This window comes from Cloeon dipterum, chromosome X (assembly GCF_949628265.1).
Source record: "Cloeon dipterum chromosome X, ieCloDipt1.1, whole genome shotgun sequence".
Taxonomy (NCBI): Eukaryota; Metazoa; Arthropoda; class Insecta; order Ephemeroptera; family Baetidae; genus Cloeon; species Cloeon dipterum.
Genome location: NC_088790.1, coordinates 32,981,412 through 33,121,645, shown reverse-complemented (window position 1 = coordinate 33,121,645; position 140,234 = coordinate 32,981,412). Strand labels below are relative to the sequence as shown.

Sequence of the window (140,234 nt, the reverse complement as noted above, 5' to 3'; positions counted from 1 at the left end):
CGCCGTTCTCGCAACCGGCAAATTATTACGAACGCGTGTAAAATCACTATTCCGGACGGACGGCGTGGCTCTTAAAAGTGACGAGCCGGCTGGCCTTTCTCTCTTCTCTCTTTCTCTCCCTCGCCTGCCCAACACTTGCTCCTACACCACATTCGTTTTTTTTTAATATCGCAAACAGACAGACGCACGCACACGTGTGTGTCAGCGCAAAAAGAACGGGGGAGCGTCGCTTTTATGCAAATTCAGCACTCGCCCGCGTGATTTGTGGACCAAAAATCGCAAAGTGGATTTCGATATCTCCCGGCAAATATTTCTTTATGGCCCCCGATGCGCAATAATTGCGACTCTCTCTCTCTCTCTCTCGGCCTCCGCACTCCGCACCGCCCGCCGGCGCTGCCGCAAACTTTTGCAGTTCTCGCAGCTTTGATTACTTCCAAACTTTTGTTTCGCGGCCGACACGCGTATGTGTATGGTTTATCAGGTGATATTTCTGTACGGCCGGAAAAGTGGAAGGTTAAACGGTCGTAAAAAAATATTTATAGTGCGACACACAGGAGAAACGGCCCAATTTTGCGAAACTGCTGCGAGCACCATTCTTCGTCCGCGAAATATTATATTTCTCTGCTCGCTCTTATCTTTACTGCAGTTTGCAGCCTGTTTGTCCCTCCGCCGGTCATAACTGCAAACGACAAAGGAAAGAAAAATGCCGCCAATGAATCTCTTCATCCCCCAAGCTTGGGCTTCGTCGTGCTCTTTATATGCCTGCATTCTACGTGAAGACGCAGAAAAAACTGGATGCTGAAATTCATACACTGCATCTCTGCACCTTGGTGCAATGTCTTTTTAATCAAATCGTATCAAAGTGCTCGATTATTTTGACTTGGGTTCGTATATCAAATATAAATATATTGTTAACTTCCTTTGAATGTGTGGAATAATGTTGTCCTGCTGATTGACTAATCCTGCACAGAGGCAATTAGCATTTTTCATCAAGTGAGAGCTACACACATGTCGAGCGAAGCATAAATGTGCGTATAGCGCTGCGCACCCTCTTCAAAATCGAGGCAGCACTTGAGGATAATTAGCAGCGCACGCCTCTAAATTAGCGGGCATCATCATTTATTTGAAGAGAGCGAGAGCAGCACAAAGCGCGCGTGCACTCGCGCAAATTAGATTAGGCGCGCGTTCAGCCGTCCGTCCGTCCGTGCGGCACTATGTTCGGCGGCTCGGCGCTCGGCACAAACGCAAACTCGGTGCCCCCCAAAACCCAAAAATGCTGTTCTGCGTTCGTTGTGTTTTAATTAAGTGCGGCCGGCGTTGATTGTGCGAGGCCATTGTCGGCGCGGGCAGAATGGCAGCGCGCATTGATTGATTAAATTTGCACGTTTCGCAGTGCGGCTGAAAAGTGCACGAATGATCGCGAAATAATGCGGCGAGATGAGCAAGCAGAGTATAGCCATTTTTCTTCTCTTTTCACTGCACGTTTTATTCAAATGGCAATCTACCGCGCGCGGCTTTTCAATTTCCATCGTGTAATTCCTGCAAATTTCCTTTTTACTGGGGACGACCAATTACCAATTACCAAAAAGAATTGCTTTTTTACTGACAGTGGTGAAACGATCAAAATACTTCAATTCGCGTGGCCTAGCGTGCTGCGAACCAAGTTCGAATAAGCAATTTTAGCAAACACGGATGTTTTAAATAAATAAACACGTCAAAATTAGTTTAGAGATGCATTTTTTGTTCCATTTAATATCAGGTGAGTTTGAAAGAAAGTATTGTGTTGGAAAATAATGAAACCTTCAATAACATAGAGGTAAACTAAATTAAAGTTGAGGTTTTTTGTTAATAGATCAAGTCGATGCTCTCTCACGGGAATGTGTCTTTGAGCAGACAACTCGGCACTGCCAAAGTTTCCATTTAAAAAGACATTGCGTTGGGTGGGTGTATTCTATGCTTGCGCAACACATAATATTATAACACGTTACAGATTAATTATGCTGGCGAAAGTCTAGAATATCTGAGGAATTTTCCGCAAAGCAAACAATGCCACGATTGATCGATTCGTCTCGTCAAGCAGGGTCTACCAACAATTGAATGAAATTTAAAAACCGTGAAAAGGATTAATTTGTTGAGAAGTGCCCTCTCTCTGTTTTGAGCAGCGTCGCAATCAGGGCTTCGTTAGTTGTTAGATGTACTCTCTTGTGGTGCGGCTCACCCGCTCTGCAAGGCTAATTGCCCCTTTTGCATGTACATATAACACACGCAGAAATTAGCCCGGGACACGGCATACGCGTATGTAGCCGATCCGGATCCGAACCGCGTGTACTAATATAAAAGTGAAAAAAATTCAAGTTGAAGTTTTGTCGAACAAAAGTTAAATCAAAACGGCCGCGTGAGTGAATAGGAAAATGTTCCGAGTTGCGGCAGCTGCAGAGACAACGCTAGAAATGGCTAACAACGCATCGACAGCCATTAAGTGCAGTCTCGTCTGCCGCCGACGCACAATAATCGGACGCAATAAATAATCAAAAAAATTCAAAGTGCCGTCCGCAATGTTACTCGAATACGGGTCACTTTAATATTTTTTCAACGAACCCTTTACTCCCAGATCACTCCTATTACGGCCCCGAATGAAAAGAGAAAGCAAACACTCACCCTGTTGACGACTGCTGGTTTGTTGTCCTCGATGGTCTCACGTCGTCCAGCGGAGGCTTGCCGTTGGCGGTGGCGCCGACACTGACAATCGCCTTCATCTCGCGGCTCGGTCCAACTCGTCGAAAACCTAAAAACAAGAGCACAAGACACACATTAATATTTATGCAAATTTAATACCATCGCGTGGATACATATTTAAAAGAGATTTTTCTCTTTGCTCGCAGGCAGCTGGCCGCCGCACAATTAATCGGTGCACGAATTTTCCGACCGGAACAATTTCGCGGAACAATCTGCGACGACCAAAAACAAGCAAAATTTGCATTTCGCGCCTCGCGAACAGTGAGTGGCGAGAGAAAATGTTGTCTGCTTAAATAAAAAAATTCGACTTTTGAAAGCAGAGAACAGAGGCAACGACAGTGCCGGCTCAAGAGAGGACACAGGGTGGCCCATGGCAAAAAATGGAACTAACTTTCCTGCTTCCCGCGCGTTCAAATAAAAACAAGTCTCCTTTCCTCCGCCAGAGACGGGCCGAGGCCGAGAAGCCGAAAATAATCGCCATTCGGAGGGCCGATTTCGGCAGGCAGATCGGTCACAACGTCGGCCGAGTCAAACTGATCAAAATGAGACCGAATTTAGCAAAATCTGTCGAGCAGTGAACGCGTTAACTGCTTGTTGGCTAATGCATTGCTGACGCCGGAAGGAATTTGCGGAATTTGGCGGTCGAGAGCCAAGTAAAGGGCAACGAGGACCGAAAAGGATACTCATTCTATGCAATACGTACCAAATTAAGCGATGCGTCATTCCAATTCGGTCCAAATCTTCGACTTTGATGAAATAACAGCACGAAACAGTCCATTTTTCACAACTAAACCGAACTAAACAAAGCAAGCACACGCCACTGCTCGCCACTCATCACGGAAAACAAAAGCATGGCGGGATGGCGGCACGGCAAGCGGCTAGCTGGAGAACGGCGAGAGAGGGGAGAGAGGGGGAGGGAACAATCGCCAAGCAAGCGCCCAGCAGGCAAAGCGTCAAGCAGGCGCAATATTTCAAAACTATTTAAAAGAAAACAATTCTAGCGGTGGCTTCAGAGGTTGGAACGTGCTGGCAAACGAAATTTATGTATTCTAACAATAAACTGCAGACTTTCCTGTAAATTCAAGCCAATTTGAAACCTCCAAAAATGAGAAATAAATTATTAGAGTTCGGAAAAGGCTCAAATTCGAAATTTTAAAATATTAAGGTAGGTTTTGGATGTATTTACGTGCTTGCACTCTTTAATATTTTTTTCTAAAAATTAATAATTGCTGACTTCCCTGCATTTTTGAATTTTAAAATTTCGAAACCAGGCCATTTCCGAACTCTAATATTTATTTCTCATTTTTTGAGAGTTCAAATTGGTTCAAATTTGCAGGAAAGTTAGCAATTAATTTAAAGAAAAAGTTAATAAAGAGCGCAAACACGTTTTGTTACCGCTGAAACCGGCCTAGGATATTTTAAAATTTTGAATTCGGGCCATTTCCGAATTCTAATTTATATTTCTAATATTTTGTTTAAATTGAATCAAATTTGCAGGAAAGTTTAATTCAAATAATTTTTTGAATCAATTATTAAGGAGTGCAAGCACGTTATTACAGCCAAAACCAGCCTTGGAATTTTTAAAATTTCGAATTCGGGCCGTTTCCGAACTCGAATTTTTATTTCTAATTTATATAAATCAAAATGAGTCGAATTTACACGAAAGGTAACAACTAATTTTTGGAATAAATAATATAAAAATTACAAGCACGTTGTTGCACCCGAAACAAGCCATAGATTTTAAAAAATACGAATTTGGGCCATCGATATATTAAAAATTAGAATTTTGAAATCGGCCGAACTCTAAGTTTTAAAATTCTTAGGGCAATTACTGGATTAGAGTAATTCTTTCAAACAGTAATAAATTATTTGAAATATTATTTTCTAACTTTCAAGCAAATTTGAACCAATTTGAATGCTCAAAAATCGATATATTAAAAATTAAAATTTTGAAATCGGCCGAACTCGAAGTTTTAAAATTCTTAGGAAAATTTCTGGATTAAATTAATGTTTGCAAACTCTATTAAATTATTTTAAATATTATTTTCTAACCTTCAGGCAAATTTGAACCAAATTTCATGCTCCAAAATTAAAATATAAAAAAAATAGAATTTTGAAATCAACTAAACTCGAAGTTTTAAAATTCATAGGGCAATTACTGGATTAGAGTAATTCTTTCAAACAGTATTTCATTTTTTTAAATATTATTTTCTAACTTTCAAACAAATTTGAACCAATTTGCGTGCTCCAAAATAAAAATATTAAAAATTAGAATTTAGAAATCGACCGAACTCGAAATTTTAAAATTATTAGGGTAATTACTGGATTAAAATCATGCTTGCAAACTCTATTAAATTATTTTAAATATTAATTTCTAACTTTCCAGCAATTTTAAACCAATTTGCGTTCTCCAAAATCAAAATAATGAAAATTAAAATTTAGAAATCGGCCGAACTCGAAATTTTAAAATTCTTAGGGTAATTACTGGATTAAAATCAAGCTTGCAAACTCTATTAAATTATTTTAAATATTAATTTCTAACTTTCTAGCAAATTTGAACCATATTGCATGCTCCAAATTAAAATATAAAAAAAAAATTTTGAGATTGACCCAACTCGAAAATATAAAATTCTTAGAGCAATTACTGGATTACAGTCATGCTTGCGAACTTTATTAAATTATTTCTTATATTAATTCCTAACTTTACAGCAAATTTGAACCAATTTGCATGCTCCAAAATCAAAATATTAAAAATTTGAATTTACAAATCGACCGAACTCGAAATTTTAAAATTCTTAGGGTAATTACTGGATTAAAGTCATGCTGGCAAACTCTATTAAATTATTCCTTATATTAATTTCTAACTTTCCAGCAATTTTAAACCAATTTGCATGCTAAAAAATCAAATTATATTAAAATTAGAATTTAGAAATCGACCGAACTCGAAATTTTAAAATTCTTATGGCAATTACTAGATTAAAATAAAGCTTGCAAACTCTATTAAACTATTCCTTGTATTAATTTCTAACTTTCCTGCAAATTTGAACCATTTTGCATGCTCCAAAATCAAAATAATAAAAATTAAAATTTAGAAATCGACCGTACTCGAAATTTTAAAATTCTTAGGGTAATTACTGGATTAAAGTCATGCTTGCAAACTCTATTAAATTATTCCTTATATTAATTTCTAACTTTCCAGCAATTTTAAACCAATTTGCATGCTCCAAAATCAAAATATTAAAAAATAGAATTTTGAAATCGACCGAACTCGAAAAAATAAAATTCTTAGAGCAATTACTGGATTAAATTCAACCTTGGAAACTCTATTAAAATATTTTAAATATTAATTTTTAAGTTAACAGCAAATTTAAACCAATTTGCACGCTCCAAAATCAAAATATTAAAAATTAGAATTTAGAAATCGACCGAACTCGAAAATATAAAATTCTTAGAGCAATTACTGGATTATAGTCATGCTTGCGACTTTATTAAATTATTTCTTATATTAATTCCTAACTTTCCAGCAACTTTGAACCAATTTGCGTGCTCCAAAATAAAAATATTAAAAATTAGAATTTTGAAATCGGCCGAACTCGAAAATTAAAAATTCTTAGTGCAATTTCTGGATTAGAGTCAAGCTTGCAAACTCTATTATATTATTTTTTATAATTATTTCTAACTTTCCAGCAAATTTGAACCAAGTTGCGTGCTCCAAAATAAAAATATTAAAAATTAGAATTTTGAAATCGGCTGAACTCGAAAATTAAAAATTCTTAGTGCAATTTCTGGATTAGAGTCATGGTTGCAAACATTAATAAATTATTTTAAATATTAATTTCTAACTTTCCAGCAATTTTAAACCAATTCGCGTTCTCCAAAATCAAAATATTAAAAATTAGAATTTTGAAATCGGCCGAACTCGAAAGTTTAAAATTCTTACTGCAATTTCTGGATTAAAGTCATGCTTGCGAACTTTATTAAATTATTTGAAATATTAATTTCTAACTTTCCAGTGATTTTGAACCAATTTGCGTGCTCCAAAATAAAAATATTAAAAATTAGAATTTTGAAATCGGCCTAACTCGAAAATTAAAAATTCTAACGGTAATTACTGGATTAAAATCAAGCTTGCAAACTCTATTAAATTATTTTAAATATTAATTTCTAACTTTCCAGCAAATTTGAACCAATTTGCGTGCTCCAAAATAAAAATATTAAAAATTAGAATTTTGAAATTGGCTGAACTCGAAAATTTAAAATTCTTAGGGCAATTACTGGATTAAATTCATGCTTGCGAACTTTATTAAATATTTTTTTATAATTATTTCTAACTTTCCAGCAAATTTGAACCAATTTGCGTGCTCCAAAATAAAAATATTAAAAATTAGAATTTTGAATTCGGCCGAACTCGAAAATTTAAATTTGTTAGGGTTATTTCTGGATTAGAGTCATGGTTGCAAACATTAATAAATTATTTTAAATATTAAATACTAACTTTCTAGCAAATTTGAACCATATTGCATGCTCCAAATTAAAATATAAAAATTAAAATTTTGAGATTGACCCAACTCGAAAATTAAAAATTCTTAGTGCAATTTCTGGATTAGAGTCATGGTTGCAAACATTAATAAATTATTTTAAATATTAAATACTAACTTTCCAGCAAATTTTAACCAATTTGCGTGCTCCGAAATAAAAATATTAAAAATTAGAATTTTGAAATCGGCCTAACTCGAAAATTAAAAATTCTAACGGTAATTACTGGATTAAAATCAAGCTTGCAAACTCTATTAAATTATTTTAAATATTAATTTCTAACTTTCCAGCAATTTTAAACCAATTTGCGTTCTCCAAAATCAAAATATTAAAAATTAGAATTTTGAAATCGGCCGAACCCTAAAATTTAAAATTCTTAGGGCAATTACTGGATTAAAGTCATGCTTGTTAACTTTATTAAATTATTTGAAATAATTATTTCTAACTTTCCAGCGATTTTGAACCAGTTTGCGTGCTCCAAAATAAAAATATTAAAAATTAGAATTTTGAAATCGGCCGAACTCGAAAATAAAATATTATTAGTGCAATTTCTGGATTAGAGTCATGCTTGCAAACTCTATTATATTATTTTTTATAATTATTTCTAACTTTCCAGCGATTTTGAACCAATTTGCGTGCTCCAAAATAAAAATATTAAAAATTAGAATTTTGAATTCGGCCGAACTCGAAAATTTAAATTTGTTAGGGTTATTTCTGGATTAGAGTCATGGTTGCAAACATTAATAAATTATTTTAAATATTAAATACTAACTTTCCAGCAAATTTTAACCAATTTGCGTGCTCCAAAATAAAAATATTAAAAATTAGAATTTTGAAATCGGCCGAACTCGAAAATTAAAAATTCTTAGTGCAATTTCTGGATTAGAGTCAAGCTTGCAAACTCTATTATATTATTTTTTATAATTATTTCTAACTTTCCAGCGATTTTGAACCAATTTGCGTGCTCCAAAATAAAAATATTAAAAATTAGAATTTTGAAATCGGCCAAACTCGAAAATTAAAAATTCTTAGGGCAATTACTGGATTAAAGTCATGCTTGCGAACTTTATTAAATTATTTGAAATAATTATTTCTAACTTTCCAGCGATTTTGAACCAATTTGCGTGCTCCAAAATAAAAATATTAAAAATTAGAATTTTGAAATCGGCCGAACTCAAAAATTAAAAATTCTTAGTGCAATTTCTGGATTAGAGTCAAGCTTGCAAACTCTATTATATTATTTTTTATAATTATTTCTAACTTTCCAGCGATTTTGAACCAATTTGCGTGCTCCAAAATAAAAATATTAAAAATTAGAATTTTGAATTCGGCCGAACTCGAAAATTTAAATTTGTTAGGGTTATTTCTGGATTAGAGTCATGGTTGCAAACATTAATAAATTATTTTAAATATTAAATACTAACTTTCCAGCAAATTTTAACCAATTTGCGTGCTCCAAAATAAAAATATTAAAAATTAGAATTTTGAAATCGGCTGAACTCGAAAATTAAAAATTCTTAGGGCAATTACTGGATTAAAGTCATGCTTGCGAACTTTATTAAATTATTTGAAATATTAATTTCTAACTTTCCAGCGATTTTGAACCCATTTGCGTGCTCCAAAATAAAAATATTAAAAATTAGAATTTTGAAATCGGCCGAATTCGAAATTTTAAAATTCTTAGGGTAAATACTGGATTAAAATCAAGCTTGCAAACTCTATTAAATTATTTTAAATATTAATTTCTGACTTTCCAGTGATTTTGAACCAATTTGCGTGCTCCAAAATAAAAATATTAAAAATTAGAATTTTGAAATCGGCCGAACTCGAAAATTAAAAATTCTTAGGGCGATTACTGGATTAAAGTCATGCTTGCGAACTTTATTAAATTATTTGAAATATTAATTTCTAACTTTCCAGCGATTTTGAACCCATTTGCGTGCTCCAAAATAAAAATATTAAAAATTAGAATTTTGAAATCGGCCGAATTCGAAATTTTAAAATTCTTAGGGTAAATACTGGATTAAAATCAAGCTTGCAAACTCTATTAAATTATTTTAAATATTAATTTCTAACTTTCCAGTGATTTTGAACCAATTTGCGTGCTCCAAAATAAAAATATTAAAAATTAGAATTTAGAAATCGGCCGAACTCGATAATTTAAAATTCTTAGGGTGATTTCTGGATAAGAGTATTGCTTGCAAACTCTATTTAATTGTTTTAAATATTAATTTCTAACTTTCCAGCAAATTTGATCCAATTTTCGTGCTCCAAAATAAAAATATAAAAAAATTAGAATTTTGAAATCGGCCAAACTCAAAAGTTTAAAATTCTTAAGCAATTTCTGGATTAGAGTCAAGCTTGCAAACTCTATTATATTATTTTTTGTAATTATTTCTAACTTTCCAGCAAATTTGAACCAATTTGCGTGCTCCAAAATAAAAATATTAAAAATTAGAATTTTGAAATCTGCCAAACTCGAAAATTAAAAATTCTTAGGCAATTACTGGATTAAAGTCATGCTTGCAAACTCTATTAAATTATTTTTTATAATTATTTCTAACTTTCCAGCAAATTTGAACCAATTTGCGTGCTCCAAAATAAAAATATTAAAAATTAGAATTTTGAAATCGGCCGAACCCTAAAATTTAAAATTCTTAGGGCAATTACTGGATTAGAGTCATGCTTGCAAACTCTATTATATTATTTTTTATAATTATTTCTAACTTTCCAGCAAATTTGAACCAATTTGCGTGCTCCAAAATAAAAATATTAAAAATTAGAATTTTGAAATTGGCTGAACTCGAAAATTAAAAATTCTTAGGCAATTACTGGATTAAAGTCATGCTTGCAAACTCTATTAAATTATTTTTTATAATTATTTCTAACTTTCCAGCAAATTTGAACCAATTTGCGTGCTCCAAAATAAATATATTAAAAATTAGAATTTTGAAACCGGCCGAACCCTAAAATTTAAAATTCTTAGGGCAATTACTGGATTAGAGTCATGCTTGCAAACTCTATTATATTATTTTTTATAATTATTTCTAACTTTCCAGCAAATTTGAACCAATTTGCGTGCTCCAAAATAAAAATATTAAAAATTAGAATTTTGAAATCGGCCAAACTCGAAAATTAAAAATTCTTAGGGCAATTACTGGATTAAAGTCATGCTTGCGAACTTTATTAAATTATTTGAAATAATTATTTCTAATTTTCCAGCGATTTTGAACCAATTTGCGTGCTCCAAAATAAAAATATTAAAAATTAGAATTTTGAAATCGGCCGAACTCAAAAATTAAAAATTCTTAGTGCAATTTTTGGATTAGAGTCAAGCTTGCAAACATTAATAAATTATTTTAAATATTAAATACTAACTTTCCAGCAAATTTTAACCAATTTGCGTGCTCCAAAATAAAAATATTAAAAATTAGAATTTTGAAATCGGCTGAACTCGAAAATTAAAAATTCTTAGGGCAATTACTGGATTAAAGTCATGCTTGCGAACTTTATTAAATTATTTGAAATATTAATTTCTAACTTTCCAGCGATTTTGAACCCATTTGCGTGCTCCAAAATAAAAATATTAAAAATTAGAATTTTGAAATCGGCCGAATTCGAAATTTTAAAATTCTTAGGGTAAATACTGGATTAAAATCAAGCTTGCAAACTCTATTAAATTATTTTAAATATTAATTTCTAACTTTCCAGTGATTTTGAACCAATTTGCGTGCTCCAAAATAAAAATATTAAAAATTAGAATTTTGAAATCGGCCGAACTCGAAAATTAAAAATTCTTAGCGCGATTACTGGATTAAAGTCATGCTTGCGAACTTTATTAAATTATTTGAAATATTAATTTCTAACTTTCCAGCGATTTTGAACCCATTTGCGTGCTCCAAAATAAAAATATTAAAAATTAGAATTTTGAAATCGGCCGAATTCGAAATTTTAAAATTCTTAGGGTAAATACTGGATTAAAATCAAGCTTGCAAACTCTATTAAATTATTTTAAATATTAATTTCTGACTTTCCAGTGATTTTGAACCAATTTGCGTGCTCCAAAATAAAAATATTAAAAATTAGAATTTTGAAATCGGCCGAACTCGAAAATTAAAAATTCTTAGCGCGATTACTGGATTAAAGTCATGCTTGCGAACTTTATTAAATTATTTGAAATATTAATTTCTAACTTTCCAGCGATTTTGAACCCATTTGCGTGCTCCAAAATAAAAATATTAAAAATTAGAATTTTGAAATCGGCCGAATTCGAAATTTTAAAATTCTTAGGGTAAATACTGGATTAAAATCAAGCTTGCAAACTCTATTAAATTATTTTAAATATTAATTTCTGACTTTCCAGTGATTTTGAACCAATTTGCGTGCTCCAAAATAAAAATATTAAAAATTAGAATTTTGAAATCGGCCGAACTCGAAAATTAAAAATTCTTAGCTCGATTACTGGATTAAAGTCATGCTTGCGAACTTTATTAAATTATTTGAAATATTAATTTCTAACTTTCCAGCGATTTTGAACCCATTTGCGTGCTCCAAAATAAAAATATTAAAAATTAGAATTTTGAAATCGGCCGAATTCGAAATTTTAAAATTCTTAGGGTAAATACTGGATTAAAATCAAGCTTGCAAACTCTATTAAATTATTTTAAATATTAATTTCTGACTTTCCAGTGATTTTGAACCAATTTGCGTGCTCCAAAATAAAAATATTAAAAATTAGAATTTTGAAATCGGCCGAACTCGAAAATTAAAAATTCTTAGGGCGATTACTGGATTAAAGTCATGCTTGCGAACTTTATTAAATTATTTGAAATATTAATTTCTAACTTTCCAGCGATTTTGAACCCATTTGCGTGCTCCAAAATAAAAATATTAAAAATTAGAATTTTGAAATCGGCCGAATTCGAAATTTTAAAATTCTTAGGGTAAATACTGGATTAAAATCAAGCTTGCAAACTCTATTAAATTATTTTAAATATTAATTTCTAACTTTCCAGTGATTTTGAACCAATTTGCGTGCTCCAAAATAAAAATATTAAAAATTAGAATTTTGAAATCGGCCGAACTCGAAAGTTTAAAATTCTTAAGCAATTTCTGGATTAGAGTCAAGCTTGCAAACTCTATTATATTATTTTTTGTAATTATTTCTAACTTTCCAGCAAATTTGAACCAATTTGCGTGCTCCAAAATAAAAATATTAAAAATTAGAATTTTGAAATCTGCCAAACTCGAAAATTAAAAATTCTTAGGCAATTACTGGATTAAAGTCATGCTTGCGAACTTTATTAAATTATTTGAAATATTAATTTCTAACTTTCCAGCGATTTTGAACCAATTTGCGTGCTCCAAAATAAAAATATTAAAAATTAGAATTTTGAAATCGGCCGAACTCGAAAATTAAAAATTCTTAGTGCAATTTCTGGATTAGAGTCAAGCTTGCAAACTCTATTATATTATTTTTTATAAATATTTCTAACTTTCCAGCGATTTTGAACCAATTTGCGTGCTCCAAATTAAAAATATTAAAAATTAGAATTTTGAAATCGGCCGAATTCGAAAATTTAAAATTGTTAGGGTTATTTCTGGATTAGAGTTATGTTTGCAAACATTAATAAATTATTTTAAATATTAAATACTAACTTTCCAGCAAATTTTAACCAATTTGCGTGCTCCAAAATAAAAATATTAAAAATTAGAATTTTGAAATCGGCCGAACTCGAAAATTAAAAATTCTTAGCGCGATTACTGGATTAAAGTCATGCTTGCGAACTTTATTAAATTATTTGAAATATTAATTTCTAACTTTCCAGCGATTTTGAACCCATTTGCGTGCTCCAAAATAAAAATATTAAAAATTAGAATTTTGAAATCGGCCGAATTCGAAATTTTAAAATTCTTAGGGTAAATACTGGATTAAAATCAAGCTTGCAAACTCTATTAAATTATTTGAAATATTAATTTCTAACTTTCCAGTGATTTTGAACCAATTTGCGTGCTCCAAAATAAAAATATTAAAAATTAGAATTTTGAAATCGGCCGAACTCGAAAGTTTAAAATTCTTAGGGTAAATACTGGATTAAAATCAAGCTTGCAAACTCTATTAAATTATTTTAAATATTAATTTCTAACTTTCCAGTGATTTTGAACCAATTTGCGTGCTCCAAAATAAAAATATTAAAAATTAGAATTTTGAAATCGGCCGAACTCGAAAGTTTAAAATTCTTAGGGTAAATACTGGATTAAAATCAAGCTTGCAAACTCTATTAAATTATTTGAAATATTAATTTCTAACTTTCCAGTGATTTTGAACCAATTTGCGTGCTCCAAAATAAAAATATTAAAAATTAGAATTTTGAAATCGGCCGAACTCGAAAGTTTAAAATTCTTAGTGCAATTTCTGGATTAGAGTCATGCTTGCAAACTCTATTATATTATTTTTTATAAATATTTCTAACTTTCCAGCGATTTTGAACCAATTTGCGTGCTCCAAATTAAAAATATTAAAAATTAGAATTTTGAAATCGGCCGAATTCGAAAATTTAAAATTGTTAGGGTTATTTCTGGATTAGAGTTATGTTTGCAAACATTAATAAATTATTTTAAATTTTAAATACTAACTTTCCAGCAAATTTGAACCAATTTGCGTGCTCCAAAATAAAAATATTAAAAATTAGAATTTTGAAATCGGCCGAACTCGAAAATAAAATATTCTTAGTGCAATTTCTGGATTAGAGTCATGCTTGCAAACTCTATTATATTATTTTTTATAATTATTTCTAACTTTCCAGCAAATTTGAACCAATTTGCGTGCTCCAAAATAAAAATATTAAAAATTAGAATTTTGAATTCGGCCGAACTCGAAAATTTAAATTTGTTAGGGTTATTTCTGGATTAGAGTCATGGTTGCAAACATTAATAAATTATTTTAAATATTAAATACTAACTTTCCAGCAAATTTTAACCAATTTACGTGCTCCAAAATAAAAATATTAAAAATTAGAATTTTGAAATCGGCCGAATTCGAAATTTTAAAATTCTTAGGGTAAATACTGGATTAAAATCAAGCTTGCAAACTCTATTAAATTATTTTAAATATTAATTTCTAACTTTCCAGTGATTTTGAACCAATTTGCGTGCTCCAAAATAAAAATATTAAAAATTAGAATTTTGAAATCGGCCGAACTCGAAAATTTAAATTTGTTAGGGTTATTTCTGGATTAGAGTCATGGTTGCAAACATTAATAAATTATTTTAAATATTAAATACTAACTTTCCAGCAAATTTTAACCAATTTGCGTGCTCCAAAATAAAAATATTAAAAATTAGAATTTTGAAATCGGCCGAACTCGAAAATTAAAAATTCTTAGGGTAAATACTGGATTAGAGTCAAGCTTGCAAACTCTATTATATTATTTTTTATAATTATTTCTAACTTTCCAGCAAATTTGAACCAAGTTGCGTGCTCCAAAATAAAAATATTAAAAATTAGAATTTTGAAATCGGCCGAACTCGAAAATTAAAAATTCTTAGCGCGATTACTGGATTAAAGTCATGCTTGCGAACTTTATTAAATTATTTGAAATATTAATTTCTAACTTTCCAGCGATTTTGAAACAATTTGCGTGCTCCAAAATAAAAATATTAAAAATTAGAATTTTGAAATCGGCCGAATTCGAAATTTTAAAATTCTTAGGGTAAATACTGGATTAAAATCAAGCTTGCAAACTCTATTAAATTATTTGAAATATTAATTTCTAACTTTCCAGTGATTTTGAACCAATTTGCGTGCTCCAAAATAAAAATATTAAAAATTAGAATTTTGAAATCGGCCGAACTCGAAAGTTTAAAATTCTTAGTGCAATTTCTGGATTAGAGTCATGCTTGCAAACTCTATTATATTATTTTTTATAATTATTTCTAACTTTCCAGCAAATTTGAACCAAGTTGCGTGCTCCAAATCAAAAATATTAAAAATTAGAATTTTGAAATCGGCCGAACTCGAAAATAAAATATTCTTAGTGCGATTACTGGATTAAAGTCATGCTTGCGAACTTTATTAAATTATTTGAAATATTAATTTCTAACTTTCCAGCGATTTTGAACCCATTTGCGTGCTCCAAAATAAAAATATTAAAAATTAGAATTTTGAAATCGGCCGAATTCGAAATTTTAAAATTCTTAGGGTAAATACTGGATTAAAATCAAGCTTGCAAACTCTATTAAATTATTTTAAATATTAATTTCTGACTTTCCAGTGATTTTGAACCAATTTGCGTGCTCCAAAATAAAAATATTAAAAATTAGAATTTTGAAATCGGCCGAACTCGAAAATTAAAAATTCTTAGCGCGATTACTGGATTAAAGTCATGCTTGCGAACTTTATTAAATTATTTGAAATATTAATTTCTAACTTTCCAGCGATTTTGAACCCATTTGCGTGCTCCAAAATAAAAATATTAAAAATTAGAATTTTGAAATCGGCCGAATTCGAAATTTTAAAATTCTTAGGGTAAATACTGGATTAAAATCAAGCTTGCAAACTCTATTAAATTATTTTAAATATTAATTTCTGACTTTCCAGTGATTTTGAACCAATTTGCGTGCTCCAAAATAAAAATATTAAAAATTAGAATTTTGAAATCGGCCGAACTCGAAAATTAAAAATTCTTAGCTCGATTACTGGATTAAAGTCATGCTTGCGAACTTTATTAAATTAATTGAAATATTAATTTCTAACTTTCCAGCGATTTTGAACCCATTTGCGTGCTCCAAAATAAAAATATTAAAAATTAGAATTTTGAAATCGGCCGAATTCGAAATTTTAAAATTCTTAGGGTAAATACTGGATTAAAATCAAGCTTGCAAACTCTATTAAATTATTTGAAATATTAATTTCTAACTTTCCAGTGATTTTGAACCAATTTGCGTGCTCCAAAATAAAAATATTAAAAATTAGAATTTTGAAATCGGCTGAACTCGAAAGTTTAAAATTCTTAGTGCAATTTCTGGATTAGAGTCATGCTTGCAAACTCTATTATATTATTTTTTATAATTATTTCTAACTTTCCAGCAAATTTGAACCAAGTTGCGTGCTCCAAATTAAAAATATTAAAAATTAGAATTTTGAAATCGGCCGAACTCGAAAATAAAATATTCTTAGTGCAATTTCTGGATTAAAGTCATGCTTGCGAACTTTATTAAATTATTTGAAATATTAATTTCTAACTTTCCAGCGATTTTGAACCAATTTGCGTGCTCCAAAATAAAAATATTAAAAATTAGAATTTTGAAATCGGCCGAACTCGAAAATTAAAAATTCTTAGTGCAATTTCTGGATTAGAGTCAAGCTTGCAAACTCTATTATATTATTTTTTATAAATATTTCTAACTTTCCAGCGATTTTGAACCAATTTGCGTGCTCCAAATTAAAAATATTAAAAATTAGAATTTTGAAATCGGCCGAATTCGAAAATTTAAAATTGTTAGGGTTATTTCTGGATTAGAGTTATGTTTGCAAACATTAATAAATTATTTTTAATTTTAAATACTAACTTTCCAGCAAATTTGAACCAATTTGCGTGCTCCAAAATAAAAATATTAAAAATTAGAATTTTGAAATCGGCCGAACTCGAAAATAAAATATTCTTAGTGCAATTTCTGGATTAGAGTCATGCTTGCAAACTCTATTATATTATTTTTTATAATTATTTCTAACTTTCCAGCAAATTTGAACCAATTTGCGTGCTCCAAAATAAAAATATTAAAAATTAGAATTTTGAATTCGGCCGAACTCGAAAATTTAAATTTGTTAGGGTTATTTCTGGATTAGAGTCATGGTTGCAAACATTAATAAATTATTTTAAATATTAAATACTAACTTTCCAGCAAATTTTAACCAATTTGCGTGCTCCAAAATAAAAATATTAAAAATTAGAATTTTGAAATCGGCTGAACTCGAAAATTAAAAATTCTTAGGGCAATTACTGGATTAAAGTCATGCTTGCGAACTTTATTAAATTATTTGAAATATTAATTTCTAACTTTCCAGCGATTTTGAACCCATTTGCGTGCTCCAAAATAAAAATATTAAAAATTAGAATTTTGAAATCGGCCGAATTCGAAATTTTAAAATTCTTAGGGTAAATACTGGATTAAAATCAAGCTTGCAAACTCTATTAAATTATTTTAAATATTAATTTCTAACTTTCCAGTGATTTTGAACCAATTTGCGTGCTCCAAAATAAAAATATTAAAAATTAGAATTTTGAATTCGGCCGAACTCGAAAATTTAAATTTGTTAGGGTTATTTCTGGATTAGAGTCATGGTTGCAAACATTAATAAATTATTTTAAATATTAAATACTAACTTTCCAGCAAATTTTAACCAATTTGCGTGCTCCAAAATAAAAATATTAAAAATTAGAATTTTGAAATCGGCCGAACTCGAAAATTAAAAATTCTTAGGGTAAATACTGGATTAGAGTCAAGCTTGCAAACTCTATTATATTATTTTTTATAATTATTTCTAACTTTCCAGCAAATTTGAACCAATTTGCGTGCTCCAAAATAAAAATATTAAAAATTAGAATTTAAGAAATCGGCCGAACTCGATAATTTAAAATTCTTAGGGTGATTTCTGGATAAGAGTATTGCTTGCAAACTCTATTTAATTATTTTAAATATTAATTTCTAACTTTCCAGCGATTTTGAACCAATTTGCGTGCTCCAAAATAAAAATATTAAAAATTAGAATTTTGAAATCGGCCGAATTCGAAAATTTAAAATTGTTAGGGTTATTTCTGGATTAGAGTTATGTTTGCAAACATTAATAAATTATTTTAAATTTTAAATCCTAACTTTCCAGCAAATTTGAACCAATTTGCGTGCTCCAAAATAAAAATATTAAAAATTAGAATTTTGAAATCGGCCGAACTCGAAAATTAAAAATTCTTAGTGCAATTTCTGGATTAGAGTCATGAATGCAAACTCTATTAAATTATTTGTTATAATTATTTCTAACTTTCCAGCAGATTTCAACCAATTTGCATGCTCAAAAATTAAAATATTAAAAATTGGAATTTTGAAATCGGCCGAACTTGAAAAATTAAAATTCTTAGAGCAATTACTGGATTAGAGTCATGGTCGCAAACTCTATTAAATTATTTTAAATATTAAATTCTAACTTTTCAGCAAATTTGAACCAATTTGCATGCTCCTAATTCAGAAACTTAAAATTTAGAATTTTTAAAAAATTTTAAGATACAAATTAAATCAAATTTACACGAAAGGTTACAATTAATTTTTAGAATCAATTAATAAAGGTTGCTAGCACGTTGTTACCCTCGAAACTACCCTTAGAAGTATTAAAATTCAAATTCGGGTCATTTTCGAACTCAATTTTTTTATTTATTCATTTTTTGAGAATTCAAATTGAATTAAATTTGCAGGAATGTTAGCAATTAATTTATAGAATAAACTAATATTGATTGCAAGCACTTTTTTACCTCCGAAACCGCCCTTGGAATTTTAAAAATTTCGTATTCGGGCCATTTCCGAGTTTCTCATTTTTTGAGAGTTTAAATTAATAAAGAGTGCAAGCACGTAGATACTCTCTGTTGTTCCTGACTAATCGAGACTATTATTTCCGATTAATAATTGAAAAATTAATAAAAGCAGATTTAATAGGATCTTGCATGAATATTGAAACGCTGAATGGTTGAATTTCAGTTAATTTTTAGTTAATTAGAAAACCTTGTGCTATGATTGCACAAATTCAATGTCAAGTCTTTCACTTGGTGTGTCCTTTATTGTGTTATTTAGTTCACTTACTCTTTGACACCGTGTCATTTATGGACCCGAACAGTGTTGTTTTTTGTTGATCACCTCTGTGCTGCTGATGACCGCGGTTCCGGGTGCAGTTTTCTTGTGGTTGCTGATGTTGAAAACAACCTTTGCTGCGTGCGACAGGAAACGCGATTTTTTCCCATTTGGCTTGGTGCGGTTATTGCACTTTTCACTGCACGCACGAGTCGAGGGCGTCTCTCGCGACTGCTCTCCCGCCCGACTGTCTCTTAAGACTGACCCCGACCGGCCGTTCCCTCGGACCGTCTTCCCCTTCAAACCTTCTTGAAAACAATCAATGTTTTCGGGTCGTTCTATCTGATTATTTCACAAAATAAAGAATAACACTCTCTATTCTGCCTACATTGGTGTTATTGCCATTATACACACAAGCAGATGTGCGCGTCAAATTCGCTTCTTGGAAATTCGGCTTTTGTCTTTCTCCTTTAAAAACACAAAACAAGCGTTGTATAAAAGCACCATTGTATGGACCGTCCAAAATAAATATTCTCTCTTAAGGGATGCACTTGGCACACGTCATACATGGAGAGAGTCCTTTCAAATTTCAAGATAAACGATCTTCTTCCTGCTGACTAAGCTGTGTTTCTATATCCCTATGGTTGCCAAGGATAATTTATCATTGCTCAAAAGTGTATTTTGTTTCATCTATTATTGGTTTTCTATCGATTTAACTGCCTATAAGGAAAAAAAATTGCTGAAATAGCATATTATAAAATTACAGACTAATTTTTTTATTGTTTAAACTCGTTTGAATTAGCTGCCTTCAGACGTTGCGAATTTTCTGGTGTTGACTATGAAATTGCGAATAAAATTGATAAATCAAATTGGTCGTAACATGTCAGTCGGAAATCGTCGGAAATGAGTGCTGCAACAATTATTTTCTGCATTTTGAAATGTTTATGCTGTATGTTATCAGTCTTCAGGGACGAGAGTTATTAATGTGTCCTCTCAAGAAAGCCCCAAATTCAATGGGACATAATTGGTCTTGAGATTTTTTTATTCTGACTCTCTTAGCTTTTTATTCGAGCCAGCTAAGCATACGCACTTACCTGCTCGATGCATCAGAAAAGACAGAGTGAACATAAACTAGATTTCTCCACATCCATGTGTATTAATTTATTGCCTTTATTTCATTTTGCTCTATTAACAAGTTTTTTCAGACTAAATTCTGCGACGAAAGAGAGGTGTCCGTGAAAATAATTAAATTTCCACTTGGTTAGAACGTAGGTAGGAAGCCCAGTGCATAGTCAATATATGCTTGTATCGTTTAGTAAGTGTTTCCGCTTTGGCATTAAAAAACTCTGCTATGTTATTGCGTGTAAAGAAACTCAAACTAACTAACTAACTAACTAGTAAGTCGAAGGCTATTCCAGCGCCCGAAAACCGACTTAACCGCTTCCGTGGTCGGAAATAAATCGTCAGCACGCACTTTCTACTCCTTTGCCTGCCAACAGAGAACACATGGAAGACAATTTGCACCAAAATCTAGAAATTGAGAGTGGCGCTCGCACAAAAGGAGATTGATTCGACGAGTGTCAGTCTTTGCACAGTTGAGAGAAAATTGAGGAATTGTCCTGGGTCGTGGGCTGTGCTCGCACGCACGCACGCACAATCAGTGGTGGTGCGCCATGAGGACGAGCATGTGACACGTCTGCTCGTAGACGGCCAGCTGGAGGCCGGTGGTGAAGGCGGCCTTGAGCACGCTCGGCCACACGCCCTTGAACAGCCCGTGGAGGCCCTCCTTGGTGGCCGTGCGCCACAGCACGTGCCCCAGCCCCCGGTAAACAACCACCTGCGGCACACACAAAAACCAAAACCAAGTAAATAAACAGATTTCCACTCGGCCTGGTCGAGACCGTACCTCACCGAAGCTCTTGCGGGCGTGCTCAAAGCCGGTCACCTGCAGTCGCTTTTTGGCCAGGTCCAGCGGGTAGACCAACGTCTTAGAACACACGCCGGCCATCGCTCCGCAGATCAGCGGCGCCCAGCCCGTCGCGTTCGGCACTGAAATACACAAATCACTTTTTACCGCACCACCATTTAGCATCAATTTAATTAAATGTGCGCAATTTTCGTGTATTAATTTTCAATAATTAGCTCGCTGTTGGACTATTTTTCTTTCAAAAATATTTATTTTCTTCGTATCTAAAGCGAACATCCTCATGAATAACGAATAACTAAAATTCTAGCTCAATAAGAAGTCTTAAATTGTCTCATTCACGGTAAATTTTAACATTTTCAATATATCACTGGCGATTTAACCCCTCCTCTGCGATAGGGTGGCGACAAGAACATTTTCCCACAAAAATTTAAAACTTAACGGCAATAGAATGTTATGTAAGAATTTTATTGATGTTTTCTATTCTTTTAAGTGGCGAGAAGGCGCCACACTTTAGACTAGCGAAAATTTCCCAAATAGAATAATCGAATTCCATTCAAGAACACTCGCAACGCATTATAATGAAAAAGGTAATTTGAGGCCTTTCGAGTCTCCCATCTCGAACGCTACTGGGACTGACAATGAGAGGGTCGCAAAGCCGGGTTGTTTGTCGGTTCATCTTTCCGTGTAAATTATTAAAGCATCGCTTTCGACCTTTTTCAGATATTAAAAGTTTGAAATTTCAACAAGCATCAATATTGGAGAGTCGCTTACGGGTGGAACACCAGGCGTCGTGGAAGAACTCGTAGCAAGCGAACACGGCTCCGATTTGAGGCGCGATCAGGATCAGTGACGGGGTTAGTCCTTTGTAAAACGCCAGAAATCCCTCTTTTCTCACGATTGCTGTAAATGCAGACGTCATTCCGCTGTATATCTGTAAATTCAAGGATAATTTAATGTTTCGCGTCAAGAGCATTAATATTAGAAATAAAAAATCGGATTAAATATTCACTTCTTTTTCTTTTTTCTTTCATTGTCAGTGCAACGATGGAAGAGTTTGTAGAAAAAAATGTCACCTTTGGTTCGCCTTGAGCGATCAATCTGGTTCGCACGACGTCCAAGGGGTTAGTGATGAAGCACGCGCTGCAGCCGGAGAGGGCGCCGCACGTGAAGTGCACCCAGAAGGCCGCAGGGTTGAACTTGAGGTCGCACGCGTAGTGCGTCAGCAGCTCGTACGTGTAGAACTGCACCGAAACAATAATTAGCCAAATTATCAAAGCCTGACAGAGGCTCTGCACGCACCCTTGACCCATTTAACATAACATTTATTAGTTTAAAAAGCGCGTTTTAAACAGCAGCTTTTGCGAAGACGCTCTCAAAAATAATACAAAATTTAGCCTTTTAAAAAGTCGCGTAAGGGTTACTCTTATAGAAAAAACGATTTACCTGCGAGGCACCGTAGAGCAAGGAAAGACCCTGGGCTGGAATGTGTCCTTTCCAAAGGGCACTTACGCCTTCCTCTTTGACCACCAGTCGCGTCGCCTGCAACACTCCTCGGTATTTCGATTTGGCCGTCTCCCTGCCCGCAGTCGGCTCAACTTGCAACTGAAATTCAATTATTGGTACAAATTCTGACACAAAATACAAATCGAATAGGACCCCGCCTTGACCAAATTGGAGAAGATAATTGAATTTTCAAATCTCAGCAAAAAGTCACCAAGGTTTCAGTTTAAGCTCGTGTTGGCCAAGGAAGCAGTGCAATTTTTTATAGCTGCAAGTGCAAATAATGGTGACCTCGAATCTTATTTTATTCCACAACAAACAGTATTGTTCCACGAAATTTTAATTTAAATTTCCCTTTTGATTATTGCTCATTGAAGAAAAGCTAACAATCTGATCTGAGCTGCTGATTGAATTCTATTATGATTTTCAATTGTTGCCCAGTTACAACAATACAATTAAAAATATTGAATGGTGACCTGAAATCTGATTTTGAGGACGTCGAGGGGCTGGGTGAGTGCCCTGGAGACGGCGCCGCTGGTGGCGCCGGCGATGCCCAGCTGCGAGCCCGTCAGGTGGTGCTCGCTGTTCGGACTGTAGCCCACCATTTGGCTTTGCCTGCAACACCGACAAATCAAAATAAATTAAAACACTTGTTTCTTTCATCGCCTGTCGCGAAAACAATCATTCAGAGCGCACGTCGTCGCAGGCCAGCCGGTCGGCCGGCACTGCGTATTTTTATCAACGCCGCAGGAAGTGAAACGCTGCGCGCGATAACAAAATTTTGCCGTCTTGAGAAATAATAAGCTGAAAAAAGAGATAATTTCTACAGGCCCGGCGAAAATTAATTTAGGCTTCTTTGAAATTTTCTATCCAAGAGTAGTGGTTTAACTTTTAACTCAGTACATTTTAAATCCTTGAAATTAGACACTGGATTAAAAATTATTTTTGATCCTTGCATGATGTCAAATAAAGAAATAGTTCGCCTGCGACGATTGCACTGGCTTTCCGTGTTGATCTTTCCGTAAAGATGAATATTTTCCCATTTCGCATGGAAACAAGAGAACGATGAAGCAATTAGCGAGATATACGCACATATTTTTCAATTAATATGTGTGGAGAGTTAATTGCATAGAGAGAGAGGTTGCTCAACCTCAACCTGACCGCACGCATACGCGGCGCAAAAGAAGACGACTTTGCCTCTCGCGACCTATTCAGATTCCGATTGTGTCAACACGGTCGCGACTCGCGACTCGCGACCGGCGGCGGCGGCGAATTCGCGAAAGGGCACAAAAGGTGCCATTCTTGGTGCCGTGCAGTGCTAACGGTGAAGCGACGGGCGGAAAACGAGTTTGCCAACTGATCACCTTGAATAGCTTCAAAATTGCTGATTCCATCACGATAGAGAGTCGATTCAAACCTAGTAAACACCGCGGAAAACGGTCTCAAAGTGCAATAAAACCGCCATTTTTGATTGGATTGCGATTATCTGCATTCCGTTGAGCGATCGAGCCCTGAATTTTTACATTTTTCTCGGGGGCTCTGCTATAGTGATTTGGAGCTCAGGCGATGTTTACCAAAGTTCAGAAAAGTGTAAATGCGGTTGACTCGAATTTATTATGGCCAAGAAAATCAGCATTCATTTGTGAATTTAGATCAACGCAAAACTCTTAGAATTAGCTGTACATTTATTTATTTTCCTTCGAACTCAATAAGAAACAAATTTGCACATTGAATTAATCATTTCATGCAATTCTCCGCAGGTATTTATTGGCTGCTTGGTTTAGCGAGCGTTTGATTGGTGTAAAATTAAAAGGCTTTAGGAGCCTATAACAAATAAAATTAGGATGAATGGTTTTTTGTATTGTTCGCTTGCAGCAACAAGGAAATGCTCCTATTGGCACAATAAATCACATTATTTATCAAGAGGCCTTGCCGCTTGTAGCGCATTTTCTAGAAAATTTTAGTCTGATCCCATACTAAAATAATTTTCAATTTCAGTTTAGCGATCGCAGACCAGTGTGGTGTCAATTTTCGACTGTCATGCAAATGAATTAAAAAATTTGTAATGTTTAAATATAAGGCAAGAAGCAAGTATGTTAAACGACGGCAAGAAGTGCACCTTGAAGGGCAAACCAGAAATATTTATAGGCTTTAATTCGGAGCGGATCGAGTCGAGTAGTTCCAGTTTTGCTGTCCGCTCGAGAGCAATTTTGCACGCACGCACGCGGTCTTTGGTTTGGATGCGATCGGATGCAAATGAATTGGAATCGGCGGCCGCCACGCGATCTCTATTCCATAATGTAGGTAATGCGCACGTTGCGCGAGCGAAGGAGGAGGATTGTAACTGGACCGGCTTAGGCTGATGAACCCTGGCTTGCCTTCGCCTTCGCCTGCCTCCTCGCTTCTTAGCTTCTTACTTCTTGCGGCTGCAGTGTGCAGTGTGTTCCGTTCCGCCGACGCAAGCCGACCGACCGCCTCTCGCTCAAGGTATTTTTCCCCGCAGCCTTCGCCTTTCCCGACCCGACCCGAAAAACAAAACGCGGCGTTTATCGTTTTATTGTTGCGCCAGGAGAACGCCTCCGGTCCTTAAAATCGAAAGCGAAATTTGACTTAATCGCTGTCCCTGCATTCTCTTTAATTGCTCGACGGACGCGATTATGGTGCAATGTTTAGAGCTCTAATAGAATTAACCACAGTTCAACGAACCAGAAAAAAAATCCCTGAACAATTTGACAAATATTCTCTGAAGAAATAATAAAAAATTTTCTAAAAGCGTCTCACTCGATTGTCAATTTTACATTCTAATCCGAATTTTTCTTGTGACTGAGGCAAAAGTAAGTGGCTGAAAACAACAGTTAAAAGATCCAAATTTTTCTATTGGCTTCAGCATCTTTGGCGTAACAAGAAAAATAGCAAATTTATTAATTAAAAAGAGATTTTATGATTTTACAAATTGACAGCCTTGGAAAAGCTGATTTCCTGTTTTAATTATTTCAAAAACCTGCCGCTTGAATTAGTGAGGTCATTTCTGGAGCAACAAACGATGCTCCGAAAGAAAATGTTCGTTTTTCGAGTGACCAAGAGCGACGATAAGTGAGACGTGATTTTCGCGAGAGTAAGACTGCTAGTGCAAATTCTGCGTCGGCGACAAAAGAGTGTCGGCCTAAAATTAAACGCCGTGCTCGCTCCACTTTGTTTGTTCAAAAAAGCCTATGATCTATTTCCGAAATAACCTGCTCTGACAGGCGAGTGGAGGCGCAAAAAATTGCCAACGCCCAAGGTCGAATTTTGCTAAAGTAAAAAAAGATCAGAATAAAAAATTAATAATAGACAAATTAGCACGCATTTCTGTTTGTTTTGATTCGGTGCGTAGCTGCGTGCGTGCACATGCACGGCGCCGGTGCACAACTTTCGGTTTCCGTTTTGATGTGGGTCAGCCCAAAAAGATTGAAATTGCGGCGCAACCTACCTTTTCGAGTCTTTTGGCAAACACACGCGGTGGATCGGAAATGTTTCGGCTCGCGAATCGTCAGTGTTGGCCCCGATTTGCGGCAGACAACATGTTTTCTTTCGTCTTTCTCTCCTGCTTGCTTTTCTTCGCCAACGATCAGCTGAAGCACGTACGCGCACAGCACGGAGCCACACACACGCACGCGAGAAGCATGCACTTGCCGCGGTGCAGTGCTGCCACCTGTGAAGCGAACTTTTCGACTAGGGTGATTAGAACGGAGAAGCAGTGCTCTACTCGCGTTTATTTATTATTAACTTATTTTACCTTTGATAATACAGCAAAAGTTTGTTTTTATTTATAAATATCATTATTGGTCTCTTTCACTTGCAAATTTCGAGACTTTGACGCATATTATGCCAACAATGTCTCTTCTTCGTTTCACACACCGCTTTGGTTTACGGTTCAATCGCAACAATTTCTCCCGTCAATTTCTTCTATTCGAATGCAATGATTGCAAGAAAAGGCTACGCAATAGAGCCTTCACGCTAATCTAGACTGAATTATCGAATTCTTTTCAAATCAAATCTTAATGGTATAAATATTAAAATATTCGCTATTCGTCGATAACGTCAGGATGGCCGAGCGGTCTAAGGCGCCAGACTCAAGCGCAAGCTTTCCCTTCAAAAGGGAGTGGGCGTTCTGGTCCTCGTAAGAGGGCGTGGGTTCAAATCCCACTTCTGACAAACTTTTTGCTCGAATAATATTTAATCTAAAAATGATTTCAAAACGAATTAAATTTTAATTTTGCCTCCAATTTTTTTCCTGTTGTGTTTTAGATGAGACAGATTTCGAAACTTGCTGTGTCGTTAAGCGTGTCCGTTGGCATCGCGTTGGCCGCCGTTCTGCCGCACGTGCCCAACGTTCTGGACCCACCAGTGCCTGACCAGAGTACGCAATACAATTTTGAAAATGTTTCTTAGATATTAATTAACTGGAGTAAATGATTTTTAGTGCGGATGACGCCTGAAGATATCGAGTCGCTGCTGGACAGCGATCAGGACCCTGAAGTCACGCCAGGGCTCTTCCAGGGCGACATGGCCCTGACCAACGAGGTGTTCAACTACTGGCGCGTCGGCCTGCGCTGGGACGTGTTCCCCGAAAAGCTGTGGGACAACAACACGGTGCCCTACGTCATCAGTCCGCTTTACAGTAACTCGATTCATTTTTTGTTATTATTCAATTAAATAAAATTATATTAAATAGTGGGAACTTAAATTTTCAATTATTTTCGTGTGCGCAGTGGCCGATTCGTATGCGACGATATACACGGCGATTCGCACCCTGAATTTCATGACGTGCGTCAAGTTCGTGCCTTGGGACGGCAAGAAAAAGGACTTTCTCCTCATTTGGCCCATCAAATACCCCAAAGGGTATATCCGAGAGGATGAAACTCGAGAGAAACGCAGGAATTTAATTGTGATTGAAACAGGTGCTGGTCGTACGTGGGCAAATACGGAGGGGCGCAGATCGTGTCGCTGCAGCCTCCGGACGAGAAAGGGCCCAACTGCTTGGGAGGCGAAGGCCGCGCTCTGCACGAGCTCATGCACGCGCTCGGCATCTTCCACGAGCAGTCCAGGGCAGATCGTGACGACTTTGTCAAAATCAACCTCGAAAATGTGATCCCACGTGAGTAAATCATCATTTTTCCTCGTTGCAATTGCCGCAGCAGCTTTTTATTTTATTTTTCAATTCTTCAAAGTGCAAAAAGTGGCACGGTGTATAAGTATAATTTCTTAAAATTTTAAAGAGTTCCGCAACAATTTCGACAAGCAGAGCAGAGAAAACACGACGTACGCGTTCGAGTACGACTACGACAGCATCATGCACTACGGCAGAAGTTTTTTCAGCGTGGGCAAAGGCAAACCGACGATCACGCCGAAGAAGGACAGCAAGGCGAGGCTGGGCCAACGGCGTGGCCTCAGCAAGACCGACTGCCTCAAAATTAACGACCTCTACGGCTGTTTGGACAAGTCTGTGGCTCTCAGACGAAAATACTACAACATTTGCAATTATCTCGGACTGTGACAATTTTATTTCCATATAGCACCGACACGAATCTCATAGATTCTGCAAACAATATTTATTAATTTCTAATTTAATAATAAAACATACAAGTAAAACCTTTTGGTTTTTTTCCTCGCGTTACAATTAAATTAGCCCAATAGTTTTATGTTTATTTAGAATCGAGGAAGCAAGCCGAAAGGTCCGTTTTCGACTCGAGCTGACTGACGAAGCAGTCGCCCCTGGCGCTCCCTGAGCTCAGGTCGCGACCGAGGCAGGACTCGAGGAAACGCCGCAAGGGCAGCACGTGGGCCGTCGGCGCCGTCCACTGCGTGAGGAAGTCTTCCAGCACGTGGTGCATTTTGTCCGGCCGCGGCAGCAAGTGCGTCCCGTGGTCGTCCTTTAAAAGATCAGTCTCTGCGAAAATATTCAAATATTGCATTTTTCTACTATACTTTTTCAAATTTTTCAGATTTAATTGCAATTGGGAGGCAGGGATTTTTTCTAATCACTTATCCTATTCAATTTTGCCGGCTCTAGACTTTTTTCAATTAAGAACGCATTCAAACAACGATAATTCTACTTATTTAAAGTCCTGAGAAGGCTTAAGAGTCAATTTAGACAGTCTCAACCAGAGCTGTGAAGCCTTGAAAAAGCATTTTAAAGTAAAAATGCTGGGGATGAACAATTCTCATTCCAAGCGAAGCGATAAAAGTTTCCACTCGAGGAAAGCTTTAAAAGCCTTTGTCAGCACAAAAAGAAAATTAATTACGAAAATCTTTTGTCTGCTTCTCATTTTTTTTCTTTCAGTTTGGGCGTGAGTGTCAACATACATTTTTCTCATTGGAGAAAGACTTTGCTAAAATTAGATATCTTTCTCGATTGTTGTCGAAGCAATTAGCGGGCGTTGCAGGGATTCTGCGAGCGAGCGAGCGAGAGTAAGAGAGAAAGAAAGGGAGAGAGAGAGAACAAGACAAGTCCCACCTGTGGGCGGCTGTCGGTAGAAATAGAGGACGGGGTGGAGGAAATTGGAGCGGTGCGCCTCTTGCGGGTCGCCCGTCGCTCGGTCGGGCCGAAACGTGTCCTTGGCCGGGCCCGAGAAGTCGGCGCCGTACTCGAGCAGCGACACCAGCACGGAGCCGCCGGCGCCGCTGTGGCCCGCCAGCTCGCCCAGGCGGCCCACCAGCGCCGCCGGAAACTCGGGCACCAGCGTAAACTCGGACTTGTTGCTGCAAATTCGACAATAAAATAAAATTAAATCTGCAATATCGGAATTGTTTCAATTGCCTACTTGTTGCGTATCAAGTAGACGTCGGCGAGCTGGCCAAACATTTGGTAGGTGGCGGCGGCCTGGTTGACGCGCACCAGCAGCGTGTTGACCAGGTGCCGCAGCGGCAGGCGGCGTGACGCCCACGCGACGCCGTGGTTTTTCCGCTCCAGCAGCCGGTGCAGCGCTTGCACTGAAATGGCAGAAAAGAAACGCTTTTATCTCGTCTCGCACAAAAGCCGAGACAGCGACAGCAAAATCACTGCTGCTCTTCGCCTATGGAATTGGATTTACGTGCCGAGTGGCGCAGCGAGCGAGCGCGCGCGAAATGCGTCTACAAATGAGTTTATATTATAATGCTCACCGGTGTAGCGAAAGCCGTGGATGAAGCCGCCCGCGGAACGGCGAAAGTCGAGCGAGTGGGCGAGCGTGCCGGCGAAGAACAGCCCAGCCACGTTCTCAGACTCGTAATTCGATTTCACCGCCGGGTATTTCGACGCCAGACGACACCTCGCAGGCCTCGTTGACCTTCAAAAAGCCATCAATATGCATTTAGCCCAGATAAAGTTACAAATCTAACAGAGAGAAAAGCAAAACCTTTTTCATTAAACATCTAAAAACTCGGTTATATTAAAATAGGAAGTCATAAAGCTTTCTTCTTATTCCTTTTATGCGCACATCAGAACAATTTTTCCGAGGTAATTACTATTTCCGTTTTTAGGCCAAAGAATCCGAATTTATTTTCGACCTGTGGAAGATGGAGTCGTCAAACTTGAAGCCGAGGCAAGCGATGACGCGGTCGTAGGCGTCGCGCAGGGCGAAGCTGTCGGCGTCGCTGGCCAGCTCCAGGTCGAGCGAGCTGTTGAACCGCACCCTGAGCTTGCCGCCGCGGCTCCTCCGCAGGGTCATGCCGCGCACGTCCGCCTCCAACAGCCCGTCCAACGACTTCAGCTGGTACGTGTCCAGCAAGTCGTTGTTCACAGCCCTGAACAGCAGAGCAGCGCAAAAAATACTCATTTATTTCTATTTCGAATCCTGTGATTAATACCGTAATTTTGGCGGTTACGTGATTTAGAGACGATTTCTTGCCGTCCAAAAATTGAATTGCGAACTTTGAAATGGCTCGGTAAAATTATATTCTAAGGTTTTTAAATTATATGTATATTATTTACCTCAAATCGCCGACGTAGTGGGTGCTCCACGCGAGTCTGGCTCTCGAGCGACTCACCATGTGCACGAGCGCAGTTTCCCCGTAAATGTTGTTCGCAGTTTCAAAAGCCGAGTTTCCTGTTTTATTTTTCTGCGGAGTAAAAAATATTGCTAAAAAAATGTGCTCACCTCTGCCCAGGATGAGAACCCTTTGTCCGTGGAATTCTTTAGGATTGACCGACACTTGGTCGTACATCTCCAGCAGCTCTGAACCAGGAAACGTTGGAACGTTCGGCAACCACAAGCCCGTTGCCACAATCACCCAACTTAAAACCGATTAAAATTATTATTTACTATGCTTTAATAAATAATTACAACATTTCTCGATGCTTTTTTTTTATTTTTTTTAAAAACAAAATTGCCACACGAATAGTCACCGGCACTGGAGGCTGAAGTCTCGGTTGGTCGAAATGAGAAATGTTTTGGTTTCGTGCTGGCGGCGAATCTGCGTGACGAGCGTATTGAAACGCACTCGGACGTGGAGCAGGCGTTGGAATTCGTTCAAATACTGCACCATCTGCTGCGCCTGCGAACGCATTTCGTCTGTTTCAGTCGGAGCGAGCGCAAAAAATTGCAAATCTAGGGAGGAATGAAAGGGAGCATAGAAAAGAGAACAAAGGACAAACAAGCACATGATCGGTATTTTTGCAATTATTTGAGCGCGGGCTCTGCGTTTGACAGCGGCGGCATAAAAACACGTTGCGCCTCGGCACGAGCAGCGCAGCTTTTCGCCTTGCAAAGCCGGCTTTTGTTACGCAAAAATACCACCGCTTCCTTCCAACGCTAATTTTGATCAATCGTCACATGCTCAAAGCAATATCAACAGCGCACGAGCATTTATTAATTTTTAACTTTATATCACTGTGAAGTTGCGACTGTGAAGCAGATAAAAGAGCATTCGTTCGATCCGGATCGGAGCCTGGTTATCTAACATAGAGACAAGAATTTCGGGCCGAGTTTATTGGAGTTTGGAGGAGGTCTGCGTCTCAATCTCCATTTCTCGATCCAGCGCGGCATAATCGAGTTTGAATGAAGGCATTTACGCAGGCCAGGCGGTCGTGCCGGTTGCATACAGCTGCCTACTTACACAGCCGACTTTTGCCAAACGCGATTAATAATAAAGGAGAGCAGCGTAGGGCCGCCAACCGCCCACGCCGGGCGAACCTGCCTTGTTAACCCTTTGCGTGCGTCACTCATACCCTCGGTCTCTCTCGGCGCGCAAAGGGACTTAATGACTCGCCGACCGACTGCGCTCTTGATCAACTCTTGATTTATTTCCGAAAAGTAAATGCGGCTTTTTGCTGAGCATCAGACTTCAAAGAGGCTTTCAACTGTCGCATCGCCAGAATTTGTGCTGCAGACTTGGCATTTGCTATTGATTTTGTCAAGCGATTAAAAATATTTTAGCAGTGCGCTCATCAAAAAATGTCATTGGTAGTTGAAAGATCTGCAAGGAAAATGCGATCAAAATATTATTATTCTGGTGTGTGGAACGAGATCGACGAAAAATTCCCTTAACTTTGCAGGCGTCACAAATTAAATAAAATTCAGAGTAAAACTGATATTCTATAAAGCAAAATACTTCAAAATTATCTAGCAATAGACGTTAGACAAAACAAATAGAAGGATTTTGCTGGTTTCCCCTCTGTGCATCATTGAAAGTCAATTTCTTGGAACTATTTAATCATGAAATTTATTACCGCTTAATTGCATATTTTTAATTTTAACTATTTCTTTATTTTGCTTAACAGATGAATAGTTTATTTATGAGGAAACAAGTTCATTCAGGGTGGATTAATTTTACTGCAAATTGTACCTGCGGGAAGAGCTCTTGAGAGAAGGAGGAGAAGACGAGGCGCGGATCTTTCGAGAGCAGCGAGTTCCAGTCGTGCCGGAAGTTAAACTCCCTGTTCCGCTTGCCCGTGCTGCGTTTGTTGATGGAAATCAGCCGGCGGTGCCGGGGGTAGCGAGCGAAAAAGCTGCCTGTTAACACGATTAGCGTATCAGCGCCGCGAGCATTATGCGGCACACAGCTCTCGCCCCAATATTAATTAATGCACGCATTCGCGTGTGTGCCGCCGCCGCCACCGAGCATTAATTAAATCGGGTTGACCTAATAATCCATCCGCGTAATCGTGAAATAATCAGTACAAATCCAATTTAAAAATGGGAATTACATATCAATTTATATCTGACAATAATAGAAAAACACTCTTGTGGAAATATAAAACAACAAATCAAATTATTTTATTGATTTCTAGTGTTTGAAAATTGCTTGTAAATTGAGTGGAAGGGATGAAATTGAAGTTCACATATAGAGAGTTTGCCAGATGTTTGATTTATTAAATTAAATATTCTTTCGATCCTATATGTCAGCTAGGATTTATGTAAATCTAACTTTATTTACAACGGATTATGCAAAACAGAATATCACTGAACCAGATCCTTACTTTTTTGTAATTTCGCAATATCAATTTAAATAAAAAGGGTTGATGCATCCCCATCATAGTTCAAATTAAAAATGACAAGACAAATCTGCTCTTCAGTGGAATCAATTTAATTTATTGTGTGTTTTTACAACAATAAGAAATAGAGGGGAATTTTTCTGGAGACGCGGTCTGATCAAAATTCCTCAGCCTCAGCATAAACGTCTAGAATGTTGCAGTGGCGAGGAATGTGGAATTTGTTCGTCATCTCTCACTCAGTGCCCGCGTCGAGGAAATTAAATTAGACGAGAGGAACACACACACAGCACGGTGCCGAGCGGTGCATGGGTGCGTGGATATTTAACGAGCGCGTTGTGGTCCGAAAAGGCGCTTTTATTAGTCGCGCGCGGCATATTAGGGGTGCTGGTGAGGTGAGGGTGGTCAAACAAGTGCAAATTGGTGCTCGACCCCCTGTCCGTGGGTGTGCGCGCGATGATTAAGCCCGGTGAGACGAGCTAACCTGAGATGTTGGACTTCTCGATGACGACGTAGTGGCGTCCGGCCTCGGCCAGCAGGTGTCCCATTTGCAGACCGGCCGGCCCGCCGCCGATTACGCAGTAATCGAAACGCAACACGTTGTCGGCCGCGGGCATCATGCGGACCAGCGCCGCCAGCGGCACCAACACAGCCAGCCACCCCTTTTCCATCGCAACGCCTGCCTTTCATTTAAATATTTTAAATTCCATTATCTGCAGGTGTGATAGTTCAAAAACCCGCCACTTTTCAAATTGTAAGAGTGAAATGGCAAATGGTATTAATTTTAATTAATTAAATTTGACTCTAAAATCCCAACTATTTCAAAATTAAATATTAAAAACTAATTTATGGTTGTGGAGCTCGAGAGGCGTTTAGCAAAAGTCAATTTAACGTGCCGTCTGTACTACTTTGCAGCTTCTGCTCCAAGCATATTTTCGACGAGGCTAAATAGGAAGAAGCAAAAGACAAACCGGATTCGGGCAGTCTGTGACGGGCTGTTGAGCTGCACGGGCGGCGGTCCAGGTGGCTGAGCGGAAAAGACTGACTTTGACTTTTCCGCCAGCGAAAGCGCGTCACCAAGCAACCCCCTCCAAAGCGGCAGGGAAACGCGCGCACTCTCGCTTCTATAGTCTTATTCACGCCAACTTTGGCCTAATTGCTGCCAGGGCCGAAATAAAACCTGGTTCGGAGATTATTTTCTCCTGAGCAGCCTTTTCTTTGCGCGTAACAAGTTTTAAACTGGACTTGAAATAGAGACTTAAATTAACATGAATTAAAAGAAAACTCGATCGTGTGATACATTTGTCAAAATTAACAGTGGAATATTTTCGATCCTTCAAGAAAAGTCCTCTGGTGGCCAGATGTGATCTAAAATAAGTAAACAAAGTTTCTGTTTCTTCTCGTTTCTAATTTTATAAATAATTTACCGTTGAAGTTAGCCAAGGTGCTCGGCGGCGCCAATCTAGCGGCAAAGTCGCCGCAGTTCTGCAGCAGTCCGGTTCCGATAACTTGTCTAAGGTTGCCAGCGTCCGGCACCATCGCGTTGTCCATCAGCGGACCGCTGACGCAACTCATCTGGAAATAAATTATTTTATTTTAATTTGTGCAAATGCAACCCGAAGAAGGCAGAAATTAAATGTTTGAGCAATTGTTTGCTACGTTGATTTTATATTTGACGGCATTTTTGAGAGAAAAAAAATCTCTTTATAACAGGAAGCAGCTCTTAACGCCTTAATTTTATTCGGATAAAAATGAGCTGCTGCTCACAGGTAGGCAAGCTAAGAAAAAAATCGTTCAACTGCCTGTATGTATTTGCGTGATTTTTGTGGTTTGAACCTGCGCGGCTGCGAGGACGCCGGCCAGTCGGAAGATCTTGTCGACGCAGATGCGCGCCTGCTGCCAGGGTTCGCCGGTGCTCATCCGGCGAGTGGACATGTGCGCCTCGGCCGAAGGGTTCAGCTGCAGCACCCGCCACCCGTTCTCCGGGTCCAGCAGCCTCTGCGCGCATTTCGTTTTACTAACTCGTGTTACTACTCATTTAAAAACTCACCTGGTTGGCACGCAACATGATCAATACGTGGATCGCGCCGATCGCGTGGACGGACGCGCTTTGCGTCAGGATCGTCAGGTGCCGCACGATGTCCTCCTCCGAACCCTGCGTCAACACAAACGGATATCGCATTTCGCTTATCAGTTAAAACTCATCTTCTGCGTCAGACGGAAAAAACGAGCATGAGCTTCGAGCAAAATAAATCAGACTTAAGAAAATACATTTATATATATATATATATTTTTTTTTAAACAATGAAGCACAAAGGTTTTCCTGTTTTTGCGATTGGATCACATCGGCAAGCCCAAGATTCAGCCCCTGACAAAGCGATTTTGGTTCAATTCATTCCATTATGCTTTGTGTTGGGAGCCAACAATTGTCGACGGTTTGAATTATTGTTTAACGGCAGATAGAAGATTTGAAAATAAGAATTCAGTTTTCGCCCGTCAGCCACTCGGTGCTGACGTGAATCGCTTAATAGAACCCGATTCAAAGGGGTGAGTCCAGCCGTCATTTTAAGCAAAAGAATTTGTAACTTGTTATTGGAAAAGGATTTCAGTTCTAGTACTAGAGATTAATGTCCGATCGGATTTCATCTGTTAACCAAATTCTTCATCATTTCAACCCTTCTATCCCCCCAAAGGATCATTTTTTGGGGAAATTTCTGCTGGCTGCCGGCGTGTGAGGAGCGTAGATTAGATTACTCTCCTTATTGCTGGCAGCAAGCGGGCGAACGCGTGCACGCACAGTGCGGTGGTCTGCGGCCGTGATTGAGCGGCCACCAGGAGGCCACCGAGGACCACGGCCGACGGATTGACAAAGTTTCGCATTGTTGGTGAGTTCAAAACTATTTTGGGGCAGTTGAGAATTCTCGGCCAAGAATTTTTGAAAATGTTCGTTGGTATCTCGCGGTCCACTTATATATCACATTGGGTTTCTTGGTCTTGTTTTGACATTGCCAATGGCTGGCAGACGTTTTTGGCCTTGGTTTTTCAATGGGATGTTTATATAGGGGTTAACGAGAGGTCAGATTGAACTTTTCCCTGTATTTATCGATAAATCGAGAACCACTTGACGGCTTTAGGTGTTTTTTGACTCGTCCGACGCTGCGACCAAATTTTTTGGCCCGCCGATTGGCCGACAATGTCTTTTGCTCGTGTTTTTGAGGCTAAAAATGCACACTTTTCCGCATAACCAAGGTCATCAACGTTCGGAATTGAGTTTTTATGGCTTTTATTTCGTAACAATTCGACTACTCGATCCGCGGGTCAGCCGTCGTTGCCTCCCGAGTCTCTACTGAAGCCGGCACTAATTTTCAAATTTTTCTGACTAACGAGAAAACTATTAATCAAAAATAGAAAAATGTTTTGCGCACGCGAAGTGCCTTTTTTAAAATTTTATTTATTTATTCTAGTTTTTAATCAATGAAGCACAAATAAAGGAATTATTTTACAAATTTGAATTCATATAGCCTTTAAAAAAGAAAGTAGTCATTCGCATTTGATGAAAGCAAAAAAGGATCGAATGAGGAAATTAATTTGGCACGAGATGGATGGGTTTGAGTGAGGAGAAATTTGCGTAGATTTGGGCAACAATGTGGCTGACAATGAATGGCAACAATTTGAGCGGGTTACCTCGAGCATGAGGACGAAGTGGCGCGAGTAGTGGATGAAGAGGGCGCACAGGGCGTCTAGGGCGTCGCGATTGATCCGCGCGAGGCACTCGGCGAAGAACTCGTGCAGCTGCTCGGCGCGCTCATTGCTGTGCTCCCCGATGTAGATCACCCGGTACAAATGCACACGCTATTCACAAAAACAATTCTTGACAAATAATGACGACGACACGCAGGCAAGTTGGTAATCTGATCGCAGACGCAGCCTACTCCTCCTTTTGATTGACAATTCAGTTTTTTTCTCTCGCTCATGTGCACAAATTTCCAAGATGTTTTCCATTATTATTTTGATTGAAATTTAGAAGCGTGAAAAAGCAGCTGCTCATATTCTCAAGGATATCAAAAGTCATCAAATTAGTCTTATGACTTATGACGGAAATAATTTAATTCTCTCATTTCGAAGAGAGTGATTTTGTACATGACAGAACCAGCTGAACACTAGTTCAGGCCAGAACATGATAAAATATCGTTATAGATATAGACAAAGCCTGATCATTTGGATTAATTATTTTTACGTGCAGTTGAAAAATGCCTATTTCTCCTTAATGTGATATTGTATTTTTTTTTAAATTTAAAAAAGAAATTTGACTCGTTATAGGCGAAATAAATTCAATCGAATTAGATTTGACAATTAACTTGAATTAAGAGGCTTATGTTAAGGCGTGTCAACACGAGATAAAATAATTCAGTAACTCTGTGAATTAGACGGTTATCAATTGAAAAAAATGAACAAATGACTTTCAAAGCAATAAAAGTTTGGCTCGACGACAATTAGAATGTTAAGTGTATATACCATGTGCGACTTTTGCAGATTGTCGAGCAGAACGTCGTACATGCTGGTGAAGGAAAAGAAGAGCTGCTGCTGCTGCTTGACGCCCATGTTGGCCGCGCGTGACTGACAAAAAGAAACTCTTGGGCAGCAAATTTAATGGTGCTTATTGGTGCACGCGAGTTTGGCGAGCGAAAATGGTGCAGTGGCGGTATATATATATATGCGGAGGAGATGTTGGCACGAGAGCCGCGCGCCAACACGAGAACCGACGAGTCGCCATGGAGATTGCCAGGTAAATAAGCGCTGCATCGAGCAACGATTAATCACACGCCATCCATCCATCCAGCCACCGGCCAAATCGCTCTCGATCGCTTCCTTTGACACTTCAATTTGCATAATCTCGCGCCCGCCGCGCACAGAAAAATGAGACACAACTTTTTCGCGCGCATTGATATATATTCAGTATATATATATAGAGCAATTTTGCTGTTTTAATGAATGCTTAATTAATTCTGGCCGCGCACGACTCAATTAGATATGCAAATAAGAACTAAATTCTCGTTCCATGAGACTAAATGGAAAGGAAAAGTTTATTTATTGACTGTGAGAGCAAAGCACATAATACAAGTATTTCAAATTAAATAGCAATTATAATTTTCTGTTTTATTTACACTAGGCATCTCTAGAAATTTCGAAAGCAATTAAAATCTAGGGAATTAATGGCTTGTTTTGAAGAAAATAAATACAGCGGGCAGCAAGGCTGGAAGAAAGACAAACAAGTGTTTTTGGCAATTAACTCTTTTAAATAGAGCTTTGACTTAAGAAATTAACCGATCGATGCATATTGCTCTCTGGAAAGTTTCTAAAATTCAGATTTTGAACGAGAAAAATTGCTAATAGAATTTTAGAGGCTATTGTTTCAAATTTTCACATAGCTCAATGTATAATCCAATTTCATTTCCAGGTAATTACAATAATTTAAAGCTCGTATTTTTCCTCAGGATTCTTTTAATTTATTTATTTGATGAAAATCAAGTTCTACTTCGCGCTGTCGGCTACCTGCTTTAAAACTGAAATAAAAAATGAACAATCCAAGCGACAAGCCAGCCAGCAAGCGGTGGAATTTCTGTAAATTTCGTCACCGTGAGAATTGGCCCATCCGCAGCAGCCTAAAAGCTTTCGAGTCGATTCGCGCGCTTTCCAAGCCCCCCTCCACTCGATCACTCGGTCAGAGCAGCTGCGCGGATTGATTGGCGCTCGGCAAAAGCATTTTGGCACTGCCATCTACCGGCCGACTCTCGTATTAGTTGCGTCGACAGTCGCGACTCGCGAGCAGCGAGCATCCTGCTTGCAGCGTTGCAGCCTTGTGTGTGTGTGTCTTTGGGAGTGCGAGGCCCATTCCATTGTGTCTGGCTTCACTCAAGTGGGTGGCGTTGGCGTGCATTGTGCGACAGCAACTGCGTGAGAACACAAGAAGCAAAGGAGCCGATGGTGTTTACGCTGCCGCGTTGGACAGAGCGTGTGTAGCTGCGTCCGAAGCGTCCGACGCCACGGACATGCTGCTCTAGGGCGACAGCAACAAGTACCTCGAGTGCCCCCCTCGGTCGGTGAGTAGCTTTTTAATCGCTTTTTAATACACTGACATTCGATGCGACGCCGAGCGATCGGATTTCCGATTTCAAGCCTCATTAATTTGTCGCTGCCGTCTGCAATTTGGCCGATGGCCGATTTTGGCTCACGCTGGATCGGCCCGAAAGGAATTTAGGTGGAAAAAGGAGGTCATTGTGGGGCGCCCGTCATTTTATTGCTCGAAACTCTGCGTTGGTGCAGCTTTGTGCAGGATGCATCACGCATCGGGAAGCGATTAAAATGCAGAGAATGCCTTGAGCAACTGCAGTCGGCGCAATTGTCACCGCATTATTATCATTGTCACCCTCGAAACAAACACATTTAAATATTTAAATAGCGCGTGAAATTTGCATGACAAAAAACAAAACAGCTGAACGACCTCAAGCGTTCGCACGGTCGTGCAATCGCAGTGCGATTTAGTGAGTTGAATTAGCAAACGCACTTTCACAACTATGTACTAGACACAATCGGAGAAATTTTGGCCGTATTTTTACGCTTTGTTAATCATCTTTTGTTTTTGCTGATTTCATATTCTCAGCCTTAAAAGATAATTTTAATTTTTCGCCCACCCAAAGCTCGCATTTAATTTTTAAACAATTTACATAATTAATAATTATTTTATGAATTGCGACATGTTTTCATTTATTAATCCAAACCGAAGGGTCTGAAAATGATTGAAAACTCGACTAGTTAAAATCATTAAACATTTTTTTGTCGGTTCGTCATTGTAGTAAAAAGATTAAGCGGAGAGATTTTGGTTTGAAAGGTTGTTTATTCAAAAACATTAATCCCTTGGTGACGTGGTGGGGATTCCTAGTGAAGCGTGTGCTTTTTCTCTTTTCTCTTACCTCTTGAGCGGCAAACAAAATGGTTATTTGATGAATTTAGGGTATTTCCCGAGTCCAACAGAAGGCAAATAGTTTTTTCGGCTGGATTTTTCCCTTTCAAATGATTAGCAATCGCAGCTATAGATAGAGTTAAAAGGTCAGTATTAAACTAGTTAAAATTAAATTGCAAACGCAAAAAACTCCTGGATATCAAAAGGAGTAAAGAGAAGGCATAAGATATTTTTCATTTGTTTACTTTTTTTAAATGTTTATTTTTTTAAATAAATGTAACATGAAAGGGAATCATTTGTCCTTTAAAAAATCGTGTCGTCGGCTTTTTCTGTTGAAACTCTCTTGAACGGCTCGGTATGAATGCCTCAGTTGAAAATTTATTTGTTTCCCATTATCTGACGTACACAAATCAATAGAAGCGTGTGTCACGGTAGTCGCGTTTTCAGCTGTAATTCGTGCGTAAAATGCATAAATAATTGCTAGCCTTTAGTTGTAATCCTTTATTGCTCTGAAAGTTTAGTGCCAATCACCTAGGAGGAAAGAGAACGGAGACAACCTGGGCGGCTTTCGTGTGAAGGGTGAAGGTTACGATTTTTGAAACCGCACTTTCATCGTGGCAGTGTTGCGACCTTTTTTTACTTAGCAGTCGCAACAATAAGAGCGGAAAATAGAGGGCTGTTAGCTGTGACCAGAAAGCCTCCTGGGTGCCCTGGGTGGCTCGGGGATGGCTTTGTTTAATTAATTTATTGTCAGGTCACGCAGCGGGGGAGCAACAAAGCGGTAAATTGGAGTTGTCGCGATTGCAGCCTCCCGTCGGCACACGCGCGCACAATTCGCATTATTTCTTGTTTATCTATGCTAGACCGGCGAGTTTGCCTCGATTGTGCAATTTCGCCATTTTGCGGCCGCTGTTTTTGAAATGTCTCTCTTCGCGCAGAAAGTTTCAATTTTAAATTAGTATTTTTCCTGACTTTGGTATTGGACCAGCCGACAAATCGTCACTCTTGTATAGATAAGCAATAGATACGATAATCTTCGGTGCGGTGAGTGCGCAGATAAATCATCAGAGATAATGGCAATTCGAGTCGGTTTTCGGGTTGTGGCCAAAGTAATAATCTCGGTCGTCTCGTAAATTCGCCTTCAGCCTCGAGGTGGCTCCACTCAAGAATTGTTTTCATTTTCTCTCTCTCTCTCTCTCTCTCGAATGTTCGTCAAAAATCAATCTATCTTTAATCGATTCTCTTTTCTAATATTAATATTTCGCATTTTATTGTGATTAGGATTAGTTTGCGTGCGCGTGCGCCTCTTTAGTCGCACAGAACGCAGTTCACCCACCTGCGGGCCGCTATTTATTCAGATAGTTGGAGTTTGATAAGCAACAAGCTCAGCAGCAGCTGCCCAACCGTGCGATTTGCAGGCGAAATTGATTCGTGCCATCAAAGGTAGAGCTATCGTCATTAATTCGCGCTCGCCCGCTTTCCATCTTCCACCGGATATTTCTGCACATTGAAATTGCTGACTCTCCGTGAAATGTTTTCCATTCTTGGCGAAGCTATAGCGTTTGAATTATAATCTTCTCATTCCGGATTAAAATTATTTTCGAGCGGTAATTGCAGGAAAATTATCTGTCGTCTTAAGATTCGAAACAGATGAAGCAGAAATATTTGAGCGTGAACAAATATTGCGTGGTTGCCGGTGCTCTCTCTCTTCTGCAAGGGCTGGGCAACGAAGCAATGAAAGAAGGGGCACGCGCGGCGTTGCTGCCGCTTTCGTCTTCAGCATTCGGTCTTGGATGTTCAGTCAGTGCGAGATGGAAAGTTGTCCGCGCCGGGTGTCGTGCGTGCGCGTCGACGGCGAGCTGGCCGAGCTGCTGGCCGCCGCCGACGAGCTGCTCTTGCTGGCCGAGGCGTCCAAGAGGTCGCGCGCCCTCGACCTGCTGATGGGGTGCGCGGTGCTGGTGCTGCTCGCCGCCGCCCTCTTCCGCCGCTCCCTCCGCCGCGTCACCATCCCCGTCCCGTGGCGCAAACTCGCTTGCCCAGTGCCGCCTTTTAACGTATTTCCCATCTCGAATCTTTTCTCACTTCAGCCACTCTCCAAAATTCTTTGGCTTGCCATTTTCGCAGTCCAAAAACAATAATTTTAATTTTATGAAAATGCAATTTTCCAGATTATACCGTTTAAATTTGGATTAAATTGCTATTAAACAGAGAAAACAACCTTAACAGATAAAAATACCGAAAATAAGCTGAATGATGCCAAGTCTGGTTTTAATTCCATGCATTTCCGTCAGAAAATTGGGCAATTTAAATTTACAAAATTAATCAGAATCTAAAAGGTTTTGGAGAAAAGATTATCACGTTTTTCTGTACTTCACGGGTAGCTGGGGAAATGGGCAAACCTTACTCTCGGGTTCAAATCAAATTTTTAATATTTAAATTAATTTATAACATATTTAAACTTGGTTCTAGAGGCCCCCAAAATCTGAGCATATTGCATAAAATAAATAGTTGTGCTAGTTCACAATTAAAGATTATTATTTCGCAGTTGGAAGTGGCTAGCTCATTTGGCCACGGTTTCTCAGTTTCGCTCTCGGATATAAAAAATGTGCTTATCACAGCACGTCGCCAGCCTCGAGCAGGCATAACACACACACACACACACACTTTGAACTTCTCTCCGCTCGTGTTTTGTACTCGTATCTGACTCGACCTCTGGTTTCGTTTGTTGCAGGCCTCTAATCCGACACGCCAGCCGAGAAAGACGAGAATGGACGACACGATTTGGTACGACCAAATCGAGAACGCCATCGCCAACGGCGACTCGAAATTCATCAATGATAATTGTAGGAAGTTTTTCGACAAGAAATTTCCATTGAAATCCATACGTGTGAGTTGACAAATTATTATTTTATTTGGTGTTGAAAGTCGCAAACTCAGGAGCGTGGCAAAAAATGTGACTGTCCTAGTGTTTTTTTCACTCGTGTTATTTCGATCTGATTTGATGATTTGGTTTTTATTGCACGCACCTAAGACGTAAAAAACACTTGGAAATGTTTGATGACCGGTGCAGAACATTTAACAGATTGCTCGATCTCACTTTTTAATTCACTTAATTGGACAGGTCACAAGGGTCAATGCTTAATTTTGTGGCAAGTGATGCGTTGTCGTAAATCGAATCTGTGTCTAAATTATGTTGTGTCGCACATTTAACTCATTACCGTAATTAAACTTTGAACAAAAAATATATTGAAAGCTTTGATGTTGTCTAAAAACTAAATTGAAAATAATTTTTCGAGGACGTGTGTATAATTTAAAAAGGGCGTGCATTCTCGAAAGCAGATTTGACGTTAATTCGGCCTGGTTTTGTGTGCGTAGCCCATCTTTTTGCTGTGTCGGGCTCAACTGATTAGTGGAAAAACATCCAACATCTTGCCAATGATTAAACTGGCCAGGCTGCGCTTCAAGGACGACCGCTATGCTGAGTACTTGTTGAAATATATCGACACCTACTCGTTAGACGGTGAAATGGTCCAGAGAGCTCTGATGAAAATGTTGGAAAATCCAGAGGTTGCTAATGCTGTACTTATATATTATATTTATAATTTCTTTTTTTGCCGCAGGAAACCATTGACCTGGGTAAGGTAGACAATCCGCCGTTGGAGGACGCCGAAGCAATTGAAATGAAGGCAAGTGTTTTTATGTGAATTAAAAATGAAACGAAATAAATGTGGCACGCGCAGCCTCCAAGAGTGTTAAGCAGAGCCTACGAGGCTTTAGAGGCTGAGAATTACGCTTTGACTGTGGAACTGTTGACTGATTTTGAGGAGGCGGGCAAGAACGGCGCTGGCGCTGCTGAGCAAGTAAGTGAATCCGCTTCCGCTTACCACCCGCTGCTTCTAAGGACCGTTTTCTCAGCACAAAATGGATCTGAGTGTTAAATTTTTGACAGCCTGGGCTCAGACCCACGTGGGCACGCAGGCTGGCTTGGCTTGCGCGCTCGACACTTTCAAAGGGCTGATCGGCACCAAAGTGCTGCGCAGTGAAGCCGACGTCGACAACGCCGGACTGGCCGAACGAGTGCCGATGGCCCTGCTCGGACTCGCGCTCTTGTTGCAGAAGACTTTCAGGTTATTACCTCCCTTTCAATTTGTTTCTCAGGAGATGGATTAAATGATAAAAAAAACGTAATTTATTGCTTTGAAAATTATTCGCGGGAATATTAATTTGTCACATTTTACAAAAAATCTGGCGCCAAATGACGTCAGAGATTCAACATCAGATCTTGGCCAAGGTCACTCTGATGTTTAAATATCTTAATTTGTCCATTCATCGTTTGATGTTTCAACTGCTCTAGCTGATTAAATACTTTGTCAATTCTTTGTAAGCCGCTCGTTTTCAAAATGGGCTTTTAGTCGGACGCCTCCACTTGTCCATTTCATTTCTTCAACTTTTATGTTGTATCATTTTGTTGGATCAGGTTCAAATTAGGTGCGAAGGTGGTGGACAGAGGCCTCGAGATCGTGGAGCGGAAAGGCTCAAAGTTGCCACCCTATTATTGGCCTTACTCGGACCACAGGCTGAAATTCAGCGAACCGGAATTCCTAAAGGTTGGTACCGCTCAAGAGCAAATTAACTGTCATTTTTAATTTCTATGAGTTTGAAAACTGAATGGCTGCGTGGAGAATAAAAAGTGGCTGGGCAGCTGCTAGTGAGAATTATACATGAGGAAATTTGCAATTGTATTTGTTATGATTCGCAGGACAGTTTTCTCGAGCTGCGGAAAAGACTGAGGGCGCCGCCAAAGCCGGACGCTGTCTGTAGATTTGATAGGTGCTTTGATGTGGACCAGTCTCCCATTCCTATGAAAGAGATTTATGTAGAGTGAGTCGACTTTTCTTACCGATATTCTTACAAAATGAAAGCTAGGTCCAAAAAATTGATTCTGTAATGAAATTTGACTGATTAATCGCTTTTAATATCCTTTTTTGTAAAGGAATGCCTTGTGCTTCTGTATCAATTCCTCGATATTGACTTGAATATTAAACCTGTTGCTCAGGGTTTACAGTTTGGGCAAAAAATTACATCCTTCGTCCCTTAAATTAATTTTAAAGTGGACTTTCGCGATATCTTCGCTCCCAAATAATCATGATTTGCGCTCGCAGGACACGTTTTATCTTAAATATTTTCAGAAAAAATAATCCATTTGTGATGGAGCGTCCATCGGGATCGGGAAATTTGGATCCCGAGCACAAGTATTAGCGGCTCTATGAGAATCGGGCCGGGATCGGGTATTTTTTTTTCAGGACAGGAATCCCGAAGAGCAATTCCAGGCGAATCAAAAATTTGAAGCTCAATCTGACGGGACCTTTTGACGTTGAAATTTTTAGATGACACTTATATTTACTTTATACGTACTTGTTAATAGATGGAGAAAATACAGGTTTGAAGCTCGGGATTGGGGGACACAGTCAAGAGTTACAATCCACCTTTCATTTTCAGGGATTTTTGAGGTAACGAATTAAGAATTAATAGAGAACGTTTCTATTTCTGAGTTTCAAACATGTTTATCAACAAGCAGGAATTTATTAAGCAAACATTAGTGTCACGTAAAAATTTTGAAATTCAAAAATCCCGCTGGAGATGATTATTTTAAGTTTAAAAATAAAATTTGACACCTTTTTCTCCACATGCATTTTTTTAGACATTTGCATGGAATGACGAGCGAGCTAGGATTTCCTGGGAAGGTATTTTTCCCCGAAAAAAAAATCAGATCATTTTCCTGGTAGTGGGCCGAACTCAGGAAACCATTTTCGGGAAAAGTAAAAATCGCGATGGACGCTCTAATTTGTATTAATAATTATTAAACTTAGATATCAACTTAGCGCACTTATTGTTCGAGAAGAAGAGCTAATTTAATTTGTGATATTTTAGAGAGGCTGAGTTTAATGGCTACACTTTGATAAGCTGCAGCAACGCGTGTCAAATCGCCTACCACCCGAACTGCTGGAAGACGTTCAAAGAGTCTGTGGGCAACTCTGCGAAAATGAGAGACAAGGTAACTACGTCGGTTCGATTCATTCCTTTTCGGCCAACTCGGAGACTCGATTTCAGGACATGATGGGCAAGGACTGCCCGACCGCGGACTGCTACCTGGATTTGGTCTCGAAGCGGCCCAGCAGAATCGTCAAACTGGTGCCGCACGACAAGGACAACAAGAGCATAACCGTTCTCGAGTGGAAAGATCCGGAGCCGAGTGTGCAAGCGGGGCCCTCTGCTCCTCCGGCCCCGCCTAAAAAGAAAATCAAGAGAGAGCCTGCGCCCAGGCCTCCGCAGCCAAACAAGACTGTAGAAGAGTAATTTTTTATTTACTTTCGTTTTAAAATCAGTTCGTCTCACACATATTTTTGCAGGAAAAAGGTGGTTGTGAAGAGCGCAAAGGTGAACAGGGGAAATGCCGCGCCACCATTCCTGAAAACTCCATCTGTGGAGCAAGACGAGTGAGTTATGTTTGAGGAAACGGCCTCAAAATTAGTTTTTCTCTTTGGACTCGATCAATAGAATTGTGACGTCCAACTAATTTATAAAATTTTGGCTCTTGCCTTAAAAATATTCAAATACCGAGCATTTTAATGCTTGATTTTTAGTTAAACAGCGAGATTTTGGAAACCCATTTTTAGATAAAGTAAAGTTGTGAAAAAGTATCCTCTTCAATGACCAATTCCAGCTTTATTTAAATTGTGAAATTACTTGAATCTAGTCAAAGTTATCGCGCACCGCACCGCAATATGACAAAATTTGTGCCGCCTCAAAAACTTTCTTGCTACTGATGTTTTTCGCGCAAAGTGACATGTGTAAATTTGTCTGCTTTCCAGAACAAGACTGGCTGCTTTGGTTGTTAAGGAACGAATTCCAAAGGCGAGGGCTTCGTACAGACAACCGACTTTGCTTGACATAGCGTGCATTCGACCCAAAGGAAGGAGTCCACACGGGAGGCAACTCTGGTTTTTGTGAGTGTCTTTAACCATCTCTTATTTTCATTAGATTTATTAATTCGCTAGTCATGAATTGCGTCCTTTGTTCTCGTTTTATGCTCAGCCGGCAATAAATCTAATTGGGGTTTTCAAGGTTAAATGTTTCCCAGACCCGAATCGGCTTTTTATTAATTAATTATTTCACTTTTGCAACGACTGTTTTAAGGGAAACAAAACGTTTGAACCTAAGACAAAAAAATTAAAACAATTTTTGCCTACGCAAGTGAAAGGATAAAATTAAAAATATTCTTACTCTGATTACAGGTTCGCTTTGGACTTGTTACGAAACAGCAGCTGCGGCTCGATAAGCAAAGACGAGCTTTTAGAAGCGTTTCAAAAGGAGACGGACATGCTGGAAGATCTGAAACTGAACCTGCTTCCGGGCGAGCACAAAGGTCCGATCTCTATATCCGAGTTTGTGCATCACCTGCTGCGCTCTGGCGAGTTTGGCTGCATCGACGACCGCATTTGTCTGGTGGAGAAGATCGGCAAGACGAGCGATTGGGTCGCCAACGACCTGCAGCAGCTCTACAAAACCATGTACAAAGTTCAGTTCCTGAGTTTTCCTGCGAGGAAGACCGAGGCGAAGCCGCAGCCTCCGCCGCCGGCCATTGTTTGCAAGACCGGCTCTGTTAACATTCAGGACGCTGCAGATTACATCAACACGGAGTTCCGAAAAGTGCGCGTGGCTCCCGTGTACAATCCTAATGGGACCATCGGTCAGCCGGTGTCCAAGAAGGAACCCTTGCAAATACTTAAATTGGAGGAAATGATCGAGGTGAAGGAAAAAGTCGAAGTGAAGGAAAAAGTCGAAGTGAAGGAAAAACCACGCGTTGCAGCTGTTCAACTTGAGCCCAAGGTGAGTCTGTAGTTTTTAAATTCGTTAGGCATCCCCCGAGACTGGACAAACATTGGAAATTTTTCAAAACTAAACGGTAGAATTGATAATATTGTAATAACTGCACTTTAGAAGCACTTAAAATTTAATTTCTTGATCGTGTACTACAATGCGAAATATTTAGCTGCATTTAAAATCGAAAAACGCTTTTTTTGAAACCCTTTATTAATTATAATCGTTGCGAAATTAAATTCAGAGGAGTTTCATAAAAATCGCCAATGGTCTAAAACAAATTTTGTGGCCATCTGTTAGAAACATGAACTAATTTTAAGTTCATTCACCTCCGATTTTTCAATTTGCTTCCCTTTTTGCCCTCAAGAGCGTGGGCCCGAGGAAGTACACAAAAGTGCACGCATGCTGACGAGGTCGGCAGTTGGCCCAATTTGAAATACCGGCCCGAAAATTTACAAGTTTGACGCGACTTGGCACGAGTCGGCTTTTCTGCATTTTATAAAACTTAATAACTGATTTCCCGTCGTCATTTCCTTGAGGGAGAAGCACAGCAGACTCAAAACCAAATAGCTTTTTTCTTGGTAAATGCAAACGAAGGCAGGAGCACGCGAGCAAAGTATTTTCTGACAATGCCTCTCTTTTTTCATCTCCTTCTTTTACTTCCTTTTCTTTTATTTTCCTTCGATTAATCGTTAGAACCATCTGTTAAAAACATTTCAATTTTTTGATCCGACGAATCGAGAGGTTGCAAACAATTATAATATATTATTGACCAAACCCTTAGAGAAAAAATGTTTTATCAAGAAATATTTAATCTCGCAGTCCATGTACTAGAGAGCATGCTCTTCCGGCCCTGATGCATCAATTCTTCAACTGTAGCAGCTGTGAAGTACGAATATTGCATTTCTTTTGCCGCCAATTCCGTTTTTGAACCATCATCCATCCTATCCGTTGCTTGTTTGTTTGCCAACAGGGATTTATTAGTCATGATTCATGATATATTTACAAAATTAAAATTCAATTTTTTAATTGACTAGCCTCCCTTTCAATCTATTTCAAAATGAAAAAAATCCCAATCGGAAATTCCCGCGCGCTTTTCATTCGGTTAAACCGCGAGCATAATTAATTAACCAATTATTTGTGTGATTTGTTGCCAGGACTCAAATTCTGTGCCGGCACCTCAGCCCGTCATCGACAGATTGGAGCAAGAGCTGAAGCAGTCGAAATTGGAAATGGGAAATCTGAACAAACGAGTTAGCGGTCTGGAGAATGCCCTGAGCAAGGAGTCGGTGGATTTGCAGAGCCAAAAAAGAACTTCGGACAAACTCCAAATGGAGCTCAATGTAACCAATTTATTTTAAATTGTTCATAACTCGATTTTCATCTTGTATTATGTGCTTCGAGCAGAGGTTGAGTGTCGAGCACAAAAAGCTGAAGCAGGAGTCGAATGACAGGGAAAAAATGCTGAAGGAACACTTGGAGAAGGCCCGCCAGGAAAAGGAGGCGTTGGCCAAGCAGGTGAAGGAGCTCGCCAGGCAGAACTCCGCCCTGGAAAAGGAACTCAATGAGAAGAAGTGAGCGCTCGGCGTGAAATTAAATTTTTAAATTTGCTCCTTCTCTTTTTTAGGAAATCCTTCGAAAGCTCTGAATCGGCCAAGGGTAAGAAGAAAAAGCAGGACGACATCTGCAACTTGGCTATCCAGAGAGTGATCCAGCTCATCGAGGCTCAGTGGCAATCTATTCGAAAGAGGTGGGCTTTGCCATTTTTCTTGTCATCGCGGTTTTTGCATTTTAATCTTTTGTTTAACTCGGTGTTAACTAAAATCTAAAATTGCGTGTTGACAATCAATATAAACTTCAATGTGGCTTTTTTTCCTAATTTTAACAAACTCACCGTAGCTATTTAGCGACTAAGGCAGAAAACGAGGAATTGGTGATGAGTCTGCTGGACACGCTGAGCGACACCTCGAAACCAAGCTACGAGGATGCAATGAAGAACCTGCAAGACTGGGAGTCGGTGCTGGACGGAGTGGAGACGAGCGAGCGCACCCTGCGGACGCGGCTGGACGGCGTGCGGGACAAGTCGAAGGGCTTGGAGGCGATTTGGTCCTCGCTCAGCCAGATCCAGGTTCCCAAGGTGGCCGACATGCCCAAGTGCATCGTCACGCAGGCTTGCAAGGGCATCCTCAAACTGCAGCAGCAGCCGCCGGCGTCTCAGCCAGCCGCATGCGCCCTACCTCCAGCCCCGCAGCCGCATCCACCGCCGCCGCCGCCCGTCGTGGACAGCAGGAGCAACACCTCCAACTACGGATACGCCTTTCGCATGGACGCCCAGTACGACATGCCCATGCCCAGCACACACGAGAGGCACTATTTTGACGACAGATCAAATGCCAGGCCCTTACTTCCGAGTGGCTTCGGCAACAAGGTAGGAAATTGCAACTAATAACGAGCTTTGGTTTGCCTGTGTGCTCATTTACCCTCGGCAAGCTCTATTTTTCGTGATCCTTCAGGCCGCTCGCTGGCAGTTACAAATTATACAACGTAATATCGGTTGCATCAGTTTTAAAGAATTTCGATCCATTTACTCGATTGGTCGGTTGCAGAATTATTATTTGCTCTCTGTGTTTAGGCTGTTTAATTTTTTATTTTTAGGGTTTTATAATTTTTTTCTCATTTTTAATGTTACATTACCACCGCTGATTGATTCCATTGACAATGAGGGGTTAAAACACAAAATTTCACGTGTAGGCCTATTTTAAATAATAAATAAAAATGCTCCTTAAATGTAGCTTGTTTTTGCTCGGTTTAAATTTTAAATATTTAATTTTCTAAATTGTTGTCATTCAGATGTTGAACGGTGAGGGGACGATGCATAGCTCGAGTCCGCCGTTGAGGATTACGCGCGATTGTCCATCGCCGACGTCGTCCGTGTCTTCGACGTCGTCGGCCAACTGCTCGGAGCACTCGGCCACATCCTTGGCTGCGGCCGCGACCTCGGCCTATTTGGCTGCGTTGCCGTCCACTTCGGGCATGGCGGCGCACTTCTCACCCGCTCGGGCGATTGTCGGCAACCCCTTAAGCAGCCGGAACGTGGCACCTTCGCGCGATCTCATACCCAACAGCCTTCGGCAGCACGTGCAACGCGTCAACGTCAGGCCGCCTCCCAGCCTGGCTGACGCGCTGAGGAGGCCCGAACCGCCCAGCATCCAGGTTACGCCCGCCACCAGGGTTCCTCCCAGGTGAGACTCTTTACTTAACTCTAAAATTTCAGTTTTTCTATTATTCCTTAAAATAAATTAGCTCTCAAACTGATGGTGCAGGTCTTGAATAATCATTTTAAAATAATTTAAGAAATTCAAGTCCTTTCACGATATGAAAAAAGTGCGAGACAAAATTGTCTATTAAAAGAAAAATTAAAAATACTCCAAAAATGAAAATTAAACAATTAGAGTTCGGAAATGGCCCGAACTCGAAATTCTAATAATTCTAAAGGCGGTTTTGGGTTTAACTAAGTGCTTGCACTCTTTATTAGTCCATTTTAAAAATTAATTATCACCTTTCCTGCTAATTTAATTCAATTTGACCTCCCAAAAAATGAGAAATTAAAAATTAGAGTTCGGAATTTGCCCGAGTTTGAAATTTAAATATTCTAGGGGTGTTATCTGGGGTATCTACGTGCTTGCACTCTTTTTTAATTTATTTTAAAAGTCAATTGTTAACTTTCAACTAAAAATTACCACATTGTGACCAAAGAACTATTAAGATTTTGGGCTTGAATGCTCAATAAGTGTCGGCATGTCATATTAATCTTTATCTTTCCTAAAAAATGTTTGAAAATATCAAGTTCGGGCTTTGCACCTTATTCCTGAGGTGAATAATTATTTGTTTCTGTTTCAGCGACTTGAAGATCGCCCTGTCCTTCACTGAACAGCAGCAGAAACTGATCGCACTGCGCAAATTGATTCCTTACACTCCTGAGTAAGTGAATTAATTGAAATCTCATTCCCTTTTCTTTTTTGTCAATGTTATTTTTCATTATTGTTGAATTGTATTTCATCTTTGACAACTGGAGTTTAGTAAAGCAGTTCTTAGATCGTTGAACAAGTAAATCGCCAATGTGCGGTCATATTTTTAGGATTTTTGCTACAAAATAAATATTTTCGCACTGCAAACCTAGGGCAGCGTGTGGCTGGATACTCCATATAAATTGTTATTCCCCAGCAGTGCCCCTTATATTTTTAATTGCGAATAGGTGTTGCCTTACACAAGAGACTCGTTTGAAGTGAGGGTCAAATAAAATTCCCGACGCTGAGAGCACAGTTTAATTTCGTCTAAAAATGAAAATCAGTTTTAACAGCGAATGTTTTTTTTACCAGTCACTGCATTATAGTATCAAGCGATTCGTAAATTAATAATATTAAATACAAAAAATGCCTATTTCCAGCCGTATCTAAAAAATCAACATTAGAAAGCTAATAGTCTCGGTTATTTAAAAATTTTGCTTTGTTACGAAAAATAGAAACGTTTCTCGAAAATATAAATGCATTTTTCAGGAGTGACTTCAAGCAGGCGTTGCACTGGTTGTGCCAGCGCAGAGGCGACGTCCGGTTCCTAACAGACAAGGAGCTGAGCATCGAAGTGTGCGACGTGCTGACCGAGTTGCTGTTGAACGCCTCCGAGAAAGGTGCGGCGCTCTACAATTTTATCACTCGTGATGCCCATTTCCATTTTGTCTGCTCCGCAGAATTGTCGTCCAGCAGGCAGGACCCGTACCTGATGCTGGATTTGCCCTCGGACGAGCCTTGCTCCATCTGCCTTAGCCCCTTCAGGGAGAACGACGCTCCTATACACGTTCTCTCGTGCCAACACTTCTTCCACAACAAGGTATCTCACTTTTTCCTCCGACTTTCGTAAACTATCATAGAAAAAAACGTTAAATTTTGTAGTTCTTTTTAAATGATTTGATAATATGTTGTCAAGCTTACAAATTTTGGAATTACCAAGTAAGTAAAAATAGTTTTATTTGACTGCGGTAATTGTGCTGATGGTTTAAAAACTGACAGGTTAAATTCTTTGGTTTCCATCAGTTAATTCGCAAATTACCGGTGAATTTAATTTATCAACTGCCAAAATGAACTAAAGTTTTTCTTGGGCAAACTAATTTATTTGTTTTTCGCGCAGTGCATTCGAAACTGGCTGGAGACTGACACAAAGAAAAGCCAGAACTGCCCGAACTGCAGGCAGGACGTGAAGACCAGCACGACCAACACCGAGTTCCCGCCGCTCAGACTCGGCCAGCGATAAATTTCCTATTACTTTGCATCAGAGCGGAAGACACGACATTTTTAGTTTTAAATGTTCTGCTGCGGTTAACTATTCGTTTAATTTTCTCTTACGTATACCAAAATTGCATTTTCCACATCCATCTGAGTTGTGACATGAAATAAATTGTCTTCAAGAATACTCATCATTTATTCTGGTGAAATGAAATAAAAGACTCGAGCTGAATTAACAGAGTTTATTATTTTAAACCACAGCGGATTTGGCGATCGGGCGATGATCGAAGGTAAGTCAACTACGCAAGATCGCTTTCTGCGATAAACCACCATAGGCAGCCGAATCTCTCGCTAAATTCTTCTAGCCAGGTTTGTCAGGGACAGCGATCAGAAAAGTTAACTTGATACCTCCTACTGTCGCCTGCTGGCCTGATAGAAAGTGCTCAATTTTTACACACATATTAGAGCTGCAAATGAACGGCAAAAGCGTAAAAATACGGACTCTTGTAACAAGCGAACAGGTGATGTTAGAAGGTACGCACTTACGCAGAGTTCGTCACTCTGATACCTTCTGCTGTCGCCAGCTGGCCTGATACAAAGTGCTCAATTTTTAAGCGAAGAAAAGAGCAGTAAAACGAACGGCAAAAGCGTAAAATATGGCCAGTTTTGTATCAAGCGCACAGGTGATATTAGGAGGTTCGCAGAATTCGTCACTTGATACCTTCTAGTTGCGCCTCTGGACCGGATATCAATTGCCTTAAAAGTTGATCGGAGTGTCGACGTGCATGACTCTGGTGAAACGGAATAAAAGACTCGAGCTGATTTAACAGACAAATCGACGGTTTATTCAACTAAAATACATATTCGAGTTTAAACAATCTCAAACGCGATGTTTTTCTGTGTTTATTTAATTATTTTTTCATCTGATACATTCAACAAGAAGTCTTTAGACTGCGAAGCTTTGATAAAATAATAATACAAGTGAACAATCTCTCGATAAACAGGATAGTGCATGTGTGTTAACTTAAATGCTAAAGCTAATTGGAGAGTAATTTGATTGCAACTGACAAGGAAAGAAAGAAAAAAAAATGAAATAATCGTAATTAAGGGGATGAGATGCATCACAACACGCTGTCGCTTCCTTCCTTCCTTCTCGGCACGGAGAGAGCAAGGGAAATACATAATCAAGTTAAAAAGTGCGATAAATGACATATAGATATAGTTAAAACCAAGGATCTTCACTCCAAGTTTGTCCGTGGCTCGCCGCGAGACAAAAATAGAAAGTTGCCTGTTTCCTATCTACTCTCGTCGTTTTCTGTCAGTCACTCCTGCCGCCGCCGCCGCCTTCATTTTCTTAGCACCTCTCACCCCTGCACTTCTTTACCCGCGCTTTTCTAGATTATTATTTTATTTGAGCTTTGGTAGACGCAGAATCCTCTTTTCTCGTGGCCGCTGTTCACGTCGCCTCTTCTTCTAGGCGCCAGCCCTTCTCACCGGCTGCCGACTGCGCTCCTGTTCCCAAAAAACAAAAAATAAATTAATTTCTTGGTCCAATATGTTTGGTTTGACGACGCCAGAAGAAGTGAAGATTTTAAAAGTGCAAAATTAACCCTTTGAAAATTTATTGTGGAATTGGTCGAGATTTACCCATCGTTTCGCTGCTTGGCTGCTGAAAGGTGGGTGGGGGCGGCGTGCCGTTAGTGCTGATTAGGGGCACGTACCTGCGGAGAGGGTGCGCGGCGTGGGCGGACAGTTGGGACAGTCGATGCTGTCCTCGCGCGAGGTGGCCTCGCTGAAGCCGCTGTCGGAGCGGGCGCTGCACAGGCGCACCTTGCGACTCAGCAGCGAACTCATCAGCGCGTTCGTGTCCGCAGCCTCGGCAGGTTCGAGCGGCTGCTCCTCGTTGAGGCTCGACAGCCGCGAGCACACCGACGGCCGACCACTCGAGGCCGTCGCCGCCGCAGAGTTGCGCCGCGCCGACAGGTTCGCCATGCGGCCCAGCGCGCGGATCGCGTTCCCCGTTTTCTACGTGACGCACCACACAAAACACACGCACATGCGGTTAGCACAGAACAACAAAATAAAATCACACTCACGTGCAAACAATAAATATTAATTGCTGTGAATTTTAGACGCTTCATTTTCCCATTCCCTTCCACAAACGGGAAAGATTACTTTTTTCTATTAAAAATCCGAATTTTTAGCTGTCCCGGACTGATAAACAGAATAAAATATATTTTAGAACTAGGATCTTAAAAATAGAACCAAGTAACCGCTGAAAAAACCACTTGTTTTAATTTAGAACCCACAAAATCTACCCGAATCTTTAAAAATTAGAAAATTATACGGTATCTCGGACTTCAAAAGCCGATTTTAGTCTTTTTATAAATAATGCCTTAAAACGATTAAATATGTTTCAAATAGTTTAAAACTGCATGATTAATGCTTTGTTTCATGATTCCGTGGTGATTTGGAAGCTAAACATAAAATTATTCGTCCGTCTAGAATTCACAGCCCAAAAAATTGAAAACTGGAACGAAAAAACGAAGCTTTTCTGCTGGGAAATTTAGAGCTTGAGTTTTAAACGCGTGTGGTATCCAGAAATCCTTGCTCAATTTGCATCTTGGATCAAATAACACAATATTTTGTCTCCGCGCCAATATCGCCTGGTGGAAATTATAAAACCAAAGTCGTTTAATTTTAAAGGCCGCTTTGGCAGTCAAAACTCTGAGAGACGCTCTGCGCAGAAGTATAAAAAAATATAAACGATTTGAACCACCCATTTGGAATTTAAACTGGATCAACCACGAGGAATTGCTAGAGTTGAAAAACACGGAGGATATTTTTTCAACCCTCGGCGAAGGGGCATACAATTTGCGGCAATGTTCCGACAGCTGACAAATTGTTTGCCTCAACACGTACTGAATTTCCCAAATTCCGAGTCTTGTCTACTTTAATTAATATCATTAGAAATTCATTCTGAAAGAAATGGACTGAAAGAATGGCGATAATTACCTGCCACTTCCTGCGGATGATAAACTTCTTGAGTTTGTCGGTGCTGAGCGTCACGTACTGCTTGGTTTTGTTTTGGTGCGCCAACCACTTGTGGGTCAGACACTCGGCGGCAGTCAGCCGTTTTCTAAAAATAAACACGCACGCACGCATTAGCGCGAAAAGAGTAAAAATAAATGCGCGCGCGCGACTCACTCTTTCCTCTGCACAAGCAGCGCGCTGATGAAGTCTTTCGCGTCTTGCGAAATCGCGTCGAACGCTTCGTCGTCAAAGTCGAAGTCGGCTCTGGTCGTGTTGGCGAACGTTTCGGCGTCGTTGTCGCCCATGAATGGCGACAGACCGGACAAACTGAGCAACAAAAGCATAGAATTGATACTCTTTTAAACGAATATAACCGAGTGCAAAAGCGGCGTCTGCAATGCAAACAATTTAATTAAATTTTCCGCGTTTCCAATCGACAAAACTCACAGGACGTAGCAGATGACGCCAACGCTCCACATGTCGGAGGCGACGCTGATGGGCTCGTAGCTGATGACCTCCGGAGGGACGAACTCGGGCGTGCCGAAGAGCACGCGCACCGGCTCGTCGCCCTCGAGCCGCTTGGCCAGCCCGAAGTCGATCAGCTTGATGTGGTGCGACGTCCGCGTCCGGCACATGATGTTCTCAGGCTGCGCGCGCGCGTGGGAAAAAAACAATCAATCGGCGTGTGAGACTCGGCGGGAACAAAATGCAAGCCTACCTTCAGGTCGAGGTGGACGATGTTCTGGCTGTGCATGTAGAGCACGCCCTCGCAGATTTGCCTCATGAACAGAATGCAGTCCCTCTCCGTCAGCGTGAAATCGTCGGCGACCACTCGCTCGAACAACTCGCCACCCGTAACGCTGCCACAATCACAAGTTATTTTAATTAATTTGTCGGAGGAAAGGGGATTTACTGACTATTCAGTCACTAGAATGATGTCGCGCGCAGTCTCAAAGGCGGCCTCGAGCTGCAGCAGCTTGGGGTGCCTGAGCGAGTTCATGATGTCGATCTCCTCGTAGACCTGCTCGCGGTCCTTGGCCTTGATGCAGCGCACGATTTTGGCGGCGCGCTTCTGCCCGGTGGCCACCTTGGTGCACTTGAACACGGTGCCGAAGCGGCCCTTGCCCAGCTCCTCGTGCGTGTGGTAGCGCGACGCGAAGCTGTGCTCGCACCTCGCCACCTCCACGCGGCCCTCCAGGGTCAGCGCGTCGTCGTCGCTCATCTCCTCCTCGTCCTCCACCGTGCTCATCTTCCGCGGCACTGACGACAAAATTCAAATCAATTTTTATCATTTTTTTGCCCCCGCTAAAATAAAATTATTTTTTATTATTTTGCACTCACCGAGTTCTGCGGGAGTGAAGGGGTTGGATTCGTGTCCAGGGTTGCTGAATCCGTGGATGTTCATGGCAGACACCCTGACTGAGTACTGCTGTCCGGGAATCAAGTCTCTTAGCGTGTAAGACAAAGCGTTGCAGCTGCAAACCAGAGCAACGGCGAATTAAAGACCAATTAATTTATGAAAATTCGGTTGTTATACTCTTCGGCAACGACGTTCCACTCGCCGCCAGTGGTTCTCAGTTCGACCCTGTAGCTGATGACCTTGCGGCCGCCGTCGTAGGGCGAGCTGCCCCAAGCCAGCACCGCGCTGCTGGCCCCGGTCACCGTCACCGTCGGACGTCCGCTCGGAGCATCGGGAGCACCTGCCAACACACCCAAACGAAACGCGGATTTTCAGTCAGCCGCCCCGCGAACCACACGTCTCGAGATAAACTGATAGCTTACGCTCGAGATAAAATGCGGAACGAGTGATTCGTGCATTTTGCTATCACAAGAAACGCTCACAAACTTGTAAAAAACTCAATTATGTTTCAAGCAGCCCTGATCGGATCAAAATTATCGCGTACAGTGCACAGTTTTATTACAAAATACTTTGAAACACCTGCGTTTAAAAATAATATAAAAATTCTCACCCATTTTCCTTTTTGACGTTAATTGTAAAGACCACGAAAGTATTTCTGCGTTTTAAAAATGAGTCTGACGTTTGCTCAAAAGCACCTGTGACCGGTTCTCACTTTTTTGTTTGAAAAACATTGACTGTTTGTAGGTATTATTACTGATTGGCGCATTCTTTTCCCATCATCATCGCTGCCGAGATATGAAAATAGTTGTTTGGTCACAGTTTAACCTAACTTAAACATAACCCTCCACTCTATTACTCTGGAAAAATTGATTCCATTTAAAACCCTGTGAAGGTTTAAGTTGCGAGCAAATGCACTGAGCTAGCTAAAAATGCGTTGCAAAATGAGGGTAAAACCATAAAAGAATGAATTTGGACGGACCTTCAACGGCCAAGGAGGCGAAGTGGCAGTGCGAGCCGAGAGGGTTGTGCGCCGCCACCACGTATTTTCCCGAGTCGTCGGCCGTGATGTTCATCAGGGTGAGCGTCGTCTCGCCGTGCTTGGTGGTGATGGCCACCCTGCCGCTCTCCTGCCGGATTTCCCTGCCCTGCGGAGCACGAAACTCGAGTTGCTGGCCCTGAGCCCTAAGAGTGAGGAAGCAAATGACTCACCGCTCGCAGCCAGCGCACCGTCGGCTCAGGTTGGCCCGAGTAGAGCGCCCTCAGGGTGACGCTGTCGCCGCGGAGGGCGGTCGCGTCTCTCGGACCCTGCGTCACCCTGGCAGGGCTCTCGTCGCGCTCTTTGTGTTTGCCGTTGATCAGTTCTTTCCGCGCCGCCGAGCCGTTCGCCAACACCGCACTCTGCGCATTTTTACACAATTATTCCATTCACCCAGACATCTTTCAAAACCATATAATTATGCGTGCTTGCTTGCAAACTGATAATTTTATGAATTTATAAAAGCAACTAACCACGAGAGTAAATTCACAAAAGCAAATTTCTGATATTAAATGCATCGACTGTAAAAAAGATATCAATCTACTCATTTTAAATATAATAAATTAATTTAATTATATCAAAAAGGATGTACGCACCTGTTCCACGGCGCGAATGCACTCAGGTACTTGGTTGCTTTTCTCGTCCTCGGCTTCACAGCCACTTCTGCTGCACCCGCCTAGCAGAAAAGAAACAGATAAGCAAGAGATAAGTTTTACGAGATTAGAGTTCAATCCGACTTTGGCAAATTTTGCTTAGCGAAATCATCGATAATGAAAGTAAACAGACGCCTCTGAAGATAACACTCAAGCAAATTTTTGTCTAGAAGAATCCGTAAAGCAAAATAACACCCATATATTGAATAATTTGAAAAAAGTCAAATCTAAATATTTAAAAAAAGGGAAATTAGCTACCTGGAGCGACGGAGAGTCGTGCTGAGGAGGCGACGACGCCGAAGAGTCCTTCCGCCTCGAGCGTGTACAGGCCAGAGTCCTCGACAAAGGGATCGGCCAGGTGCAACGCGAACCGGCCCTTGCCCAGGTCCACGTAACGGAAGTCCTCGCAGTTGGGCAGCGGCCGGCCCTGTCGCAGCCATTTCACCTCCAGGTCGGGCGGCAGCGGCCCTGAGAGCACCAATCAGCAAAATTATCATTCGTTTTTAGTTACAGAAAAATGAGCAAAAGTATTTTGATTTCCAACAAGCATTATTATTATCTTCAATTTTTTATCCAAAGATTTATTGCGGTTTTGGCAGGAAGGAAATGACAGGGAGATAAAATTCGAGTGAAAGGATAAGCTTTTGAAATTGCTTTGTATTTTGTTAGCTCTCACGCATTATGTAAGAACACAAATAGTTTTCAATGCATTTTAAATTCTCACTATACGCGTATCACACTGATTTCCCTATTTATGGAACACGGAAATTGCAAAAGGTGGAATTCGTGGGTTGCTTTACCTGCGAGTCTGACGGTGAGTTGTGTGGGTTGTCCTTCGACGGCGTTCGTGTCGACGAGTCCTGGCTCGAACTTGGGCGGCGGGAACGAGTCCGGAACGTCGGTGACCTCGAGCCGGCCGCAGCACACGACGCTGCCCATCTCACTGCGCGCCTCGCACGAGTACTGGCCGGCGTCGCTCACGCGCACGCCGTCCAGCGTCAACTGCGCCGTCTGCCCGTCGAACGACGCCCGCAGCCGCTCCGAAGCCACCAGCTGCTCGCCGTCCCTGCGACACACATTTCAGGTTACCAACAACTAGCTCATCATTAATTCTTTACTTTAATCTGAAAAACTTTTGATCAAAATTTAAATTAATATTTTTTTTCAGTTAAAGGAAAAATGAAAAAAATTGAACCTACTCGAGACCGCTAAAAGCACCAAAAGCAATCAATCGCAAACAGATTTAAAATAAAAAAAAAATGGTTAATTGACGGAGTTTTGGTTTGAGGATAATTATGGCGAAGCTCGACTGGATCTCGCGAGTGTAGGCAACGCTTGAACACGCACGCCGCGCAGGTTGCATACTCTCTGCCCGTACGTCTCTCTATTCCCGGCGAGCAGCTATTTCGGGCGCCAATGACACCGACTCGCATTTCAGGGACGTGTGTGGAAAACGCAATTGCCATTCGAGGTCACAATCCATGAATAAATTATTCCATGCCCAAGAAATTCTTACTAGGTTTCAACTTGAAACGCATTGGCAACTAATTTTTCTTGTCGATGCTTTCTTATTTGAACGTGCCTTTTATTATTTTTCCGGCCTTTTGGTTTTAAATAGTTAAAAGACGCAAGGAAAATGCTTATTTAAAGAAATAAATAAGTCGAGATGATGATAATTAACAAGCAGTTATAATTAAACATGGTCTGTCAATTTAATTTAAATTATTGAGGAATTATTCGACAACGACAAGAAGGGAGGAAAGGGAAAAGGCCCGGGGTAAAGAAAAAGATTTTTGAGATATATTTCTTTTCTTATAATATATTGGCATTAACCGAGGCATTTATTTAATGTAAAAAATAGAGAAATTAATTCATTGTTAAAATAAATGCAAAAGTCGTAAATCAAGCCATTTACCCGTCTCTTGCTAATTTATTTCAAACAAATTTCTGCCGAAGCGTTTTTTAATTTAAAAGTGTTGCTTTATAGAGCATTTTTATGTTGAGAAAAGAAGCTGACAATAGATGAACCACGCTAGGAAAATATTTTCGATTAAAAAATAAATAAAAATAATTGAGTCTATTTCGTTTCAATCTTGTTCAATCAGAGAGAAATTTGTGCGACTTACTTGTACCAGGAGGGCGAGGGGCTGGGCGATCCGTCGAGCTGGCAGGCGAGGGTGACGCGTCCGCCGTACCTGGCGCTGGTGGTTTGCGCCATGCGGCGGTGGAACGACGGCGACGTCCGCGGCGACGCTGACCACGCTCGCACGCTGCGCCGCGAACCCACCGGACCTGAAAACGATTGATCACGATTGATTCACTTCGGCTTTCAGCTGGCTGGCTGGCTGGCTAGCTGGCGTGTATGGATTTTTCTAAATTTAGCGCGCGCGGCCAGACACTGGACGTGGACACACGCACCGCTTTCCACGAGCCAAAGACAAATAAATTCATTCTCTCATCAAACGCGTCGTTTATCTCGCCAACGCACACGGCAGCTGTCGGCTCAGAGTGGCAAAATGTCGATAGTGCGCGCCTCCGCGCTTATCACCAAAGATTAGAAACGATATGCAAAACGTTGTTCTATCCGATTGAATTCGGTGAAAAAGAGGAAAAACTCTGGCCGTGTTGCTAGGCGATGGGCTCCAAATTTCAAGCAAATTGAATTTGTTATCAAATGATATAATAATAATTAAGAAAATAAAGATGTTGGAAAAATTAAAACCATTTAAATGAATAAGGAAAATTTCAGTCGGATTGCATAATTATCGAGTTGAGTTGAAAGCTTAAACATGTCAGGTAAAATTAACCAGCTGATATACATACATATTTTGTGTGTGATTAATACCTCTTTGGCCTCAATACGCAGTTTTCAGTTCTTTGAATCCTGACTTTACATTTACAATCTAATCTATCGGAATTATAGTTTCAAAAGAAATCCCAAACGGTAAATACTGGAACTGAATTTACAATAAAAAAGCGCCACACACAAAATCCAGAAAAATGCACTGGAATAATTTTTAGACCTCTAGGAGAGGAATCGGAACCAGAAGCAGAAACGACGTTTAGTTAATTTAAGCCGATTGAACCGTTTTTCCCGTTAATGCGAGATTTCAATTTGAATTGCAACAACTCAGCAGATCGCCTCAGTAAATTGCATCCATCAACAATCAACCACCCACTGACGACAACAATAAACATCGTTGTTGTGCATGTTCGGCATATTGTTCTCTGTTAACAATCGCGTTACTTTGTTCGTCCATTTGTGCAGGCGAACAGTCGGTGGAAAAGGACGGCGCCGCGCTGCGATGACGTAACATAAATTTCTTGCACATGCGGCCCCACATGTTATTTCAAGACTTGACAAAATCTTACTCAGCCGAAATTAGTTAGTTTTTCGACGCATAACATCAATTTTTCCCGCAACGCCAGAGAAAGATTTATTTCATTGCGTTGACCTACTGGAAAACATGTGTTGCGACGCAATGTTTCTCGAGTCAATAAAAATGCGACATTTAATTTTGAACGGTTCTATAAGAGAACACTTTGTCACTCTTTCCTCCTTTTGTTGCCTTCTCGCAAATGGGTGAAATTAGGTTCGGCTGTGGCGTCATTTTTCACCTGGGCGACAATGATCGCGCGCGGCGCGCCCATGCTAATGAGCCATTTAAGCCGCGAAGACACAAAGACAATTGTTTACCTTTCCATTCCTCTCATTCCGCTCGCCTTAGTCAGTGATCGACGCTTTGTTTTCCTTCAACCGAACCGCGTTTGGAAAAGGAGAAAATTGCTTGCGGAAAAAGTAATTTCACCGACCTGTTGAATCCGTTTCAATGTCCTGCTATTTGTAATGACTAACAGTTGCGCCAGATAAGATATGAATTATATTTAACTTCACGGAAAGATTTATCGGTCACACGTGAACACTTTATAGTCATTCAAATTATTTAGTTTCAATTTTATTGCTGCTAGATTGATTCTTGATTAGTTTCTAATCAGAAACCCTTTTTCATTCGTGATGCAAGCAAGGCTAAAATAAATAGCTTAATTAATAAACAGAAAAGAACCGTCAAAAAGCAGATGGTTTTTCTTCGCGGTTGTTTTACTTTTTCAGATGTTTTGATTCACCTTTACGTTCGAACCATAGATTAACATTTCGATCAAATTATAGAGGAAAAGTCTTTGAAATGCCGTGCAACGCGGCCAAAATTTAATTCTTGGTTGGTGCGAGTAAAGCGAGCAAAAAGAGGTAAAAAAATAACAGACCTGCAACCTGCTCCATGCCTCAGGATCGGTCAGGTCGACGCAGGAAACATGGATGGGTGTGAGGGAAAAGCGACGCACAAGCGAGCGAGAGATCACACACCGACTGACTGACTGGCTGGCTGGCTGGCTGGCAACAAAACGAATGTCGAGGCGCGCGACTGCCTCGCGAGTGTGTGACAACTGCCGCCGCCGCCGCCGCTGGATCGGCCACTCGCACTCGCGCGGCGGTGCATTGCGGGGGAACGGACAGGACAGGCAGCGAGCGCCTTGTAAGGAGCCGCAGTTGCAGCGTGCATTACCTCCATTATTTGCAGTATAAGGCGAATAACGAGGCGAGGCTGACGTAACTCGGCACGCCACTTCCGCCCGTCCGCCGCCTGCCTCAATTCCATCTCGGCTAATTTATGCCAGCGTCGACATCAATTAGTTACACAAACACCGCAGCCGACAAACAAACACTTAGGCGTCTGCCAGGAAATAATCACCCGAGCTTTAAGGTAATTCGACTCGCGTGACTCGATTGCTGATTTCGCATTTTATGCTCTCATTGATTCAGTGCCAAACTGGTATTCGTATGAATCTTCGTCAATGTCAATAAGAAAAATATGCAATCATACAGGAATAAATAGTTGCGGATTGTTATTGAGCATTTCTTTCCTTTCCGTTCGCTGCATAATACAAATTAAAATAAAATACTGTGTGTACAATATTTTTAACTGCCGATGATGGGATGCACACACATTTAGTGTAAAAACCTTCATTTGCAACAGGTTATTTTAACTGCCAGGATCAGGTGATAAATTTTAGCAATTTTTCTTGTGTTCTCGATAGAGCGTTCATCGGGAGAGCAAAACTGCTCCCGCTCCTGTCTTGTCCCGCATTACTACTCCCGGTTTTGACCCGCCTACCAAGATTTGGCGAACAATCGCTCCCGGTCTTGTCCCGGTTCTCGATTTCATGGGTGCACTCCCGAAGACTCCCGGTCTTTTAAAATTATTTAATAAAATACGGCGATTTGATATCAATAAAAGTTTTAAACAAAATTAGCGCGCCTCGGTAGGTTTTTCTATAGGTTTTATGCAACTTGTTTTACATGCTTGCTGCGTTTAAATGTTTTAATTTTCAATTCACTGCTCCTTTAATGACAAGAAGCATATGTTTAGCAGGCATTGCATTCATCTAAAACTTAAAAAGTCAGAAGAAAATGCGATAAAATAAGCAATTTTGTCAATATTTAAATAAACTATTCGAACTAAATTTGTCCCTCCAGAGCTTTGTGGAACATAACGCACGTAAGCGCGCCATATTATATCGTGGCATAATTTTTCTTTTCGTTTTCGCAGCGAGAAGAAATTATGGCAAAAAAGAATCCTAAAAACAGGGATATCATAATTTAAATGAAGAGTAAATTAAAACGAAATAATTGTCAACAATTTCGATCTGACAGAGAGCTCTCCCGTCCGTCAGTCCCGATTGCGTTTGACTTTACACTCCCGGTACTTTCCTGTCCCGCTCCCGTTCAACGAAGAAGGGTCCCGGGAGTGACGGGAAAATCCGGGAGTCTTGCTAACTCCCGCTCCCGATGAACGCTCTAGTTCTCGTGATGAAAATATGATAATAATTTTTCCTGAACGATTCTCTTCCCATGTCCTTCAATTATTAGACAACTTGATTCGATTATGGATTTTAACCGGCATCCATAAATTAATTATACTAAAGCAAAAATTGATAATGGGTCTATTTTCAAAATCCTTTTTGATAGGACAGCCTTCAGAGGTTTGCCGAGATTTGCTGCTGCAGTTGTGACAATGATCTGACCATATTAATATGACGGGTTGTCATGCACGGCGCTATTTCAGTTCCAATGTCGCGAGAGTCTTTTGGAGCGAAACCTTCAAAATGCTCTTCGAGAGCATCAATCAAAAGAAATTCCTCGGCCATTTCAGCGTGCTGTGCGTGTCATAACTTCACGTCTCTCGCGCCGAGAGTAAAATAAGGCAAGAGCTGCTTTCCCTCAAAGTAGAAATCCGTCCGTGCGTCCGTTCGCGCTTTGGATATATAGCGAGTGAGTCAGCCAACATCACTCGCACTTACACACACCAAGGACGCGCCGTGGAAAACTCGAAATTGCATTTCCCGCGGGTTCGTGCGTCGGTCTTTGTGCAGCAGCGTTGTGGTTTTAATTAAAAAGCAGGCCACTCGAGAACTGCTTTTACATGTCCCGAGCAAGCAAAGCCAACCTGCTTGCACACCCGCATCGATTTTATTACCTTCTTCCCTCTGCAGTGCACATTAGAATGAGGCGAAAAATTAAAAGCTTTAAATCAATTGGCTGCGGGATTATCAGCTCTTGTGTTTCCCTCCTCCTGAGATTTGGTCAATTTACTGTTTCAATATCACTCTTTTTTTTTTTTTTTTGCTCTTTTTATCCTTGTCCGTCCGAGGACCGGGAAGGGCGCGCACTGCACTAGCACGAATGCTGAAACCCGGGTCCCAATAACACCGCGAACGGATAACATGGGCGCACCAGGCCGCACAGGGACCCAGCCCACTGAAGGGCCACTTGCCTCTGCACCGAGGACTGCATTGAAACGCTAGACATTTGTCCCGTGAAGCCAAATCACGCATGCTGGAAAGGTGCAAACCAGCAAGTAGCGAGTCGGCGCCGGTGCGCCTCCCAGCCCGTCGAGCAATTTGAGCAATTCGAGTCACTAAACTAACCACTTTTTGCCATCTCTGACATTGGGTAGCCAGTATTAGATCTCCGAACTGCTCAAATACCTCACATTGCTTTGACACTCCTGAGAGTGCCTTAACAATGCGAGCCAACGGGCTGGTAAATCTTCTTTAAAAAATAAATAAATCCTTTCATTGGGTCGATCATTTCACAAAAATGTTCGTCAAACGTTGTCTTATATGGACTAAAGTTGTATCAAAACGGCCCCTAAAAAGAGCGAATAAGAAAAAGTTCCGAGTTGCGTCAGCTGCCAGAATTAATCACACGAAATGCTTGTGACGCAAAGAAAGGACTAAAAAATGCATCAGTAGGCATCGCGTGCCGTCTCGTCTTCCGCCGACGTAATCGAAGGCAATACAATAATAATCAATTCGAGTGCCGAGGGGATTGAACAAAGTACAAAACTCACCGATGACGTCCAGCCTGGCGCTGGCCTCGACGCGGCCGACGTCGTTCTCCAGGGTGACTCTGTAGAGGCCGGCGTCCTCCACGGTGACCTCGCTGATTTCGACGATGCGCAGATCGTCCTTCTCCTTGATGGTCAGTCTGCGCGACGGCGTCAGGATCAGGCCGTCCTTGTCCCAGGTCACCCAGGGCGTCGGGTGGCCGGCGATCGCGCACTGGAACCGCACTGTCGCGCCCTCTTCGACGACCTAACACCACGAACAACAACCACAATTTCTTAATATATTGATCATTATTAATTTTTAACCAAATGAATTTTTATTACAGTCCAACTAAAAAATAATTTAATTTAATTCAATGCAAGGAGCATAAAATTGGGGAAAGTGCTAGATTGCATTTTTGAAGAAGGAAAACGGAGGAAATACCTTGTTGTGTGGAATGGCGTAGAACTTTGGCGGCGCCGCCTTGAGCCTGTGCCTCTTGTTGACCGCGTTGGCGCCGGCGGTGTCCTGGTCGAGGGCGCTTCTCGCTCTGCTTCGTCCTTTTCAACAAAGTGCGATTACTGCGCGCTGCACTTTATCGCTCGCTTTATGCTGCCGAGTGGAGCATAATAATTCGCGCTAGTATTATTATGACGTCGCGTAGGCGGCTGCGCGGCAATAAAAACGTGTGTCCCGCCGGTAATAAAAGAAACGTCGCGCACTCGTGTTAATTGAAGCAAGGCAGGGAGGAGGCGCGCGCGCGCGCTTGTTTGTGCAGAAATCGTGGGTCCGCCGCCCGCGGCCCACTCGTCGTAAAACCAAATAAATATGCGGCCGAAAGGTGCAATAATATCTCTCAATTAAACCGCCATTTGTGTTCTCGGAAAGCGGGAAAGTCGTGCTCGAGACCGTGATAAGCCATTTAAAGAGTAGGAGGCCGATTTCTTTCACCGCAACTCTTTCGATTTATTCATGCCCACTGCCAAATGCAACTTAAAGAATTCGCGACATTAAATTATGACATCGATATGAGTGTTAAATGAAATAAAACGATCTAAGGTACGTGCCATTTGGAATTTCAATAATAAAATATCAAATTTGGAATTTCGAGCAAGGAAATACTTTTGACCCTAAGAATGTGCTGGAAATAAATGATTGGAATTGGCTACTCACTCGGCATGGAGGGTGATTTGCTTCTGGATGGGGTGGTGCGTGGGGTGGAGCGCGGCGTCGACTCTGTGGACAGCAGGCCGGGCGGTCGGGACAGCTGGCCGCTCAACAGGGCCTCCTTCTCCTCGGGCACTGCAACAACAATCACCAAACAACTAGCTTTTACCTCCGTAAAAAGTGATATGCTCGGAACTTGCTAACAATTTTACGAAACATGATTATTGCTGAAAGTTGCTTCTGGTTGTAGGATGACATGGAAAAGCGGGGCTGTATAAATACGAAGGCGAGAAAAGGACAGCTGGGAGAAGGAACTGAGACTCGCGGCACGTGAAGACGACGGACAAGTCAGCAGCGTTCCTCGGGGACTTTGTCCTTCTACTCGTCCGGGAACATGGTCCCCGGTTTTTCTCCTCAGACTGGTCCGGTTGGCCATCTCCTTTACCCTCCTTAGCTTCTTTCGGCTGCAGGAATTCTTCTTTTAATTGCGTCACGTCCGTTTTTTACTTCTCCAACAATGTTGTAGCTCGAGTGTTGAGATGATTGTTGGAGAGTTTTCAAAACCTATTTACAATATTCCGCAATATGTATATATGTATCTTTTAGGACCGTTCGGATTATTTAAATCAGCTGGACAAAGCGAGTGTATCCAGAAAATTGGTCAAAGATTAATTGCTGTTTATTTTTTCACGCAAACATTTGACGCATCCTGATGCCGCCCTGTTTGACCGAAAATTTCAACGCCTTTTTGACAGCCACATTTTTTAGCTGGTTAAGTGAAATTAATTGAAGGCGCCAATTAAGCATTTACGTTAGAGCGTGCTTGGCTAACAGCGATTTAACAAGCTGGCACAGCGGCCGAATCGAGATGCCGGCTGGCTGAGACGCAGGCGATAATAATTGTCAGTCGAGAGGCGAGCAGAGTTAATATTAATTGAAAAGCCAGTCTTTCTTTACGGCCACTTGGGCTTGCGGCTGGCTGGCTGGGTGGCTTCCCTAACGCGCTAATTAGCTCGTTAAACGTGTACACTTGTTGCACACTGACCACGCGTGACAGCAATTGCGAACGCGCGCATAAATTACAATTATTATTATTATTTGGCCGGTTGTGCTGCCCCCGCACCCGCACTCACTCACTCACACACTCACCATCAACGATGAGGCAGGCCGACGTGGTCACCTTGCCCAACTCGCTGCGCACCACGCACGTGTACTCGCCCTCGTCCTCAGGGTACACCTGCAGGATCGTCAGCCGGGCGAACGTGCTGTCCTGCTCGGCCACCAGGTCGCCTTCGATCACCAGCGGCTGCCGCACAAAAAGCAATTCCAAAATTTAATCATGCACATTGCAAATGTTGATGTCTAATTTTCGAAATAATTTAAAAAAGTACGCTCCAAAATGAATTAAATATGCCTAAACAAAAGGCTATCCCAATTTATCAAACAATTCCTCAAATTAATTCTTTCTGTGAATAAAAACGACGAGTTCTTATCATTTAAAATGCACGCCTTTATAATTTTCCAATCAGCTTGTTTGTTGTGCGAGAACACAAGAAAAGAGCGGCATAAACTCTCACCTTTGCGTCTTTCTCCCAGCGCACGTCGGGCTGCTCGGGTGTCGGCGCCAAACCGCACTCAAAAGTCACCGTGTCGCCGTCACAACAACGACGATCGCGCAGCGATCGCGTGATGCTGGGCAGCGTCTGCACCTTGCTGCAACCCAACCAGAACACGCACGCCACAATTAATCCACAATCCAATGTAAAACCAATCAATTGCAAATTGAGCCAGCAGATTCGAAAGAGCAACATCTGATTCTGAACTGTCTTGCAATTTAATCTCACGGACTAAACTTACTTCAGTAAAAAAGTTTAAAAATTAAATTGTAATTAAATAGGTAAACGTTTTAATTCAACATATATCATTGTTCATCATTTAAATAACTTTCAAACGACATTGTAAAATGACCTTGGCATTAGGAATAAAATTGCTTTAAAGCAGAGAGGCAGGATTTTTTAAGATTTACTAATTTAAAACAAACTGATTGTAGAATCTTCAAAGAGTGGTTGTTTCCATTTTTATTTTTCAAAAATTGAAATAGTTTGCAGGTGCAAGGGTTTCTCTTTTGCAAATTTGGCACGGGTCCAGTGGTTATGGCCGAGGAGCGGCCTGTTTTTCTGTGTCTACGCTCTTTCCGAAATCCAGTTCGACTCTCAAAGCTTTTAGGGCCACTTTTTTACTTTCGGCCGCGTGGGCCAGCACTCACGCACACACAAACACATTGAAAAGTGCGAGAGAAAACATTTATTTGCAGAGTCTAGGCAATAAAAATCCGCCCGCGCTCGCCGCTAATTAATTCGCCCCTTGAGTTATGGCCAAATTGCAGCGCGGCGCGCGGGTTAATTAATTAATTGGAAACTGCGACTCACCTGTGAGTCACTGGCCTGTGATGGTCGCGACTCAGCTCTTCCATTCCTGGAACACACACAGAAAAAAATAAATAATCGTTAATCACCCGTAACGAACAGATGGACGGACGGCGACATTCGAAACAAAATTGGAAGCATTGCGTAGTCGGATCGAAAAACGTATTAAAATAAAAAGAAAAAGGTTAGAGTTGAACGATAGATGTTTTGACTGAAATAAAAAGGTGGTGTGTGCATTGTCAAAGGCGAGAAAGAAAGAAAGTGGAGCGGTTTGAATCGGCGCACACGACGCATATTTCACGTCACGAGCGGAGCGGAGCGGAGATAAAGAATTGAAATGCAAAGCGACGCAATTTAATATCGGGCGCGTTTGACCCACACGGCGCGCGCGGGACAGATGGGCGGAGGCGCTCGCGATCGCCAACAAACGGCCGCTTTTCTTCTTCTCAATAAAATCGCCGGGCCGGGCCCACCACCTGCGATTTGTCAGCCAGCCACCGTGATATACGAGAACCAAACATTTCGCACTTTCGTCTGCGCGCAATCCCACGACCAGACCAGCGAGAGACAGAAACCGTTTTGGCGATTGCGACACGACCACTCTCGGAAACACACACACGCACGCGTGTGACAAGACAAAGGCGAAATGCTGACAATGAATTTATTGTATTTTCCCATTTCTGAAATGTCTCTAGCGCTGCTCACGGTCGTGGCAAGCCTAGAAATGTAGAAAAACAATGCAGAAATCCACGAATTATGCGTGGAAGGAGGCAGGTCGCGCATTTGACATATATGCACTGCCTATTTTTACTACGGACGGCGCTTTTTAATTTTTAGAACTGCGTATGATGGCAACTGTAATGAGATTGGATCTGCAGTGAATAAATCACGAGCATCCCGCCGCGAAAGGAAGCAAGGACGCGCAGCTGCTGACACGCGTTACGCGCTCTGTTTTGATTCCAAATTTGTGTGTGCGGCGATTTATGTTGGATGTGGCTCGGTGCTGTGATAAAGCCGCCCACGATTTGTTGTGTCGGTCGCGCTGAGCGAGCGAGCAAAGACGCGCGTCACTCTCCGCGCGTATAATTATATGGTAAACGTTCCGAGAAAGAGTTTTAATATCTGCCTTAAAAGGAGATGAAAGCACCGAGCAATTTTTCTCTCTCTCTATCTCTCTCGGCAAAGGACGCCTCGCTCGCGTCAGCAAGGACGCCGGGTTGGCCGTGCCAAAAGCCAAAAGCCAGCACAGAAATTGTGTAAGTCATCTCTCTAAATCTAAACTCGTTTCGCCGCCGCCGCCGCGCCGATGCGGGATTCGCGAAGCCAGAGAGCCGACTCGCCCGATCTCCTTCTTTATTGAACTCGCAAAATTTCAAGAACTGCTTTAATTATAGAGTGTAAAGTGGTCGTTAGATTTTTTAACAACCGGAATTTCATTAAGGCAGTCAAATGGGTGTTTGTAGATTTTTCATTTCATTTCAACCATTTAAAGGGCAACAATTAACCACAAATGGTGCACATCATGAATACTTGAAAAAATATTCAAAAATTGGCACAGACGAGAGCTTGAAAGGGACACAATTCTCCTTTCAAAACAAAATAAAATAATTATTTTTGCTATGGGCAAACAGTTCTTGGCAACTTTGGTTCGGTCCCGGGGAAATCTGCAAAGCTTTTCTAGATTTGTGCAGAGAAAATTTGAAGCCATTGCAGTTTGTCGCTTTGACCGCGGGAGAATGATTTAATTTTAAAACAATTTGAATTGGACGCTAAAAAAGGCGAACATGCGAGGTATGTTGGTGTGCAACTCACCCTTGGCGGTGATCTGCAGCGAGATCACGGCCTTGGCCTCGCCATAACAGTTCTTGGCGATGACCGAATAGGCGCCGGTGAAGTCGAGTTTGGCGCACGGGATCTCCAGGCAGTACTCGGGCCCGTCACCTACCCGCCGGAAGTGAGGCGCATCCTTGTAAATCTCCGGCTGCAACACCAAAATCACACATTGTTACTCATCTCTTTTATTGATTTTTTTCTTCATCATATGGAATTAGTCCATCAAAAATAATGATGCTTCATGAGAAAATGCTCTCTCTTCAATAATAAAAGTTTTATTATTAATCATACCTGGGAACGTAATCGTAAATTTATTCTATTGTTCAAACAGTCACAATTAATTTTAATTTAAAAATTCAAACAATTATGTTTACTTATTTATTCTTGCACAGTCAAGGTCATAGAGTACAAGTTCACACAGTTAAAATGGCGAACAGAGCTAGCAGATATTGCAAAAACGTTCAATTACACTAAATAATCTCCTGCCGCACTGGGCCGAAATTTGTAATGAAATGAATTAAATTTACAAATTAAATAACTATTTTTAATTTGTGGAGAACACCGAGTAAGATTTGAATTTGAATTAAATTCAGTTTATTCTGCCGTGAGTTTGAGACCTTTGAGTCGTAATGTATGTACGTTTATCGAGACTAGTCGTGTTTGTTCCCAAGCAAGAGCTGGGGGCCGGGGCAATAAACAGAACAAAAAGCATCTGCGAGCGACACAGAGCGGAGAGCAGCTGATTTGGTATTCCGCTGAGGACACGACACACACGTACGCGGAGTAGAGGTTCGGTGCGGTGCGGTGCGAGCAAGGTGGTTTCCCGCGTTTGTGTGACTCACTGGCCGGAGCGGCGGCCGTGACACACATAAACAGCACCAAATCGACGCTCGCCAACTTTGTTACTTCTTTTTTCGCTCTGCTGCTGCTGCTGCTGCGACTAACAGGCGAGCGAGCGAGCGAGATCTACATAGAGCAGAGGCTTCTTTTAATTGCGGCGTGTAACGCGCCGTGTAATTGCGGTCATCGGGCTTAAGGTTAACACTCTAAACTCTCTCGATTGTAGTACCCTCCTCTCTGACACACACACACACTCGGTTGCTTTGCTTTTCCAGAAATGTTGGCTAATTCAAATTACTTTCTGCTTTCGAAAGAAACTAATTAGAATGAATCATAACAACTCAACCGAGTGCGAGCAAAGCGCAAGAAAATCCCAACAGTTCGACCGAAAAATTGTATCTCCAATCAAAGGAAATCATACATTATGAGACAAAGAGTCTGAATAGCACAAAACTAATAGAGCAAAAATAAGCTGCAAAGATTGACACTAAAACTATTAATTTTCCCCATCAAAATATATTCATTCGAAGGAGAAAATATTCAAGTGAACTAAAAAAATATAAGCAAATAAAATTGTGATGCAAAAAGAACATTTATTCACGCCATTGCGTTGCTTGCCAGTCCAGCTGGAGCTGGTTGAGTTGCAATTAATAATTGGCCGTACGTTTTAATAATGAAGTCGTCATAAAGCAGCTGCATTGAACTTTTCGACCCACAAGCGAGGATATAAAATAAAAGCGTGCGCTGAAAATTGCTCTCTCGATGTAACTGTCATGTGGCGCGCGGCTCGAGTTAAGAATGATTGCTGCTCGGCGGACACATGGACAGGACAGGACACGCGGCGGCGGCGGCGGCGGCGGGCAATGCAAATAAACGGCATCGAGTGGGCAGCACTTTTCCACCAACATAACTCTTTCTCGCTCCCAATATATCTCACTTGCTATCGAGCGCGTCGCACCAACTAATTTGTACGTTTTTCCGCTCAACTGCCTCACACACACACACACACACGCGCGCGCGCGACTCAGCGTGTATACATATGTACGAGAACAAGACGCAAACACGATAACCAATCGCTTGATTTATTTCGAACACTGCATCCACGCAAAATCGTCTTCTTGATTAATTTCATCTCGAAATACGCATTAAATCGAAACAAGTTTAATTTACACACTCGTAGGGAGCAATGAATCTCTAGGTGCAGGGTTTTCTTCCTTCCTTTTAAATTGTGATCGCTTATACGAGTGCAATAACTCGTTTCCAACAACTGGAGATTCAGAATCCTCCGCAGTTGTGGCTTTTGCAATTAATAATTCAAGTAAGCGTGGAAGTCGCATTGAAATTAATCATTAACATTTCAAACCATTCAAACAAATTTACCAGCCTATAGCTACGCAAAGCCTATAAATATTCAAACTACCTAATTTTTCTAAAAATCAATCTTTTAATTTTCAAATAAAACTCATAAATCGGTTATTTATTTCGATCAGAGAACAAGTTATTGAACACGCGAATTCGATCCTAAAAGAAATATATGTTGCGCTTGTAAATAAACCGAGCATATGTTTGCTTGTTCGGCTAAATTTGCTTTCAAAAATTCAATTTACGAGCATTGGCGTTGTTTGAAATCATATTTCACGTTTTTGACAGGCAAGAGCGGTATTTATTAGCTGGACCGGCGGCGAGTAAACAGCTGCTTTGAATTTCAAATGTGCAGCGAGTGAAATGCGAGCATGAGGAAATTTAAGGCGACACTCGTGTGTGTGTGTGTGTGAGTGTGTGTGGTACACATATGGCACCCACGCCGCCTGTTCCTTTTTCTATGCTCGAAATAATCGCTTTTGTCCATGACGGGACCGGAGGTGGCAGTGGCAGGCGGACAAACGGACGGACCGACGGACGGGCGGGCGTCAAAATAATTTATCGTTTACGTCACCTTTAATTAAGAAATCGATTAGGCCTGCTCTCGCGAACAATACGCACTTAATCATCGCTGTCAATTGCCGGAGCTGCGCGATCGGGATAAAACGCTTTTCCAGGCCCAAGAGTCGGCGTGACGCAAGCAAATGCAAATATTTTCGCACGCCTTTTACAGCTGGCCAGCCGGCCATCTGGAGCTGGAGCTGGAGCTGCGAAAGGCAGACTCATAAAGCACGCGGCGCCCACTCGGAAATCTCGTCTCAATTTATTTAATCTGCGTGCGACACCAACAGTTTGCGCCTCTTTTCTTCTTTGTCGTTACTTATACTGACAAGCACCTTCTGCAGTGGGATTTAATTTACTCGCCATGTTTAAACGACAACCTTCGTTTCTTTTTTAGATCAATTGCACTGCGCCAGATTTATAGAATATTTAAAACGTTTTTTAAAACACGTGAATTCGTTTCTGCTTTTTTCCGAGTATTTAATGTTCGTTTGTTACTATTTAAAACAATCAAATGATCATTGATTTCAATTTTATCATAAATAATTGATTCAATGATTAAATAATTTAAATAATAATTTCCATGGGAAAAAACATTTAAATGACAATGTTCAGTCATTTCATGTTATGAATTAAATAAATAATAAATATATTTAATAAATGTATTAAAAATTGAAATATTCGTAGAAACTAAAATTCTTGCCAAGCATTTTTTGGTCCATAAAGCAATTTTTAATTGAAAGCCAGAATGAGCACACAGATCTATGAGCTCGGAAGACCTGAATTTGCGAATTTGTAGCGGAACGGTGAAAAGGAAGCGTTGATTCGGTTGATTTTATTTATTTTGCTGATTGCGCAAGCGGCCGGCGATCTGATGGGTCAGAATTGCGAACAGCTGCTATTTATCGCTGGCTGACTGATTTGTTCGCCATTGTTCTCATTCAAATCGAGTGCACGTGCGATCGCTCTCTTTCTCTCTCTCTCGCGCGCGGACAGATGCGCATGATGATGCACACCGCATACACAGAGTGCACACGGCGCACACCGAATAAACAAACATTAATTATCCAGGCAAATATTTTGCTTTTGCAATAACGAGCGCAATTTTCGCAACCACTCTATAAGAACATGCAGACGCAAATGTTGGTAAAGAGGGCTTAAGAAAAAACAATGACGCTATGGCAAAGGCTAAAATTGGCCAAAAAATATTTTCCAAAAAAAGGGGAAAGGTAAGCATTGCATTTTTAAGTACATTACGAATTTTGAACAGTGACTTCTCGCCGAGTACAGAGTGCATCTGTTCTCATTTTAAAGGTGAAATTAACAAAATATAAATCATGTTTATTGCATAATTATGAAAACATTTTACTGCTTTTGCTGCTGCACTCTGTCAGAAAACAATTTTCATTAATTTCTTAAAAGCCAATCATGCTGTTTTTAAGATCCGTTTCAGAATAGATTAATTTGTTAATTTTTCCTAGTCGTCAATTTTTGCCTCTGAATTTTCTTTTTCCGATTAAAATGCTTTCAATTTATGATTTCAAGTGTATTCTTTGAGAACAAATATTGAAATAGTTAATTGCATTTAATTATAGTCTGTTTATTCACACTGACTGTAAAAATAATAAGATTATTTTAGATAAAAAAAACCGATGGTTTATCACATGCAGAGGCGGGATAATATGCCATTTTTACAGTGAGAAAACTTGACGTGTTCCAATTTCATCAACTGTGATGCGAATAAAAATATAAATTATCTTGGTATTTAAAAATAGATATTAATCCTTTCCTTACAATTAGAGAGGATTGGTACTTCAATACTCGATGAAGTCATTGTTGGCAAAATGCAAATAACTAAACAAGCATGCTTTTTAAATGGTGAGGACTGTCTCTCTACTTGAAATCTTAATTGATTTCACAACAAAGTGTCATACACACTGAGAGGAGTCGAAATCTGCCAAGGAAATATGGCCAAGCGCTTTAAATTTAACAGTAGCAAGGTACTCTTTTTAATTTTTACACATTGCGTAGAGAAAAAATTGACTCCAACTATCCATAGCGGCCAACAATATGCTATTCGAATTATTTTCAATTGTTGCCCTATATCAATCCGCTTGAAAATACGTCATAAATTATGTGAGATTTTTTGCATAGCAAATCAACAATAATTGCATTTTGTGTAAATTTTACTCTACACGATAATTCATTCCTTTTTTTTATACCACTAAAAAGACGACTTTCGACTCGACGACGAGTAATGTTTGGTTAGCGGGCGAGAGGCGTTTGCATGCGAAAATTTCAAAGGCCAAAATGCGATTGGTGGCGCTTGGCGGCGCGGCGTTTGCTCAGCGCGCGAGTGAAGAAAGTGGCTTAGCGCGGCAAGGCTGTGGCGCGCGCTCGCGCTCGCGCTCGCTCTCAGCTCGCTCTCGGCTCGGCTCGGCAAGGATAGATAATTTGTGGCGCGGCTGCCGCGGCGGCGGCGCCGCCAAGCCGCCTTTTGAGCAAGTGGGTCACGTGGCACCTGCCACTGCGCGTCCCTCTGGCCGCCGGCCGCCGGCCGCCACGGGCCGGCCGCCGCCGGCACCGCTTCGGCCGCCTCACGAGCCGCCCGCCGACATCAAACTCGGGGCGCGCGTGGCCGCCCGTTCGGCCGCCGGACGCTCGAGCAACGCCAACCCCGACGGCCTTCTCAAGGCCACTCGCGCCGCACAAATATTGCACCCAAGTCGGCGGGCTGCCCTCGAAGCTCCGTCGCAGCCACTCTTTCTCTCAAAACGTTCGTTTCGGAAATGTCATCGGTCAGAACAGGGCTGTGTCATTTTTGGGGCCAATTTCTTGGATTTTCATTCCAATCTTCCAATGGCATTTTAAATCTTCATTTTTTATTTTTTGTTAAACCGAAACTGACGTTACAATTTTTTTCTAAGCCCTCGAATTAAGGGCGGAATTATTCATAAGTGCTCCGTGATTTTCAAATATTTTTTGCACAATTATTTTACAAAAATTTGAGCTTGCAAATCAAGAAGAATTTAATTCGAACGCAGTAGTTGCATTTTCTTCACTCTCCCTAACAGAATAAAAATTTGTCTAGATAAAAGTGGATTTGGCGAAGATCCGTTGAATCTGCAGTGCCATTTCGTTCTCCCTTTAGTGAAAACGCTCGACAAGAAGCAAACATGGGGAAATGGAAATAGCATGGAGCGTCCAGTTTTATGGGCTGTCGGTCTCGTGTTATGTATTCTCTCTCTCTCTCTCTCTCTCTCTCATGTGCTAGCTTTTCGCACCTGACAAAGTTGGGTTTGAAAGAAACGCCTGTCATTACCGCGCGTCGACTCAATAGTGCGATATTATTGCGATATATAATAATAATAATCACTCGTGTCCGTATTGAGTTTCACGCCGGCCGTACGAACAATCATATCATGCGCGGCGTAGTCGCGTTCGTGTTGCACTCCGCCCCGACCGCCCGACCGCCCGATCGGCAGGCAGGCAGGCCCATTGTCACACTTACTTGTCCAAATTGCGTTCAATCGCACGCTCGTAAACGACAACTACTTTGAAATTCGAGTGGGCGCCGCCGCTCTCGGAAGTTTGCCTTCCACTCACGCACACGTCCAAATCACGAAGAGACAACCAGATATATTTATTTGAGATGGCTATCGCACTGTAACAGCTCTCAAACGGATTCTTTGACCAGCTGCAAATTTTTATCAAAAGAATATTTTATGTTCAATAATATTGACTCAAGAGAAACTTTTTTTAAAAAATTAAAATTAAAAAAAAGAATTAAGATTTTTGATATTGTCTTTTAATTAATTTTATTGGAAATTTAAAAACAATTTGTTGTGTTTCAAGTTAGTGACACAGAACCCGATCTGTCTATTTAAATGAAGTCAAATTTAAGATTATCGGTCTAATTTCATTAAATGTAATTTCTTAAAAATTTCAAAGAATTATTTGAAGAGGAGGAAGGAATAAAGTCCAAATGACCCGCTGCAAATTTGAAGAAATGAATCGGCCATAGTTTCCACTACAATTCAAATAGCTACTTAAAAATATTTAAGTTGGATTTAAATTTACATCCAAAAACTTGAGAGTAAAACATTCCTATGCAACTGTTTGATCTTGAAAAAATATTCTTGCAGATTTTAACCTGCTACTGAGGTCAGAGGGACCTAAATCTATATTTTCAACCACGTCTTGCAATCCAAAAGACTTGAAATGTTTCAGCCGTTGTAAATTTTGAATTTACAGATTTGGCTCCGTTCTTAAGCGGCGCTAATTGGCAACATGCACCATCTGGACTGAAATAATTGGTTGAAATCGTCTCACGAGAAGCATCTCTCGGAGGAACACGAGAGCTTGCATACACATGTAAAAAGAATTGCCGTTTAAGGCTCATGATTCTTTTTAATCCTGTCTCGCGGGCACACACACACACACACACGGAGCGTGTTATAGCCGCGTGTATATTCATTTCGAATTGGACTTACTCGTATGAATATATGAACAAGCTCGTGCATTGAAAGGCAGCGCAGCGCAGCGCAGAAAGAGATGAAGGGCGTATGTGTGTGAGTGTGTGTGTGTGTGTGTGTGTATTTCCAACGTGTACGGTCACGATCGGCGCGCGGCTGAGGTCGCCGCCGTTTCGCTGGCGCCTCTTTGCGCAACCAAAATGAATCTCTCTCAGCTCAGCTTGCGACACGCGCGACAGCCACCAAATAAAATAAAAAAATAAAAAATATTCAGCCGCGCCATGCAGCCGACAATGAAAACCGTTGTTTCACGGCGTGGGTGCGTCTGCGTCTGCACCGCGCGTTCGAATCTCTTTTACCCTCGGCATTTCCAGCCTTTCCAGCATTCGCCGCCGCCGCCACGAGAGAGAGAGAGAGAGAGAGAGAGAGAGAGAGAGAGAGCCGACCGCATGCATCTTCTGAGTCACTGGTAAACCGCAAAACTCCCTCGTGGCGACCAGCGTCGCTTTTGCATCGGAAAGTGATCGACGCGACTCTCGCTCTGCCTTTTAATTGCGTTTAAAACATCCTGGAAACCACCAAGACGCGATTGGATTTTTAAGTTTCCATTTCAATACGTTTCAGCTTGTTTTACATTTTACACATATATATTTAGAATCGTAAACAACGGTGTTACTAAAACTTTTTAAAGAACAACAGCTGATTCACACGCTTCGTAAACGGTTTCAGAGGTTTAAATCATACTTTGAATGGATTAAAATTGCATAGAGACACAACATTTAAACTCTCAAGCAATTGTTTTGATTTATAGATAGACTGAATCAAAAAATTAAAAATATTAGTTTTAATTGAATAAATTTATAAAAATGATATCAGGCGTTTAGATTAGTTTGCAGCACATTGTTTTTTAAACAGCATTAATTTATCAATACCATCCTCTGAGAGACGAAAGATTTGAAAAAATCAATTAATTAATTCATTGCTTTCACATTTCCGAATTGGCCATCGGTGAATTTTGTACCGTTCTGGTAGCAGGGCCGGTCATTGCTTCGAGTAAATGTGTGAGCGAGTAGCGTGAAAAGAATAACGCGATTATCTGGATTTAATGGCGGACGTCTTCAATTTGTTTTGCTGCCACTTTCGGGGCTCGTGTCCGCGAAGCCATCCATCACTCGCGCGCGTTCAATGCCTTTGATTTATCATCCGAGGTGTGCGCGCGGCCACACCTCTCTCTCTCTCTCTCTCTCTCTCTCTCTCTCTCTCTCTCTCTCTGCTCTCTCAATAACTCGCTCAAGTCACTCGCGCCGAGGTGGATCTCTCACGGCGACGACGCCCTTGAGCGCGACCTTCAAACCTGGCACAACTTGAAATTTCAGACCGTTTCAGCTGGGATCACTGAACCAAAGGGCTAAACTAGGAAAAGGAGCGAGTCACCAGACCTTTACAAGCATCCTCTCACAGCTCATCTCTTAGAAGAAAATCACAGTATCTTCTTCTTTAATACGATAGCTTGAATTTTTCAAATTAAGAAGTAGAGAATAAATTAAAAATTATAATTTCCAAGTAAGCTGGAGATTAATTTTTTAAACCCTTTAAATTTTAATTGAAATTCCTTCTACAATTTTGGCCCTAATTGAAATTATCTTGCATATATTATTTAACCGCGATTGAAAAGTTGTCGGGCTTTGCTCATTTAAGAAAAGTGGCTTGAAACGCGATCCTGGGATGAATTACTCGGCGTGCTCAAGAGCCGGCCACCGCGTTGCGAGTATCAAAAAGCGTTGTTTGTTTTTGTTCAGCGAGTGTGCGTTCCTTTCGCGCACATTGACTGCACCCGAAAGCTAAAAATACAACGCCAGCAATTCTCGTTCTTCGTCTCTCACAAGTGCAAAAGAAAAAACCGAAAATTAGAATGTGAAGAGTGGCTGTCTTCGCCTTCCCTTACGCGATTCCCTGCAAAAATCCGAGAAAATCGATTCACATAAAAAATCTGTAAAAGGAATTCAGCAAAGGAAATAATGTTCATAAATCTTCCACGTTTTTCCTGCTTCTGAGGCATCCGACTGACAGCGTAGCTTGATTTGAAATTCAAATGCGCTCGGTTGCACTGCACACAACACACACGCATCCAATTAATATGTGTTTATCGACGCGCGTATTGTCTTATTTACACGCGCGTGTCGTTGTGAAACACGACGCAGATGAGATTTGCATGATGCACCCGTTGCTCGGCGGCGCAACTTTTCAGCTTAACTTATCACGTGGGCGCATTTGTTTTCTAAATAATGGCGCTTTGAACGCGTTTTTCCGCGGGTGCGATCGAGCCCACGCTGAAATTCAAACTGTGCTGGGCGCAATAAAGATCACACACGACCAGGTGGTTTGAGCTTGGCTTGGCTTACCTCCAAAAGTGTCGCAACTTTATGATTCAATCCAATCGCGCCGAGGAAAGCCAAATTTCGTGTTTAGGACAATTACTTGCTCTCGACTTGAGCCAACTATTTCGAAACAGCGATAAATGTCATCGCGGTAATGTTATATACACCTTCTCAATTAATCTTGATGCATTGGCCAATTTTCAAGTCTCGGATCGTTTCGTCCAAAGCTCATTGAAAATTCCGAACGCATGCTAGATCATACATGAAAAGAAGACCGCGTGTTTTTAATGAGAAAACAAGACATTCCCGTTTTTTAATAAATTTCTAGTAAATGAAAATTAGTATAAAAAGGTTTGTTTTAAAAATTGAAAAATTTGGCAGCCCGGATAAAACTGTTGATCGAAATTGAAAGTTGTATTTTCAAGTTCTTTTCTCTAAATGCAATCAAAAGCGTGAAAATTGCAATTTGAGTGCCGAGTCGGTTTTGATCAGGGTCTCGGACGCGCAACAATGGAAGAGTCAAATAAAGTGTTGTGAAAAAGTGCGATTCAGTGTTGCGGGTTCTATTTCCTCAGCGTCGTTTCATTAGAGCCGAAAAGAGAAAATCATTGACACCTGCCGCGCGCGAGTGATGAAAATCGTCGAATTCCGCTGCGAAGCAATTTGCCACCATATTTGGCCAACCCGAAACTGCGTTGTTTGTGCAAAGTTTTAACGCACATCCGAGTGACGAGTTTGCCAAAGAGAAACACACACACGCACACGAGTTATTTGTTTTCATTATTATTATATTATGCCAATAAGAGAAGTATGGCGATTTGAATCTGCGGCGGCGTGCGTGGGTCGCTCGAGATGCGCCGCGATAAATAATGCTAAGTGGATATGGAAACCGTTTCCCTTTGTTTTGTCACTTAGTTAGATGCCATTGTTGGCTTTTCTAACTATGCAAAGCCGGTTAATAAGCCCCCAGATAAGCAATAACCATGCAGCAAATCTTACATTAGAAATTAAGATTTAAATTACCATTCAGTTTTTTTTTAATAATTATCTAACTCTTTTAATATCGATTTACTATTTTTTAAATAAATAATCTAGAACTCCCCATATTAATTTATGGCATGTTTAATTTTTAATTTATCTTTGAGTAAATAAAATTAAGATAAATTTCACTGATCCGGTCTTCGGATAATTTGCATAAAATTGCGACGCTAGTTAACGAAGAGACATTTTCCCTAGGGAAACGACGAGTGCGAGTGCAAATTCCTGGGCGTAATTTTGGCAGTCATGTGAGCTGTCAATGGCGGGCGCGGAAAGCTGTAAATCGGCGCGCGGGACCATCTGGCCTTTGTGCATAATTCGGGCTAATTGCGGTGGAAAGGCGTAAGCGCGTGACATTTATTCGGCCCATTTGTCGCTTTTCTCTTTCTTTCGGCCGAGATTAATGACTCGTTTCGCCAATTGCGCCAATCAAAGAAAGGAAAATAGCGTCGAGTGTGAATTGTGAAAATAGCAACATCTGCGCTGCCGCCGCCGCCGCCGCCACTGACGACACACTTTTGCCCGAATGTGTGTGAGTTTAAAGAGAAGGTGCATTGCATGGCATGCGTGTTCTCCTCCACCCACTACACCGCGCGCCTCACAGAATTCACCCGCTGCAAATTTATCGCGCCTTCTCCCGAGGCCGACAACGAAAATGAGAGTGTGCTAGTTTATTTACTCAGACCTATTTTAATTTTTAAAATTTAAATATTCGATGCGACGTAGAAAACCAGGGTCAAATAACGCAAATTTAATTATCAGTAGTTGAAAAAGATTTATAATATTTCACTGAATATTTTAGATCGAATATTGATCTCCTGAGTTCTTCCCCGAGTGATATGAAATTTCCACCTTTTTGTTGAGAAAAATCAGGGCGAAATCAGCCTCCCAGACCTTGCAAAATTGTGATTATCTCGATTTCTAACCTTATGTTTTTGTTTAAATTAACGTAAATATTCGCAAATGTTTTTTTTAGTTTTAAATTAAATTCTGAATATTTTAAAAAAATGGCACCTATTTTTTGAGTGTAGGAAAAAGTTGGCTTAAGTGTGCCTGGAAATTTTCAGGACGGTGAAACCTTGAGTTTTCGTGATACGGAGGGTCAAGGTTAAAACGGTTTTTTAGTTTAGATGATGGAGAGTGAAAATAAAGCAAAATTGCAAAAAAAAAACTGTTGATTTTCACCGTCAGAACATTCTTTGCGTATCAAATCAGGTAATAAATCGAATCCTGGCGACAGGGTAGCCGTCGAGCGATCAATATGATTAAATTTTAATGTGTAGCCACATTACCGACGTCTGACGGGCTCTGTATTATTTCGATTTGCAAGATTTGCGCACGGTTGGAACGGCAAAGTCGAGAGTTTTCAGAATGATGTGCAATATGACCCATTGGAAGCCATCAGGGCGCTCAGTGACTTCATTTCCGGCACATTAGGGTGTTTCCGATTGTCCAGATCCAGAAGAAGCTGAATTCACGACCCAATACGAAATAAATTTCTTATAAAATCCCGTCAAATCAATTTCATTGGGGAAAATTACAAAAATTTAGGATATTTCTCATAAAATCTTCTTAACGGCAATTTCCAAAGTAAATTTTAAAAAAATCGATTTTGGCAGCAAGATTTATTGAAATGGTAGGAATAAAAATTCAGAAGCAAGATTTCGATCGAGCCGAGGTGAAATTCGAGTTTGAGTGTTGTGGCCATTAAATCAGAAAACACGAAGCAAAGGGCCGACCGACAGCTGGAATTCCAGGCTGGATTTTCGGTCCGTTGCACAAGTGGTGCCGCGCGTGAATTACGCGGATGCAAATGGCACGCGGCGCCGCGAACCGAACCGCCAGGCCAGGCCAGGCCAGGCCGGGTCTGTGTGTGTGCAGCGAGCGCAGAGTTGAGGAAATCGTGAGCTGCTCTCTCATCCTCGCGGCCGCGGCAACTCGTTACGTCACGCGCGGACCTTCCACTTTCTTCGCGCGCCTCTTTGGACGCGTGTGTGGGCGTCGGGGGCGCCGCCGGGCCCCCGGCGCCGCTTCCGTCCGGCCGTTTGCGGCGCCACGGGGCCCCCGACCGCGGCTGGGCGTCAGGGGTGGCGCCGGGGGGCTGCGGGGGCGCGCAACGCGACCGGCTGCTGCCCCCACCGCAGCCGGGAGAAGAAGAAAACAAGCGGCGCGGCGCGGCCGCGGCCGCGGCTCGCAATGATTAGCAAGCGCCCCGCGGCGCTGCTTCGGCCTTTGCCTCGCCAGCCAGCCAGCGAACGGAGCGAGCACGCCGAAATTCGCCGCACAGCTGATATTCACCGCATGTCCCAGTTCAAATGCCTGCATTTTTCTCCCGCATCCTATTCCATCCGAGAAATTCACGCTCACACATGCAACAAATAATAAAATGACGTGTCGTTGCAGCCGCCACTCCAGCTGATCACAATCTCGAAAAATCATTTGTCACTGTCGTGTTTGGAGGAGCTATGTGATTCAGCAATAATTTTTTTCACTAAAAAGACTCTCTTGCGGAATTACCTCTTTTTTATATAAAAAAAGCTCGTCAAAGAATATTTTCACGGCTCTATCGTCAACATTAGAACCTTTAATAATCACAGAATTTTCATACCTGAACACAGGTATTTGTTTACAGCTGAAATTTAGCAAAACTGCAAAGTAATTTAGATTATTTAATAATATTTTACTACGTTCAGTTAATTAAAAAATTGTATTTCACTATAACTATCATAATACGTTTTATCAGCACGAATTTAATTTAGAAAACCACGAAGATGATTTTAGTTCCGCAAACTTGCTGCATATATTCTCAAAAAAATTGTTGGCCGCACGAATTGAAGAAAAACTGATTATTTTTCACTATACTTCCACAGCCATTTTCGTTTTGGAGGCCGTGTGTGCGGCGGTGGCGGACAATCCGCGAGAAAGCAGGCGCTACTTGCTTTTTTTCGCTTAATTTGGGCAATAAATTGAATTGGCCGGCCGCGCGGAATGAAAATGCTCCGGTTTTACGGCCGCTGATTGCGAGCGGAGCGAAAACGAAATTTCAGCCTCGCCTCGGCGCAAGGTGAGCGCGCCGCCGGCGTCAAGTGAGCAAAAAAAAGCGGCTAACTGACCAGGCTCGTTATTATGTAACCCCTCCCTGGCCCATTCACAATCGAAAACGCACTTTACGATGTGCTGCCGTGATAATAAAGTGTAATTAGCCCACGACGCCCGTTGCCTGGCCTGCGCAACTCACATCCCTCAATTTTATTTTTTGTTAACTCGCGATCTTGATTTTCTTTTATTCAACTGTCATTTTTTGTCCGCTCTTTCCTATAACTGCTTGAAAAAATTAATTACAGTGAGATATTAATTAAGTTTTAATTTTTCAGATCAGATTGTTTGCAGATTTTGTGCTAAAAAAATTTGGAAGACATGATTGTCATTTCTGACCTTAATCACAGATTAAACTGAAACGCTTTTAGCTATGTTGGCGTGGAAACCAAGTGGCGAGATAAATTATTTGCATCTTAACAAGTTTGCCATTAATTAAGGTTGCTAAAATAATAGCGGCAAAAGTGAGTAATGAAAGGCGCGGCGAGTGTTAATTACTTTGAGCCGCGCGGCGAGAAAAGTCGTGGATTCGAAAAAATGGAGGCGCTTTCGACGAGCCCGTGATTTATAGCTGGAAAGATCGCATCCAAGTAAGGACTTGTACTGATTTGAATATGCGGAGCATTTACAAGTTTGTGACTGTGGGCGCTTTTCTCGCTGCCAGATTGGGCCATAAACTCATAAATCTGTCGCGCATGAGCCGCGTTGCTCGCAATTATTGCCATCATTAGCTTTTATTGAACGTGCGAATAATAATGAGAGCACTTTTCGATAGTTGCGCTGCGCACCGGCAAAATTTAGTCATTAACGAATTGAGGCGAAACCCGCACAAATGGTCGGCATCGGCAGCGTGTATTATTTGGCAGGAGCAGAGATAGTATTTTATTCACTCGCTGCGGTGAAATCCAATATTTATGTGTCGCGGGAAAACAAACCAGAGCAGTAGCAACAAGTCAATTCCTCGCTTCTCTCCACTCGACACGCACGCAATCGAAAATTATAAAAGCGATAACAAAAGCAAACCAAACATGCCCCGACGTACATTTCACGGCTAATAAAATTAAATCGAATAAACAAATAATAAATTACCTTCGGAGCTGAATTTTATTTTCCTTTAGCAAACAATATAATCCCCAGTTTTGTTACTCTGGCGCTTCTGCTTGCTAAAAAAATAACCGCTAAATTTATTTCTTAAATTTCAGCCCCGTTATATAGCATCGCGATTAAATAATAATTATTTGCTAAGGATTTTTAACCACTCAAGCGAGAAAAAGATTATTGTTATTAATTAAATAGCCTAGGGTATTGAATTAAATTTAGGACGCATCCTTTCCTCTTTCCAGAGTCCAGACCGCACAACTGGAGCCGTTTCATTTAATTTACGAGGAGTTATAATTCCTGTCATCAGCAGGCGCGCTTTCGAGAGATAATGAAAGGAGGAAAACACCCGTGGGAATAATAAAGAGCTGCCCACGCGAGTGCGTGTGTATTTTATTTTATTGTATTTTTTTCTTTTAACGCGGCGCACGCGAGTGTGTTTTTCGCCGGTAGCAGAAAAGTGATTAACTGTGCGAGCCAAAGCAACAGAAGCCGAGACGTACTCCCACGCCAAAACAAGTGGAAACACACTCGAAACGCGCCTTCGAACACTCAACAAGTGACAACGCAGTGCATGCCCGCTTGCAGATAAAATCAAAATTAATTGAAAAGCCCTTTCAACGTTCAAACCCAGATTTATTTTGCTGTTCATTTGAATTAAAACAAGTGTCAATTCAAACCGGGAGCAATGATTTAAATAATTCGCAAAAATATAGGGATGCTGGACGCTCTTAACGAGGGAAAACGGACCAAATTTGCATTTGATTAAAAAGAATCAAAAAGCAGAGGAGCAGTAAAGAAGGCTATTTATTGGTGTGTCGTGCCAGATGGAATTTAATTAAGCTGTTTGTGAATTTGGACGGGCGGAAGGCGTTGACACCTTGTTAATTATGAAAATGCGAAAAGAGCGGCGGCCTGCTGCTGCTGCACGCGTGGGACGCACACACTTATATTCTTAATTGCCCCGAAAACGTGCGTAATCGCTTTCCTCTCTCGCGATCCGAGAAAATATCGTGTTTCCACTCGACTTAATTTCACGTCAGACGACGCAAATTAATGTAACAGAGACGGATTAATGCAAATTAAATTTTCTCATTTTTTCAGCAAATTTAATCCCTTTGGGTTCTTGTTGCGAGAAAAATAATTTCGTTTCCCTTCAACTAGAGATTAAATGAAAAATAATTAACCATGGGTTGGCAACGGTGATTATTTTCAGTTTGTTCTATTGAACGAAGAAAACAATTGGAATGAGAGGAGTTGGAAAGGCGTTCAATAATTGGTGGGAACGTTTCATATGGTTCACGTTGAAAACGGAAAGTACCGTTGTTGGCAATGCATCATCTTGGCGCGCGCACTTCGGGTTTCGCCAGCTCATGCGATGCAAAGTGGTTAACGCCCGCCCGCGCCAGCATTTCGCGTTGCGCGTGACCTTTGCGCCAGTGCACGGCTGCGTCCAAAGGGCAACCCCATTTCCTGCACTTTTCCGCACTCGAATCGAGTCGAGACGACGATTTCGAGTGGCGAAGATTGTTTTGTCGCGAGTGACGCAAGAGAGTCGGCCCCGAATGCAGATTGTGCGCGACACCTGTTCACCGCGACAGCTAATTAGGCGCGATCCGGCCGCTCCGGCAATTTCGCAAAATGTCACCAAAGCGAGCACTCGGCTGAAATACACGACCCTGGCCGTTTGTCGCGAGTGACCCCCACAAAGCCGCACCATTTTCGAATCAATCAAGAGCTAGGCCTTCGAAATACAAAATCCCCTTTTTTTAGATTTTAATTCTGTAAAATTTTCGTACGCAACCAAACTGAGGATGAAATTCGCCAATTCGAGGACAAATTACGAACATAATGAATGAACTGTGGGCATTTAAATAAAGGATTGCGTGTTGCGTGGCTGTCGTGACATAATTTATCCCAATTGGGAGCGTGCGCGCAACGAGAACTCACCTTAGATAGAAAACGGCGTGCGCCTTAGAAGGAATGTACACTGCCACTGCCGCTGCGGCCGCTGCTGCGCTACCGCTCGCAAAGATTTGCACTGCTTTCGGAGGCGCGCGGAGAAATCGCAGTGCGAACTGAGGCGCCGCCGAGCCACCGACTGCGGCCGCCGACCGACCGACCGACCAGCCGATTCGCGCGCCGCCGCCTCCCTCTCCCCCCGCCGCCCAGCCGGCAGGCAGGCAGCCCCTTCCTGCCTGCCTGCCTGCCCGCCGTGGCCCAGTCTCCAATCTCTCAAAGCCACTGCCTTTGGATTTGGACGGACACACCGAATTATAAACACCTCACACACCGGCACTTTTTTCCAACTTCCCTACGAACGGAACGGAACAAAACCAGCAATCAGCTGATGTAAGGAATTGAAAGGAAATATTTTAAAAATGTGGAGGAAAAATATTTTGGTTACCACTGCGCAGAAAAATTAAAAAGGGCGTCTTTAAGAATTAAATGCCATCCAAAATCAGATCGGAATTTAAGAAAAGTGGAAAACAAATACTTTTTAAGTTGATTAGTTTTTTGTGGAAGATTGCAATTAATAATTAAAAATTCATCCAATAAATTCAGTGTTCTTTATATTATTTAATCCCTGATAGGCATAATTTATACAAAAATAAGAATTATACAATTTAAAATAAAATTGAAAACGTTTCATTCAATGAATTAATATAGCCCTCACAAATTAAACTATCTCATAAATAATTTGCAATAAACAAAATGTACAAATTTAAATTTAAGAATAATTTTTAGAGCAAAGTGTTTAATTTTAATTTTGTCCAGTCTGTAAAAATATATTTAAAAAAAAAATAAAAGAAAGTTCACTCTGCTATAGCCGTGTCCATTGGTGTTGCAAAAAACCTTTCCGGCTATTTTAATTACGATGCAGAAAAAGAAAACGGAGTGTGTTCTGATTGCAAGTTGAGGGTCAGCGTGCTTACGTAAGGTCGCGTCACGGGCCGATCACGATGCCGGGCACGTATCTCGTCTCTATTCTGTACCATATCAAAAGTGGCGGCAGGCAAAGCTTTCAATCGAATCGACTCTCTCGCTGCGTGTGTTGTGCGACGAGACACGAGACAAATTTGATACGGGCGTGTGTGAGTGTGTGCATTGCTTTGTTCGAGTGCTTTTGGGCGCTGCTTCACGGAGCACGTCAAAAGCTTCGGCGAACGCAGACTAATTAATTAGCAGCCCCGCGCGCGCGGTGTACAATTTCCTTCTTTCTCGCCCATCGAGCGCTCTTCCAGCCGAAAAAGGATCGGGTTTCCACGCGAAAAATAAATATCAATCGGCGAATTTCATTCTTGAGGTCGAGTGGGGTCCCGAACCGGCATTCTCTCCTTTTATTTAAAGGCCGCAGTGTCGGCTTTTAAGTAATATCGGATTTTAGCCAGTGAAATATTGTAACGTACAAGAGTTTACTGTCGCCTATTGCCCTGAACATCTGGTATCGATTTAACTAATTGCTTTTTGGAGTCTGACCACTGTAACGATCGAATTCGATCAGAAAACAGAATCCATGTTTTTTTATAATTTTCTAGAAAGAAATGCAATTCCTGACGTAATTTCTCTCTCATCAAAATGCGTCGAAAAAAGTAAGGAATTTTCTCGAAAGTTTGTAAGGCGAACACACACCTTTAAAGAAATGTTAAGGCTCCTTCTCAAACTTACGACACGTTTTTTTAAAGTATGCATTATATAACTTTTAATTTAACGAATTACCTTTTGCATTGCAAGTTCGGTGGATAATGTATGACGTCACCGATGACGTGCCTCTATCTGCCAGAGATTTGCATCATCTCATTAAGTCTGCATCACCTGATTAGATTTCATTCTCTGCTGCGCCATTTTGAAATTCTCACCGCATTGTCTATGAGAAATTGATTTTGTTTTCGCCAGTCACGTCCTTTAATTAGCGTCGATTAGCAATTTCCGCTTGATTTAATTGTGATCGCACGCAACGCCGAGAATAGAAGCACGAGAGGGAAAACGGATCTGATTCGCGCTCTCTCTCGCCTGCTCTTCCTTGCGTATACATATATCACAAATTGGCCAAATTGTGCTTTTAGCGTGGGATGCAGTGCTGATATTCGAAGGGCAGAGACTGCTTCATTAGCGAGGCTAAGTGCCCTTTTGCCCGCTCGGTGCGTAAAATTCGATTTGCATGAAACTCGCTTTTCTGCTCTGACGCACGCGTCCATTTTCATTTGTCTCAAATTGTGTGTGCGCTCGCTTTCTCCAATTAACAAAAGGCAACACAATGCGCTCTCGTTCGTTTGATAAATCACATTCTCAACATCTGGATCGTTACATTTTATTTAAATATATAAACAGATTCCAAAGAGAATATTTATTTCCGTTCGTTGCATCTGTCGAGTGCAGTCTGAGATTCGAATCTCGCGCGGGAACTGATCATCAATCACACAGCTTCAGCACTGCACGATTGCGACGTGTCGAGAAGTTAATTCGTTTTATGAATGAAATAAAAATAAAAATAAAAGCGCGTCTGCGACTGGACAAAGCTCGAAATTCATGTCCGTGCGCGGGATTAAACAATGAGTGTGGCCTGTGAAATAAAAAAGAAGGCGAGCCAGCGACTCGCCTCTCGATTTAATCTAGTATAAATAAATAAACACTCGACATTCGCACTCTGGTTTCTCCCTTTTTTTCGTTTCGTTTTGCATACACACACACAGGCAGTGAGTCGACTAAAAACGGAGCTAGGAGAAGAGAATAAGGCGGCAGAAAATGTGTGCTGGCGCCTGCAGATATCACGTTTCACGTGCAGGCCTTGGAATAAAAACAAGTGAAAAGAAAAAGAAGAAATCGCTCGGCCGGCGACCGCCGACGCGTGCGACATGCTTTTCCACTCTTTTTCAGCTTAACTGCAGCAAAAACAGATTTTTTTGGCACGGATCAAAACAAACCGGGCGAGAAAATCAAATCCTGTTGATTTTTAATTTGAAAGAAATTAAATAGAAAGAAGCTGCAGTGAAATATATTTATGGATTGTGTCACTGCGTTTGAACGTGAAAATTGTAACGCGAAGGCGTTACATTCGATTTCCCCTTGGAATATTAATCGCGAGTGCGAGTGCATCTGGTGCGCGGCGGTGGCTTTAAAAGGCTCGCTCGCCTTATTTGGCCTGCACTTTACTTCTCTTTTATTCTTGTAAACTAATAAAAGCAACGCGGCCTTTGCGCAGCGGAAAATTAGCGTCGCGAAGGTTGCTAGCTCCTCTGTCAGGCACGCATCTGATTCTGAGAAAATAAATCATCTCTGCGTGTCATTTCTCCGCAGCACAAATCCAATTTTGAATATTTCTCTAGCTCCTCCGAAGAGCGCGCACTGCCATTGCGAAACAGTTTCTTTCCTTTTATTGACTATCTCGATATTTTCAACTATGTTCCAAGTTTAAAACATTGTGAACCAATGTTTTCTCGAGTCGTGTTAATTAGCTTCGCTTCCTGTTGTAAAATATACAAATGAAACGTGTCTAATTAGTGCGCGAGTGCAACCGGTCGCAATTATCGCGCGCTGTACAACATTTTCCCCTTTTGGTTAATGCTTGTTTATCGTCAATTTAACAGGAGTCGAAGGTGTTGAGGGAGCTGCACTTGCATTGCAATTGCGCCGCGCAAATCTGCACTCTCGCGTTGCACAAGCCGCGTCTCTCTCTCTCTCTCGATCTCTCGCTGCAGTTTGGACGTTGCGTGGCGTGCACAGTTACTAATGCACTTTTATCTGACGAAACAATCCGCCTTGACCGACGATTTGCATGCGATTGTCGGCAAAATGCTAATGCAGTGTATCACATTACCTCGGATCAGCATTAATAATCAGGCGCAGAGGAGAAAGGATTTTTTCCAATAGCCAAGGGAAAAACGTTGCAGAAACAAATAACGCTAAAGGATTTCTGCTTTAGAGTTCAGATTAAATGAGAGAGAAGGGCAGTGAAATATTTGTTTTTCTACTCTAATATATTGATTTATTCTTTAATTAAATTACTTTGTTAGATATTTATTTTTTTTATGAAAATTAATTTCTAAGCAAAAGCATTTTGCAAATCCCTCCAATCATCCGATAATTTCACAAGAACGGAAACGCAAGAGTGGTTAACGCAATAAGCCGCGATTCCATCTGCAGGCCGTTTAAGCTGCTAAGCTGATAATCACAGGCAATAAACACGCAGTTCGAGTGTAATTTGCGCCAGTCACGCGATCCGAAATAAATCGACAAAGTCGTTGGATTAAAACAAAGGTGAATTTGTACTCACCCTGAGGAAGTCCCTGAGCCAGACGACCTCCGGTTTGGGGTCGCCGATGACCTCGCAGTGGATTATCACAGTGTCGCCCTCGACGGCGGAGGTCGAGCGCGGCTTCGTCACGAACTTTGGCTCCTTCGAGTACCTTCAAAGCAATCGAAAATCCAAATTAAACACACTGCATGGCGAGAGAAGAAAAAAACGTGTTAATTAAAAGTTTCACACGGCTTTAATCATCCAGCATTATTAATTAATATGCGCGAGAGGGTCTCTCGAATACAACAAAAGTTATCGGTCGCTGCAACTCGCGTGCGTGCATTTAAAGTACTCGCACGACACGCCCACGTGCCGATTTTAATTTTAAAACTGGCTGCGACGCTGATTGAAAATCGGCTCAGATGCTGCAACAGGTGTCCTGTCCGTGGGCTAATCTCGCCTCGCCGCCGCCGCGCTGCTCACTGATAACTTCATCTCGACTTCCTCGCCGCAATTAGCATTTATGCTAATCACGCCACGGGAAATTTATTTTTAAAATCATCATTTTAAACTGAGAATTGGCTGCGGTAAATATAAATAGTTTCTAAACGACAATTACAAAAAATGCACTCTTTGCAAAATTAGCGCCTCTAGTAGTATGGGTTCCTGTTAACTTGCAGTCAACACAGGCACTGCCATCGCCACTCTAGTCTAAAGAAAAGCTCTTTAGCACGCCTTCAAATCTTTCTCTGTGCGTGCATTAGGACTCGACACGTTTTACCCTCCCTCATGTCATTACAATTATTTTTAAATTTCTGTTTCAGCAGATTCAACATAATCATCTTTAATTGAGGGGAAGATAAATCAGTGCAAGAGTGTTACACGTTGCACAACACATTGCTCTGCAATTACTACGCACGGCCAAGCACCTATCACTTTATTTATTTTATTTTTTAAAGGGTGCTGAGGCCAGCCATTTCTCTTCTAACATATTTGAATATTATTTTATTTAATTTTCCTCCTACTCTTTTTATGATGACGTTTTTTCGTCACAAATTGAGCGTCTCGTCCAGCAGTAATTAATTTACATGAGACACGGTGTGGCGGCAAATTGACAGCACTAAGAGCAGACGTAGTAATTAGCAGCGCGCGAGTGAGCGCTAATTACACTCATCAAGCACAGCCTTGTGTCAAATATTATAAATCTGCTGCGGCTAGCTGTCAAAACAAGTGCGTTTTCCTCCTACGAAAGCTGCTTTTGGTCGATCGTCTCTTTTATTAACAGAGCTAGGAGTGATTATGAGAGGTGAGAGTGGACTTACAAATCTGGGATGGAAATGCTCGGCGTCTCGCGGAAGTCGGACGGCGCCACGACCAGCACCCTGGCGCTGCTCTCGGCGCGGCCCACCTCGTTCACGGCCGTGCACGTGTACACGCCGGCGTCCCTCGAACCCAAGTTGGCCACGCGCAGCTCCACGTTGCCGTCGTGGTCCAGACTCATCTCCATCCGGCGGCTCGGACGCAGACGGATGCCGTCGCGGTGCCTTCAATTTTCCACAATCAAAACACTATAGCAAAAGATATTTGCCGCAACTGACCAGGTGATTCCGACAGTGGGGTACGCCTCGACCTGGGCACAGAGGCGCACGTCTCCTCCGCGTTTCACCTCCTTGTGTTCGAGGCCGAATATGAAGACGGGGGCGATGTAGGCCCTGATGCCCTTGTCCACCACCAGCCGGCAGCGACACGAAATGGAGCCGTGCGCGTTTCGCGCCGTGGCCGAATAAACTCCCGAGTCTTCTTCCAGCGTGTGCTGGATTTCCAGCGTGTGGAACGCCTCCGAGGTCGACACATTGAACCGTTCTGCCATTTTATATATTTTAAATCAGGTTTATCCGGGGAAAAATGCAACATTAGCCTCACCTCCGATGGTGATGGGCTCCGTGTTCTTGTACCAGGTGATCTCGGGCAGCGGGTAGCCGATAACCTGGCACGTGAGTCTCACAGGGTAGGTCATCTGCACGCGCCGGTCTCGCAGACGCATCGTGAAGTGCGGCGCGGAGTCGGTTACTGGCGCGTCGTCCAACAGCCCTCTGCACAAAACCGGTGAAAATTAGCCAAAATTGGCGTGAATGGTTAAAGACCATCTCTGACGAGGTTTCCGAGCCCACCAATCGATTCCTGAGGGTCGAATTAGGTTAAATGGACGTTTTTTCCGACCAAAAAGTGCAGCGCGACGTGCGAACTTTTTTCCCCGCCAAAACAACATGAACTGCGCATGCGTCAGAGCTAGTGGGGCGGCCGGCCAACTCTGATCGGGCTCTGACGCATGCGCAATTCTTGCAGTTTATGTTGTTTTGGCGGGAAAAAAGTTGGCACGTCGCGCTGCACTTTTCGACCGGAAAAATAGCCATTTTATCTAATTCGACCCTCAAGAATCGATTGGTGGGCGCAGAAAATTCGTCAAAGACTCGGTCTTTAAAATATTCCCTCAAAATGGTTACGAAAACTCACTGCCTAAGCTTGAGGTCAGCCTCGAGGATCTTGACGTCGGTGACAACGAGCATTCTGGCGAAGGTGGACACGCGTCCGGCTTTGTTGGACGCCTCGCACATGTAGCGTCCGGTGTCGGCGTCCTCGACCGTCTTGAGGTGGAGGACGCACCTGACGCCGTCGAAGGTGATCCTGAGGCGGGGCCCGAAGAAGTCGGCGTCGAGAGGGGCGCCGTCCTTGTACCACTGCACGCTGGGCTCGGGTTCGCCCTTGACGTGGCACTCGAGCCGCACGTCGCTGCCCACCAGCACCTTCTGCTGGCCGGGCAGAATGTGCGTAAACTCGGGCAGGTCCACCCTCTTGCCCACCATGAAGGTCATGTTGGTCACCACAGGCTCGCCCCAGCCGTACCGGTTGCGTGGCGTCACGCGGAATTTATACTCGCTTCCTGATTTCAGGTTGAAAGCGTCGAAGCTGTTGATTGGAGACACTCCCAGCTGCAAAAATATTTTAATTTCCATACAAAAAAAACAATCTAAATTATTCTTGCTTCTTTCTAATGAGTTCCTGTGATTAAAAATCGAATGTTTGTATTTTTAGCTGCAATTAGATTCCAAAAAATGAGGTCTTTCAAATATCATTGTGCTCAAAGTATACCTAAAAGAGCTTCGTCGTTTCACGACAAATCAGAATCGCATAAGAAAAAAAGTCCAATTTTTCCAAATATTTACTGAAAATATTTTGACTTTCTCTAAAAAATTGTCTAATCGCGGAACAGTGGGATTCCTGTTTTTAAAATATTTAAAAGAGTGCTGTGAAGAAAAATTGCAGTAATTTCCAACAAAAAATAACAACACAACTTTTACAATTGATGAAAATTTTCTTTAAAAGCTTCTCTTAGAATCAAATATAGGACGAAATAAAAAAATCAAGAAAATTTAGGATATATAAATTATGGCGGAAAGGTGGAAATAGACGGACCTCTTGCCAGGTGGCGCCGCCGCCGACGAGCCAGGCGTCGACCCTGTAGGCGGTGACTGGGGCGCGTCCCAAGTCCCTGGGCAGCGGCTTCTTCCAGGTGAGGGTGATCCAGTTGCGGCCGCTCTCGGTGACCTCGGGCACCGAGCCAACCGGTCCAGGAACGTCTGTCGCAGAAATTAGATGAGTGCGTGGGCGTGGGCGTGGGTGCGAGGCGACGATGACACTCGGCGCTGCTCGCGGCTCGGACATGATAATTTCCTCCGTCCCGCACCCGCAGACAAAAGACACTGAATTTTCACGGCGCGCGGCACGTCCTCCGAAAGCGTGTGAATCATGCATGCGGGCTATTTCGGTTCTTACACTTTCGCTTCGTGTAGAAAACGACACCGCGCACACACATTCCTCGCCAATCACGACAATTAGCCAAGATTGCGGCGGCCCCAAACAAAAGCACTCTCGCGCTTGCACAATTATTCGAAAGTTAATATGCAAAATTAGTTCATCCAAAACTAAATAAAGCCGATTTTTCTGTTAGACGAGAAAGCGAATGGAAAATACCATCGTTGGCCGACGAGCAGGTCATCTTTAAATTGAAAATCCTTCCGCGGTCCAGCAATGTTCAGTCCGAGATGAATATCTTTGCTCATTAAGTAGCGGATCGAAACTGACAACTGCCTTGCTGCAAGAGCGCAAGGTGGAGAGTCCAGAACGCGCGGCTCTATTTTTAACGTGCGAGAAAAGAGAAAAGAGAAACACTACGCAGTCTCCCGCCGAGGCAAAACTGACATGTTATGCAACCGGCGAAACACGCGTGCTGCCCGGCACAACAAACAACTCGCTCTTCACATTCGTGCACATTCAGATTCAGCGCTAACGAACTAAAATTGATCCCGCTTGCCCTAATTTGTTGTACATAAATGACGTCACAATAACAATAACAAAAAGAAGAAGTATCTATTGTTTCATCTCAAACACTCAAAAATGCAGTCAGCACTTCAAAAATTAATCTGTTTCATAGTCGCCGCGAATTTGAATGTTCCATTGTTGGCGTAAAGAATTTGAGAATTATGTCTTTACCTTTCAACGCGCGGACTTCCTTGGCGTCCCTGATGTCTCTGAAGAGCAGAGTGGCATCCGTGGGCGAGATGTCCGGCGTCAGGGATCGAGCCCGCTGACGAATCTGCATGTTACGAGAGTGTTAACCAGCTTCTATACCTTTTTTTCTGGCGCTCTGCGTACCCTGACTGTGACGAAGGATCGGTCGACGCCGTAGATGTTGCGCGCCATGATGCAGTAGGTGCCCGCGTCCGAGGCCAGCGCCCTGCTCAGCGTCAGACGCACGTAGTCGTTCACGGTCTCCTTCATCACCCTTTGGTGCTTGGTTATTTCCCTCGTCCCCTTCATCCACACGACTGACAAAATCCGAATTTTATAATTAATGTTCGTAGAATAATCGAAAAAGGTGCATACTTTGCGGTTTGGGGTCGCCGCTGACGCGGAAGGAGACGGTGATGTCTTCGCCGACGGCGACGCTGAGCGTGTTTTCGGGCCGCTCGACGAAGAGGGCGGGGTGGTCGTTGCGTCCGGGACGCGCCACCACGCGCACCTGGCTGCTCGTGTCCGAGATTCCGAGCGCGTTGACCGCCCTGCACGTGTAGAGGCCGGCCTCGGCGGGCGACGCGTTCATGATCTTGAGAACGAAAATGCCTCGCTCCTCGAAAGTCTTGATTTTCGGCGACGGCGGCACCTCCTGCTGCTCGTGCAGCCACGTCACCTGAGGCCGCGGCTTACCTGAATTCATTGTTTAATTAATCGCAGAGTGCTGTGAATTTCGTTTTACCTTTAACTTCAACTTGAAGAGCAAAGGTACCGCCCAGGGCCACCTCGTAGTCGTCCAGGCCGGTCATGATGAACGGTTTGCATTCGAACGGCAAACTGTCCTCTGAGAGGCAGAGGGACGACTGGTTCGACTTGCGAACGGGCTTGTCCCGTCCTGAAATTATTAATCAGCGCCTATTTTCCTTTCTTCCACGCTAAAAAATACCCTTGAACACGATGTCGGAGAAGGTGGCCTCGATGTGCGAACTGGTCTCCGCCTTGCAGACGTAGTGTCCCGAGTCGGCCAGCTGCGGGTTGCCGATGACCAGTCTGCACGAGAGGGCGCCGCCGCCCAGAGGGTCGGGGATGACCTCGCTGTAGAAACGGTCGCTGTTGGGCAACGGCACGTTGTTCTTGTGCCAGGTCACCTCGGGCTGCACCGGACAACGCAGTCGGCACTCGAGCACCAATTCGTCCGAACTCGAGTGGTACACGTCTGGAAATTCAATTTATATTTCGGCTATTCGCTTCTATTGTGTTATGTACCTTTGATTGACCTGGTGAAGGTCGGTACCGAAGGCTGAGGATCGTAGCCCTCGAAAATCTTGACCTGTGCCGCCGACTTCTCCTCTCCAACCTCATTTTTGGCGATGCACGTGTACAGACCGGCGTCCTCTAGAGTCGCGCTTTTGATCTGAACAAATGCAAAGTTAATTTTATTTATTTTATTTGGTGCTGGTCTTCACCGCACCTCTAACGTGACGAGTCCGTCCATGTTGGTAATTCTGAAGTTGGCCGAGGTCTTCGGGGTGATGGGCTTGTCCTCGTAGAACCACTGGATTGTCGGGTCGGGCGTGCCCAAAACGCTGCACGTTAGCTTCACCTTGGAGCCGACCTGCGTCGTCCTGTCTGTCAGGCGCGAGCAGAAGTGCGGCATCTTGCGCGTGTCCTTCTAAAATGGCCAATTTCAATGGTTGAAATTTAAATGGTGATTTTACTAATAATTAAAAATCGTAAATTGTTTTTTTACATAAAAAAAGAAGTATTTTAAAGGGACTGTTTCGGCAGTTAAAATTGGTGAAATTTGTTGAATTAAATCAGGACGCGTACCTTTGGTTTCCTGTTAAAATCTGGCGGGAGGTCTGGCGCGTCGGCGAGGCTGTTTTCGTCCCTGGAGCGGCGCCTGGTCCTGCTCTGCCAGCTCTGTTCCTCGATTGACTTTGGCGCGGCGCCGTTGAGCGGCTCGCCGGCGTCGACCTCGACGGACGGCGTCCTCGAGCGGCGCCTCGCCCTCGTCGGGAGGTCGGCGCCGCCGTTTTCGACGCCGGCCGTGTAGTCGCGCGACCGGCGCCGCTCGAACTGGCGCTGCGACGGCGCCTCGGCCTCTGAGCTCGGCTCCTCCGAGTTCATGCGGCGGCGCCGCTGCTCGGTCAGCTTCTCCTTGAGCTCGTCCTTGTTCTTCTGCAGCTCGACGGCGGCCGCGTCGGCGTCCGACACCAGCGGCACCTCCACCTCCACGCTGCGGGACGTCGTCTGGTCGGCGCCGCGCAGCATCATCGAATCGGCCGCCTTCCTCGCCGCTTTCTTTTTCGCTCTTTGCTTGGCGGCCTTTAAAATTATTATTGCATTCATTCAACTCGTGCGTGGTTATTTCCCAGCTTTTACCTCCTCTTTCTTCAGCCTTTTCTCATTTTCCGCTTTCTCCTTCGCCTCCTGTTCCAATTTCTTCTTTTCCTGCTCATATTTAGATCCACAATTACGCTTAGCAAGGTTAAATATTTTAAAAATTGTCTAAATGGCCGACAAAATATCAACTTGAAAAAATAAATTAAGATTTCTTCACAATTAATGATTTAAAATAATTTAAAATTCTTATTTTCCTTATTAAAATGATTTGAGAATATTTGAATTGCTGAACTTTGCAATTAAGATGAAAAATTTATTTTATAAAAGCTTCTATTAAGCTCAGAGTAATAATGCAATTGGCTGAACTACCAAACATTCACGAAAATCAATTATTTCCACTTTAAGTTTCTCTTGAATGAAGCTATTTGTTTTGCTCACCTCTTCCTCCTTGTCCTTTTCCTCTTTCTCCTTCGCCTCCTGTTCCAATTTTTTCTTTTCCTGCGTGTCAACAGTTTGCTCAAGTTTAGATCCACGCAATTACACTTAGCACAGTTAAATATTTTAAAAATAGTCAAAATGATCGGTAAAATATCAACTTGAAAAAATTCAGATTTCAACACAAAAGTCATTTAAAATAATTATTTAACATTCGCATTTTCCTTATTAAAATGATTTGACAATATTTGAATTGCTGAAATTTGCAGTCAAGATGGAAAATGTTATTTAGACGCTTCTATTAAGCTCTGAGTAATAATACAATTGGCTGAATCATTCATGAAAATAAATTTGCACTTTCAAATGAAGCTTTGTTTTGCTCACCTCTTCCTCCTTTTTCAGCCTTTCCTCCTTTTCCTTTTCCTCTTTCTCCTTCGCCTCCTGCTCCATTTTCAGTTTTTTCTCCTTTTCCTGCTTGGCCTTGCGTTCAGCCTTGCGTTTGAAATTGCATGGTAATTATTTACGGCCACAGAAAAATGGGAATTTGCGCTTACCTCGTCTTTTTCGCGCTGCTGCTTTTCTTCTCGCTCTTTCTTCGCCTTGGCTTCGGCCTGCAACAAACGATTGAACGCGGCGTTACTCTCGCTCATTTTCTCCCCCCTCCCCCTCCCCCGCGGCTGCGTTTGTTTGCGTGTTGCCCAAGTAGCGCGCCGTTAAATTAGCTCGTTAATTGGAACAACTGTCAAAATTGTTGCACCTTGACCCGCTAATTGCTCTTTAATGAGTTACATTGGCTCAGCTGAATAATTGGAATAATTTTGTCACTCACCTCTTGTTTCGCTTTTTGCTCCGCCTCCTCTTTCTCTTTCCGCGCTTTTTCCTCCGCTGTCTCCTTTTCCTGCTTAGCCTTCAGTTCGGCCGCTTCTTTCTCCTTCTTCAGCTGCTCCTCTTTGGCCTTCTTTTCCGCTTCCTTTTTCTCCATTTCCAGTTTGGCAAGTTTCTCAGCCTTGTCAAGTGTGCAATTTAAAAACATCATAAACATTAATTCATTTTAATTTTACCTCCTCTCTTGCCTTTCGCTCCGCTTCCTCCTTGGCTTTTTGCTCGGCCTAAAAATATTGCGTTTTAGTTTGCAGGTTTATTTTATAATTTAAATGTCGTACTTCCTCTTTGACTTTCTTTTCGGCTTCTTCTTTGGCTTTTTGCTCGGCAGCCTCCTTCTCTTTCCTTTCTTTTTCAGCTTTAGCCTGTTTTTCAGCCTAAAAAGTTATAAATTTATAGTAAAAACTGTTGAATTATAGCAATATTGTCAATACTTCTTCCTTTGCTTTCTTCTCGGCTTCCAGCTTTGCCTGTTTCTCCGCCTGTAAAACGAGTTTTTCAGACGTTAAAATCCTTTTCAAAATTGCACTCACCTCTTCCAAGGCCTTCTTTTCAGCTTCCTCTTTGGCTTTCTTTTCCGCTTCCTCCTTCTCCTTCTTCAATTTGGCCTCTTTTTCAGCCGCCTCTTTCTTTTCCTTTTCCTCCACTGCTTTTCTTTCGGCCTTCACAGGAACGTTAAATTCAATTTCCAAACTGTGGAATATTTCCTACCTCTTCCTTTGCTTTCTTTTCTGCTTCCTCTTTCGCCTTCCTTTCAGATTCCTCCTTTTCCTTCTTTATCTTGGCCTGCTTTTCAGCCGCTTCTTTCTTTTCTTTTTCCTCTTTTGCTTTTTTCTCGGCCTTTTCAACATGAAATAACTGAAAATAGAATCCAAAATACATTTTTAAAAAAAACCCTACCTCTTCCTTTGCCTTCTTTTCCGCCTCTGCCTTAGCTTTCTTTTCAGCTTCCTCCTTTTCTTTCTTTAGCTTCGCTTCTTTTTCAGCTTTGGCCTTTTTCTCAGCCTATTGCACGAAAAAAATCAAGTAAAAAGACCTTTATCTACGCTGAAAAGCATTAATACGTACCTCTTCATTTGCTTTCCGATCTGCTTCTTCCTTGGCCTTCTTTTCAGCCTGGAAATTTAAAATACGAATCAGCTTCCCATTTACCTAAATTTTAAAAATTCTACTTCTTCACGCTCTTTCTTTTCTCGTTCCTGCTTCGCTTTCAGCTCGGCGGCCTCTTTTTCTTTCCTCTCTGCCTCCTCTTTCTCCTTCTCTGCTTTAGCTTCCTGAGCTTTCTTTTCGGCCTTTTAAATGTGCACGATGCTTTAAATCATCAAAATATTATAATTATAATATCAAACCTCCTCTTTTTCTTTCTGTTCTTTTGCTTTTCTTTCGGCCTCATTCTTAGCCTTCTTTTCGGCCTCTTCTTTTTCCTTTTTGGCTCTCTTTTCAGCCTGGCATTTATTTGAAATTAATAAATCAAAGTCGGACGAATAGTAATTAAACTAAACCTCTTGTTTCTCTTTCGCCGCCTTCAGTTCAGCAGATTCCTTTTCCTTCTTTTGTTTCTCCTCGTGAGCCTTCTTCTCGGCCTCTTCTTTTTCTTTCTTTGCCTTCAGCTCGACCGCTTCCTTCTCTCTCCTCTCGGCTTCTTCTTTGGCCTTTTGTTCAGCCTATTGCGAAACATTTTCGGATCACAAGACTCATTTTAATTCCTTGCTCCGCGCGTACCTCCTCTTTTTCTCTCTTAGCTTTGAGCTCTTCCTGCTGTTTTTCCTCTCTTTCGCGCTTCTCAGCTTCAGCCTTCTCCTTTTTCTTCCTTTCGGCTTCCTCCAGCTTCTTTTCCTCTGCCTTTCGTTCAGCCTAAAGTCAGAAAAACAATAAGAATGTTTTCATTCCAGTGTTTGCACATGTAAACCCACCTCCTCTCGTTCTTTCCTTTCCTTTTCCTCCTTTTCTTTCTTCTCTTTTTCTTCGAGAGCCGTTTGCTTCGCCCGCTCGGCCTGATTAAAAAGTGTTTTAAATCAAACATAATTATATATATTTTAGAATTCGTACCTCCTCTTGCTTAGCCTTAAGCTCCGCCTGCTCTTTTTCCTTCTGCGCTTTTTCTTCCTGAGCCTTCTTTTCAGCCTAGAGGGAAATGAAATAATGTCTCTAAACACACATTTTAAAATTTAAAAAGTACTCGCCTCTTCCTTTTCCTTCTTAATTTTCTCCTCGCGTGCCTTTTTCTCGGCTTTCTTTCTCTCGTTGTCTTCGATTGCTCTCTTTTCAGCCTAAATAAATTAATCGGTCAGTTGCAATTCAACTTATAAATCTATTTGATATACTTCTTCTCTGAGCCTTTTCTGTTCCTCAAGCTTCTTTAGCTCGGCTTCCTTTTCCCTTTCGATCTCCTCGAGGCGTTTCTTTTCCTCCTGCTAATTTTAAAATCAATTTCTGATTGGCCAAATTTGGACCAACCCTTTTTACCTCTTTTCTCTCCCTTTCCAACTTCTCGGCCGCCTCCCTAGCTTTTTCAGCCTGCTCGATTTTGGCCTTTCTTTCCGCCTGAATCGAAGGAAATTATTGTATCGCGTGTGTTTCAAACTTAATTAAACGACATTGAAAAAGCGTGTTACCTCAAGCCGCTTTTGTTCTTCTGCTTCGGCCTTTTCCTTGGCCTTCTTTTCAGCCTTAAGAATAATGAATGACAAATGACACGAAATGAAAATGATTGTGTTACCTCCTCCCTTTCCTTCCTCTCTTTTTCCTCCTTTTCCTTCCGCTCTTTTTCTTCCTTCGCTTTGAGAGCAGCTTCCTCTTTCGCCTTTTTCTCAGCCTCCTTTTTGGCTTTTTGCTCAGCCTAACAATCAAATGTGATCTTCAACAATTTCAAACTCCTGCCACTTAATTTATACCTCTTCCTTTTCTTTTTCTTGTTTGGCTTTCAATTCGGCTTCTTGCTTCGCTTTCTTTTCAGCCTCTTTCTTAGCCTTCAATTCGGCCTAGCGCAGTTTTGAGTTTACATAATAATTATTTGATTTTAAACTATTAATATAACTTTATACTACCTCCTCTCTTTCCTTCTTTTCTTTTTCTAAACGGGTCTTTTCCTCTTTGGCCTTTTTCTCGGCCTCCTTTTTGGCTTTCTCCTCCTCCTTGGCTTTCTTTTCCGCTTCCTCTTTCGCTTTCTTTTCAGCTTCTTTCTTTGCTTTCAATTCAGCCTATTCAAATTTAAATCTAATGTTAAATTCTGCGCAATATTTATCAATGTCTAACCTCCTCTTTCGCTTTCTTCTCTTTTTCTTCTTTTGCCTTCAACTCCTTTTCCTCTTTGGCTTTTCGCTCGGCCTCCTCTTTGGCCTTCTTTTCAGCAGCCTTTTTGGCTTTTTGTTCGGCCTGCCTCAAATTTATTAAAAAAGTGAGAAAAACTAAAATTTTAAAAATAACCTCATCCTTTTCTTTCTGTTCCTTCTCTAGCTTTGCCTTTTGCTCTTTCTCCTCCTTGATTTTCTTTTCAGTTTCCTCTTTTGCTTTCTTTTCTGCCTCTTTTTTGGCTTTGTTGTCCGCCTTAAGAATGAAAACGTGTAACCCTTAAGAACTTAAGTTTAAAATAACGTTAGCTAACCTCTTCCTTTTCTCTCTTTTCCTTTTCCAACCTTTCTCTTTCCTCTTTAGCCTTTTTCTCGGCCTTGAGCTCAGCCTGTTAAGGAAAACATCAATATTTCTCAAAATAAACCCCTTTTTACGAGCTATATTTAATATTTTTTTAGTAAAAAACCAACCTCTTCTTTCTCTTTCTTTTCTTTTTCCAGCCTTTCCTTTTCCTCCTTAATTTTTTTCTCCGATTCTTTTCTTGCCTTAAGTTCGGCCTATTTGAGTAAACATTTATTATTTAATATTCATGTGGCCAAAAAGACAATTTTTAGAGGTCATTAAAAATGACAAACCTCCTCTTTCGCTTTCTTTTCTCCTTCCATTCTTTCTTTTTCTTCTTTAGCCTGTTTTTCAGCCTCTTTCTTAGCTTTAAGCTCAGCCTAATAAATTTAATTCGCGTGTAAATTGCACATATGATATTAATAAATTACGAAACCCAACCTCTTTTAAATTCTTTAACTCTTCGGCTTTCTTTTCTGCCTCTTCTTTGGCTTTATCCTCGGCCTCTTTCTCCGTTTTCAATTTTGTCTGACAAAGAGCAATTATTTAAATTCATATTTCCCCGTAACACTTAATTAGCTTCTATAAAATACCTCCTTTTCTAGCCTCGATTTCGTTTCTGTTTCCTCCTTTGCTTTCTGTTCTGCTTCTCGCTTAGCACTCTTTTCGTCCTATTCAAATGAAATTTTAAACTTTTGACGATGCAAGCTTTTAATAAAATGAAAAATGCATGGGTGGAAATGGCCACGAAAAATGAGCACACGCGTGAATTCTGCTCTCACCTCTGTCTGCGGCTCCGTTTTGCCGGCCAACTCATCCTCCGAGACTCGTGACTCATCAGTGCATGGCTTTTCAATCTGGCAAGCAAAGACGGGCTCTCATGCCAACATTCAAATTACCATCAGTGCGATTTCATACCATTTTCTCGGAGCTACTCTCCTCTTTTCTATCTATAACGTTCTTTGTATTCGAAACATCGTCAACATTCTTTGACTCATCCTCACGAGACTATATATCGTGCAAAATAAATCATCATAGCATTGTGGCAGACGCTAAAAACAAAATAAATCTGAATTTTACCTCTTTCTGACGCTCAGCCGCTGGTATTTGAGAGCTTCGAACCTGCGAATAAAAAATGTGTCACAGTTTTGATCAGAGAATGGCTGAAAGCCAATTCATGCAAAATTTTCCCAACGTGCTTTTGGATCTCGCGGAGCTTCCTCCAAACTCTCTTCACTAGCAAAATCTGCAGACAGCAAATCTTCATTCTAACAAACAAGAAATTTACACGGTGTCGTGCAAAAACAAAACCGTGCAAAACTCAATTAATAAGATCGGTATCAACTCACAGATCTGCTTCTTTGCGACTCGTTGTCCTCGGTGGGCGAGCGGAGGCTGCTCCTGGAGCCGCGAATGTCCTCGGAGGAGCGAGCAAGAGACTCGTTGCTTCTGGCCTTCATCATTTCCACCTCCTTTTGCTCTCTCTTTTCGATCAGCTTTTCCAGGGCCAACTCGCGAGCCCTCTTGGCCGCCTCGTCCGCCTCTTCTTTCTCCCTGGCTATCTTGAGAGCGATGTCCTCGGGGTACATGTCCAAGAGCCTTTGCAGGTTGACGTTGCTGCCCTCGGTCATTCTTTCGCGGTACAGCATTTCTTTGTACTCCTTGAACGACTCGGAGGGAACGAGCTCCTCGGTCGACTTGTCCAGTTCTCGCCTCGACGAAGAAGGCGATTGCGGCGGAGACGGAGAGGCTGCTTCTTGCTTCATTTTGGTGTCGCTCAGCTCTTCCTCCAAAGCCGAAAACACGTTTTCTGTTTGCTGCTGCAGAATGGAGGCGACGCTGTCGTCGTCCTTGACCGGCTGCTCCTTGGCCAGACTGAATTTGTCCATCGAGACGACGTCGGCCAGGCTGCTGTCCTCGTCGTGCGCCTCTTGCACCTGCACGTCGTACTCGAGCTCCTTCATCTCGTAAGACTCGGCAGCGGTCGTGAAGGCCTCCGAGGTCATCGTGGTCGGGTCTTGGCTGTCGCAGAGCACCAAGTTCTGCTCGATGAACGCCAGACCCTTCTGCATCTCCTGCAGGTTCGTGGCCAGACTGGTGCGGTTGGCTTTCTCCTCGAGGTCGGCGTGCGACTCCATCACCACCTGCTTCTCGATCAGCAAAAGGCCTCGTGCGAACTCGCGGGCCGATTGCGCCAGCGTCTCCAGCCTGTTTTCCTCGGAGACGGTTTTGTCGCAGCCCTCCATCACGATCTGCTGCTCGATGAGCGCGATTCCGCTCGCGAACGCGAGTTTCGCTTCCGCCAGCGCTGCCGAGATGGTCTCGTCCGGCTTGCTGCTCTGGCTCTCCATCACGATTTGCTCCTCGACCTGCAGCAGGTGGTCGTGGAAGATGTTGGCGGACCTCGCCAGCGACTGCAATTGATCCATGGAAGTGTTTTCGGTTATGCTGATCATGTTCGCCTCCATGATCACTTGCTGTTGAATGGTGGCCACGCCTCGGTGGAACTCCTCCACCGATTTCGCCAGAGTTTCCAGACTCGTGGCTGCCGACCGAGTGGAAAGAGACACCTCCTTCTCCTCGTGGACAACTGTTTGGACTCCGGTTGCGAAAGATTCCTCCACTGCCCTGGATGCTTTCTCTGCTTGAACAGGAACGCTGCTTGCGATCGAAGCATCTTTCTCCTCGAGCACAGTGGCGGTGCTTTGAGTGCCTGTCATCAGACATTCCTCGATGCTCTGCTTGGCTTTGCTCGCGATGGGTGCCAGTTCGCTCTTGATCGAAGCGTCTCTCTCCTCGAGCACCAGCTCTCCGTGCTCGACGCCCGTCTCCAGGCAAGGCTCGATGCTTTGAATAGCCCTCTGACCAGACACGTCTGACGCTATAGAGACGTCTCTGTCCTCGAGCGCGAATTCGGTTCTCTGCTGGCCGATCTGCAAGCACGACTCGATGGACTGAGTCGCAGTAACCGCTGCCACTCCACGGTCCGACGAGATCGACACGTCTCGTTCCTCAAGCGCGATTTCGTGGCTCTGTTGCACCGTTTGGAGACAAGCTTCCATTCCCTCGACTGCCGCAGCTCTCTCTGGAACCGCGGCCGCTGAGATGGAGACATCTCGTTCTTCAAGCGCGATTTCGTGGCTCTGCTGCACCGTTTGCAGACACGCTTCCATACTCTCGATTGCTGCAGCCCGCTCGGGAGCCGGCGCGATCGGCACGTCTCGTCGTTCCTCAAACGTTGTTTCGTGGCTCTGCTGCACCGATTGGAGACAAACCTCCATTCTCTCGACTGCTGCAGCTCTCTCTGGAACCGCAGCCTCTGAGATGGAGACATCTCGTTCTTCGAGAGCAGTCGCCGCTTGCTGCACACCAGCTTCTAAGCACGGCTCCAGCGACTCTTCCGCTCTGGCCACTCTGGCTGGTTTAGCAGGTGCGAGAGACGCTAGTCCACTCTCCAAGAAGACAGACGACTCTTTCACACCTGCTTCCAGACAGGTTTCTACCAGAGGCGTAGCCATAGTGGCCTGGATTTCTGAGATGGACCGGTCTCTTTCCTCAAACACGGTTTTCGCCTCTTGCAGGGTCGTCGGCAAGCAGCTTTCCAGTGTCTCGCTCGCCCTTGCTTGAGCAACGACTGCACTCTCTGGAGCAGGTTCGGCTGAGACCAGCGCTTCCTGGGCGCCGACGGTCGCCGCCGCCTTGTGAACCGACACGTCAGCCTGGCCGGCCAACGTTTCGTCCGCACGGTAGGATGTGCTGAGACTCTGTCCCGCGTCAAAGGTTTCGACCTGTGCGACCACTGCTGTAGACTGTTTCACGTCTTCGCGCAGAGCCGTGCCTTGGGCGGGTTCCACCGGCTTCGCGTGCTCCACAGCGACATTCTCAGCTGAAAAGATCGGCGCGTGGACATCTTGATCGATGACGTGCTGCGCGAGCGTTTGGTTGACGTCCGTCACACTCATCGATTTGATTTCGGACATGACGCTTTCAAAACGGTCGTCGCCGTACTCGATTTCATGTTGGATCTGCATATCCATCTCGACCTGCAGCAACGCTTCCTGCAGCTCCCGCGCCGACGAGAGCAGCGTCTGCATCTCGGACGCCTCGTTGGTCACCGATATTTCCAGCGCGGCTTGCTCCTCGATCAGCTGGATGGCCTTGTGCAGTTCTCGGCTGCACTGTGCCACGGCCACCACTACAGCCTGTTTGTCGGCCGAGCTCTCTAGTTCGTAATTGGAATGTTTCTCAATCAGCTTGAGCGCGTGCTCGAAAGTCTTGTTGCACTGGGAAAGGGCTTCGATTCTGTTGTCCTGCTCCATGTCGATGCTGTGCTCCGACTCCAAGGACGACTGTTTCTCCATGACCGCCTTTTTGATGTTGCGCGTCGACTCGGCCAACACGAGCAAAGGCTTTTCGCCGGAAAGCTGTTTCACAAGCTGCGGTGGTTTTCGAAGCAGGTGCTCGGATTCCGGTGCTTCCGGACTCAGCTGCCGGGCGACCTCTTGCAGGCCTCTTTGCAGGTCCTCGAACGTGCTGGTCTGTTCCACGCCCTGAACGGTCAGCACGGGTTCGATCACGACGTCCTGGATCGCTTGGGCCACGTCCTGGCAGAACTCTTTGGTTGTTTCGACGATCACGTCGAAAGTCTTGGCCAACAGTCCGGTCGGTTTCGGCGCTTCGGCCAGGTCGGTGTTGAATCTGTGTGCGGTTTGCGCCAACTTGTGCAGGTTCTCCGGCGCGGGAGAGCCACTCTTCTCGATATCCCGCTCGATGGCCGCGATTTCGCACTGCAGCTTTTGGGCCGTGTTCGCAAACTGCGCCGGCATCTGCTTCTGCGCGGAGAAGTCGAGCGCCGTTTGCAGTTCGATGGTGGCCAGACCCTCTTGCAGTTTCTTCGACTTCTCGAGCAAATTGAGCGTGGAGTCGATCTTTGCCATCTCCTGCTTCTTTTTCTCGTCATCCTTGTCAGACGACTGCGAGCCGATCGAGCCCGGCGATTTGCTCTTTTTCGATCTGCGCTTTTTCGTCTTGTCCAGCGACGAAGACCTGGAGCGCGACTTTTTGGCCTTGGCGGGCTTGCCGTCCTTCGCAGACAAGTCTTCCGCGAGGCTGCTCTCCGCCGATTTAGAGACTTCGATGGCCGCCACTTGGAATGCTGGTTCATCTTTTTTGGCGCGTGCTTTCTTCCGGCCGGAGGACTCGCTGTCCTTGGCCGTCGCGAAAGACTCTGATTTTCCGGCCGAGTCGTCCGACTGACTCTTGGGCTGCTTCTGCGCCACGCTGTAAAACGAGTCCTCCGAGCTCTTGACTTGCTCGTTCTGCGAATCCGGCCTCGGCGTGGAAGTTGCCGATCGCCTCTGTCTCGGCGGCGCCTTCGGAGGTTCCTCGCTCGGCTGCGTGAACGCTCGGTCCAGGAACTCGGTGGTGAACTTGTCTTGTGGCAAAATTCCCTCGGGAATCTCGTCCGTGATGGACAGATTGTCAAAATCGTCCTCCGTCTTGTCGTCCTCCACGGCGGCGTGTGCCGCCAGGGCGCTCTCGAAATTTTCGTCGGTCACGTCGATCACGACAGCCTCCATCACGATTTTTCCTGACGTTGACGTTTCCTTGACGAATCTCAGCGACGGCAGTTCCACAATGTTGTGCTCTGAAAGAGGCCATTAATCATATATCAATTAAATTTATAAAATATATTGCAATAAAAATAAAAGATAGAAATTAGTCGTCTCACCTGAAACGTGTTCGGACAGTTCGTCTGCGTACATTTCCACAATCTGGAGAGCCTCTTCTTCCGTGAGGTCTGGAGTTTCGTAAAGCGAAACTGACACTTCTCTGCCGTCGAACGAGAAGGAGACTTCACCGCGATCCTCGTCCGCCAGCGTGTTTGCCGCGGACCGGTCGTTTGCGTTGTGATCAATCATTTGCGACGTCCTCTCTTCTTGAATCGTCGACAGGGACGGGTCTCGCGTTATTTTGTGGCCACTGGTTGCCGGCGTTCCCGTCGTCGCCAATTGCGGCACGTTCTGCGAAATCTGCTTTGACGCGTCTGCCGCTTTCTCTTGCTTCATTTTTTCTACAATTAAAAAAAACAATTTTTAATGGTTTTTTAACAGCACCTTATTAATATTTCATTTGGCGAAGATGAAAATCGATTGTAGAACTTTTTTAATTCACAAAAGAAATTTTATTAAAATCAATTATATTTTATTAAACTTTCACTCCATAAATTTTATTCTTACCGTCAAATCCTAGGAGTGAGGCTGAGCTGGAAACAGTGCCCATACAATTGTTGGCTTCGCAGGTGTAGGTGCCCAAGCAGCATGTTCCGTCTTGGCCAGAAATAATGCGATGAATGTCGCCTGGTTTCAGTTCGACGCCGTCTTTGTACCATTTCAAAATTGGCTGCGGCACACCTATCACCTATGGCATTTTAATTTTAGCATCGCGCGCCTTATTAATTGCGCCAATTGTCCAACTCACTTTGCACTCCAAGTTGACCGCGCCTTCGTCTGAGAGAATTGCTCTCAGGTTTTCTAAGAATCGTGGTTTCTTAAAGTGCCTTGGAATTGTTAATTTGAGGAAACACGACGTTACGCTTTGGCCGAAATCGTTCGTGGCTATGCACTTCCACTCCGCCTGAAAACAAAATTTTCATTTGATTGAATTACTGAAAGCTGTATAATCAAAAGGCGCTCACCTGGTCGACGATTTCTAATTTATCTACGGAGAGACTGTAAGTGGCGGCGTTATCTTTGTTTGTCTTGTAGCGTCCTCCGTTTTCGACGAGTTCGTCATCACGGTACCACGCCACCTTTGGCTCGGGAGTGACAGTCACTATAAAATAAATGATTCAGCGAATTAAATATTCGCGCGGAGGAATTGATTTATCGCACCTTGTATGGAGAGTCTGTACGGCTCGAGGATGCGCGCCTCGCAGCTCTTGAGGCCGCGGATGAAGCGTGGCGGCTGGTTGGCGGCCAGCAGTTGCTTTTTCTCGTCGTCGCTCAGCTGGCTCTGAATGTCCTCGACGGTCAGTTCGGCGCCGCTGCTCGCCTCGCCCATGCAGTTGACGGCTATGCACGAATACGAGCCGAGCGAGTTGGTTCCCGAGAGCTGGTACACGTCTCCCGGCCGCAGCTCCTGTCCATCTTTGAACCACCGGAGCTGCGGAGTGGGAAACCCGACCACCTTGCACTCGAACGACACCAGGCCCTCCTCTGTCAAAATCGCCTTCAACGGGTCCAAAAACCTCGGCTTTCTGTAGTTTTTCGGGACTGCGAAAATGCGGTTTAATTTGATTTGAACTGCAGGGGATAATAATTATGAGGCGCGTGTACCTATGACTGTCAAGGTGGCGCAGCTCATGGCTTTGCTTCCGTCCGGGCTGGTGACGACGCACTTCCACTCGCCCTGGTCGGCCAGTTCGCTCGCAGCCACCTGCAGCGAGAATCGTCCGAGGCCATCTTCGAGAGCGCGGTATTTCTCGTTGCTGACCTGCGACGACGCCACGCGCCCGTAGCTGTTGTACCAGACGACCTCCTTTGGCCACGGAGGCACTCGAACTATTTATACACAAAATGGGCATTTTATCTCATACTTTAATTAAACTAGAACTAATTCAAATATAGGCAGGGGTTTTTATTGCATACCTCTGCATGAGAGTGTAACCGGGTCGCCAAGTTTCGTCTTCTCGGTTCGCAACTCTTCGGTGAAGACGGGTGGCGTGCCTCCAAGGTAAATGCTGAAAATGACGATGAGCACACGTAAATGTTCATGAAATCAGAGACGGCACAAGAGTGGGGGCGAGAGTGAGCGTTCTGGCTCTAATTGAAAAAAGAATTCAGAATTGGAACCAAAAAAATAAAATGGATATATATTTCGACTAGCATTTCAAGACAGGGCTCAAGCGCGTTCGAGGTGTTCAGATCGCACCGACGAGAGTCGAATGTCGGTCCAGCTGCTAAATGGCGAGATTAACATTTTTTGGCGGGCGGCTCGGCTGTGAAATGAATATCTGACCTTTCCGTCGAGGCCGACGAGGACTTTGACGCGCCGAGCACGTGCACCCTGGAGCTGGAGTAGTTCTTGCCCATGCAGTTGGTGGCCTCGCAGGTGTAGGTGCCGAGCGAGGTGGGGTCGTCCGGCGAGGCGGTCAGCGCGAACACGTCGCCGGCCTTGATCTCGTGGCCGTCCTTGAACCAGCGCAGCACCGGCGTCGGCACGCCCACCACCTTGCACTCGAGCGACACGGTGCCCTGCTCGGTCAGCAGCGCCTGCAGCTCTTCCAGGAACTCGGGCGGCTTGTAAGCCTTTGGAACTGTCCACCAAAATTATTGGTTTTAGTCCGGTATAATTTTGCAGAATTTCGGTTCGACTCACTGAGCACGTTGACGTAGGCCGAGCATTCCGAGTAGGCGCCGCTCTCGGAAAAGGCCCTGCACGTCCAGAGGCCGCCGTCGTCCGAGAAGACGGGGCTGACGTCGAGGCAGCAGAAGTTGCCCTCGATCAGCGGCACGTACCTGCCGCCTCCGTCGCCCGCGTCCACCTCCTCGTGGAACCATGTCACCTGTTTTTTTAATTACCATTTCATAATTAAATGATTTTTCCGATTTTAATTTGGGCTTGCGCACCTTGCTCGCGCCACGCACTTCCACCAGGAGGCGGGTCCTGGTGCCAACCTTGACCGCCAGGTCATTGAGGCTTCGCAGGAACTGCGGAGGCGGTCCGTCGCCATCTCCTCGCCTTCGTTTCGCCGAAGTTGGCGAATCCACCTGACGAGCAAAAAATAAATAAATCGAATGTCAGCATCCCGCGCTTCTCGTCGCACAAGCGTGTTGCATGCATTCGAAACTCGCAGGCGACAACCGGATGCGTGCTCGGCACGACATGATTATTTTTTAATTATTAATTTAACAAATTTGTGCCTGGTGAAATCAAAACCGCCTTGAATGGCAAATTAGACGGTTAATTTAGTTGGCGGGCTGGATGTCGGAAGTGTGGGATGTCACCTTAAGCTCCAGCGTGGCGCTAGCCTGGCCGGCCGCGTTCTTGGCCAGCAGCGAGTAGAATCCTGTGTCGTCGGTGCGAGCCCGCTGCACGGCCAGCTGCACCAGATTATTGTTTTCTGCAAGTTGGTAGCGGTCGTCGCTCGCTAAATCCTCACTGCCACGCGACCTGCCCAACACAACACAACACACAAATTTAATCCAAATTACGCTCTTTATTTCAGGGCCAAATGTCAAACTCGAGTCAGGAACACACAAAAATAGACAGCACATCGAACTTGACAGTTTTTTTCTGGGATTAATCGGAGACGTATATTTAGATTAGAATAATACGTCGTGGCTTACATCAAGGTTAATTTTAGCTTTAGAATTTTCGAGGAAATTCGTGCTGGGGGAACTCCCAAAATTTTCATGTGACACGAGCTGCAAATATTAAATCCAAAGTCGACCAGTTGAGTAATAACCGGTTTCTGCTTTCTCAATTTTTTAAATTTCATTTTATTAAACCGAACGTATGCATCCTATGCTCTCACTATTTCCAATAAAAAGTAGGGAAGTCTTTTTCTTTGCGTCGTTTGTGCCGACTGAAGTGCATCAAACTTGTTGCATTTTCGGCTGACAGTGCATAATAAATCTGGTGCGAACGAGGGGCTTAAGGCGGCGGACTTAACGAGCCGTGTTTTAGTTTTAGCCAGTGGAGCCGAGTCGAGGCGAGGCGAGCGAGTACGCGCGCGGAAAGAGTTCAAGTAGCTGCAAAGAGACGAGCCGCTGTCGCTCGGCTATTAATACGCGCAGGCATTTGGCCGCGGCACAAATCTCGCGTGCCCACAATAACGAGCCGGACGCGGACGCGCGCATTCGGCCCCGACCGATGCACCTTGTACATTCGTTCCACTTTGCACCAGGTCGGGAAAGACCACGATCCCAATTCCTCCTTCGCATCCGACCAAATTCCGCACTTCTTAATGGAAATAACCCGTAAATCCAGATCGGACGCGGAGCACGTTCTAACCGAAGCGTGAAACATGTTTTCCACATCTCAAATTTGTTTGTGAACAACGCAACCACGTGTCACGCGTGTAAACAAGCCAAAATTCACGTGCCCATTCATACGAAATTTGGTCAATTGGCAAAGTTCATTTTTTACAATCTTGCACTGCCGTTTCGGAAAAAGAAATACTTTTACGTCGAGACTGCGTGTTGGTTGAGAACAGTAAGGACTTTCCGAATTAGCTAATTGGCCAGGAGCAAATAATTTGCAAATTCCGTGGAAGCGCGCGGAGACAAAGTTCTGGAATCACGTTTTGAGCGCGGGCCAATTGCCTGGCGCGGTTGCTGCTTCGCTTGGCTCGCGGCTCAAACTAATATCTCTGTCAGAGCGTGGACAAGCTTCCGTCTCGGCACCGACGATTCGCTTTTCCTTCTTGGGCACAATATAAAAAGCGGCGAGATCGCATCGAAAATAGTGTTATTATGGTGTGTGTCGTTATTTTTAAAACGTTGGGCCCCCACACCGTCGTGTGCCGCGCGCGAGTTGAAACTTGTCGTGACTCAACCCGTTTGTCTACTCCTGCATTTTATCTTGAGAGCAGATGCCGGCCCAAATTTTATTCCAAGCGGCCTACTTTTATCTTCATCCCAACAAACAAACCATATGTTCCCGTTGGAATTACAAAATATTTATCACTCTGGTAAAAATACGCCGAGTTTTTCTCTTTTAAGGTTAGCCAGACATCGTAAGGGTTCAAATTAAATATAATTTACCTGAGGACAGCTAGAGACACCATAATACTATTCTTTATTATTTGTAAGAATTCTTTCAAACAAAAAATCAATCAAATAACGCATTTGCAATAGCTACGTATGAAATAAAATTGCTATAAAACAATTTTAATCGTTTGACTACGTTTGACAGTTAGAATCGCTTTCAATCGAGTTGTTTTTTATGATTTGCAAGAAAAAAATCTGATTCAATCCAAGTTCAGTTTGTCCAATTAATTATAGCTCTCATTCAAAGGGAAAACTCGCGTCGATGAGTTCCGCAATGGCTCAATTTTGAGGAGACAAAAAATGTTATGGAGCACTTCCGCTTTCGCTTAAACGATGTTTATTTTGGGTGCGGACACACTTTTGCAATCTCAATCGACTACTCGCCCGTGTGTGTTTATTAAAAAAAGAAAAGGGCGGGAGATTAAATTTAGCGTCTCTCGGCTGTCTTACGTAAGTCGTGCGCGCGTGTTGACGGCCGGCGGCGACTCGTCGCCGCATAGCTCCGCTCTGCGCCCCGACCATCTTTATCAACCTGACCATCGGAACGCTTGCAACATTTGCTGCCGTTTACATGCTCAAAAAATACTAACTGCATTTAATACGCTTCATTTACTAAAGTTCAAACTCATTTACGTGAAAATATATGTTTTGCGAGAATATTCAAGTCGGCTAAGCAGTAATTGGATTCAAAAAATCTAATAAAACCGCTTGAAAGAGTCTAAAATAATTTTAAATCGCTTATAAATCTGAAAAACATTAAAATAGTCAACATTGTGGAAATGAACATAAATTATCGAGTTAAATTTTGCAGGTAAAAGAAAAGTAATTTATTTTATTATTTTTAGCCATTTTGTGGCTTTTAAAAGGATATTCACGCTTTTTATTGCAAATTTACCTTGTTGTTTGATTGTTTTTATTTTTCAATTTTGCTCCTTTTGAGCCTCTCAGGACTAATAATTAATAAAATAAATCTCAAACGTAAAGAAAAATGATATTCATTCTCTAATTTATAAAATAATAATTTTATAATTAATAATCGAAATTCGCCAATGCCGCCATTTGAATATTACGTTAAAACTCTTAACAAAAGCCAAATTCATGCGAAAGAACTGCAAACCGTTTAAACTGTGAATGTTGGCAATAAAATCATTAGAAGTAGGGGTCATAATAGTTTAAAACTGTCTAAATGTATTCCGAACCCTTTTCCAAAATTTTTATTCCTTTCGTATGAATTCCTGCATCAAATTCCAAACCCTCAAAATTCGTATAGAATAAATAAATAATAAATAATTTTTTTAATATATAGAATTTAAAATGGAAGAAAGAAAACTAAAATATCTTAAAACGCTAAAATTTTTTAAACTTCTTGAAAGCGATAATAATTTTTCTGTTGTCTATTTACACGCATGTTTCTAACCACTGCAAGAAGACTTGGAAGACCAATTTTTTTTTATTAAAAAAGGACATTGTTTTTCCTTCCGGCTAAAATTTTGTATTACATACAAAATGTTTGGCAGTCGTTTTTATTGGGTAAAAATGAATAATATTTCGAGCTAACCGTTTGGTGTTGGACTTGGTGGCGGCGTCTCCCTTGCAGCAGTTGCTCCCCATGCCCCGTCGAGGGCGGTGCGTTCAGAGCCCCCTCATGATGGACGGCACGCAAGCACGCACTCACTCACACTCGCACCGGCCGACCCGAACCCACCTTGCCGACTGACTCGCTCTCGCCACGTCCTTTGCTCGGCCGCGGGGTATTTTCGGCGGCGCCGCGGCGGCTCCGCGTCCGCCGCAGCGGGAGCAGCGTGACGTCGCCACCGCCTGCCTGCCTCTCCGCCGAGCGCGCGCGCGCGCGCGCGCGCGACGCAAATAAAACAACGCTCTCCAGCGCAGACTTTTCCCTCTCGTTCGAGCGCCAGCACCTTTGTTTCGCCAATTATTTCCTCAAAAATACAATTTGTTTGCTCCCCTTCAGCAACCAAGGCAGCAGGAATAACTTCAAATGACAAACAAAATCTCTGCAGTAAAATTAAAAACATGGTGCAATTTTTTAAGTGCGATATAAACTCACAATCAGCGGAAATTGGCAAAATTGTTTTATTTTCGCAACAGGGAACCAAATCAAAAGTTCAAGTTGTTCTGCTGCAAATAAGCGTACATTATGCCCAAACTACAGCACGCAAGCAATTTCAACCGGATTCTTATCCATAACATTTTATTACTCGTCGGATTTGGACGATTTTTTATTTTGCGTCTATTTATTTGAACAAATTTGAGATAAAACTGGATTTCTTACCTTTTGCTTAAATATAAAATAAAATGATCACGAATCTGGTTTCAATCAATATATAAATTAATTAACCTAGTGAAAATCGAACTCAATTGTTCCACAATTACAAAAATCCAAAGTAAAATATTGGATTTTAAACTTATAAAATTCAGCACAATGTTGAAGGAATAATTCGTCTAAATGCAAGGAGAGGAAAGAATCAAAGGGACATAATTTAGGATCAAATTTCTTGCACGCAATAGGCTTTGGTTGTTCACAAAGACATCATTGGAATCTGTCAAATCCTGCAAAACTTTCTTTTTGCAAAATTCTACAATTTATTTGGCTGCAAATTTGATTTGAGGCGAAAAACGAGCATCGTACAAGGGATTTTTATATGAAAAAATATTAAAAAAATAGTATGTGCTATTCCGTTTATAAATGTTTCCCTTAAAATGTTACCAATGAAAAAGATCGGCTCGGCCGAGAGTCCGTGCGCAGGCTAACGGGGACAGAAACCGAAATAAAATACTGTGTGTAATTAGTTTCAAATCGCTGCATCGTCCAAATGAGGTCCAATCCGGCGATTTGGAAGCCAAAACAGCCAGCGAAAGTGGCGAATAAATTTATTTTAATATATCAATTGCGAATTTCCTTTACAGTGGCATGATCAAAATTTAACTCTGCATTGAAACGTCTGTTGAAATTATGCCGCGAAAGTCAGGTAATTTCGTAAACACGGAAAGATGCACTTTGAAAGTTTATTTTCGGGGCCAGAGAAGGTTAATTAAGGCATAATTAATCTCAAATTTATTTACTTGGTGCCAATTAACAAGGATTCGGGTCCATAACAGTCGCGTTCTGCCTTGAGCAGGGCACAACAAAGTAAAAATGGTAAACGGCAAATTTTCATTTGAAACATTTCACGACTGGGAAGGAAATTTTCTCGATTCATTTATTAAAATGTTGCGGTCGTCACTTTGAATTCTGAATTATAGAATGAAACGTCGGAAGCCGGAAACCACAATTAAATGATTTTCCTCGAATCTAGTACATTTAATTTGCATGAAACGCTGTGTTAAGCACGAAGAAATCCACACGCGTTAATGCACTTCCCTTTAAATTCCAGTAAATTTATTACTTTAAAAAATCGACGGAAATTAACTTGAAAGTAGATCATGTAATATTTAATTTGAATTTAATGTTCAAGTCAGTGCATTTATTTATTCGTTTTAAGTATTTCCAAATTGAAGGGCATAGTGTTTTTCATGGATTTGAAAATGCATGCGCAGGTAGAGCGGAGCTCAGAGAACGAAAGCGGCGGGCGAGGCAGGTGCGATGGATGCATTCTCTCTCTTCTTGTGTTGTCGCAAGCTTGCTCAACAGGCGGAGCGAGAAAAAGGTCAGTCGGACGGAGACCGGAGATAGATAGAGCGAGCGAGTCGCGAGTCGCGCGTCGCGTGTTGTGTCTTTCTCCTGCTCGCGCGGCGTGATCGATGCCAACCGATCCCAATTCGTCGCATCTTCTTTTATTCGCGCCGCGACTCATCCACTCTTTCACAATCGTCAACTAATCGTCACTTTAAAACGCCTGGAGCATTAATTATTATGATTGAAGGTATTTTAAATAAAAATTTTATGATGTCAGTAATAAACATTATTCGCGCGGTAGAATATCCCTTCCTTAAAAAAAATATGAGCATAAATGTAGGATTTTCCTTAAATATGTGAAATTTTAATAACTAAGCAATATTTTTAAAAATTTCACGACTATTTACCGCTTAAAATTGCCAGCCCTAGTTGGCACCAATGTTTACAGTTGCACGCACTCTTTAAAAATAATAATATTGAAATTAATTAATTCCGATTCCATTAATTACAGTGATAAATTCGAGTTAATTAAAAACAAAGAGACGAGCATTTTGTGATTGGCAAATGGTCGGATGGAGGGACTCGTCACTCGACAGTCTCGCCCATTCCATTCCATTGCAGAGAGTGCGTGTGTGTGAATGGAATCAGCGAAATAAACGGTTCCGAGAAAGCGTTTGCGTGAAGGGGCAGCTAGGGGGCTGGGCGCGAAGCCAAACGCAAGCAGGCGAAATAGTTTGGGGACTGACCAGCAGAGTTCGGTGGGCCGGCCGCCGGACAGTCGGACGGCAAGGGTGGCGGTGTCGCCCTCGCACACGCGGCACACCGCAGCCTCCACGAGAAGCTGCGGCGGCGCCTCTTCTCCGCTCGCTGCACCACTCGCCGCGCCGCCGCTCTCTGAAACACAACAATCCCTATGAGATTATCCAATTCGTCACACCATGCCCCATACTTCACCAACAGCACAAACTGTACAACCATCCAGCAATAATAATTCAAAATAGTATGCCTATGAATCTAAAGATTATGAAAATTGTCGATTTTAATTTAATGTCAAGTGTCCAAAATAAAAGAAAATCGTGAAATGAAGATAATTTTCGTACAGTATAAATATTTCAGGCCAGTAAATAAATAATCATTACTTACTATTTTTTTGTAAAAAAGGTAGATACAAAAAATTAAATTGTTTTGAAAATGATTTTACTGCAATATCTTGAGAAATTATCGCTAGTTTCTAATTAAGTTTTCAATTGAGCCTCTCGATTAATTTAATTAATGTCTTAAGAGGCACAATGTACAACATTGAGATCAACGTTCGCTTGGCGTTTACTTTCGCGTTGTGAAACTGAGATTAACTTTAGAATGACTGATTTGCTTATTATTGACTGTGTCACCAAGTTCTTGTTCGAACACTATAACAAGTCCCTTTTAATTAAATTAAATAGTGATAATCGCGACTAGTGGCCTTGACTTGTGGCAAATATTTGGAGTCAAAAATGGCTAATCAATGTAAATATCATTTTGGAGATTTTAAAAGAGCTAGAGTAATTTAATTCCTTGTTAAACTTAGTTTCTAAAAAGTATTAAGCGGCAGAGCCGTGCACTTGCAATTTAATATCCACGCGTTAAGTAAATCAAAAGTATATAGTGTCAGCTGTTGGCTACTTGCTCTGTTATGTTAGTTTTCTATGCAATATTTTAAATAGAATTTAAAGCACAACAATCATGATTCGTTTCATTATTATTAATAATTAATAAATAAATGTACTATTGATTTTAATTTTTGTGTCTGTAATTAGCTATTTAAAAAATCGTCCCAAATTAATTTTAAAAAATATCTGGAGATGTCTATGAGTATTGAACTCTATTTTTATAGTAAGTTTTGCATGTAAGGAAAATCGTTGGTGGGAGAAAAACGCATCTTTCTATTTTCTGGATGCGTTTAGTCAGTTAAAATTCCTACGTATTTGAGTATAGAAAATTCCAAGTGTAATTAACCTTTATCTACTGTAAATAAGCGTCACAGCAGCAAAGTTCAAACATTAATAGATACAACTAATTGTACGAAAAAATTAAGAAATTGATAATTTGAAATTAATGTTAAGCTGGCGTTCGTCACCGTTGGTAAACTAGTAGTATACGCGGCATTTCTATTTTTGCTACATAAACAAAGAGTCGGATTTATCGGTGTGTCGGTGGAGGACTGACCGGTGGGGCTGGGCCTGGGGCCGGAGGTCCAGTAGTTGAAGGCCAAGTGGGCTGCGCCGACGCCCGCGATCACGGGCAGCATCAACTTGGTCGGCACATTAAGAGAGTAGAGGATTTCGCGTGGCGAGGCCAGTTTTTTCCGCGTGCGCTACAGCAGCAGGGACTTTTGGATGCTCACCGCTCGCACAGACTGACGGACGGACGTGGACGGACGCGGACGGAGGGACGGACCGAACGCCAAACGCTAGTTGGCTGCGCCGCCGATGGCGAGAAATTCGCTCGCTCGCTCGCCCGCGCGCGCGTCACCTCCGAGAAAAGCGAGCGCTCGAAAAATGGAGCACCGAGAGCCTCTCGATCCGCCTTGGCGCCTCTGCAACTGCACCAAAATCAAACATTGCATCACGCTCGCGGCCACACACCGGCCAAAATTTGTCCACACACACACACACAATGAACAATGTCGCCTCTGCTCGAAACTCCAACTAAACCGCCGCTCGCGCTGAATCAAAGTGCCAAAAACACCAAGACCGACACGACGATGTGCGATATCTGCTCTTTTTGTCACAGATAAAAGACAAACGACGCGAGCGTAATTACTGCGGTGATAACAATTAAATCATATCAATAATTCAGGGCTTGCAGGTTTTTGTCTGCCTCGTAAAGTAAAAAATTCCCTCCCATTTTTTAATATTTTTTCCGAAAAATCTTTAAAAAAATCGAATTATTGAGAGGCAACATCTGAGTCTCGAGGAAATAGTTTAAAAATGGATCAAATAGAAATAGTAAACTAAATTCACTAGAAATTCGTTTGAAAAATTGTAAAATCGGCTGTTGTTTCCCGGAAAGTCAAAATGATGTGCAAAATTTTATTAATTTTTTTCCAGTTACTTCAAACACATTAAGTACTACCGCTGAAAATTTAATTCATTTGTTGCTAGTACGCGATTTTATAAAGTCCTCGGGCCATTTTCGCAGGAGAACCATTTTTAATTAAATTTAATGGCCACTCAGAAAGAGGGCAAAAATTTCATGCGCATTTTAGTCAAGTTACTCCTAACCAATATTATTTGCAATTTCAAGTCAATCTCTAAATATTTCCAAATTTAAAATATTTTGTTTTTGCGAAAAAAAAACAAAAATTGAAGGTCAAATTACGGCAGGAAGTGGAATGCGAGAGTCTATGCGGAGGGCAACGAGGACATAAACGGAAATTAAATAGAGTGAACTCACGTTTTCAATCCTTGCGTCGCCCAAAGGCGGTTTAATCCGGCGATTTCGAGGTCAAAACGGCCTCTCATTCATAGAGAGAAAAGAAACAGCAGGCTAGTAGAAAGTGGAGTGGGATTAGGAGGGCGAGAGCGGTGCTCACAACTCACAATTGGCCGAGCAGGCAGAGGCAGCAGGACAAGTACTTGCCGTGCCCCTCTTTCCCTCCTTAACTCTGACCCCACGTGGCCTGTGCGAACGCAACGAAGGAAGCTGCGCTTTCGAACTTGCGACATTCCATTCTTTAACTCGCGATTTACAGCGACGACCTTGCCATTTAAATGTATGAATCGAATCCTCAGGAAATTTCCTTCACAGTGATATGTTTCAAATGGAAATTTGGATTTCACTATTTTTGTGACGCGAGCAGAACGGCGAGTGTTCCGTGCACTTGGCTTCCAGCTGCGTGTTTGCCTTTGTTCTGTCCTGTTCAAGGCCGAATCCTTGCTAATTGGCACAAAATAAACGTAATTGAGTGTAATTATGCCAGCGTCAACCTCCTTCGCCCACGAAAATAGACTTTTAAAGTGCATCTTTCCGTGTTTACGAAATTACCCAACTTTCGCGGCTGACTGAGTTTCAATCGCTTCGATTCCCGAATTAGAGAATGGAATGTCGGAAGTTTGTAAGCAGCCTTTGTTTGTCGCTTTCGCTCTCGCCACGCGGGGTCATCGTTAAGGAGGGAAAGAGGGGCAAGTACTTGTCCTGCCTGGCTGACCGCACCACTCTCTCCCTCCTCCTCCCCAGCTGGCTGCGTTCTTTTCTTTCTGATTCCAGGAATCAGTGACAGTGCATTTTTCATTGTTTTCGTGTTTCGTCAGTTTCGTGCGAATTCGCGACTTGCGCTGGTTGTTTAGGCCCCGAAATCGCCGGATTGGACCCAATGGACCTCATTTGAACGACGCAGTGATTGAAAAAGTATGTACCACAGATTTTTATTTCCGTTTCCGTGTCCTCCGCATGGACACTCAGCTCGCCGCTGACCGATTCATTCGCCTGCATTTAGGCGACATTTTGTTAAACAGGATTTTCCGCATCCGTTTGCGCGTTTTGCCAATTAATTAACCCTACAGATATGATTTATCTGTGTCATATCTAGATATACCTTGAAAAATGCCTTCACTGAATTGTTAGGCCGATTTTAATAACAAATAATGAAATAAACTTTTGATTTGCGATTCAAAACGTGTTCGATGGTCGATGGGGGTTGGTTACCAGACTAAAATTAAATTAAAACCGCGCAGAGCCTAGTAAAATTGCAACGAGGACATTGCCTTATGTAATATATATTTTATTTCTTAATTAAAAAACCTGAATTGACGATTCATTTTTTACACATTACACATTAGTGTGAAATGAATGGAGCAAAGATTAGAGTCTAAAATTGTGCGTGAATGAAAGCTTTTGTGGCACAAAGTGCATGAGTGCAGCGGCCGAAAATTCCTTTGTCAGCGTCTTTGAAAGTCAATCAAGGCCGTTGCCGGTGACGAGGCGAGCTTTTGTCGGCGCGCGGCGCTGATTAAGTCAGCCAGCAGAGAATGAGCGAGAGAGACGAGAGCGAGAGAGAGAGAGAGACTGTTTTTGTGCGCGGCGTGTCAAGCAGCGCGCATATAATTACGTACGCGGGCGCGCGCGGCTTGGAGCTCTTTTCTGCTTTTCTGGTCGCGGCAACGTTTTGTGCAGTGCGTGCCGAGGCCAAAATCATCTCGGAGGCGCCCAAAATAGACCGTGGCGGCTGGCGGCTCGCGCGCACCACCACCAGCACTCGGTCCAAGCAACACATGACTCGCCCCACCGACCGCCCGCCCTACCAGACGAGACCAACTTTCAGCCTCCAGCCGCGACCGAAAAACTCAATCGCGTCTTAGCCTACAATTGTCACTCTCCCTGACCCTGACCTTCCACCCTCCACCCTCATCCCAGCAGTTCGATAATGCCAAACGCCATTTCTGCTGCACCGACAGCAAATCAATTAAATTGCAATTTAAAGTAAATCGAGGTTAGCCTCTGACTTGAAAAATTAAAACACTAACTATTTAACTCAAATTTCCTCAAAATTGATTTTTTTTTTAAATCAAACAAATTGTATTTTTAGGGTTAAACCCATTAAAATTTTATAAAATATTTTTTATCCCTAGATTTTCAGAATTAAATTGCGAGCCGTCGAAATTGAGCGCTAAATAATTATTCTTCATTAATTTTACGAGAGAATGCAACGCAAATATTTTTTTAACAAAATAGGAAATGCTAATATGTTCATGAGATTAATTGAAATAATTTAAAAATCATTTTTCATTGTTCTTTTTCGTACAAAAGATTAGGATTTTTTTTAAATATTAATTTAAGAAATTTATTCTAGCTGACCTGATTTTTTTCTTTTGTACATCCTCTGACTGTACTATATTACAAAAACGGATTTCAAAAATCTCTTCAGATGCAGCTATTTGAACAGTCGTTTTAGAATTGTAGAATGCTGCTATTTAAAGTGTTGCCGAGATGGAATGTTGTCGGCAGCCCGATCTCGAGAGCGATTGCAAAAACGAAAAGGGCGGTTGCGCGCGCGGGCAGCGGAATTTTGGCGCCGATTCAATGATTGATTCTCTAATTCGTTTCGTTTGGCTGTCGTACCTGTGAGCACGGTCATGTCGCGGCGCGACGCGCCATCGTGCTCGCCTTGGCACTGTCCTGGTCCAGCTCGAGGCACTCACTGCCGGCCGGCCGGCCAGCCGCCAGCCAGCGGCGGCCCAGATGCTGTCCGAGCGCCGCGCCGCGCCGCACCGCGCCCGCCCGTTGCCGCCGCCGCTCGCGTAAATATTGACTCTAAACGCCGCTTCCAACCGCACTTGTCTTGCTCCCCTTTGCTTGCTTGCTTGCTTTCTTCTTCCGCAGCAACACTCTCAGCACATGTGCACACCTAAAAACTTGCCCTTTTTAAATATTATCTAAAATTGCGGAGATTGCGCCTGCCGTACAATGAAACTGCGCCGTTGAACAGAAGTGATCAGCCGGTTGCATATACTGCAGGCCATTTTCTTCATCGACGTCGAGACTTTTCAAAATTATATATTTTTTGTTCAGGTTTAAAAGTTTATATTTGAAATTACAAGACGAATAAGATACAACTCTGCTTAATTACTTTATCAATAATTTTCTACGACTAAGAATAAGCATGTTTAACCAATTAACCTAATTTTGATCGAAATATTTAATATTTATTTTTACACTGATTCTAGACAGCTTGTAATTTTATAGGTATTTTTTTCATTTTTTAAATAACCATCGTGACTTATTGGGCAATTTACCACAGCCTTAAATTTATGATTAAGAATTATCACTCATCATTTTTCGCCAGCGACTTTGTATAAAAATGTAGCACAAGTTGAAGGTTGAAGGAGAAGCTATAGTAATTGAAACAAAGCGACAGATTTCTTATGTACACTACGTATGTTTATTTGTATCATTCATGCGTATACAGATCTCTTATACAACATTTGTCATTCATTTTGCGGAGGAAATAGAGCGATTCGTTTCGTTGGCTGGTGGCGTGGCGTGGCGTGGAGCGACGGCTCGGCTCGGCTCGGCCGAGAGAGCGGGTACAGCGGGTGAGCTCGCTCAACAAACAACAACGCAAAGCCGGTTCAACAAGGAAATTGCGTCTCGTCCCGGCGCCGCCCGCCCTAATTATTAGATGCACTGACGCGCGAAGTAATACGATAATTAATTAATTAATGAATTAATTATTAAATGAATGTTTCGTGTGTATGGCAAAAGTGTCAGCGGCGCGCGTCAGTCTTTTTTGATTCACGAAGGAGGCCCTTCCCGATCGACCTTGATATTCGTGCGTTTACTCAAGTCCAGTAGAGCTTTAAGCGATATAAAATATTATTAAATTGAGTTGTTACAATGGAAATAGAGATGAGAGAGACAGAGAGAGCGGTTTGATTGATGCACAGAACTCGACACGAGTCACTCGCGCACTCGGATTAATTTTTGGTTTGTGTGTGTGTGTGTCAAGCAGTCTCGTTGGTGTCTCGCTTGTAAATTTTGGTCAGCGACAGCAGCGGCGCCACCACCCTGTGCTTAAACTCCTCGGCCACCTGTCAAAAAGGAGACTCGTGTCAGTCAGAGGTCAAGTTTGGTGTCGGGTCGGGAAAGGCCGCGGCTCCATTTTCGCCTTTTATTTTATTTTGTTATATTGGAGGAAACTGTATGACGAATGACGGGTTAAAACGGTCAAAACACCCAGGAGGACAATCGAAAACGGGATGTTGAGCAAAAATTATGAATGTATGGCAATTAAGTTAAACGGCGGCGCCTCCCGCCAGATGCTCGTGGTAACTGTAGCTATGGCGAGAGGCGGCGGCTCTTTAAAGGTAACAACAGCAACGCTTATGTGATACGCGATTCCTACGCGGGAAAGCAACTCGGCTCGTCCCTAACAATAAATATAGATAGCGGTAAAACTAAAATGAAGCGATGATGGCATTATTTAAAGGTGAGGGGCGAGAGGAAGGCTGCTTCATTTTTTCTTTTTTTTTATTTGCCGACGAAGGAGTAGCTGTCGAAGCCGGTGGCGCCGAAGCCGGACGGCAGATCGGCGCCGCTACTCACTATCGCGGGGCCCGTGTGCTCGGACACGGTGGAGGCGGCGTGCACCAGGTTGCTCGTGCCCGGGAACTCGGCCCACTTGCTGAAGTCCATCGAGGGCAGCACGGCGCTGCGGCACGGCACGCGCGGATTGCTGCAGCAGAAAAAGGTGTCAGGTCACGCTGGCCACGATTATAAATGAAAGAAAAAGGCTTACATCTCGTGGTCGGGCAGCACCATCGGGTACACCTGGATGTTGTCGATCAGGTCAGTGTTGTCGCAGATCAGACGCGCCAGACGGGTTTTCCTGATTTCCTGCAGTTGCTCTGAAAGTTCGCCAGGTTATACAAAAAGTATATTGATAAGTGGCAATGATTTACCAGGAGTGAAGGACGAGGGCTGGTTGGGCAGTTCGAACCAGAAACGGTCGCCGCGACGCGAGTAGCTGAACTGCGTGGCGATGATGCAGGCGAACGTGGGGCCGACCATGCTGCCGGGCAGAGGACGCTCGGACACGCCGCCGGACCACAGGTCCACGTCGGCGGGCGACTCGTAGATGCTCGAGTAGCGCGCGATCGTCTCGTTGCTCATCGAGCCGAACAGCTCTTCGAAAGAGTCGGCGCCGGGCAGTCCGCAGAATTTCCTGTGTCGCAAAATAATTAATACTCTCCAAAATTATTACGTTTGCTCGTCGCACCTGAACTCCATATAGCCGGGGAGACCGAATTCGCGACCGCGCTGCATGTTGAACGAGGCCAAGTCCATGCCGAACTTCTGTCCGGGCTTCTTGAACAGCATGTTGGTCACCTCCTGGGTGACGGAGTCGTCCATGGCCTGCGCCACCTGGTTCATCAGACCCATGAAGTACTCGTCGAGCACGCCGGCGCGGTACAGATCGTACGGCTGACGGATCAGGTCGGACAGACGCTTGGACGCTGCGGAGCAAAAATGGTTAATATCACAAATGGACACTTCTTATATGTCGGTGAATTTTACCAATGAATTTGTGCGCCTTGCTCCATCTTTCCACGGCGGTGGGCAGCAGCGAGTGTCCGAATCGGAAGGCGGCGGCGGCGAAGGCGTCGATGACGTTGGGGTTGACGTTGGTGTCGTATCCGTCCCAGTAGCCCTCCTTCTCGAGCAGCAGGCCGAACTTCTCCATCACCTCCTTGCCGAGGATGATGGGCAGGAACTCGTTGTAGGTGATGTGCTGGATGGTGGCGATGGTGATGCGGCGCGCCTCCTGGAACACGGTTTCGTCGTCCCAGTGCGGGTTGACCTGCCCGAGACCCTGCGCGATGCGGTTGTGCTCGCGGGCCAGCAGGGTGTGCATGCAGGTCAGCACCAGCTGTTCGTTGACGCGGATCTCGCCGGCCTCGAAGCAGTACATGGACTTGTTGGGCCTCAGACAACCCTCGTCGGGGATGTCCAGCTTGAGCGGCAGCAGGTCCTTGAGGCCGTACTCGCTGAAGACGGGGTTCATGCGCAGCAGGCCGCCGTAGCCGGCGCGCAGGCTGCGCGTGAAGTGCTCGGTGACGCCGTAGACGGTGTTGCCGTCCAGCACGCCGGTCAGCGTGTTGTACGGCGTGCGGGAGCCCAGACGGCAGCCGGGCCGCACGGCCACGAAGCCGCGCACGAAGTCCTGGCACTTGACCTTGTAGTGGCCGTAGAAGTAGTCGTTGCTCGGGATTTCGATCTCGAGGCAGTAGGGGTTCTTGAGATGCGGAGGACGGTGGCAGCACTCTTCAGGCTCGTTCCTGTTCAGCGGGTCTGAAAGTTCGGGTTAGATCATTTTGACTCGGTTATCGCGCCCGAAATTACTCACCGAGGGGTGTGGCGGTGAGGGTGTAGTCGTGGTCCATGAACTGTCCCCAGGCGACGACCATGACGGTGCCGGCGTGGTCGTGGAAGCCCTCGTCGGGGTGGACGGTGCGCGAGACGATGCGGGGCAGCGGCAGTTGGCGGCCGGTGACGGAGATGCGCGGCGCCGAGATGCCGTCGGCGAACAGCGGCCCGATCAGCCGCGTGAACGGCGTCATGGTGGCGCCCCAGGTCGGGTGCTGCAGGTTGGTGCACAGGCCGTCGTAGCGGCGGTACTTGCCCGCGCGGCACTCGACATTGGCCAGGAAGGGCGGACACACCTCGCGGATCAGCGTCTTCGACGTGTCGATCAGAGGAAGGCCGTTCTCGATGTCTTCGTAGCTCAGACCGTACCTTAAATAAAAATGGTTTTATTTATTTCGCATTGTCCTGGCAATGGATCAAAATTTCTTACGTCTTGGCCAGGGTGATGGAAATGTCGAGCAGCAGCTCTCCAACCGTGGCGATGTCCTCGGTGCGCCAGTCTCCGCTCTTGGGCTGAGACACGGCTGCAAATTTCGAATCGAGTATTAGAAAATCTCGAGTCTCACAGTGGCGCATTAAAAAAATGTTCCCATACATTCAACATTCTAAAGTTATTGTTCGGCTAATTAGTGAGAAGTGATTTGTTGTGTGTTTCACGCACCGATTCTCTTTCTGGACTGGATGTAAGCCTGGTTGACCGCGTCGTAGGTGATGCAAGTGTGGCGTCCCTCGTAACCGCTGAAATCACAAATTAGGATCGAATAATCATTCAAATATCTCGTCGAGTTGCATAATTACTCTCGGCGCCGGTGAAACCGTGTTAATTTCTCTCCACTCGAGAAAGTCCGAGCGCAGAATTACGTCAAAAATTGGTCGTTTCCGTTCAGCAATTAGTGCTCTCTTTGTTGCAAATTACTTTCGCGTCCTTGATATTCTCGTCTCGCGTGTGTCAAATTCCGCCACGCTCTTTCGTTATATTAGATTAACAATGAGTGCTTAACGATCGACGCGAGTGAAGCAGTTGCTCTCGTTATGCAAGAAGATGCAATTTGCAATTTTCCAGCGCTCGTCAAGATGAACGAAAAGAAAAAAAAGTTTCGCAAAGCGCGAATATCTAGTGCTGGCCTGGCATTGGCACCGAAAGTCGCCGCAGTTCAAGGCTGCGCCGCCGCCGCCGCCGAATGGAATCATTCCTTTTCTGCTGCAATTGCCAATTGTAAATTGGCTAATCAAACAAACGAATCTGCTTGTTTGTTTGTTTGCACGTGTTAACACTTTCTTTCTTTCGCACGTAATCACGTCCGAAGAGAAACCAATTGCCGAGCGCGTTAATTGCGCGTGTGAAACGAAGCGACTTACAATGTTCCTCGCAGCAGGTTGATGTTGTGGTCGAACACGGAGCTTCTGCCGGGGCCCTCGAGCAGCAGGGCGCACTGCGAAGTCTCGTCGTCGATCGCCACCGGCGTGTACTGCTGCAGCGCCGAGCACGCGGCCACGAGCGCCAGCACGGCGCCCAATTGGCCTCTGAAACACAAATCAAAACAAACGTCAGTGATTTTTGCAGCTACGTTGATTTCAAAAATCCTTTTTTGTTTTTCTCGCCAGAAGAGGATTGAAATTTAACGTGACAGGCCGCTTTTAAGTCAGGGTGGAATATTCTAAGATTTCACCATTAAAATCAGTTAATCAACGATTACGCATGCGTGTATTTGTTTATTTGTTTATTCTCACACTTGGTCAAAAATACATTCATGTTATTAAAAAGTCGTCAGATTTACATAAAACATGTGAGAAAAGGCAGAATACCTGGCAAACTTTTTAATAACATGTATTACCTCGCTAGTTTCCACCCATAGATTACAATTTTTATTGAGGCAAGCGACAAGTTTGAATCGGCTTTATTTGAGTTATGGTGGAAATGTGCAAAGCGGATTTATAGATGGAGGAAACGTGTCGCAAGGCACGAGAGAGATTTGCTCGAGTGCGCCTCAAGCTGCGAATGGAGCAATCTCCCGGTGGCTGCTGGCTTCTTGTATTCGTTACACAAATGTTAGATCCATATTTCCAGCGCTGCATCTCGTTACATAAGCGCTGACTGAGCATAAACACACACATTCATGCTTGTCGAGGGAGTGAGATGGAATGGGAGTGAAAGTATTGAACGCGATCTCTCGCGTGGCCTTGCTCTCGCCTCCCGCAGCCCATTTTGCTCGCTAATTAACAAATTAATCAGCCCGAAATTCCGTCGCCGCCGACCAGACGCTTTTATCGCCGATGAAACTGACACCTTGCCCGCCGGCAAATCGATTTAGACAACAATGTGTGTTCGTGTTGCGTCGTGCCACGCCACTCACCTTTGTTTTGTTCGAAACTACTCCTGCCGTCACATTTTTGTTTGTTTGCATTTTGATATGTACTAACAAATTAATCACCTAAAAAGCTTAGGGTCTGTTTTCATCCTCATAATTTAAGTTAACACTTTTTCATGTTGTTTTTAATCGAATTAAATTGTTGTGCTATATATATCAAGCCTGACAAAGAGACGCACAAATTATTTAAAATAATTATTTTTTTATCAAAATCAGACTAGTTCAAATGTTGAAATTTTCCCTTTCGGCGCATGCGTGGGATTTTCCATGAACCATGACGCATGCGCACCACGCCTTTTGCAGTTCTCCGCGTCGACTTGGGCAAAGAATGCGAATAAAGAAGACACCCACTCGAAAACAAAGTGAAATTGAATTCGCGCGGCAACGACTTTCTTTCATAACTGAAATTGGCGTTGTACGCGCACGTGCCGCGCTTAATATTCCAAGCAGAGCGCGCGTCTTAAATGCATTATATAATTTTGCGAGAGCGAAAAGGCTTTTTGCAGCCGCCGCGGCCGCCGCGCGAGTGCTCCAAATAAATCCGGCTGGCGTAACACACGTATGATATTTGCACAACGTGCGCGCCTAATGGCCCCTGCTCCGTCAGCCAGTCAGTCAGTCAAAGAGTTGCTCAAACGCGTCTGCTTTTTCTGCCCATCCTCGCGCCGCTTGCACCTCGCACAATCGTGTTTTCGGAACACTTTCGATTTGCTCGCGTGCTGCCAAATCAAAATTCCTCGCTTCGACCTTTAAAGCTTTAACCTGAATATATGCTTTGATTTTTTTAATTACCATTTTTTCAGCTCCTTGTTTCAGCACTTTGTTTAGTCGATTTTTAACAAAGACGTGTCTTTTTGTGCCGCTCATTGAGATCTCCGCCGCCGCTACTCTCGAGCTGCACAAAAAAAACGTGAATTCTCTCCGCTGATTGTCCTGATTGTCGGTGGAACCCCGGTGGCTGCCTTTCGGTTTCGCTGTCATCTTCCTTTGGTTGCGAAACTGATTTATTTGAGCGACATGCTGCACCTGCCTCACATCTCTCGTAGTTAGTTATGGTTGGGTACTTTCTAAGAAGAAATTCCTGACTTTAAATCGAGAGCATACAATGTAGTGTGTACTCAAATTCACAATTAACGAGTTAATTCTATTGTAGCCGCGCATTCCTGAGCGCACGGTTAATTAAATTAATGGAGCTGTCAAGTGCTTTGGCGGCACTCATTGATTCACACTTACTTACTACTAGAGATAAAAAGTGCGTTTGTGTTGTGCGAGAATGTGTAACGCCGCCGCCGTAGGTGAAAATGTAAATACACGCTCGCTCGCTCGCTCGTTCGCGTTGTACCGACACTCTGTCTTTCAATGTGGAGTACGCGCGCGCGGTGCTGTGAATTGTGAAAGAGCCGACATGCACGTAGAGTAGAGTACATAGACCAAGCAAGGGTTTGGCTCGCTCAAAAGCGACCTTTCTAATTTTATGCAGACACTGAACCCTGTCAGGCGACATTCGTCTCTTTGCCACAAAACCGCTTCGTGTCTTGCTCTTGCTTTCTCGGCCATTCATGCGCCAAAACCCGCAAACCGACTCAATATTTTAATTTCTTCTCTTATCGAGCACGAGAGTGGTGAAAATGATAGTAAAATTTAACCGTCGGTGTGGGTGTGACGTCACTGCATTAAAGAAATGAAATAACAATTTGAGCTCGGCAATTGCTCATTCAATAATACGAGCTAAATTTTACGACCAGAAAGGCCCTCCTGCGCTGACGTAATTTCCCATTCTCAAATACATTTTTTTTACCGCTGCTCAAATTAAATTTTAAATTAATTATAAATAGCATTTTGAACCGCAGTTTTTTTCTCGATAGAGGCACTTTCAAAGTATCAATTCGCGTTTGCAAAATTCCCACGGTACAAAGCGAAGCCACGATCAACATGTATTGTGTTCGCCTGCCAGCCATCCACCCACTCGCTCGTCGAACACACTCGGCGATAAATCCGAGACGGGTGCATGTGTGTATAAATGGCAGAGCGACAATCCAGGAAGTGGGCCGCGCGCCGAGGTGAGAAATAAAATGTGACCCGAGAAAGCGATCAGGTCCATTATCGCGTACAGTACGAGCTTTTTAGTCTTGAGCAAGACTGCCTGCTGCTCCAAAACTGTCAGTTCTCTGCGGATGATTCAGGAAATTTAAATTTGAACAGCGACTCCCACACGAGAGGCTGCGAGCGCGTTAATCATCTGTCTCTCTTTTCAATTGCTCGCTTTTAGAAAGTAAACGCGCTTTTTATTCACTGCCAACGGGAGTTATATATCATTTCTATATTCTTTTTAAAGTAAAATACAAGCTGTCCCCAATAATCGAGCAAATTTGCATTTTAACACCTCGCCTAATAAAAACAAGAAGTGTCGTAATTGACGGAATCCAGTTTGGTTTACAGCATCTCTCCTTCTCTCGGCGGCGTGTCTCGGCGGTAGCAATTATTATCGAGTGGAAATTGGGTTTGTTTTATTGCGGTCTTTTTGCCCCTCTCACCTTGCCATAAAACGGAAACCTTGCTCTTTGCACCCGCGCACAGACCGCGCGCGAGGGACGCTTCTAAATGTCAGCTTTTTCGCACTTGCACGCGGTGAAAGAAATTTTTTCGCGGTTTCCAAGCAGACGTGGAAGGCCGGGATTTGAGCAAAAAAAAAACTTCAATATCGACAAGAACATTCAAGGTGCAGGCTCTCTTGGAGAAAATAATTGATTTTTACTGTCGGCAATTACTTTTTATTTCACCCTGTGCAGCGAAAAAATGCGATTCTTTCTCCGATCCAAGGCTGCTAAAGCGCGCTGAATTTATTTGTGCCAATTTGCACAATCCGTCCGGCGTTTGTCTGCACTCATTGTTGCGCCGACGAAAGAAAGAAAGAAAGAAAGAAAATAGTGTGTGTAATTCAAGGCAGCAGCTCACGCCAGCTCTCGGCTGTTAGACAGCAGATTAGATAGATGGTCCAGATAAGCAGACAATGGCTTTTGCACTGCGCGGCTGCCGGATTATATTCCATCGGGCCAGGAAGAATATAAAATAAAATAAATGAAAGAAAGAAAGAAAGGAAGGCGTTGCGGAACCTTTCCGCCGCCGAGCAGCCAGCACGCGGCCAATGCATAAATTTCGGACAGCCGTCGCTCTTGAATGACGTCTCTATTAGCCCAAATCCCTCGCTCAATCTTCCTTAATGCCATTCCAGCGCACGGATAAACTTCAATTTGGATCAAAATCGTAATAATACATCAGCCGAAATCAAAATTTTCAACGGTGATTAATTGTTTTCATTTTTTCCGATTATTTTTTTCTCAATTAAATCAAAATGTTTTGCGTTTTGATTTTTTCCTTTAATCATGAATCAAAACTTTATTTTGCAACGCCCAAACAAATTAGAATCGAATGACCTACATTTTTTGTTTTATTTTAAACTCTGAATAGCCAGTTAGTAAAAGGTCGTTTATCATCTTGTCAATACCAAATGCTGATCGAGATTTTTTCACGAGGAAGAAAAGGAGCGGCGAGCTTGCGATGTTGGAGGCCAAATGCACTTTTCAATTGGCGCATGCCACGATAATTAATGTGGTTGTAAAAAGAGCGGAACTCGCGCCGGATCGTCCGCGTCACGACATTCGGCCAGGGTTGCAACTCCACCCTTGCAGGTGACAGGCGAGTCACCTTGGCGCGAGTAAAAAACAAAACTCGTTACACATCCGTCTCGAAGCGCCGCTTGACGCGCGCGCCGTGGAAAGGACGAACGATTAAACGCTCGTTTCGACATTAATCATTAGACTCTATTGTAGTCGCGACGTCGCGAGATGATTGAGCAGGGCGTTTGGGAAATAACGCGCCGCAGATTACGATCCGCGCCACTTACGAAATCATAACACTTTTTCCTAATTGACCTTTTACACAGCTCTATTTTCAAATTGCTCTTATCTATCTCGTTTCCATTGCTGCTTTTGAGGAAAGAATTGCGGCCGTGACACGCCACGCGCATTGTTCGCATACACTCGAGCCTATTTTCAATTTGGCATTCTCTCTGCTCGCGCTTATCACCGTTCGGCGATCTAAATTGGCGTCTACGGAGTCAATCGATCAGTCAATGGGCGTATTGCAACCTTGACTGCATGCACTTTCTACACATTTTTCACGTGTGCGTTCGCAGTAATTCGACCGACCGACTGATCGACCGACGGATACTATTTGTTTGTTTTTTTACTGATTTATACCTAATGAGCACACATAAAAACGGATTTCAAAATCCACCTGCGCCTCATTCGTGAGCCGGCTCTCAAAATATTCAACAATATTTTTTTTTTCATTAAATTAGGCAAGAACTGCTGGAACTTTGATTGTTTGTTGACAGAGATCGATGTGGACACTGGAAATTGCCGCTCGAGGGCGTTATTGACGATGCGAAATATTTGCAAGAGCGCAGCGACAACATCGAAATGCTGGGCTTTCACTTTTAATTTCGGACGCAGGTTAAAAATTGGTCAATTATCAGCGCCGCGGGCAGCGCATAGAAAGCGCGGCTCTTTTCCGATCGCGCGACACGCAGAAAAAATGGTCGGTCGGAAGCGATCCGACCTGGCAGGGCAGGGCAGGCCTGGCCAGGCCAGCCTTGCGTCACCGACCTTGGACGCCTTTCTCAAAGGTCCGAATCCGGATTTGCTCACAATAACCAGAAGATCGCGTTTCAAAAAAGCCAGAGTACCGGTTCAACTCGACTGCACAGATGATTTAGTAGAGCACACCACACGCATTTCGGTTCTTCTTTAATCAGTGACAGTGGCAGTCGCGAGCAGGATGTGCGGGCTCGCACTTTCCTCAATAAATCACACTTCGGCCTCCGCCAAATTCCATTTTAATTGGCCAAAATTATTCACAGCCTCGACGTTTTTCACTTTTAAACAGGACAACAATTAACAACATTTCCCTCCTATTGAAACACATTTTTTCCCGCTATTTTGTTCTTTTAACACGGCAATTTTGTACTAATTGCTGTCCCTTTGTTGTCGTTCCATTGAGACATTTAAAACTTTCCTCTGCATATTAAATTGCCAGAATTGTGACTGGAATATAAATGCTTTGAGGATGAGCGAGAAAGTTATTTGCACTAGATGCGCTGAACGCGTCCGTGTTATGCAAATTAGCGAGAGAATGTGCGCCTTTTTCACGGTGACTGGCAAAAAGTGTGATTTGTTCTCATGCTAATTAACCCCACTTGCACGCTTTTCGCAGCCAAATAGTTTCTATGCTTCTGTACCGAGGTGCCGAGGGGCAAACGGCAGCCAAAAGCCCGAGGAAAGCGAGCGAGCGAGCGACAGGTGCGCGCGCGTGTCGCATGGCACTCTTCCCATTTCAAGGTGAAATTCAATTTTGGTTACATAAAGACGCGGATGAAAGAAAGCTTTTTGTTTCGGAGACACAGAGAGAGAATGGATCGGTCCTTTTACAACAATGGCATTAAAAATTTGACGAGCGAGAGCAGCAGGCTGCCTTCCTTTTATTATTATTTATTTATTTGCGCCGCCGCGCAGCTGATGATGAGCACTTCACTCTTCGTGTTTCGTGTCAAAAGTGCGAGAAAGTTGCTTCGAATCTTGGCCGCTTCAATGTAATAAGGACGAGACATCCTCTCTCGCCTGCCTGCCTCACGAGCAGAGCAGAGAGAGAGAGAGAGAGAGAGCACAATAATTATACTCCGCGTCTCGTCTCGTCGCAGCGCAAACGTGGAACGAACGGGTTCGTGCACATTTTTCCTCCTGTCTACCAAGCCGAGACCGCCAAAATTAAAACACACTCTCGATCCGCAAATTGCTGAGAAAGGAGCAAACGTCAATATTTATTGCGAAGGTGTATTTTAGTCACATTGTCAACGCCGCAATAAAATAAAAACGCCAACTTATTGATTGTTGCCCGTTTGTGCGTGGGAACAAAAGATACATATAGGAATATATTAATAAGCGTGGAATATTGCGATGCAGCTGCAGAGCACTTTCACATGCATCTGCGTCTCCGCATTAGCCGCGGCTAATTGAACGTTTGCTGCATGTGTGTGTGTGTGCTACTGCTTTGCCACAAAGATTAGATTTTTTGCCCGCGCTGCAGGCAGATTAACAGCACACGGTTGAACCGCGGCAATAAATCTCGCGTTTAGAAAGGATTTGCCGTCAGCTCTCGGCTCTCGGCGGACACAAATGGAAAGAAAAATGAGAACAAAATGAGCTGAGAACTGTGAGAAATCAAAGTGAGGCTGGAAAACGCCGGCCACGTGCTCGGCTGACTCATTCGCTCGAGACGGCAAACGGGAAATAACGATCGAGAAAATTGTCAACCCCTGCGTTTTGAGATTGATTTTCTCGAATCGAAATCTATTTCTATTTGCATAATGCAATTCTGTCAGTTTCTAACTGGTTTGAACTTCTCATCCTCGTGTCGGTTGGAGAAACTCAGTCAGCGGTGCCGAGTTTCTTCTTTTCCGCCGCCAGCCTGCAGCTAATTCAGTAGTATTTTCATTTCTGACTTTTTTCCGCTTTTCGCGTGTTTGTGTGTTCTGTGCGGCCGTTGGTTGGCCTCTCGTCTTTCCCGCTCGCTCATAAAATAATGATGTGGATAATACCTGGCTCGTCATTAATAGCAGAGAGGTGAAAGTACAGTTGGAGGCACGATAACTGGGTCACCCGCGCGCGCGAGCCGAGAATTGTGCCCAGGCCGATCCGACCGGCTCTGCGCGCGTTGCCCCAAAGCTGACCTCAATGCCGACTTGCGAGCAAGTCCCGCCAAGCCGAAAATTTTCCCGTTTCAAACCCACTCCGGTCAAAAACATTTTTTTATATTTATTTTCTTGTAATGTTTGCACTGTTAAAACATAATATTGTTCGATTCAGAGCGTGCAAGGAATGGGCGGCCGGCGAAACGCGTAACGAACGACGAGCGAGTTCAGAGACCTGAACGACCGACCGACCGACCGAGCGCCAATTTGAGCCGATAATGATAAAGACGCCCGCCAATTTGACCGCCACCGAAACCGAGCAAACGATCCGCGCAATGATTACGCCTGCTAACGCTAACGTCGCATTCTTGCCCTCAAAAGGCCGAATAAATTAAACTAAATTTATAAAAATAAAACTTTAAACCCAAAAAAGCTGTCAAATTTTATAAATTTTGCTAGACTTTAATTTTAAAGTAAAATGTGAATTGGTTGAAAAATAAAATGAGACTGACCTAAAGATCATGTTTGCAGTCTGGACTGTGGGCGGTCGGGGGCTGCGTGGGTGGACGTTGACGTGGACGTGGACGTGGACACTGTCTGTTTTGTCTCACGCACGGACACTGTGTGCCTGCGTGCGACCGGAGTTGCTGGCTGGCTGCGCGTTCGGAGCCACTGAAGCACGCTCGAGCACTGCCGTCGATGGTCTACTTACATTAGTTGCCTGCGCCAGCTTTCGTTTCGCTCGCAGACCAAAGAGAGGGGTTTCTCTCTCTCTTTCTCTCTCTTGATCGCTCGCTCTTTGGTGGGGCTCGCTCACATTGTCAACCAACACTCCCGCGATTATCACTTAATTATGTAATTTCGACTCAATTCTCGAGCGCAGCCAATCTAGGTGCAAAAATCCCAGCGACAAAAGTGGGGTTTAATCACGAAACGCGATTGCTTTAATTTTAATTAAATTGGAAAAATCGCCTGGTTTCTAATGTAGTAAATAAAATTAGATGACTGTTGAAATTGATTTATAGGCTTCATGGAAAAAGTAGGATTCTGAATTTAATTTTTGGAAAAAGGTTTTGGGACGTCACATTTATTTGTCTTCAGTTAAAAATTAAAATAAAACTACCTCGAGGCTAACACAGCGAATAAAATAAACGCGAATGCAATTAAGAAGATACCATAACTTGTATTCTCACAAAAATCAAATAACTAAAACAAATATTTTTGAATTTTTTAGAAATGCTCGATAGAGACCTTTGAAGAACACGACTTTTTTCCCACCACAATTTTTAATTGATATTTTTTCCTGCGAATTGTGCAAAGCTAGTGAAGTTGAAGAAATTTCGCGAGGCAAGAGGCGAAATAAATGATTTAGCATTGAGAGTGCAGATGCAGAGATGTGTGTCGCACCCTTTGAACCGCGGGCAATAATTTAGCCGCGCAGCCTAATGGAATAATTAATATTTGAATCTCTCTCGACAGTAATTGACGTGTTTTGAAACGTCTAATAAAAAAATCGCACACAAATGAAGTTGTAAATTGAAATTTGCCACGCAGCAATTAGCTCATAAAATGCGAATACGCGAATCTCCTCGCCGCGTGGCCATAAATTTCGTCTATGCACAAAATTGCGTGTCTGACGATCATTTCGGAAAATTCACGCGCTGCATATCATGAATGCTAGATAACAACGCTTGTTAAAAATAATTCCGAGCTGCGGCTGTCACGACAGTGTGCGGTAAATGCTCTTCGGCCCCCGAAAACAGAGAGCCGAAATTTCAAAATTGCGGGTTTCAACTTAAAATATTTCTATCGCACCCACGGCGCTCTGCCAATGCTCAAAATGTTTCTC

The 140,234-nt window shown here is 42.7% G+C and overlaps 7 protein-coding genes, 1 long non-coding RNA gene and 1 other non-coding gene across 28 annotated transcripts in view; 3 read left to right on the top strand and 6 right to left on the bottom strand.

The window, feature by feature from the left end:
* LOC135947195 (uncharacterized) overlaps positions 1–3,694 on the bottom strand; it is a 19,326-nt gene extending 15,632 nt beyond the window's left edge. Inside the window, exons 1-2 of the long non-coding RNA XR_010575603.1 lie at positions 3,440–3,694; positions 2,659–2,785 (exon numbers count right to left, since the gene is read on the bottom strand). This is a non-coding gene — a long non-coding RNA (uncharacterized LOC135947195). The remainder of the gene's footprint in view (positions 1–2,658; positions 2,786–3,439) is intronic.
* A 16,549-nt stretch (positions 3,695–20,243) lies between these two features.
* LOC135946206 (mitochondrial thiamine pyrophosphate carrier-like) lies at positions 20,244–26,201 on the bottom strand. The gene is made up of 7 exons (XM_065494326.1): positions 26,004–26,201; positions 23,011–23,149; positions 22,478–22,636; positions 22,108–22,275; positions 21,806–21,965; positions 21,014–21,156; positions 20,244–20,944 (listed from the first exon to the last, which is right to left on the bottom strand). Exons 2-7 carry the CDS (start codon positions 23,137–23,139, stop codon positions 20,765–20,767), a joined length of 939 nt encoding a protein of 312 aa, XP_065350398.1. The 5' UTR covers positions 23,140–23,149; positions 26,004–26,201; the 3' UTR covers positions 20,244–20,764.
* Positions 24,904–28,165, top strand: LOC135946207 (hatching enzyme 1.2). Its single transcript, XM_065494328.1, has 6 exons — positions 24,904–25,021; positions 26,822–26,933; positions 26,997–27,194; positions 27,286–27,415; positions 27,475–27,671; positions 27,793–28,165. Exons 2-6 carry the CDS (start codon positions 26,822–26,824, stop codon positions 28,068–28,070), a joined length of 915 nt encoding a protein of 304 aa, XP_065350400.1. The 5' UTR covers positions 24,904–25,021; the 3' UTR covers positions 28,071–28,165.
* On the top strand, positions 26,614–26,728 carry TRNAL-CAA (transfer RNA leucine (anticodon CAA)). Its single transcript has 2 exons — positions 26,614–26,651; positions 26,683–26,728. It is a non-coding gene; the product is annotated as a tRNA-Leu (tRNA).
* LOC135946201 (FAD-dependent oxidoreductase domain-containing protein 2-like) lies at positions 28,059–34,074 on the bottom strand. Of its 2 annotated transcripts, none has more exons than XM_065494318.1 (11): positions 33,956–34,074; positions 33,469–33,667; positions 32,339–32,505; positions 30,900–31,048; positions 30,652–30,788; positions 30,486–30,600; positions 30,062–30,298; positions 29,678–29,841; positions 29,338–29,506; positions 29,031–29,275; positions 28,059–28,463 (listed from the first exon to the last, which is right to left on the bottom strand). In XM_065494318.1, exons 2-11 carry the CDS (start codon positions 33,653–33,655, stop codon positions 28,219–28,221), a joined length of 1,815 nt encoding a protein of 604 aa, XP_065350390.1. In that variant the 5' UTR covers positions 33,656–33,667; positions 33,956–34,074; the 3' UTR covers positions 28,059–28,218. The 2 variants fall into 2 exon arrangements, with proteins under 2 accessions (XP_065350390.1, XP_065350391.1); XM_065494319.1 differs by having other exon boundaries at positions 33,469–33,663; positions 33,956–34,034.
* A 149-nt stretch (positions 34,075–34,223) lies between these two features.
* On the bottom strand, positions 34,224–37,812 carry LOC135946208 (uncharacterized). Its single transcript, XM_065494329.1, has 6 exons — positions 37,500–37,812; positions 36,669–36,836; positions 35,035–35,139; positions 34,821–34,982; positions 34,412–34,559; positions 34,224–34,352 (listed from the first exon to the last, which is right to left on the bottom strand). Exons 1-6 carry the CDS (start codon positions 37,584–37,586, stop codon positions 34,321–34,323), a joined length of 702 nt encoding a protein of 233 aa, XP_065350401.1. The 5' UTR covers positions 37,587–37,812; the 3' UTR covers positions 34,224–34,320.
* Positions 37,813–38,853: 1,041 nt separating this feature from the next.
* LOC135946200 (uncharacterized) lies at positions 38,854–53,337 on the top strand. 3 transcript variants are annotated; one of them, XM_065494317.1, is made up of 22 exons: positions 38,854–39,085; positions 42,677–42,832; positions 43,321–43,512; positions 43,566–43,631; positions 43,686–43,805; positions 43,861–44,072; positions 44,423–44,552; positions 44,705–44,826; positions 45,877–46,000; positions 46,057–46,298; positions 46,356–46,442; positions 46,818–46,952; positions 47,241–47,835; positions 48,984–49,169; positions 49,234–49,400; positions 49,454–49,576; positions 49,726–50,254; positions 50,677–51,068; positions 51,727–51,807; positions 52,383–52,513; positions 52,574–52,713; positions 53,011–53,337. In XM_065494317.1, exons 2-22 carry the CDS (start codon positions 42,713–42,715, stop codon positions 53,131–53,133), a joined length of 4,017 nt encoding a protein of 1,338 aa, XP_065350389.1. In that variant the 5' UTR covers positions 38,854–39,085; positions 42,677–42,712; the 3' UTR covers positions 53,134–53,337. The 3 variants fall into 3 exon arrangements, with proteins under 3 accessions (XP_065350389.1, XP_065350387.1, XP_065350388.1); XM_065494315.1 differs by lacking the exon at positions 38,854–39,085 and adding an exon at positions 41,742–41,999; XM_065494316.1 differs by lacking the exons at positions 38,854–39,085; positions 43,321–43,512 and adding an exon at positions 41,742–41,999.
* Positions 53,338–53,924: 587 nt separating this feature from the next.
* Positions 53,925–125,600, bottom strand: LOC135946197 (titin homolog). Of its 17 annotated transcripts, none has more exons than XM_065494298.1 (86): positions 125,465–125,600; positions 120,112–120,259; positions 113,962–114,127; positions 113,584–113,724; positions 113,333–113,519; positions 112,973–113,270; positions 112,603–112,694; positions 112,291–112,515; positions 111,847–112,227; positions 111,651–111,787; positions 111,434–111,589; positions 111,193–111,373; positions 110,685–111,026; positions 106,303–110,600; positions 106,153–106,221; positions 106,034–106,075; positions 105,872–105,961; positions 105,736–105,810; positions 105,547–105,624; positions 105,395–105,481; positions 105,247–105,333; positions 105,082–105,168; positions 104,925–104,999; positions 104,747–104,866; positions 104,576–104,695; positions 104,368–104,520; positions 104,215–104,301; positions 104,040–104,159; positions 103,936–103,989; positions 103,787–103,864; positions 103,645–103,734; positions 103,504–103,590; positions 103,370–103,444; positions 103,234–103,314; positions 103,043–103,174; positions 102,823–102,984; positions 102,670–102,765; positions 102,493–102,612; positions 102,389–102,436; positions 102,221–102,325; positions 102,032–102,160; positions 101,854–101,982; positions 101,755–101,802; positions 101,602–101,697; positions 101,500–101,547; positions 101,268–101,444; positions 100,993–101,049; positions 100,823–100,930; positions 100,442–100,501; positions 100,043–100,111; positions 99,488–99,985; positions 99,129–99,329; positions 98,924–99,071; positions 98,604–98,873; positions 98,400–98,552; positions 98,030–98,350; positions 97,799–97,971; positions 97,637–97,739; positions 96,560–96,723; positions 95,600–96,075; positions 95,009–95,178; positions 94,684–94,948; positions 94,408–94,629; positions 93,122–93,254; positions 71,979–72,147; positions 70,170–70,215; positions 69,318–69,453; positions 68,890–69,046; positions 67,747–67,875; positions 67,018–67,133; positions 66,597–66,840; positions 61,314–61,479; positions 59,988–60,253; positions 59,446–59,655; positions 59,131–59,210; positions 58,708–58,896; positions 58,478–58,643; positions 57,676–57,838; positions 57,480–57,613; positions 57,056–57,398; positions 56,857–56,998; positions 56,586–56,785; positions 56,313–56,465; positions 56,121–56,244; positions 54,827–55,130; positions 53,925–54,617 (listed from the first exon to the last, which is right to left on the bottom strand). In XM_065494298.1, exons 1-86 carry the CDS (start codon positions 125,478–125,480, stop codon positions 54,562–54,564), a joined length of 17,097 nt encoding a protein of 5,698 aa, XP_065350370.1. In that variant the 5' UTR covers positions 125,481–125,600; the 3' UTR covers positions 53,925–54,561. The 17 variants fall into 17 exon arrangements, with proteins under 17 accessions (XP_065350370.1, XP_065350365.1, XP_065350367.1 ...); XM_065494293.1 differs by lacking the exon at positions 125,465–125,600 and adding an exon at positions 121,571–121,730; XM_065494295.1 differs by lacking the exon at positions 125,465–125,600 and adding an exon at positions 121,571–121,730 and having other exon boundaries at positions 101,512–101,547.
* A 661-nt stretch (positions 125,601–126,261) lies between these two features.
* Positions 126,262–139,066, bottom strand: cysu (Curly Su). The gene is made up of 11 exons (XM_065493838.1): positions 138,898–139,066; positions 130,628–130,792; positions 129,930–130,006; positions 129,699–129,792; positions 129,249–129,637; positions 128,420–129,193; positions 128,121–128,358; positions 127,804–128,066; positions 127,641–127,749; positions 127,448–127,577; positions 126,262–126,933 (listed from the first exon to the last, which is right to left on the bottom strand). Exons 1-11 carry the CDS (start codon positions 138,906–138,908, stop codon positions 126,847–126,849), a joined length of 2,337 nt encoding a protein of 778 aa, XP_065349910.1. The 5' UTR covers positions 138,909–139,066; the 3' UTR covers positions 126,262–126,846.
* Positions 139,067–140,234: the final 1,168 nt, after the last annotated feature.

Bases quoted from the DNA above. Each gene is read 5' to 3' on its own strand.
- cysu (XM_065493838.1), bottom strand. The intron at 129,793-129,929 runs GTGCGTGAAACA...CGAAATTTGCAG, and splicing joins CCAGTCCAGAAAGAGAATCG to CCGTGTCTCAGCCCAAGAGC. The intron at 129,638-129,698 runs GTAAGAAATTTT...TTTTTATTTAAG, and splicing joins TCCATCACCCTGGCCAAGAC to GTACGGTCTGAGCTACGAAG.
- LOC135946206 (XM_065494326.1), bottom strand. From the start codon at position 23,139: ATGGTGGGCTACAGTCCGAACAGCGAGCACCACCTGACGGGCTCGCAG. The intron at 21,966-22,107 runs GTGACATTTTTT...TTGAATTTACAG, and splicing joins TCGCTCAAGGCGAACCAAAG to ATATACAGCGGAATGACGTC. The intron at 21,157-21,805 runs GTAAGCGACTCT...TGTGTATTTCAG, and splicing joins CGACGCCTGGTGTTCCACCC to TGCCGAACGCGACGGGCTGG.
- LOC135946201 (XM_065494318.1), bottom strand. From the start codon at position 33,655: ATGGAAAAGGGGTGGCTGGCTGTGTTGGTGCCGCTGGCGGCGCTGGTC. The intron at 30,789-30,899 runs GTGACTATTCGT...ATCGGTTTTAAG, and splicing joins GACTTCAGCCTCCAGTGCCG to TTGGGTGATTGTGGCAACGG. The intron at 29,507-29,677 runs GTGAGCATTATA...CTGCCATTTCAG, and splicing joins CCACGGCTTTCGCTACACCG to TGCAAGCGCTGCACCGGCTG.
- LOC135946207 (XM_065494328.1), top strand. From the start codon at position 26,822: ATGAGACAGATTTCGAAACTTGCTGTGTCGTTAAGCGTGTCCGTTGGC. The intron at 27,195-27,285 runs GTAACTCGATTC...TCGTGTGCGCAG, and splicing joins CGTCATCAGTCCGCTTTACA to TGGCCGATTCGTATGCGACG. The intron at 27,416-27,474 runs GTATATCCGAGA...TGATTGAAACAG, and splicing joins CCCATCAAATACCCCAAAGG to GTGCTGGTCGTACGTGGGCA.
- LOC135946200 (XM_065494315.1), top strand. From the start codon at position 41,757: ATGGAAAGTTGTCCGCGCCGGGTGTCGTGCGTGCGCGTCGACGGCGAG. The intron at 43,632-43,685 runs GCAAGTGTTTTT...TGGCACGCGCAG, and splicing joins CCGAAGCAATTGAAATGAAG to CCTCCAAGAGTGTTAAGCAG. The intron at 50,255-50,676 runs GTAGGAAATTGC...GTTGTCATTCAG, and splicing joins CGAGTGGCTTCGGCAACAAG to ATGTTGAACGGTGAGGGGAC.
- LOC135946197 (XM_065494293.1), bottom strand. From the start codon at position 121,652: ATGCTGCCCGTGATCGCGGGCGTCGGCGCAGCCCACTTGGCCTTCAAC. The intron at 95,179-95,599 runs GTGAGTTTTCGT...GGTTTTGTGCAG, and splicing joins GCTGACCTCAAGCTTAGGCA to AGGGCTGTTGGACGACGCGC. The intron at 56,786-56,856 runs GTAGGCTTGCAT...GCGCGCGCGCAG, and splicing joins TCGTCCACCTCGACCTGAAG to CCTGAGAACATCATGTGCCG.
- LOC135946208 (XM_065494329.1), bottom strand. From the start codon at position 37,586: ATGGGCGTCAAGCAGCAGCAGCAGCTCTTCTTTTCCTTCACCAGCATG. The intron at 36,837-37,499 runs GTATATACACTT...TTTTGTGAATAG, and splicing joins ATCTGCAAAAGTCGCACATG to CGTGTGCATTTGTACCGGGT. The intron at 34,983-35,034 runs GTGAGTTTTTAA...AAATGCGCGCAG, and splicing joins TCATGTTGCGTGCCAACCAG to AGGCTGCTGGACCCGGAGAA.